The sequence below is a fragment of the Pagrus major genome, chromosome 7, assembly GCF_040436345.1.
Source record: "Pagrus major chromosome 7, Pma_NU_1.0".
Lineage (NCBI taxonomy): Eukaryota > Metazoa > Chordata > Actinopteri > Spariformes > Sparidae > Pagrus > Pagrus major.
This window is the reverse complement of record NC_133221.1, coordinates 13725456-13857466: the sequence shown is the minus strand read 5'-3', so window position 1 is coordinate 13857466 and position 132011 is coordinate 13725456. Positions and strand designations below refer to the sequence as shown.

Below are 132011 nucleotides of genomic sequence, written 5' to 3'. Positions count from 1 at the left end.
GTCTCCCTTGGTCTCCCAGTGGCCCAGTGTCCCATAGGAGCACTGTGGCTGGAACTATGGGTCACAAAAGCCGCCTTTTCCCCGGGGCTGCCTCACTGTCAGCACACTGGGTGCCTTTTTAAGCCTTCCCAGCTGATCTCTCACATACAGAGGGTGAGTCTAGGTGAGGAAATGCATATATTCATACCTACGGGGTGACAATAGTCATCTCTTGTTTTGGATGCACTACGGCGATGAGGGCAGTCACGGTCAAATCAGTGTGCCTTTCCCTAAGTGACATCTCCTGCTGAAAAATCACTGCTCAAAGTGGAGGAGAGAAACAGAGCACACTGTGTGTACAGAGTTTGGAGGGAGGAATGATTGTGTATGGTAGCATTTAATGGGTGCCCGACAGTGTCGAGTGAAAGTGAGTCCTGTCGACACAGGGGCACAGCACAATACAGACAGAGCAGAATGGGACTTCTTATGGCTGCACAGGGATTGAATAAAGCCCAGTTCATTTGCTACATATCACGTTTTGTTACATGGTTTCCGACAATTCCTCATATTTCATCCGTGGAGCTGGCAATGGGCGTTTTATATCCTTCCTATTTCCTCTACCTTTCAGCTCGCTTTAAGCTCCTCCATGTCATGATGGTGTTTTTTTCCCCTTTTGGAATTTCTCCCTCTTTGCTTTCAAGCTGAAAATCAAATCTATAAATCAAAGGCAATGGGAGAAAGACACGGGGACTGAAGGGCATTTAAATCCTTTCGGAGTTCCCAAAGCTTCAGAGAGCGAAATAAACAGGAAATTAAAATGGAGCTCGAAATGGTAGCAATCCCTCTTTTCAGGGGATTGAAAACAGGTGCATTTCTTAACACGTCTTCCTGTTTTGTATTCTGCTCTGTTAGGGAATGGATCCTCTTCCCCCTTATTAATTTCCTTGAAGAAGGAAAGGAATTACAGTCTCTGAGAAATGCTAGAAATGCCAGACAATCACAACTGATTCTTTTTGCTAAATTGTTAGAGGGTTTTTTTTTGTATTCTGAGTCACCAAAAAGAAAAAAAGTTGTCATGCATAATGTGCAGAACATCTATCCAGAGCCGAGGTGTTCTTAAAATGCATCCCAAATGGGCTCAGTCTGTCCACTGTATGTCACAGGTTGAACATCCTACAACTGGGCCCGCTCACCTGGCTGCATGTTTTACTGGAGTATTGCTGCTGAACATAATTGTTGGCTGACCTTCACAGTGAACTTAATTTGCATAAAAGCATATGATTAGATGAGATGCAGCCACTACTGAGAAAACCAATTTTTTCCACACTTGACAAGTGCCGACCACATCCATGAATGACAGAGTGACCACAATTTATGGCAGAGACCACAAACTTGTGGTCTGCAGCCACACTGTGAGGCTGTACTTAGGCACAGTGCTGCTTTTAAATGCAAACATACTCACAACAACAATGTTAACATGCTGATGCTAAGCAGATAATGTTTACATGTTTACCATGTGAGTTTAGCGAATCAGCACAAGGTGATATTTGCTACCTAAACACAAAGTACAGCTAAGGATGATGGGATTTTCATGAGTTATGTCATAACACCAAAGTAATAAACAACTTAATATTTTGAATTGTATTTTAGGGAAGATAGCTAGCTATTACTTTAACATTAATACAAAGAGCAGCATGAATTGTGGTCTGCTCCTTTGTTTGTATTGGTATTCTTATAATGCCATCAATTCAACAATACAACTACTGTACAAGCAGGTAGGCTTCTGTCCATGGTAACCACGGACGTATTCTGCACAAATGTTAAGGGCATAGACAAGCCAAATCCACGTCAAAGAACTAGGGACAATGAAGGCTGACTGTTGCATGGCTGTGTCTCGGCCAAAGGGGCTGCACTTGAATGAACTGCAAAGACTATAGACGAGTGAAATTAAATAAGAGGAAATACTTCTTCATTCCGCCAAGTCCCTGAGTCTGTATACGTCATTCAAAAAGGGAGACCTGAAGACTTGGGGCTAAAGATATACAAACCATTATGATAAAGCAGCATTTCTCTGACACCACTTTTGCTAAATTAGCCACTTCTAATCAAGAACATGTCTGATAAAAGGTTGCAAAGAGGCGAAAAATAAGGAAGAAACCGCACAAAATGCGTGAAATCATGGATACTACAGCATCGGTCTCGTGGGGCTTTCCATTTCTTTTTCCGTTTCTCTTCTCAGGCATGGATTGACTAATGTTAAACAGGCAATCAGAGTGTTTTCTCTTACAAACAGGCTCCACCGCAGATTCTACAAGCTCAATCAGGTGAAAAGCTGCTGACAAGGGCAGACTGACGCCAACAGTGCATGACACACTGCAACAACTAAGGCCACAGACCCTCACCAACAGCCCCAACATTGGCTGACAGCTGACTGTCTGCAATGGTGTGTCAGGGCCCTAAACTGAAACACTGGCAGTGCAGTAGTGCCCTTGCCTTCACATCAAAAACTTTTAAATTAGGCCTTTCAGGTCCAAGATGAGTGAAGATTCAGTAACTGGGTTGCTTATTTCTCGCCTCAAATTTGTTCAGAAACAGATTTCGTTGGCCTGCTAAGGTGTAATAAACCTCAGTGGCTCATCAAAAGTTGCATCAAACTACAGATTGTATGTAAAGTCAATGTATGAAACCCACCCCATATTAGATAAATGGTTGTGATTGGCCGTCACAAACCAGGACAAAAGCAAATCGAATTTGAGCTTGCAGATGAATGTGTTTACTAAATCTCATGGCAATCCATCCAATAGTTGCTAAGACGTTCACTTAAAACCACAAACGTCAACCACATGCTAACCTGATCTGCCGGCTAGGAACTGTTTAAAAAAGGGCAGGCACTTTCAAAGAACGCTTAACAGGCGATTGGAGAAATCATCCTTCTATTGCCATCAATCACAGGCTAACTTCAACCAATCAGATCAGTTGGTAAATTGTATTCTTGCTGACCCGTTGTGGGTAAAGCTAAAACATCTTTTCAATCGAGAAAAGCCATCAGTGCTGTTCTTTGCTCTACTTTCAATGAAATATACTCTGATGCTATAGCAGCATCTATGCTAACTTCTTAAGGAGCCGTTTGTTTCCAAATGAACAGTCGGTTCTGTTGCTGGTCGTAACACCTTAACCTCACCTGTAGTTGCCGTCTCTAGAAAAGTCAGGAGTTCATCAAGTCAATACGATACATTGCCTGGGAACCGTGAATATCTGTTTGACATTTCATGACAATACATCAAATAGTAATAGGTATATTTCTCTCTGGACGAAAGTGTTGGGCTGAAAGGCTGAAATTTCCAATCCTTTGAGCCACAACTGAACGTCCAGCTGCCTTTATAGTTTGCACTTTTATCCAAGAATGAGTTCAGAGTGCAGCGAGTTATTTCCTCTCAAAAAGGCCTTCAGTGAAAGACATTAAGTTGAATGACACTCGGATGAAAAATGCTCTAAGTCCTACATCTGTGTAGGGAAGGAAAGGCTATCAAAGGCGGACATTATGGGATATGTAATTCTCAATAGCCTCTTTGCAGAACTGTGATAAAGGCTAAGCCTAGTGCTGACACATACGTCACACCTTCTTTGATCACCTAAGCAATATTATTGATCAACATCCTACAGACCTTTCACACCATGTCAGAACTGGTGCTGATATTGACAATTAATTTCAGCCAACATTTCTTCATGAAAGAAGAGCCAGGAGCTCAGTGAATAGATTTACTGTTCATGGTGCATAGATCAATATTTTTTTCTCATTGTCTTGAGTTGAAGTGTGAACGAGAAATCCAAAACTCCGAAACATAATCACATCAGCACGATTGTTGTTTGAAAAATGATACTTCTGGTTCGTTTCTTCAAAAGACTCCTATACAATAAATTGCACACCATCAAACTGATGCTATCAATCACGGCGCTCTGAGGCAAGGGCAGGAATGAAAGGCATGCTTTCTTTTTAAGTGGAGGCTTACAATTGAACCTCGGGCACTCGAGTCCATAAATCGCAGCATCAATTATTAACCCAAATCTGTTTTAATGTGCCAAAAGAAACCCCAGTGGGCAAGCTAATGCAACTAGCAGGAAACGAGCAGAACAGATAAAATGACCAGTGTGGCCAGAGTCGGCCCCTTTTTACGCCGGAGCCGGTCTAGAGTGCAGGAAAGAATCAAGAACGATCCCATCCTGTCAGACTTAAAGGGCTGTCAGGAGCCATATCAGCAGCTAAATAATAGAGATTTCCATTCATTTGAGGGTGGAAATATGCTGGTAGATTGAGCCTCAAGGACATAATTGATGAAGGCCGCGGAGACATTGCAGTGCATGGGGGATTTGTGCTTTCAGGACGCCTCCTTAAAACATGAGTGTCGAAGTTCTAAAGGTGATACAAGTCATTTTGAAAGTGCAGTGAAAGTAAACTGTGAACCATTAGTGGACGACCTCAGCAATCACAACATAGCTGCAGGGATGTTGGTATATCATGATCACAAGCTGAGACCAAAAGCAAATAGGAATTCATTCCCTTCAGGGTCAGTAATTTTCTCCGCAGTTCATTCTGCAGTAAATGTTTTTCAGCCTTTCATTAACGTGTTCAAGATTCTCACATGGTCGACAGCAGCTCACTGAATGCAGAACATTATGAGGGCACTCTTGGCATGAAGGCTGTTAGGAGGTGAAATCAGGTAAACACCAAAAGATTTAATCAATTTTGCTTACCAAATTCAGCCACAGATGGGGAAAATATAGCTGGAAAGAAACAGGTTAGTGAAGGATGCTTAAGCTTCAAAAAGAACAAATTGTACAAACTGAATACTGGAAGATATTTTGCTCCTCTTTCACTTCAGGAAAAATGAAATCAAGTTGAGGCACTGATGGCTTGCTTCCGCTATTTATTATTTAATTATTCATCATGTTTTCTGTTGAAATAAAGGCATGCTGATATGGGAGCAAGTCCTAATTTCAAAAAGTGGGTGCTTGCCAGCATACAGCAGCAACCCAAATTGCTTCCACTCTGTTGACATGATGCAAAACCTGCAAGTGCTTTTCAATTTTCACACATTTAAACATTGATGGGGTAAAAATTTACCACTGCAACACATCTAGCCAAGCACTCTGTTGTGGTTGTTCTTAACTTATTTAAGCAATCGGCTTTATTTCCACCCAGTGATCCCTGGGTAGGCTCTCCAGGACGCACTCAGATCACTTCCTTCATCTGACAGAGGAAAAGAGAAGGGGGGGGGGGGTCGTGCGAGATGAACACTGAAGCTGTCTTATTAGCGCTTAACTCTCCTGCTTAGACCTTCAGATTGACAGTGCAGGAAAAAAAGAAAAACTGTTCATGCAGGCTGCGCCACATAAACAGTGGCAGTGATAAATATCTGCTGTCACTTCCAACATGACTCACTTGTCTGAGTCTCAGCTTTACTGCACACAAAGGAGGCTGGAGCAGAGCAACCATACACTGCTGCTAAATCTTTATCAGATTACAGATAATAGATGCACTCTATAAAATAGCTTATATTACCAGAGAGTGAGTTGAAGCGGAACACAGTTCTGCACCAAATGGTGAATAATGAGCATAATTCTATAAAAGCATACACGAGCATTGATACAGGTAAAAAGCCATACAAGCCCTTATTACTCTTTGAATGGATGGCCCATTAATGTCATTTTATGAAGCCTTCAGTTGCCTGCTTCTGTCCTCGTGATCAAAGTGGCCTCTCCAGACCACCACCAGACTCACAGACCTGCCTGCGAGTCAGATGAGGTGAGGGTTTTTTGGGCGGCAGTGAAAGCGGTGGAGTGTGTCAGTCCTGCAGGGTAAAGTTGAGGGAAAATGAATATAGGGACTGAAATTATTCCTCAGACACCCATATTCACTTAGACATTATAATTTCTGTCAGACAACTGGCGATGTTACAACAGTGGAGGGGGATGTGTGCAGATCCTTAACTTAAGTAATTACCAATTCTGCAATGCAGAGCTACTCCATTGCTGATCTCTGTAAACAGATAATAGGGATGGGCGGTATACCGATTTCATCGGCATCACACATTCTGCTATGACACGGACATTAACAATACCATCATTACCGTCACTAATGTTTTAGCATATTAAACCTTATTTGCTTTAATGTGCGATAACAAGCAGTTAAAGCGCTAAAAACATACTCATAGAACTAATGTTACATCCAGTAACTACCGTTTTCCTTGTCAACACTTAACACCTTCAGTAACACAAGCATATGGTCGATAACAAAGCACCCCGATTTCTCTGCTGTCATCTGCAAGAACCAACACAATCGTCTTCATCTACTATATATATATTTATATATACTATACTATATCATGTTAATAACACACATATGATAATATCGTCTAAATAATCCAATGATGTTTGGCCTTGTGCATCTGGCTACCTTTTCACTAGTAACTGAGAAATTGATAATAATTATTCTTTTGTGTATACTTATATAATTTATTTGCAAAAAAAAAGACATAACACAATGTAAATAAAGTTAAAAATAGATTTGATTGGTTTGTTTGGCTACGATAATTGTGTAGTCAAAATCTGATATCATGACAGCCCTAAGCCAAGGAAGTGAACACCCATTGGGTTAACTTTACCTTTGATGGAAATGTCCCCAAAACTCTAATACAGTTTTACTTCAGACTGCTTTCAGCTAATTTTAACTACTTTATACTGTTTGGTAATTTACTCTATAGCAACACATCATATTTTAGGAACTCATGTATGTTTTGTGTGTAAGGTAGTAGTAGAGTATAAAATAAAATATTTACCTCTGCATTGTAGTAGGATCGTGTAAATACACATACATTTGTACTTAAAAATACTTACTTACTTAAAAAAAATGTATTTAAAGATATAATATGTAACATTACCACATTACAATGTCTAAAAACGACTAGAAATCCATAATTTTTCTCAAGGTAACTGTGTGTTTCATTTGGCCGCCTCTTGCTTTAACTTCAGGGGAACCATTAAATGATACATCAGAGAGTGAGGAAGGGAGTCGGCGAATGAGACTAAACATAACGTGAATAAAACCTTAATACACTACCTCGTCTGTGAACAAGCCTCTCTGCCTGAGTCACGTCACATAGATTTTCATCAGCAATGGTGGTTGTTTAAAAATGAAGGAAACAACTCCCATGATCTCACACTACTTAACAATGTCATCAAACTATGTCTTTTGTTTTAATTGTTTTGACTGAGAGACCCCTACAACGGCAGAAATGATATACTGTATGTTTAATGACATTGCAGCACTGCATTTTGAAAATCACAGAAGCAAAGATATTAAGGTAAAGTGAATTTTTCCAGCCTAGTAGATTTAAAGGATAATTTTGGTTAGATAAGAACTATAAATCGACATTATTAGATTATAATATATAAACACAACACAACAGAGTAATTTAAGTAAAAGATGTCATGCTACAATATAGCTGTAGTAAAAGTGAAAGTCACTGATACAAACAGTAATTGAATAAAACTCTTGAAGTATGCTGTACAAAATGTACTAAAGTATCAAAGTAATTTTCTGGCAAAAAATGTACTCAAGTATTAAGAGTACAAGTAAAAGCAAATCATACATATATTTACATGCGTGTAATAGTATGGGTCGATTATCAGCCAAGATGATTATGAGATCCAATATAATCCAAACAAATCCAATCTATTCTTAACTGATGGCAAGTAAAATAGATTATTTTATAAATGCAGTACTTTGACTCTTAAGCAACATGTAATCTGATAAGTAACTAGTAACTAAAGTTAGCAAATAAATGTACTGAATAAAAACTATTTTACTTGCCACCCAAAATGTGGTGTAGTAGAAGTATAAAGTAGCAGAAATGGAAATAATCAAGTAAAGTAGCCCACAAATACCTCAAAATACAGTACTTGAGTAACTGCACTTAGTAACATTCCATCACTGCTTTTACAAATGTCTATCATGACCCAATCTACACCCCAGATTATCACCTGTTGCTGTTGATAACTGACACATCAGTTTGAATTATACATTTGTTCTGTGCATGTTCACGAGGCTTTCCTCCCACAGTCTAAACACATGCAAATCAGGGGGATTAATGACTCTAAATTACCCATAGGGCCAAGTATGACTTATTATGTGAATGTGTGATTGCTCTGTGATAAACTAGCAGCCTGTCCAGGTTGTTTTCCTGCTTTTATATCCAGTATATGCTGTGACAGACTCCTCGGGCTCCTGAATAAGAATGAGAAGTTGAAGACAATGAATGAATTTTGTGCAATTAGTTTCCCATTAACGCAGTAGCAGAATAAAAAACAGCATCCCTATTGACACAAATTAGTGAGAAGCTAATATTAGTACAACACAAGTCTTTGAGCCTTCACTTTAAAAACATTCTTTTAGCAGAAAGGTACATTCAAACGCAAAAGATGTCATCAGAATGATCCTATACCTTCAAAAAACAACACTATAACTATATTATAATAACTAATAATTAAGAACATTTTCTAGTTTACCAAGATGTAAAACATATCTTTTGCTGCTGGATATTCTGCCTACTTTGTCATTTTAGCTCACTTTATAATTAATCGACAAAAAACCCTTCAAGGGACCATTTGACCACTTACCGTCTGCGTAATCCAAAATCAATTTATGACCAATTTATTAACATTTACAACTCCAGACCTGATAATAGTGGACATTTAGCTGCAGACATCTGGTGAGGAGACTTATTCCCTTTCCAAGCAACTATCAAATCTGCAGAAGTGGATCTACAGCATGTGTATGGCAAAAGGTGAGTACGAGATTAAAAAGAAATCACGCTGAGCGTCCAGTCTTGTGTCTTTTTCTTGGGAACCCAGCTATGCAGAGGATTAGTTGGTGCTGTTTGGCAATATAAGAAAGAGAATTATAATCAATGTGCTTTAATTAAATCTTGTTTACTCACAGCCATGAGCATGATTAATCGATATTATGTTTCAAAGGCGATGCAGCGTGTTTTTTTCCATTGGATATGACAGCTAAAGTTTACCTCTGAGTAATTTAGATTGACTACCTCTCATAAATGCCAGACACAGCGGGACTGAAGTAGGATTGGCAGCCCTTTAGAATTCCTTTTTTTTTTATTTCCCAGTACTGCGCCGACATGCAGAGCACATATGCTACCAAACTGCTTTTGCAACGAAACAAATCTTAAGAACCCTTCAACCTGCACACAAACATTCCCTCTTTTTGAATGAATCAAGCCGCGGTGGAAACAGCACAATAGTCCCATAATCTTACAGCCTTTAAAAAGCTAATGTGAGCACGCTCTCCCGTATGCAATAAGCCACTTTGTTTGTTGAAAACTCGCCAAGTGGCAAAAAAGCAGCTGCTATCTCTGCAGTCTCAAGGGGCTAGTTAATTTTAGAAAGATAATCTCCTGCAATATGCTGAGGGATTAAGACGTTAAAAGTCCCAGCATGGGAAGACGATAAGGCTGTATAGTCGAGCACTGCATGAAGCAGTCAGTGCATTTAAGGAATACAGAAGTATGTTACTTATCATGTTAATCAGTATGCAGATCAGGAAAAACAAACACCAGTTGTTCTATGACATCTCTGTGTAATTTGCCACTACCCCTCTGTCTGTGAGCCACAAATGATGATCATGATGACGGCAGTTCATCTTACGCTATTAGCATTGTCTCCCCAGGCTGTATTGCAGTACTTTCTCCAGAGATTACCTGCAGGAGAGGGATGCCACACTGAAGCAGGGGAAGTGCTGTCTCTGGCTTAATCAATGTCATTTGCATATGCAGGATAAAACTAATCCTCATCAGAGGGAGGTTCTCCACCTGAGGCCCTTTCTTGTCCTTTCCAAGCAATCCCTCTCTTATTAAATGATCCCTTGACAATACTCACCTTGCCAAGAGAGAACAAAGCACACTATCACACTGTGTGCAGAGGGAGGGAATTCTACAGGGATGTTTGGACTCAATATGAAAGTGTGATGTGATGCAGAGTATTGAAAAGCGGGCGAGGCTCAGCTGAATGCTAGAGAAGTGCAGAGAGCAGACCTGCTATGACGCTGTTTGGGTCTGGAAGTCGACCAAACAGCAAGTTCCAGGTGAATAACAATGTGTGGATTTGCAGGAATCAGGTTCAAAGTCTGCCGGAGCACAGCGAGCTTGGCCTGGCCACCCGCTTGCTTCTTGGGCTGCTGCCAAGGTTTTTAAACACCCAGCCAGGGGTAACAGTTGGGGTTCCCCATCCTGTTTCTCTGCTGTGCTTAAAGGCAGCACAGAACACAGAGGGCAGAAAAATACAACTAATGTACCTGAAGCAACCTGAGGATGGAGGAGCCATTCCTCTGTTGGAGGGATTTGTGTCACATTAGACGGATGCAGAGCAGAAAAGAACTGGCTTTCAGACGATCCCTTAAGGCTGTGTTCTGTGGAGACAACCTCTTCCCTCTCGCGAGCCCCCTCCTGTATAAGAGATAAGCAAATTTACACCTGCAGACTAATGTGACGTTTTCTTAATGCAGGAGCTGCTTAAGTCGAGGCGTCATAGGTGGGCAAGGCTGATAAGAAGACTGCCGGGATTGGAGGGACTGGAAAAACCGGCATGAAAAGAAAATGACAGAAATCGGCAAGAGTGGGGATTTCTCCCACCCTGTCATTTTCAAACAGCTCTTATGCAAAGAGCCACCAACAGGGTGAGATTCTAGCAGTGGTGACCCGCCAGCACTAGACTGGTGCTCCTCTTCATGCTTATTTCTTTATGTTAATGTATACCTCAGGGTGCTGTTTGGCTGTCTTTCCTGGCCAAGGCTCATAAGAATCTCACCCAGTTTATAGGCTATCAAATGGATTACAGACTCATTATCAACAGTGCTGTGTGGCTATAGAGGCCTGACGTTTACACCGCATTTCTACTGTGTCAGCCACAACACCAAATTCCATGGCAGGAGAGTGTCGAGGTGTGTGTTTTTTTGTGTGTATGCCAGCTTGCGAGTGTGTGCAAAACACAGTGTAGAGAGAAAAGTGGCTGTGCTAAAGGCATCACTGATCCGGTTTTACACGGTGTCTCGTTTCTGAAGTTGGAGCAAAGTGATTGGCCATTGGAGTTTACCGACAGACTTAAACTTCATGACCATGGCAGGGAATTACCCCCGAATACATAGCAGCAGTATATTCACCAGTATATAAAAATAAACAGCCATAACTACTCTGTCTTTCTGCTCTATTTTTCTTTTTACTGCCCTGACTGCAGTGTTGCACTACACCCGGATATCCTCGTGGCTGCAGAGTGCTGCGGTGTGGCATGTTGGTGTGATGTAATGCTATGCGAAGCTCTCTGAAGGTCTAGGCTCAGCGACGCCATGCATGAGACAGTTTAACATCACTAGCCATCATGAATTTACCTGCAAAGGTGACGCGAGAAGAAACTAGTGTTATTCTGCTTGGAAATGACAGCATTGGCCAGAGTCTCTCTAAATCAGATTGATGATCCATTTTCCCTGCCCCGGGGCCACAGTAATGTAAGGGCCTGGGATCCACCGAGGCTGCACAGAGACAGATGGGACCTTGTCTGCAATGACCTTGCTGAGCTAATATTTCTCCCAGGCCTTGTCTGTTGCCTCATCATTAAAGGTGCCATGGCTATTAACATTGGGGGAATACTTCAAAGACACTGTTTACTTGGACAGGACCCAATCCAGGGTGAAGAAAAATCACAGCAGAGGAGTTAACAAGGCAAAGAGTGATTGTTTGGAAAATTGGGAGAATGTCACACGTGCAATGTGTTTCAGAGGTGCAGTCTTTGAAAGTCATGCAGTGTTGTGCATGTTCTCTACAAGAAACTAAACAAACTGCCACAAAGATGTGCATGATGCAGTTCTCATGTATATTATAATTGATAATACAGCCGAAACATCTTGTCGATCAACAAAAAAATTAATTGGCAAATATTTTGACAATCATATCAATTTTTTATTTTTTTTTAAGCAAAAATGCCAGCCTCTAAAATGTGATAATATGTATTTGTATATTTTATATTTTTGTTTTTTTTCAATTGTTGGACTGTCTGATAAAACAAGCAATATGAACAAGTCACCTTGGAATTTATAAAGATAAAACCAGAGCTTGAGACTGAGGCCGTCCCGTCGTCCTGGGGATTGTAAAGATTGTTTGGGACAAAGATTTTCCCCAGGATGCCTCCAGGACAAACAACGATTCTTTTATGTAAGTATATATGCGTGTATAACTGTCACTAAGCAAAGGACATACCAAACTGCTCCGACTGCTATGGAGCGCGTCTTGTCATGCCGTTACCATGGTTACTATGGTAATACTATATTCAATGGCTCGCTAAACAGCAAGAAAACTATAAAAAAATATGAAGCCCTAAAATATGGAAGGATACAGAAAACTCACTATAGCTATGGAACACACCTAATTCTTTCCATGATAATCTGCCATGTTTCACCACCATGTTTATACTGTAGTTCAGAACGCACAAACCAACGCTGATTCTAGAGAGGGCCTTGAGGGTTTTCTGCATTTTTAGCAGCCAGTGTAAGGGAGGGTGAGGTGAGGGGTGTTCAGTTGGTTGCAATCTGCAACCACACTGCTAAATGTCACTCAATTCTACACTCTGGACCTTTAAGTGACATGACAGAAAGTACACAGTAAGTTTAGGATATGGCCACTGGGGGGGCGTCAAAGTCCAAAAGTTTGGAATTATAAACACAGACGCTTTCAGGTTCTGTAGCTGGTTTCACAAACATATTTTAGACTGATTCGTAGAGCTAGCTAGACCAGATTTAATTTAGCTTTTATTATACTTCAAATTAGAAACTTACGACAACAAAAACAGACTTCTTTTAGACCCTAAAAAGTTCACCACCCTGCCATGTTGCCATGGTAACAACCAGTGACACCTGCTAACCAACGTTTCCATGGTAACACTCACTTGACACCTGCTGACCAGTGGCACTAAATAACCAAAAGAGAGGAAGAAAACATGGCTCATAATTTGTGGTTTGCTTCTGATGTTGTGGACCCTTCTCATTACTCGGGCGGGTAAGAGTTCATTAAGAGTGGAGTGAGCTGTTGGAAATATGCAGAAGTGACACTCTTCAGTTGTTTTTAGTTTGGGAACTATCTTGAATCTGGCTGATGAGTTAGCAGAAGTACTGGGCTCTGCCACATTAAGAAGCCACAGCATCTCGGTTCTGCTACACATCTCTGTGGAGATTTTATGCTGCTGGATGTTTTTTTGCATGTCACACTCGCACTGAATTTTACCTGTAAAATATTCTCTTCCAGAAGGGAAACATTTTCTGCTGGAGTGAACAGAGCTGAGCAATATGATGCGGTTTTTCAGTTTGGAAAAACTCTTAATTTATTCAGATTTCATATTAATCCCACTTAGAGTGTAACTCCGCATATTTGACACATGAAAGTGTGTTTACAGGTCTTGAGGAGTACTACTGCATATGTGAAAAAACTTGCATAAAGCTTTTTGTGGCTCCAGAAGAAGCTTGATGTAATCTGGTAAATTGCCTCCAGTGCGCAGATGGGTAATGTGGGCTGTTTTGAAAAGCAGTGCTCTCTTATAACACTGCTGGACTCATGGGCAGCTTAAAAACACAATCACAATCAATAAATCAGAACCAGAGATATCTCTATTTATATTCCGTGCATTATTATTCCTTCTCAAAGCCTGGCGCCTACATTACCCAAAATGCTGCGCCACTAAATGACATCACTGGAGGTAATTTATCAGATTACATACAGCTTCCACAACAGGCTTATTACTACTTTTTTAACACATGCAGTGGTGCTCCCCAAGACCTGTAAACACACTTACTGTGTAAAATTGGTGGAGCTTACCTTTGAGATAGTGAACATCCCTCTCATGGCTGCATGTTAGCTACATGTTCAACACGTAAGTTTGTTTTATCAAGATATCTTTATTGGTACGTCATTGTTTAGCTGCTTTGTGGGATTTTAAACCTCAGAAAAAATACACTGACATTAGGAATGGATTGCAATGTCGAAGTCAGATCAGGAAATATGGTCTAGGAAGCAATCCAGCAGGTCACGGTTACTCACAGCCAGCCAGTAAGAGAGAGATAAGGAAATAATCAAAACAGAGAGGCAAGGGCCAACTTCAGCCAGACTGCACTGACAGATGGGCTCCCACTTTTATTCTTTAGTGCCCCTCTTCTCTTATTTTATCCAAACCAACCAACGCTCTTTCTGTTGATATGCCCTGGCTTATGGAGGCTATTTAGTCTTTTATAACCTTTCAGCTATTTTAGCACTTAGCATACAAAAAGCAAAAGAGCACCCTGCAAGGCCAAATTCCCTTATCTCTAGTTTCTTTATCTCTCATTAGCTTTGGCCTGTGATAAGTGTTGGTGCTTTGTGCGGGGGCTGGGGGGTGATAATCTATTGAAATATGGTTTCATTTCGGATAGACTTTATCAGCAAAGCAATTTAAATTTTGATAATGAAGAACACTGTAAATCCCCCGAGTGCCCTTGTACCGCAGCGTTCACATAGCACAACAGCGCACAGCGGGTGGTAATCATTGTGTAATCACTCAAACAACAATGCACATCCAAGCCCCGAGCCCACAGCCACTCCCAAGGCAGACCAGCCCCTGATATTTGCCGGGCTTATGATTTGTTCTGGGATCAAACAATAAGTAAAGCCTCCTCTTGGCCTTGTAGCCAGATTGAATTGCAAAAACATGTTGCACCTGATGCAGCTAGAGCCGGTAAGAGAGCAGCAACGCTGTCTGCATTCACTATCTGATGGTTGCAACCTTATTGAAAATCTGATAATGATATTTGGTGAGCTTAATGGTTGCCCTCTGCAGGCTACAATCAGTCTCACTCAATCCTGTTTTCTTACCCCCCCTCCACCCCCCTTCTCTTTTTCATCTTCTGCTTCACTTTCACAGCATGCGGCTGATAGACAGAGGCATGATATACGGCCGCCTCGCTCCGTTTTAGAACCGGCGGCACCACATCATTTTTCCTTTGCATTTTGTTTTCAAGTAGAATTAGTGTCTGCATTAGTGAATAATCAATGAGAAGCACTGCAGGTGCCTGTCCGCTTGTTGTGTTTATTCAATGGCTCCATTATCTGCAGCACAACAGCAAGTCTGGCACGGGTAGGGAGTCAGTGTCCCACTCAAGGACACGCTCAGAAAATGTTACACAAGCTCCAACCTGGACTTCATTATTAAAGGAAAGTCTTCTTCTCTCATTATACCCCCTGCTCATTTATAGGAAACGTAGGATGCCAATACATGCTATATGTTCAAAGCTCCCCTCTAACATGAAGGTGTAATGACCCAATTTGCCCACAGGGAACATTAAAGTTTCATCTAATGTGTTCTAATGGAGTCATGCAGACTTTACTAAAGGACAGAGTGCTACATCTAAAGCCATATCTGCTATCTGCTGTTGTGGCCTGACTTTAACGGGAGACATTTTATTAGGTGTTCTTCCAGGAGCGCGAACGATACATCACTTCCGCTGAAATAGCTGCAGGCTTTCGAGCCACATTGGCATTTTCATTGTAACACATTTGCAATAATTAACAGAGCTAACTTTTTCATTGTGATTAATAATGGAGTTGAAGATAGCATTATTGAGCCACACATTAGATTGCACTCATTAAACTGACTTTCCCGAACGCACCAACTCAGACTACTAAGCAGGACGGTGGAAGGTCAGTGTGATCGTTATATAATTTAGCTCGAGAACAATTATGAAATAGCCTTATAAGGGTGGTTTCTAATGAGCGGTGTTAGAGTGACACCTCCTTCTCTGGGGAGTTAATCTATCTAATTGTCATAATGTGAAGATCCATTTCACTGCTTTAATTGAATCCAAACATGTAACTTAACCTGTTTTCATATTCATAATTCAATCCTGCTGAGGGTACAATTTTGTAATGATTATTTAGATTTTTATTGTATTTTATACTTCTAGTCTGCTACAATTCAGAGGGATATATTGTACTTTTTACTCCACTGCAGCTGTCAGCTGTAGTTAAAGGAATAGTTCACTCAAAAAATAGAAAATTCAGTCATTATCTACTCACCCCGATGCAGATGGAAAATAAGATAAAAGGTCATAGTCCACAAGTCTCCAGAAGCCCTGAGATCCCACATTTATTTGAAAAGATTTCATTAACACCCTTTGTAAAGCCAAAATCTTCACTGTAGCCGCTAAGCTAAAAGTGTTAGCGTGAACCCTGTCTAAAGTGGATGCACAAACTCTACCATGCGTCGTGGGTGTAAATAATGTCTTTTCAAATCAGTTTGGGATCTCTGGGCTTCTGGAGATTTGGATTATGCTGGATAAGCTGTATGGAGCCATTTAATGCTTTTGGGAAACTTTAATAGTTTCTTTCCAAAGTGTGTGTGAGATACGACACACTGCTAAAGAATACACCAGTGGCAGGGTATAGTTGGGAAAGTTTCTAGCCCTGTCTCCTGGAAATACATCTGAAGGAAACTTAATGCCAACCGAATTACGTTTTCTATTGATATAATGAGGAAATGTTGTTAAATAACAAACGTGTCGAGTATCTATACTGTTGATACTGAACAAGTCAGTAAAATGTTCATCTACAATGTATTTTATTTTGTACCACGTAAAAATAGGCAATCTTGCAATAAGGTGTCCACTTGCAGGGATGACAGCATTATTCAGGTTTTTTTAACAGTTACGTTAATTCCTTCATTAAGGTTATCAAAAGATAATGGTCTGTTTTAATACAGAAAAAAACTCAACTGTGACTTTAGATGGAAGATTTTTTATCAACATTTACCCACAATCACAACCTTAACTCTAAGTGCTTTTGCTGGCCTTGACGCAAACCCTTGGATTCTGATGTGACAGTCCTGCACTTTGTATGCCTGCCATCCACTCTGAGTCATTGAGACTTCAGCCCAGTACATTTAGAGTGTTTCATTCACTCAAAGAAACATCTCTGAACATAATTAAGGCAGATGTCGTCACCGCAACGTTATTATGAAAACAATTTAGTAATATACAAACATACAAATGTAATTTCCAGGGGAGGGGGGTCACACTTTTTAGAGCTCTACATATCAGCTGTTCCACCAAAGAGAGATTTTCTCTTGAATCTTCTCAGATGTTTTGATTTAAATATATTTATCAAATATCTAAAAAAAAATAAAATGGAAATAAACGTGTATTAAATAAAATATAATATGACATAAAAAAGAAAAAAAATCAAAACAATAAAATGTGTATAGTAGGACTTGTTTTTCTCCTCTCTCTCCACTAATCATCTCGTGCCCCTCTTGTTTTTCTGACCGGGCCCTGACTCCAAGGTTGGAAACCACTGGATCAAACTGTATATTAAATATTAAAAATGTTTTTAAATATTAAAATGCTACTTGTATAAACCAGGGAGTTTCAAACAGACTGTTTGCCTCCCCTCAATCAAAGCTTGAATAAAGGCATGCCGCCACCCCCCCCCCGGGTTTACTTACCTAGTTTCAGTCAAATCCTGGAATGCTTCATTCATGATCATTATTATGTTAGTTGATCCCACAGATACTCAACAACTGAGTCAAGAAGGCTTATATTGCGGTTTGACGTAATGTAAAACCACAACAAATACATTGAAAAAGGTCTGACCAGGGGCATTATTAGTTTATAATTTCTGACTATGTCTGAACTATCTCGTCAACCAAATCATACGAATTTAGGCCTTTCTGAGTGATTTCCTTTTGCCAACTAATATAATAACTAATGTAATATTTTTTCACTTCCATTCACTGAACCTTCACTGAAACTGCTTGGAGTCCCCCCTGGGGAGGCCCACCTCCCACTGTGAAAACCTCTGGTATAACCAATCTAATAATTTGATATATAATTCAATATCAGCTAGAGAGCGCATTTTATGCATAATGAGTACATTTACTTTTACCTAAGTATTTTATGCTGATAATACTTTTACTTACAGTTGAAGCAGACAACTTCCATGCCCTTAGTGTTTCAAAGTGGTATTATTGTTGGTGATGCTGTTGCAAAGACAACTGGATAGTTTCCTTTTTCCTCAGAGCAACAATTACCAACAACACAGGACAAAACACAAGTTTATTCATTCTTTTAGTCTCTAATGGAGACATGATTTTGTGCCTGGTGGCAGACAAAATTGCATAGTGAAAACAAGGTTTATAGAGAACCAATCTAAATGCCAATGGTGTGACTATTCATGATACATTAAAGCACTTGTCTATTTTCAGGTTAGGTAGGATTTTGAATGCATTGCCTGTAGTCGTACTGGAGTATTTTTATATTGCTATATTGCCACTTTGTCTTCTAAAGGATATGAGTGTCCCTTCCATCCCTGGGGCTAAAAACTGACAGATTTACATAAGGTGCTCCTTTCTAGACATCCTTTTAGAAAAGAAGCTGCTTATTTCCATGCGTGGAGCTCAAAATGGAATTGAAAAATATATTTTGAAGGCTTGGCTACAAATTTAGCCCAAATACAGTATTTCCTCTTCTGTGCAGGCAAATGCCTTTGAAGCTGGGGGCAAAGTTGGGAATGGTTCCAGAAGACCAACTCTCCATTTTGCTAGCTTCAGCACTCAATAGCTCCATGATTAAAGCCAGTCTATTTTATTGATTGAAAAGGAAGGAGAGAAAACCCAGAACCTTTCTACTCTTCAGCCTTCGCTTCACCATCTGTAAAAGTGGTGGAAAAGCCTCCCTTGACCATGTCCAGGCAATTAGGGTGGAGCGGGCCTCTCCTGTTGCACTCAGTGAGTCTGGCCATGCTCTGTTACTTCATCTCATCAGCTGGGAAAGTATTTGTGCTTGTAGCTCCAGAGAAGGCGGCCACGAGTTAAATTGAGTTACCTGTTCAGAGATGGTTTCATTTTCCACGGATGGCCCCGGAGATCCTTGATGGAACTGCTAACTGCTCATCACCCTTCATGTCCCCGAGTGTCTGTCTGAGCGGAGAGAAGCGACACGCCAGCGTCAGCGTCGTGGCTCAGGTGGCGAAGACAGCTGGCTGCAGGATCCATCACACTATCTCAACTGCGGAGTGCAACGAGATAAACCTGCGCCTCAGAAGACATTGCTGTTTTCATTTCACACCTTTGGGAGAAGATGTTCTGTTTTTCTGCTTTCATTTATTTTTATATACACGCATAAATCATAAAAACAATGGCTACCTTGTCTTGTATTTGCTGAATCTCAACTTCACTCATTCTTTACCTAGGAGCACAGCAGAGCGACTGTCTGCATTCAATGCCATGCATGAGCACACGCGCACATGCAATCATGCATTTCAGATGATATATGGGCGATTGATTCCCAGAGTAATAAGATAATGATTAATTTTAGGGCTGTGATTTATATGAAATCCCTATATTATGTGCATTAATCCTTATTGATTAGGACATAATGGATTTCCACAGATATGTCAATCTACCATAAGTGATCTAAAGGGAGAAGAGGCTAGAGGATTGGCTGATGTCCTGTCTGTCTCTGTTGATAACCACAGGGCAGGAGATGAAAGGCGCAGAGGAGAGGTGTAAAAAAGTGATGTGGGAAGATAAGAATTGAGAGGATAAACCAGAGGAGAGGAGTAGAGGATGAGAGGAGAGTGAATAAAAAGCAAAGGAAGGGAGCAAGAGGAAGGTTTTTAGTGGGTGAGCAAATGGGAGAGAGAGGAGATATGAGAGCAGATGAGAGAAACAAGAGATGACAAAAAAAGGGGAAAAGAAGGAGATGAGAGAACAACAGATAAAAGACCAGACAGCCTGCCACCCCACAGTCACGTCACACAATTTACTATGTTCTGGCCCATAATGTTTTATAGCACAATCACTGATAGCACAGTAGTCAGTAGTGATCTCATTTCACAACCCATATCCTTCAGTAATGTGAACACAAAGGGAGAAGCAGAGCCATTAGCTGCGTCCAGTACTCATCCACTGCTACTCATGCATAATTGGCTTCCATGGAAGGAAGCAAGAAAGGGTAAACAGCAAGCAATCATATTAACTCCTGTGAGTCCTAATTGAAATCCGTTAACAATCAGCACAGATGATAGAGGTTGAGGAGACGTGGGGATGTTCATACCCCGAGCCCTCTTTCCTGCACGCTGCTCGCTATTGACACACGTTAAGGCGTGGGTTCGCATTATAATCAAGAGTTATGCTTGATTCCTGTGCTCATGGGTAGCGGAAGCACAGCTGCTAAACGCGTGCACGTGTCAGGCTGAGATTTTTAACTCTGTCGGAGATTTAGTTCAAATTAAAATCAGTTCTGGTGTCTGCCCGACGTAAGCAGTGTGAATAAGGGCTGCACAAAATTAGAAAAAACAGACACTGTGATATTTTGTTTTCTGTGATATATAATGCAATATAAAAAAAACTACCACTAGATAACTCAAATAGCTCTATTTGGAAGGAATTAATCATTGTAGAATGGCTGTGTGTGAATTTGTAGGTGAGTGCATTTTATCAAACAACCAACGCAGGCCCTGTATCAACTGTGGTTTGCTTTTGTATCAAACAGCGAAAAAAATTGTAGTATAATATGTATGAGTTAATTTGCCTTTCTTGAACATTGCACGTCCTGCGATGCAACTATCGCGCATGTGCACGTTGCGATGTCAGATCAGATCAAAATGGAAAATATCCAGGATTATCAATGTTATTATGAATGCAATCAATGAAAAAGAAATCAAGGAATTAATCTGAAAGGAATAGTCCGATATTTCGGGGACTACTTTCATTCACCTTCTTGCGAATAGTTAGATGAGAAGGTCGATAACAGCCTCATATCTTTCTGTTATATACGAAGCCACAATTAAATTTACTATCCATGGCTCAACTGAAGCATTTTATAAACATTGGCAGCCTCTCATCTCGCACATCAAGCAAAGCAATCTATCCCACTGGATTAGAGTGAAGTAAAACTGAATGTAGATGATTGTGGGCTTCTTCGCAAGCATGTGCATAAAGATTGGTTGTGGGTATGTAGGTATAATAAGCGTATGTAAGAGTGGACAAATGTGTGCAGATGTTAAAATGTGCATGAAAACGTGAATATGTAACAATGTATTGTTGTTTGTACATTTTGTTGAATAAAATTTGGCTATAAAAAAATAAATATAAGGCTGTACAGCCAGCAGCTGGTTAGCTTAGCTTAGCATAAAGACGGGAATTAGGGGTAAACAGCTAGCCTGACTCTGTGTAAAGGTAAAGAAATGTACCTACTAACACCCATATAGCTCACTAATTAATGTTTTGTATTATGGCTGCACAATGAATCTCATCTGTGCAATAGCCGAATCGTTAGAAGCTGCAATTATTTGATAAAGGTGAAATGGTTGACACAACAGCATTATAATTAAGTACTGTAGTGCTGATGTCCCGTGCCAACAAATGTTGTTTGTATATTTCAAAGATGTATGTGTGTATTATACTGTATATGTATATACATTGCAGTACAAAAATGTAGGATTGAGGTGATTTACATAGGTTGTCCAGCAGAGAGCACTGACATGTACATTTAAGTTTTTTAGTCGCAATAAAAGTAAAGATACTTTGATAATGTTATGTGTTGATGTTTAAAAACCCCTTCAGTCAGAAATATGTTTTTCCTACAGTTCCTACAGTTGAATGTTGGTGCTGCACTGTGTAGAAGGATGCATGTGTGCAGAGCTGGACACTAGAAGGCTGTTTTCACATTCATTGCGGATACATTTTTTTTTGTGTTCACTGAAAATCTGATTTTAGGAGGCGGCCCAAAAAGCATATATTGTGACATCACAAATAGTTTAGAGCCTAATCCTGGCCCAATATTCAGCAATCACAAGTGTGATGTGGAAACTTGAAGCCTCCAGTGCACATATGCTGAGAATGTACTTCACAGTTTTTAATGAGGGTGAAGGAATAGCTGCTATTATAAAGGATTGTAGTGTGGTAATTATCCTTTTTTCTTTTTTTTCTTTTTTTTTTTAAACTATGCCAGACACACATTAGAGAATTTTAATGTATGCCTTAATTTATGTGTGGAAAGGATCTTTTAAAAACACAGATTTTATTTTCAGGTATATGTCCAAGAATGCTGAACTACTCCTTAACGATTGTTTAGTGAGAAAATCCTTCAGTTCTGACTATGCAATTATTATTATTTGTCTGGTATGTTTAATGTTTGCTTTTTCTCCATTATCATTAATTCATTTTATCTGCATGACATTATTTTTTTTAATTGTATTTTTCATTAATTTATGCAACACTAGTAATAGTGAGGAAAAGCGAGAGTGCATTGGATGCTTCACTATTCCAGTTGAGTCTTAAACCACTAGATGGTGTTCTTGTCTCTTCACACAGTACACAACATCCACCAGATGGATTGAGTGTAGAAACCCTGGAGAAAATAGACCCATATTTTCTACATGTCAACATATAACGCTGCTATCACACCAGGTTTGTCGGGATTTTGCATAAGACATTCTTAAATAATGCACCGCAATCGCTATGACTACAGAGCATATGGAGCAGCTGAGCAGCTCCTCGTGACAAGCAAACAGTCTTGCACTGTCTGAAGCTCCTTTTCAACAGGGAGCTCATCTAGACTGCAAATGCACCCAGGGAGAGAAAGGAAATAAAACTCAATCCTCCGAATCTTTATCCAGGCACTGACTCATTCATATTTGGGAGTCTGGCTGTCAGCCAGGCTAACAAAACGCTGTTGAAAGGCAGAATAAATACTGAACAAGGGTGTGTATGTTCAGGTTCAAGGGTTCATAATTGGCAGGAAACCCTTCAGCTACACAGTTTACAGAGTTGCTTTTGGATATTTCAGTCCATTAATGTGGCACTCAGCCTTGTTCTTGTGTCTCCTTCTGCCCTGCCACTTTGTCAAGTATTCATTCAGTTATTAACATTAGAGCCCAACCGAGACAGGATACTTTACAGTTTGACAATTAACTTTATTGTCTAAAATTATATCAGCGCACTGAAACTATAAATTTCACCTGGAATTTAATAATCATAGAGTTAATTACAAAGAAAGGTTTTCATATCGGAAAACATATATGTCCAATATGTGCCGATATATCGCTCGGGCGCTAATTAACAGTTTTTGACATTGTTTATTTATCCATCTTCAGTTTTAATTTATCATTCAAATTACATTAAAGCATGTTTTTAAATTCCTGGTGAAGTTTATTGTTTCAGTGTACTGATGTCCTTTCAGGCAATATTGTTAAACTGCAAAAATATCCTATCTTGTGTTTGATAATCCCATTTAAGGGATCATTGACAAAAATGTGTGCATATCGGCAAATATATTGATATCTAAAATTTTTACTCCCTCATATCAGTATCGACATCAGCCCCCAGTATTGGTCGGGGTCTAATGCAGATACCAATATATCTGTGATAGGCCAATATAGGCCAATAACATCAGCCAACCGATTTCTTGGTCCAGTGCTAATTGACATAGAGTTTGACATTGTTTGTTTACCCATTTTTAGTTTCAAATTATCTTTCAAATCACATTAAAGTGTGTTATTAGAAGAATATATAAAGCAGCTAGTTGGTATTTACAGTAGAAGGGCCTGACTGATATCAGTTGGCCGTTATTGTCAACTGATGTTGGCCTGTTACAGATATATCAGTATCGCTGTATTTGCTGCCCGATGTGTGGCGATATGAAAAGCTTATTTTCAGAGATTATAATGCAGAAAAATATGCTTGGGAATGATTTATAATCATTAGACTATAGTTTATAGTCTTAGTTTACTGTTTCAGTGCACTGATGTAATTTTATACAATAAAATATATTGTTGAACTGTAAAATATCCCGCCCTTTGTTAAATATCTTTGTCGTAAGTGTTTGATAGCCACAACTGAGACCATCGCCAATAATGTGTGTATACAGGTCGATATATCAATACCTAAATCTTTTACTTCCAAATATTGGTATTGGCCCCAAAAATCGGTCAGGCCCTTTTTTTTAGTTATTTTGTTCTTCATGAGCCACAAATTATTTTTACTGTCAGTATAGAGGAAAAATAATAATAGAAGCCTTAAAAGCATGCCTGCATTTTTAAATTCCAAGGCTTTAATGTTCAACAAAAATATTCCTCTTGCATCTAAGACTGTAAAGCTTTATATTATTGACTCTTAGAGAGCTGCACTGCTTCTCAAGGGCAAGATAAGAGCAGACATTTCCCTGTGCTGTTGTGTCTTTCCTTTTTTTCCCCTTCTCTTCTGCAGCAGATGGTAGAGAGAAAATCACTTTCTGCTGGGGGCAGGATGCAGCAGGGTCAGGGTTTAAGCTGCGAGGTCCATTCTGAACCTGGCTGATTTGACAGGACTACTTTGCATACACTGAGTCTAATCAAATATATGCAGAAGAAGAAGGCGGGATTTGCAAAGCAGCTTGATACAAAGATGCTGATTAGATTAGGGATTTTACAGAACAGCCAGCCCGAGCCACACAGTCCAGCCTGAAAACAGACACATGGACGGAAAAAAAGAGATTCACAGAATGTTTTCAGTGGAAAAAAGGAGAAAGAGACGAGGAAGGTGTTAATATTGACATTCCCAAGGACCTCATTCTGTTGAAACTACACAGATTATTACTGGACGATGAGAGGCAATCAGCAGGAAAGGCAAAAATAATTGTCTTTTTTGTCTTGTCTGGCAATTTAAGCACAAAAACTCAACTCTTGTTTACCTGTTCACGCTTTGATTGAATTGATCTCCGAGGACAATGACAAATGATTGCACTCGAAAATGACAGATCCTTTACAGGAGGAAAGTCAATACTTAAAATAATGAGGCAGTGAAATGTTCAAGTTGTGTCAACAGCAGCAAAATAAGTGCTGCCTGAGAAGAAGAACATGTCCGCCGCACGATTATACTGTAGCTAAAAACGTGCAGCCACTGACATCATGCTGGCACAATGATGCACCTTATTTAAATGCCTCATATGCTCATATTCTTCTGAGAGCACCAAACCATGAATCATTATCAGCTTATGCAGATGAACACTCTGCTTTATAAGTCTTATGTGATCCAATTACAATTGGGTACATACATGATCGGTGAACGAGCGGAGTGTTACATAATATCTTCAATCAATGAAACATGAATATTTAAAAAGCTAGCCGGATTAAGGTTTCCTTTACAGTAGGACAAAGTTCAATTTGCAGGAAAACAGACAAATTAGTTGGAGGCCATTTGAGCCATGATATAAACCACCTACACCTACAAGGAAGGCCTGTTTAGAATCCCTTTCTAACATATCTCAGATGCACATGTGTGGGCGTATATATTTCTTACATGTTCCAGCCAAGCTGATGACTAGCCTTGGGACAAGATTGTGTGTAATGCCACAATGCCAAAGACGGTGAAAGCGTGTTCATTTCAACACAAATACACCAAAATGTGTTTTCGTAGCCTTAATCCTACTTTTAAGCACTGAATATCATAAAGTGAAGCCTTACATTGCCCCCTCAGTTTCCTGCATCCATCTTCCCGTGGACATCTGCTCTCATCAGGGCACCTTTTGAGAAGTGGACCCCATCGAGAGAGCCTGAATCCACGGGGAATCGGCTATGTGCCTCTGCAGAGTGAGTGAGTGAGTGAGTGGGAGTCAGTCAAAGCCCCGAGCACTTACAGGGAGAGGGGGTGGAGGGTTGGGGCAAGCAGTGAGGAGGTGGCTGCTGGGAGGTAAAGCTAATTCACTGTGACAGAAATCAGAGCTGTCAGGACCACCATGACCAAGCAGCATGGACAGCATATATCCAGTCAAACCTCACAGCCAAGGGGAAGGAGGGATGTTGGGGGGGCTCAGAAAGAAAGGAGGGGATGTACTGATTAAGGCACTTAGAGATAGAGAGTGTGTGTCGATGCGTGTGTGTGTGTGTGTGTGTGTGTGTGTGTGTGTGTGTGTGTGTGTGTGTGTGTGTGTGTGTGTGTGTGTGTGTGTGTGTGTGTGTGTGCGGGGAAGGCAACGTCTATCCAGTGAAAACCACTGAAATAGAAACGACAAGGTAAGGAGGCTGCACAGGTAAGAAGAGAGCTTCACAGTCAGAAAGTCTGACAAAATACAGCAAGAGACGAAGAGGGATGGACGGGATTTGGGAAATTCAAGAGCCCACAAAAACAGGTGTATTTTTAGCGATAAGTAAAGCCACATTACAACAGATTTACACACAAACACACACAAAAAAGAAAAAATTACAGTAGCTAAATTTCAGTCTTCTAGGATTATTGGTGGAAGGTTACCGGATAACACATGTAATTTTCATGAGGAATGCTCCTAGGGTCTGCTAATCTGTTACTAAGCAAAACACAAAAAATTTAATGGAGCATAATAAGAACAGAATATTGCGAGAAAACTGATATCATTGAGAGTGGGAGAAAGGAAGAGAGAGCGGGAAGGGCAGCCACCGGCATCATTACTTAATGATGAGAGAGGGAGACACAAGGCTGGTCTCTAAATGACACAGAGTAGGAGGAGGGGATTGTGGGAGATTAAGTGAGCTCTGTGCTGTTTGCTATGCACTGCAAAGCACTGCAGGATGTTTGTTGAGCGGCACTCTCATTTGGGACCAGGAGAAAGACAGTAGGGGGACCTTAAACTTGGCTGAGAGGAAGGCAAAAAGCCATTGTTCCTCGAGAGCCTCGGGGATGAGGATCTGAGGAGAAGATAAGGATTAGACAGCGATGTTGGGTTTCATTGATGGGATACAACTTCGAAGAGGAAAAAAGCTCGTGAAAGTTGGAGACTCATGTTGTCGCTAAGCAGTTTACTTTGGATTTATGGTTCGAAAGTGTAGGTTTTTTTTAGGGGGGGATTTTTCAGGGAAGAATGGGATTAAATAAGTGAGCAAAATTGCTCACTTGTCTGGCAGTGGGATGAACTCTTCCCCCTTTTTACCCTCGAAATCATCCAGACTTTCAAGTCAGCAGCAGGAAATCAGTTTGAACTGATCCCTGACAATGTTCATCTGATTCTAACTGCGAAGAAACATCTTTTCAAGGTGAAGTATTTCCCTTCGTGTGTACGACTTTTAAACACTTAGCTCTCGTGATGTGTTTAAAAGTTTCCAATTTAGTGGACAATAGTTTAGTTTATTTAGTTTTACTTAGTCGATTAATTAATTAGACAACTATTTTCGTAATCAAATGAATAATTTTGCAGAAATTCCCATGTTCCAGCCGCTCACATGTGAATATTGTCTATTTTTAGTCCTCTTCTATAATAGTGAATTGAATACTAAAGCTGCAACTAACGCTTATTTTCATTATTGATTAATCTGACCATTATTTTTACATTGATTAATTGTTGAATTTAAAAAATGTCAAAAAATTGAAAAATGACATCTTCAAATTGCTTTTTTTGCCCAACCAACAGTCCAAAACCCAAAGACTCTTACTGTCATATAAGACAATGAAAAGCAGCAAATCCAGCAAATGGTTGACATTTTTTTCCTGAAAACGACTGAAACGATTCATTGATTATCAAAACAGTTTGCAGATAATAGGCTAATCAATGCAGCTTTACTGAATATCTTGTGGCTTGAAACAAAACATTTCAAGACGCCACCTTAGGCTTTGAGAAAATCATTAAAAATTTAAACATAATTTAAAATCATCATTAGTCAAAAAAAGAAATAGTGCCTGTATTATTTCTTTGTACACAGGAACATCTCTAAGTAGTCTGACTCGAGATTGTGAGAGTTCTCCGGGGCTAAAGGGATTTGTGGCCACTATATTTGAACCATTTTTCATCTTCTGCCATGGATACTGAGAGTTCGTGTATGGAATTAACCTTGTCGTCATAATATGCGTCTGTTGAAAGGCTCAAGGCAGCAGGTGGGTCGAAAAAGAATTGCTGTTTAATATATCATGCTGTTTCTCATTTGATTTTTATCTGACCAGGGGCAGCCAGAGGGATTAGAAACCTCGAAGAATCCGACTTCCAGAAACATGACCTGTGCACTGTATCAAGGCCCTCTCCTGCTGCTGTTGCTGTTTTCACTCCTCCACAGCTCTCAGGAGACCTGTCCATCCATGTGCCTCTGTGTATCTGACACAGTGAGCTGTAGCTCCAGCGGTCTGGCCAAGCTACCTAAATCCCTGCCTTCCTCCTCCGTTACCCTCGATGTCAGCCACAACCACATTACCTGGCTGGGTCCGGGCAGCTTCAAAAATATGCCGAGACTGGAAAACCTCCGATTGGCCCACAACCAGCTCACCTCACTGGGCCATGGGGTGTTTCGCAATGCCTCCGGCCTCAGGCTCCTCGATTTGTCCTCCAACAAGCTGCAGGTGGTCGAGCAACACTACTTCCAGGGGTTGTGGAGATTGGAGGAGCTCCTTCTCTACAATAACAAGATCACACAGGTGGAGGCTGGCACTCTGACCGGTCTGAGCAGCTTAAAAAAGGCCTACTTCAGCCTCAACCAGATCACACACTTCCCATTCTTCTCTATCCAAGACCATAGTCATCCTTTCCTGACCATGCTGGACCTCTCATCCAACCGAATGAGTCATCTTAAATGGGAGGACGTGAAAGCTTTGCCTGGATTGGTACAGCGGGGGCTCTACCTACACAACAACTCTCTAATCTGTGACTGCGACATGTACAGTGTGTTCTGGCACTGGGATCTGAGAGGTTATGACCCGCTGAAGGACTTCACCGATGAGCACACTTGCAGCATCCACGGGGACCCACGATCATCCATCCGGTTCCTGCGACAGAACCGCTATTTCCACAACTGCACCGTGGAAAAGGCCGTCTCGCAGCCGGTGACCGTGCTCCTCTCCAACGTGTTGGTTTCAGAGGGAGAGAGGGTGCGTCTGGACTGCCAAACGTCCCTGACGAGTACAGACCTCTCATTTACGTGGCTCTCCCCCAGCAAGGGGTACATCACCCAGACCAGCATAAATGACACGCTAATTAGCCTGTTTGCTAATGGTACCTTGGAGATCCAAGCAGTCAAGGTCAACGACTCAGGTCTGTACGTGTGCACAGCTCTGGATATTAAAAAGGGACTAAATGCAACTCGTGAGGTGAATGTGACGGTGCTGCCGCCTGCAGGAGAGTCGTTCAACACCGGCTACACAACGTTGCTGGGCTGCGCAGTGACTTTGGTCTGCATCCTCATTTACCTCTACATGACTCCATGTCGCTGCAGCTGCTGCAAACAGCCCAAACCTCCACTTATCCCCATTGCGACCTACGACCCCAGCACCCTAACTTCCGCTTTCTCCTCTTCCGTGAGAGACGAGTCCAAAATCCAAACTGACAAGCACGTAGCATTCCTGGAGCCAATGATTAGTGAAGATGAAGCAAAATGGACACCTGAACGTTTATCCTGAACATGTTTTTTCTCTATGAGGCAGAAACAATAGAACCTCTGGACAAAGCAAAACCTCTTTCTCAGGAATTAATCTTGAGATGCAATCAGAAGTGAGTGTCGATGTTGTAAAAACAAGAACATCATGTCTCTTTCCAAGACTGCCAGCTGCAGTTAAAAGGTCTCCTGAACAGAAAAAGCAATATCTCCTGATCCAGTTCCACTCCTCTCTTTCATCTTGCCTGGTAGTCGAAATGGAAGTTTCAACTTTGGTTTATTACCCTCAGCGTACTGACATTGCTAAATCACAGCAGAGCCATTATCAGGCCTGAGAATCAGCTAATAACTTCTCTGTGTATAGCACTGGGGGGAATATTTCTCACGGGATCAGGGAATGAATCTGGCTCACTTTTCACAGAAAGTGTTAAACACGGATTAAAAGCCCCAGAAAGACGCTGCAAGTTTATGACTCTAACGGACTGTAGGAAGTAAGTTTAGTCTGTGTAGCGTAGTTGAGTTAAGGTGCTCCATATTTAGTGTGGTAAAGACAGGTACCAGCACTGCACAAGATGAAGATAACTTTAAATATACAGCCTATTTCTCTTTTAATATGTAGCTTAAACATGAACTCCTGAAAACTTCTGTTCTCTGTGTTCCTAATAAAGGATTAATTCCCTTTAGATCAGCTGCCTGCTCTGCTGATATAGTTTTGCTTTAGAAGGCAATTGTAGCAAATCCGTTCCTATCATATAAAAAAGGGGGAAATAAAGATACAGCAAGAAAAGCTAGGAATGTTTGCAGACGCCAAAGCTTTCAGAAAACATTTAAAACTCTTATCTAGCAGGAAACAGAGGTGCATCCTGCAGTGATCCATCATACATATACATATCTCACATAAACTTGTTGCATTAATCTGGCAGCGACAAACAATGACTCTCTATCGGTGCGCTGCTTATCTGGCAAATAGTGAAGTACAGAAATCAGGAGTGTCAACAAACCAAAAACAAACAGCAATTGGACCTCTCTTCAAAGACAGCATCTCTTTGATCAAACACAGCAGAGCACTTTGAACACTGCGGAACAAACACAACCACAAAATTTGAACTGAAGTGACAAACACTTCAAGCAGCTCTGACGCAAACCCCGAGGGGGGCATTACTTTGCACAGCCTTTTTTCCATTTTATTCAGTGTAAAATGCCTCAATTGACAGAATTACACACTGCAACGCCACAGATGAAAGAAGATGTTGAAGGACTTGTATGCTCCGCCAAGAAAGAACATGCGTGTGGAACATTAAGTCGATGACATGAAAGAACAGGGAGAGCGTACGGGGGGTCAGGGATGAAGGGAAGTATAAAACCTGATGAGACAAACAAGATCCTCAAAAGAAACAAATCAATTTCTTTAAGTCTGTGCATCCATGTTTTGAAATTGCAGTTTAATCTCGATGCAAAGAAACACTGGGTGGGACTGAGGATTGTGTCGAGATTGGATAGGATTAGATGTAATCCTTCATATAATGTCAAAGAGAAGTTGTCAGCAACGGTACATCTCACAAAGGAGAGCATTTTGTTCCAGGAGGGGCCTTTGATTATTTTCTAAATCCTTAATTAAAACGCTGATATTGTTGTGCACGTTGAATGTCAATTCACAGCCAAAAAAAAGGTGGAAGTCTAAAATCAAATGGGCAGCCGTGCATGAAACTGGGACAGACTCGCTCTTTGACAGCGCCGACTTTCATCACTATTAAACTCTCAGGGATTACGCAAAAATCTCTCAGGCTAAGAGATGACTGTATTGTGATCCACCACTCAGTTTAATAACACTGCTACTGACTTTATATATTTAGCAAAGTTTTTAAATGTTTTCATAATAGTGAGCAACATTCAAAGATTACATAACACACTGCTATGTGCGCCTGTGTGATGTAACTTCTTGGATCTGCATCTGTCATGACCCGTTGTTTTTCAGCAGCAGTGTAGTGGAGACATTACATGGTGTGATGAGTTGGGGTTAGGTTTTAGGAGATTAGCACGAGGATGAAAACCAGGTGCTTTGTCAATTTCAGTGTTTTTAAATCCCTCTAATCTGGTTCCGCTCTCTGACACAGCACACACAGCTGGGTTGGGATTTATTGTTTCTGATATGATTAGCAGACGGGTTAAAACAAAGGACATGATGTGAGCATTTTATTAAGGGCTTTCTATTTCACTGAGGAGTCCACAGGTGACCCTGCTTATGTAAGCACACTGCTGTTTTAGGGAATAACCTCTGTGTAGGCAGCATGTCAGAGTAAGAATGAGTGAAGTTAGTATCCTGATGCCATTTGGTATCCAGCGTTTGATTTTAACCTTGTGACAGCAAGTACTTTACTGGTAATGGGAGGCCTCTGCAGTGCATTTTGAAAAATGAAAAAAATATATAAAGCACTCCATAAATGATGATTTTGCTCTGTGAAATTGTCACAGATATTCCTGCTCATTTCAAACATGAGGATATAATAAACACATAGATTTAGTTTGCTGAAATCGGGAGCATTGCAATAATCTATGTTTTATTTGTTCACATTAATAGATCCAATAATTACACTTTAAAATAATATCTGAATTTCCAGGCTACACAGAAAGGTACAAGGCTGTTTGGCTAAAATTATTCTGAACGGCTCTTACAAATTACCCAGATGTAAAGAAAAATCCCCTTGATGCTTTAAAAGATACCCTTCTCCAAAGCAAAACACTCCATCAGGCCTCAATTAAAGCATGCACTCCCCGCTCCAGATTAATTGTTTTCCCTAGTTCGGCTGAGCTCCGAGGGATTTGAAATCATCTTATTCAAGAATCTAATTACTGTGAAAGGGAGAGTTTTACTCTGAATAGCTCAAGTTGAATTGCTTTCACTAGTGAGGGCTGCATTCACTGTCAACAGGGGCTATTACTGAACTGTCAAAATAGTCATCAGGCTGGAGTGGAGGCATCCAGCTGTGGCAGATACATACACATCTTTCAGGCGCTGCACCGCCCACATACAGTGGCTCATTTGAGGCACCGTGTCACCAAACCGACAAAAACCCTCATTTCATTTTAATTGGACACCTTACATGGGAGTATGCACTCGAGAAACATGAACAGCATCAGTTTTAGGACAGTCCACCAGCCAGCTATACAATCCTGCGGATCCTTTTTTTGGGAGCCAGGCTTGCTGCTTCCCAAAAAAGACTACAATAAATGTGGACTGCTGCACACCAGACGACAGGCTGTTTATCATACCTCTGGACCGCATATGAACACAGGCCATGTTCTGTGTTTTCAAGGCACAATGAAGCAGCTGGATGTTGGATATGTCAGGCAGGATTCTGGTCCCAGTCACAGCACTGTGGGGCACATTGCACATGAATCACATTTCATTGCAAACAAACAAAGAGCACATGCAGTAATACGCTATGATCCAAGCCATTCAGCATGTTAGAAGAAGTATCCCCGGGGCCACTATATGCTTCAGTGAGTATAATTAAGCTGGATATGATAAGATTGGACAAGCGCAATGAGTCAACATATTTGAAGTTTTATATTGTTGCTCACGACCACTTTTCTACAACATCTTCTTGTCTTTTATTCTTCCTCTGTGTATCTCAGCTTGTGTCATTTCTCCTACCGGCTTTATTGTATCATGTGGTAATGGTGCTACCCTTGTTATTACCTGTCACACTTGTCCACTAAAAGACAAAAATGAACTCTGATGAAATATGGCTTTATTATTTCCATTAAAAAAAAGACCTTCACTATGAGAGAAATAGGTACCCTATCTATAATATCTCATAGTGTCAGTGATGCTCAATAATGTACTTTATGGTTGTTTTTAGCCATACAAGCAGCATGACTCTAGGGAGGCAATGTCGGTCGGTCAACCACTACTGGATCGATTGCCATGACATTTTGTACTGACATTGATGGTCCCCAGAGGATAAAACTTGCCGACTTTCCTTTGAGTGCCGGCAGCAGGTTGACATGACTTTATAAAAATACCCTGATAACTACTGTATGCATTGGTGCACAATTTGGTAAATAAAAAGAGGGTAACGTCTGCACATGAACTCCCTGCCACAGAAGTTTAAAAAAAGACAACTTTTCAATCCCACCTGGATCTAAATCAGGTCTGATTGTTTGAAAAATGGGAAATTATACCCATATTTATACATCATGCACGCCAATAGGCTGAAAAGCTCTAAGAGGGCCAATCCAAACTCTCCAGGGTAATAGAGAAGTAAAGTCCAGCCCCGTCCGGTGTCAATGACGTTTTCATCCCATTTGAAACGTACTATGGATTACACATATAATGTTTGTCAATTCAAGAGATAATTCTGCAAGTCAAGAAATTTGCAGTTTGTCGCAGAGATAGTAAAATACCATTTACTTTTGCGTAGAATCGCTCAGTGAACTAACCTCGCTCAACATACATCACAAACACCAACTTGGCCATCACCTCAGCACAGAAAAAGTATTTAAAAAGCTGAAAAAAATACAGTTAGTAAGTAATCCAAAGGCAAAAATCAAGACATCAAACATACATTTTGTTTATAAATGTTATATCAAATTAGTCACCTTGCAAGTCAAGATCCAAATTACCTACATTCACAAATGTATTGGTTAGGTAAGAAATAAGTTGAAATCTTAATATCGTGTGCAGAAATGGGCTCATCATATTGTTCCTATGAATCCTTCGCAAAGTGGGGGCACCTATAGAGGGGGCCCAGAGCTATAGCAAGGGGGTGTGGTGAAGCTAAATGAATGAAGCCCAGTAAAAATGAAGAGAAGATGCATGATGCACTTTTAATGCTTCCACTATAAAGGTGACTTGTTCCTTAGGCCCTGCAGAAAAAGTTTGTTAACCACTTGATCCTCTGACTTTTCCTCTAGCACCACCATGAGGTTCTGTTTGTGGTTCTGAGTGAAATGTATCGACAGTTGTTGAACGGACTGCCATGAAATTCAGTATAAGAATCCATGTTCCCCTCAGGATGAAGTAATCCTTTAACTACTCCTCTAGCGCCACCATCAGGTCAAAATTTCTTTGTGCCCAATGCTACGGTTTTATACCAAACACCTGCTTAACTAATGACATTCCCATTATTCAAAACCCTTCTTTAGTACAAGTTTATAAGTAGTATCAGCTTAATGCGCTTTAAGTATTAAAAGTAAAAGGACTAATTCTGCAAGAAAATGGCCCCTGTGACTGATATATTATTCATGCTATTATCACATTGTTAACTGATCCATTAACGCATAAGCTGCTTTCTACTGTTGCAGTCAGTCAAAGTGTGTCTAATTTTAACTTCTTTACTTCCAGGTTCCCACAATAAGGATCTAGCCCATCAAACAAATCTAATGTGTCCAGAGATGGCTAATGGGGTAGGACTTGTAAAACACAAAACAAAGGTCTGCGACACAAGTTTATATTGGCCTAACTGTTTGGACTTACAAGTTAAGTAAATAAATATTAAGCATACTTAAGTAGCCTATCAAAAGTACAAGTAAAAGTAGGTATGAACCGTAAACTATAGGTCGACAGGCCGATAATCTGATACGACAATCAGCATTTTTCTGATTATTGTAATGTGTGTGTTCTTTTTTTTACATCTGATTGTTAAAATTTTGCTATTTTGGCTCTGATGCAACATGCAATCTGCAAAGGAACTAGTAACTAAAGTTAGCAAATAAATGTAGTGGAGTAAAAAGGACAATAATTGCCCCCAAAACGTAGAAGAGGAGAAGTAATATAGCAGCATAAAACTGAAATCCTCAAGTAAAGTACAAATACCTCAAAATGGTAACTGTTAGCCTAATTAAGTACAGCACTTGAGTAAATGTACTTAGTTACATTCCATTACTGGTAACCACAGCTGTAAAATAAGTGCAGTGGAGTTATAACATATGATGGCATAGGACGGAAATATTCAAGTGAAGTCACAAGTGCATCAAAATTTGACTTAGGTACAGTACTTGAGTAAATATACTTCTACTTGTAACTACTACTCTCAGCTTCATAAGAATGATCGCCCAGCTCTGCAGCTCTACGGAGCATTATAGCTTCTTTCACCTCACTGTTTGGTTTAATAGCCACAATTTACTCAGAATATATGTTTTGGTTCACTCTCGACGTTCAGAGCAGTCAGTTTCTGCTGTTTTCCGCGAAAAACAAACAAACTGATAACCCCATTACAAGCTAACTTTACCGCCCACCAGATGACAAACACACAAAGTTAGCAAATAGCCTCACGTTAGCTAGTTAACCAGGTGACCTGTAGCGTTAGCAGCTAAAAAAACATCAATTTATTTCCCTCAGGGTTCGGTGGAAAACAAAACATAGCTAAATTATTACACTTACATTCACCAGGTGGCCAGAGACATTAGCTGCTCCGACTGAATGTTGCTCCATTAGCTGCATAGTTGAGTTAGCAACTGTATGCTAACAGGTTAGCTAGTTAGCTGACATGTCAATGTTGTGCTATCAGTTTTTTTTACTGGTCCCCAAGTGGGCCAAAAATCATGCAAGTTTATTTTAAGTAACAATCGTATATCCCTGCCCTTTATTAGACAGATAATCAGACAGGTAATCTGTATATATACCCTGATTCAATAGATAACAGACCACATAGAGATATTTATGTATACTCATTATAGGCTGTACTTCATTTTGAATCTTACCATGTTGTTTATCCAGCAGAGATGTGACTCAAGTCATTCAGTCCAAGTCATGTAACCTTTTCCCCCCAAAGAAACTGCAGTCTGACCTGCAGTATCCAGTCTTTATAAACAGAAAAGACAAGGTAGGTGTGTAATAATGATATTGTCGTTTTATCTAACATGTTCAACTAGTATGACAATTAATTAAATCTGTATTATAATTATTGATAGTCAGTGAAATAAATATAATCAAACAAAAAACAAATACAGGTCAGGTCAAAAGTCTTTAACCTCCAAGTCCAAGTTGAGTGTCATGTCATTCATTTTTTGTCAAGTTGCAAATCATCAAGACAGCGACTGAAGTTGACTCAAGTAGACTCGAGTCCACATCTATTGTTGTTGTTATTCAGTTTATCATTTTTTGTTGTATTATATTTTATTGTCTTTAAAAATCTATAGAGTTCAGTTATGTACCTGAAAAAACTAATCCCAGTGGTTTAAGATTGTATTTGTTGTGGGTATTTAGGGCGTAAAATGCAACTCTGTGTGTGTGTGTGTGTGTGTGTGTGTGTGTGTGTGTGTGTGTGTGTGTGTGTGTGTGTGTGTGTGTGTGTGGTATGGTGCTGTTAAGAAAATAAATAGAAAAAACACTCTGCTCAGTGTTTGTGTGATGTGTCTTGGCTGCAATTGATTTTCCCCCAGCTTCCAAAGTTACCATGGCATATCTATTGCACAACTGGAATAGGGCTCTGGAGATAAAGGTTAACCTATTTTCCACATTAATAGGAAACGGCGCCCTCTGGTGTTTCTCTCCACCAGATAGTCCACTGAGTTAATGAAACAGTACAATAAACCCACACTGGGAGGACATCAACCCTCCTAATGATGCTTTCAGTGGTGGTAGAGTTAAGGGGCCAGTGGCACTCAGCATGGATCCTCAGAAGCATTTAAAGTGCTGCATTTCCTCCAAATCGCTCCCCACACACAGTTTAATCTGCTGGAGGAAATGGATTTAACAGATTTCTACTGCAGTGCCCTGTGCCTTCTGTCATGGTCACAAAAATAAAGGTTGAGTTTCAAATAGAAATCTGACCTGATGATTCATGTAAAAATATTTTTATTTTATCACTTTACTTTAGGTGCGTTTACGTTTTCCAGGTATTTCAGGTTAAATTGTCCATTTTCATACTGCACATAGTCGAGGTTGCTGAATAATATATGGCGTTCCAGTGAGAGAACAGTAAAACAGCTGTGATTTACATTTTTAATGGTTTGTTTGACACCGTCATCAAACTGGTCACACGAACAAGATTTGAAATGTTTTATTTTAATAGAATTTAGGACAACCAAATATGTAAAATAAAAAAGAAAACCAACAGCAAAAGTGAAATTGCATTCACTAGTTTTGTTTTTTTTTTTTCCTTAAAAAAATATCAGCCTTTCCCCTTGTTCACAAACCGTTTCAAAACCGGACAAACAGAACTAACATGATAAATTCCGAGAAGCTGGAAGGCCATTAACATTTGTTGGCAAATATAAATATAGTGGTTTGAACAGGGTCTCAAATAGCTCACATGGAAAGAGTGTACATACAGTTTACACGACAGTAGGACACTCGGCACCGCCTGTATCAACTTTTATTAATGTAGAAAACCAGGATCCTTATTTACTGATTTTAATCAATGTGTTTGACAAGGAAATATATACATTCAGCCAGCTCGAATAGTCTCTGGAGTATGGCGTTTGTCTTGCCCCTTCGTGTTGATTGTCTATTCAGGGGCATAATTATGAGAGTACATGTAGTCCGAGTAGTAATCCTGTGCCCCACCCCTGCCTCCTGGGTAACCCCAAGAGCAGGGTCCCCCTCCAGGCCCGCCCCCCCGATCATGTCCTCGTCCTGGCCGAGGCCAAAGTCCTCCTGGTGGGATTCCTCTCCCACGAAAGCCCCCTAAAGAACCAGGACCCATACCGCCCCGCATAGGCCCATGATCCAACTGTCCAGGGATGCCACCTATACTGCCATAGCCCACACCACTTATTGGATGTGGAGGCAGCTTAGGTCTGATGACTGAGCCCCCCCTGGTGGCCACTGCGGGAATGCCCACAGCAGCTCCAGGGTTATCAGCGCAATTCACCTGAGTCCTGCCCCCCTGACTACCAGAAGTGCTACCTCCGAGGGTTTCCCCAGTCTTAGGGAGCCTGTTTGGGTCCACTGGGCCAGATGTGACCACACCCTGGCAGCTAACAGTCTCACCAGTAGTGGTCCCTGCTGTCCCCCATACACCCTCCCCAGGTCCACTGAGTGTCCTGTCGTGGTGCATTGGGGTCCCACAAGCATTTTTAGGAATGCCAGCCATGTAACCTGGCTGGGCTGAGTCATGGTTGTCTGTGTAGGGGAGGGAGGTAGTGAGCGGGGAGTTCCCAGCGGTCCCAGCTCCTCCAGTGTCCGAGCCATATGTGTGGCCCAGCATCATGAGGTGAGGTGGAGGGGGTGGTTTGACCTCAAGGGGGAGGGAAGCCAGGTTGGCTAGAGGTCCTGGTGTGGCCATGACAGGAGGGGTTGGGACTGTGGAAGAGGCTGTGACTGGGGGGCGGTATTCCTGTTCATTGGTGCTGCTGCAGGGCGAGGCAGGGTAGGCTGGGGAGGCAGCATAGCTAGAAGAGCCAGTGTAGGATGACCACGAGGCTGAAGGACACAGGAAGCTTTGGTGGGGATTCACAGGAAAACCTCCCGGCGACAAGCTGCCAATGTCTGAAGACCCTATACCCATCTGGTTGGCGGCTTTGAACTGAGAGATGGCCGTTTTGAGAGAGCTGTAGTCAGGCAGCGTTGGAGTTCTCTCAGGGGTGATCTGATGGTCTGGCAGCGGAGGACGAAATTCCTCCATCTCTGGTGGAGGCGGCTGTGGAGGCTTGCCCTGTTCAACTTCCCGGTTCTGCTCTGAAGGATCCGATATGGTGGGTGGCTCACCATCATCAGAGTCTAATGACATGTCCTCCTCCTCCACACACTCATCATTTACTACTGGGAGATCAGGAGAGGGCAGAGAGAGAAATGGAAAAGTGGAGAGGAAGATATTATCAAACAAGTCTGTTACAGATGCATTAACAGCACTAAACTCTGCTGGGTAGCAGAGACATGTTTAACCAGTGAGATAACTGTAAAGAACAAAAAGGCAATTTAGCAAAGCAATTGCACTACAGCAAAATGACATGAAAAAGTGTTTTGGTATTTAGTCCTGCTTTTGATGCTACCCACCAGTAGAGGGTGGCGTTGGAAGCTCATTTTGATTGATGGAGCCAATCAGGCTGTGGAAACCGCTCATAACATCATCAATGCTCCCGATCACTATTCCGTTTCTGGAGTACTGTAGGAACATCTCAAATGGCCTCTCTGTAAAAACACAACACAACATGCAAAAGTCGCTTTTAAATGAGTCAAGGACAGTGGTAAAAAAACAATATCAAATATGCATATCATTTATTCAATTAGAAAACATAAAGGCAACGGCAACAATAAAACATGGATAACGATACCTGTGAGGAAGATAAGGTGCCGTTGTTGCGTGTGCTGAGCTTGGAGCTTGATTAGGCATTCCAGATCTGGAGCCTGACGTGATTGGGTGTCACACTCGTGATAAGGGAGGAACTCCACAAGGTGCTTCTTCTGATAGGCTGTAAGAAGGTTTAGCAGCCCCATGGCGTTGGTGTTTAACCTATAAGAGAACAGCAAAAGTAGATCTGTGCAGTGAGTGTTTTTGATGTATTGTTTTGGGTAAGCTTCTACTGAGATACTGACCTCCCCAGTTCTTTCAGCTTCTTCTGGGACTTCCAGTGCACCTTCCACTGCCAGGGGTGTTCAGGGGTGCTCTGCTCCTCCAAGAACTTGAGCAGCCCCTGCAAACGGTCTAGACAAAACAAGCAACACAAGCTCTGTATGAGATATCATCCGACTCATACACAAAGTTGCACAGTTGCTACAATGAAAAGTTAGAACTGACCCTGTGTGATAAGGTCAGGGTTGAGGACAAACTCGTCAGACACTATGAAGCCTCCGGATACGAACAGCTCATTATAAGTGTGGTTCTTGACATCGTCCAGCGTGTCCACTCCAGCAAAGCTCACTGAAGGCAACTTCTTCAAAGACACCAGAGCTGGAATCTGCAGGGTGACAAGATGACATTTTTGCAAATGGAGTTATTCCATTTCTTCATTGAAACTTTAGTCACATAAAAAAAATGATTTCACGTTTTCATAAAGATTTAACTTGATACGATGTGCAAATAATCAAATCATTAAATCAGATAAACAACAATACTCTGCAGCAGATGTTTAAATCCAATTAGTGCCATTAATGATGTTTGATCTCTGCCAGGATCAGCTGGTGCAGAATAATGTGAAATACAGATCGGTGAACTGAGACAGTGACTGACATGAAGAGGGTGGGAGAAAGCCCTCGTACCTTGTGCACGTGTGCGGCGATGTCCTCGTTCTGAATGATGATGAGCAGCTTATCTAAACTGCCGCTGTTTTCTAGAAACGTCTGCGGGCTGCACTCGCTGTTGCCAAGACTTTTCAAGTACTCCTTTGTGATAGACAGGAGAGGCGTAATTGTTAGAGACAGACAGATGAAAGTGTCCTCCTCTCTTACACGTCCAAGTACTGACTGACTGACAGATACAAAAAAAGAAGAGCACTGAGACATGAACACATAGTGGCAAAGAGGAGCAAGAGAAGCCTTCAACGTTCCCAAAGTACATCTGTATTTTCACTTGTGTTTGCCTTTGTAATGTACTACTGCAAAATCTGTAGATTTACAGTCGACAGATGAAGAATGACAGGAGATTATGCAAAATCACAGCAATACTAACACTTTGGAGTAGGCCTGTCAGGATTATTATGTTATTGACTTATCTTACATATCTTATATGAATTATAATTCTTTGTTAGAAGAGTCAGATTGCATTTTATTTGTTTTTTTGTTGTTGTTTTATTTATCCATGTTTTATTTATTAGGCATATTTTAATACACGTTTCACATTCCAATTACGAAGTCTTAATACTGTTGGTTAAAATTCATTGCTCTTTGAAAGGGTGTACTTGCATTACTATGCTATTATATTATCATTATATATCAGTGGCAAAATACAGTCTAACAATTACATTAATATCGTTTATCATAATGATAATGAATTTCTGGGACAGCATATCCTCCAACTAAGTAGTTATTGTGACAGGCCTGTTGCTTTAACGATTTGATTAAATGAACGAAAATAATTAGGCAGTGGTTTTGATAATCTAGTAGTTTATCAAATAAAATCCACAGTCCCAGCTTCTCTAATGTGAGCATTTTGTACTGAGAAGTACATTAAATATTTTTGGTTTTAGGGCTTTTCAAGGCTTAAGTCCTCACCTATTAGTCCAGATAGGGATGGTAGGATATAACATTTTATCGTGTATTGTGATAAAAACACGCAGGATAGGTTGATCACGGTGAATTTCCATTATCTGTATAATTGTGAATATCCTCGGGAGTCACTTGAAAAAGCTGTCAGGCTCAATAACACTTTTAAATTGCAACAAGAGCAAGCCCACAACTTTCCAGTCATTTCAAAATCCCAAGCCTGTTAACATGGCTGGGAAATAATATGAATTCCTACCTAAAGAACAATAGGGAGAAGAGGTGCCTACCATTTATTCATTCATTCTTTATTCAGGGTACCTTATTTAAAATGATTGTTTTTCAACTAAAAGGATGTTCACTGAAAAAAAACCATGTGTCCTTTCCGTCACGCAATAAGATTATTTGTTTCTGTTTCTGTAAGGTAAAGCGATTCAAGTCTACAGATTAATTGATAATGTGAAGAACTGTTGCTGTTCTTCTTTTAAGTCCACACTGGAACCTTGTTTCATACCTTGATCTCCTTGCAGACAGTACTCTCCTCGCCCTCGTCCCCAGAGTAGATGTAGAATTTGACTGTATTCTTGGTGACGTCCTTGAAGATCTCCACCAGGCTGCTGAAAACCTCGGGCTTTAGCTGCCCAATAAGGCTGCCCGCCAGCAGGCCGGACCCGCTTCCAGAAGCAGCTCCTGCATTTTGGGAGTTGTGGTCTGGAGAGTTCGCTGTGACTTGAGAGGGAGAATAGACCTCTCCACCCAACTCTGCTGACGTGCCTTCTGTTTTAGCCTTTGTGGATGCCATCTGTTTGACAGCCACCGTTTTAACACTCTGAGAAGAGGAGGGGGTGCTCTTCGTCAGGGTGGGCTCTGCTTTAGTTTTGGAAGCCTGGATGGGGGTAGGGGGTGGTGTTGAAAGATTAGATATTGTCACTGGGGGAGGTGGTGAAGTGACCTTGGGTGGAGCAGGTGGGGATGGGATCAACCTGTCCATCTTCTCACACAGTGCTTTGACATGCCCCTGAAAGGAGACGGGGGAGACGTAGGGTGCGACAAAGTTTGAAAAGCAGCTGTTGGGCAGCCAGTAGTGCCGCGGAGGCAACCGCGGGGGTAGCTGCGATGTATAGCAGATGTGGTGAGTCTGCATGATGTTTTTAATGTCAGAGGTAAGACTGTAAACTTCCTGGTTGAGTATGGTGTCCAGGCTGATGGAGGGCCTGAAGGGAACTTCTTCTAAGGCTGGTAACGTGGGTGGTGCAGCTGCCTTTTTTACTTCCACGGCTGCAGGCGTCTTCGGCTCTGGGTGGCTGTCTGTCACCGTCACGGCCTCGGGTACTGGCTCAGACTCGGGCTCAGGCTCGGGCTTCAGCTCGGGCTTTGGCTCAGGAAGAGGCTGTGCTTTGTCTGGAGGAAAACAGACAGAACACTTGTCAGATCTCAATATACCAACGAGGGAGAGGTCCGTGTGTACTGACAGCTATTAATGTTTTCACTGTTGATTAATCTGTCCATTATTTTCTCAATTAATCAATTAGTTGTTAGCAGAATATAGCCTTTTTAATGCATTATCAAAATAATTGGCAATCAATTAATAAGCTGACAACTAAACGATTCATCATTGCAGCTGCTTTGATGTACCTTCATTGGTGGGGTTGACCCAGGTTGGGTCATCTGAGGCGTGAGCTTGCTCTGGTGGTGAGCCTGCGCTAAGTGGACTACCAGGGCTACAGTCCATATCCTCCTAAACAGAGAAACCACTGGTAGTTATTTTAAGCCATACAAACACATTTAATGCATGGTAAGATATTCCACAATAACAAACAGTTGTTTATATCTCACCTCTGTGTAATTTGTTTGCGATGCTGGCTCATTTTGTTTCCTAAGATCAGGGTCAGAGATGGCAGGTTCCACCCTTCCTGAACCAGTCGACGGTTCACCGTGGTTTGGCTGTACAGGCATTGAACCCTGAGCCACGGCTTTGTTGAGAGTGGCCAGGAGGATCTTGATGAGGCGTTGAGTCTCGTTGACTGTTGAGGCGTTGGCGTTGCCACGAGCCCTCAGGTCAGTGTCGTAAATGCCCATGCTTTCCATCACTGCTGTCAGATTGTCGTTCTGTCCAACCTCATCTCCGATCTCATCTGCTTGGGCTCCTAGCCGAACACACATTAGATACAATTAATTAGAGGCAACAAGTGTAGTACACATGAAATGTGACAAGGGAAATACAAGACGTTGACTGAGTGCACAGGAACCTGAAAAAACCTCTCTCGACAACTGTAATAGCAATTGTCACATCTATCTGGAATAGCAACAAAACAGGTTTTTAAATATAAACCATGGAGTCATACAAATCAAATCATTGAGTCATTTAATTTCTGATGTAAACCAATTCACTCGTTGCTTGTAAATAAAGTGCCAATGGGCAGCAATGTCTTTTTAATTTGCAGTGCAATTACGGAGAACTGATCAGACTGTGTTCTTTCAGAGGAATTGACTTTGGAGGCAGCAGGTGGACATTTTCGAAAAAACAAATTAAATGACGCTATTTAAATGAAGCTACACAGACAGCTGCAGCACTGCTCACCTCTGCTAGGTTCTCCGTTGCTCAGAGGATCTGTGCGTTGGTGTTTGTTCACGCCTCCCCTCTCATCTCCCTCGAACTTCCTTTTCAGACTGTTGGCGTCCCAGGCCCCGTCCTCCCCCCTTTCCTTCCCAGGATCCTTCACAAGTGCTTTCTTGTGGAGCTGGATCAGCTTGAGCAGCTGTTTCATCTTGTCTTTATCATACTCGTTCTGGGACAGCCGCAACCTCTGAGGGGGCTGAGGCTGGGATTCGACATGGGATTTGTGCTGTGACTGGGCTCCGTTAGAATGGGCCAACCCTGGCTTCCGTCTGCTACTGTCTGGGGGTGGCTTTTCATGTGCAGGCCTCTCTGGAGGTGGCTTCTCCTGGGGGAGCCTTTCTGGTGGTCTCTCTGCCCTGTCCGAGCCCCTGTCCGAGCCGCCCCAGTCAGAAACGGGGCTGTATTCCACTGGGGCCGGAGCAGGTGTGGGTACGGGTATGGGTACAGGGTTCCGTATCCTTTCAATAACGTCCTTTGCCTTGTTCAGAGGTAAAATGTAGTTGGCGGGGTTGTGGACATAAGTACGCAGAACAGAATCCATGTTAAATTTGTGTCTGGGAACTGGGAGTGGGTTGGTCCTATCGTCCACGTTATATTTGTAGTCAGGCAGAATGAAAGGCCGCACCGTGCCTGAATCCATACGAGTTAGGTAATCGGTGGCCTGACGCTCTACCCCAGAGCTCACTTCCTTGCCTGGGTTCGGGCGCAACTTGAACAAGGCGTAGTGCAAAGCAGGGATGAAGGGCTCCATGGAGGACATGATAGCAGGCTGGGGGTCCACCGTCAACGGTTCTGGCTCGAACAGTCTTGATGCTACGATGGAGGACACACATGTCAGTGTCAGATAAAAGATCTGCAGTCTTTAAGTCTTTAGAGAGAAGAGCTTAATAACAGCTAAAACAGGTGTCACGATTATAACATGGAAGCCTCTTAACTTTATCTAAACCTTTATTTTTTTAGTGAAAAAAAATGAGGTTGAATTGAGATCTTTGTCATATGCAAATATGGCCTGTTTGCAAATAAAACGTTCCAGTTGGGAGCTTCATGCAGAAGCTGCAGCTGGGAGCCAGTCAGAAACAGAGATGGATGGATAGTGAATAATACTTACAATACTTGACAACCATCCTTGACTCCTGAAAGATGAATAATGCTTGCAGGTTCTTCTCCACCCGCCCCCGCCGCTCTAAAAAACAAACAGCAACTTTCTGTTTTAAAAGCTGAACTGAACCCTTGCCCATGGGAACAAGTAGGTGTTCAACTGACACAACAGAGAATTATGAGGAGGAGAGTAAAAAGCTTTTTGGCACCTTTGGACTCAACCATCTGAGCTGAAGACAGCAGGAAGAGAAAGCCCCTGTCAAACAGGGACTTCACCAGCAACTGAATAAGGAAGAGTAGACACCGCAGTCAGAAACACCAGGTTGTTATAACAAATAACGTGAGCAGTCATAATAATAGTCTGTTTCTGGAGAGGTCTGCACCTATCCCTTGTGTACACTTGTACTACAGTCGCAGATTTATTACATTTGTTTAGGGTTACTGAAAAAATAAAACAGTTACAATTACTCGATTAGTTGTCAACTATTAAATTAATTTAACGTGTTTTCATTATTGTTTTTTTCCCCCTCTAATTTGCATTTCCTGTATTTTAACTTTAAGGGTATAATATATTGTTGTCTTTGCTTTAAATCTGTTTTGCTCTACATCTCACCACACCGTCATAAATGGGGATACGTCCTCAATGTGTCCAATTTTTGCAGATAAAAGAAATTCATTTAAAAATGCAATAAAAGAAGATGTAGGAGAAGTGGAAGCGGAAGCAGCGGAAAATGGAAAGTGTCTAAGTACCTCTTAAGTACCTCAAACTTATATTTGCGTACAGAACTTGAGTAAACTGTAGATCAGCCCTGAAACATGTCACTCGACAGCTAATTATGAATATTTGAATTCAATTCAGTACCAAGTGTGTTTTGTTGACAAACTGTGCTTCAGTGAACTGAATCTGTATCTTCTGAGGATTTTCAAGCATGAAAAACCTGACAGGTAAACAGCCAAAGGGTTACTCACCATCCTGTCCCTCTCCAGTTTGCTGACCAACGCTGCCAGGCTGCCGCTGGTTGGTTTGCCTTTCCCATCCACCACCTCAAACAGACTACAGGACATCCCGCACTTCATCACTGTGGACAAAGAAAAGCAAGTCGGATTACAAAGCAGTCCCACAACCTGCAAATTTTATCAGAAAAAATGCCAAACAGTTTGTTTATAACTTCAATGGATTAAGTAAGATAATTTTGTTTGTGTTATACACAAGGAAGAATATGCATTTAGAATAGATTTAGAAATTGGGTTTCAGACAATGCATTACCACCAACATCCCCAGGACATTTTTCTATCATTTAATTATGAGATATAGGCGTATGTGGTCCGGACTGACCTTCCCGAGATATGCTGTAGGTGTCCCAGGAAAAGAGCACAGAGGGAATCTTTCGCTTCACCTGATCCAGCTGCATGCCCCGATTCACCTCCAGCTTCTCAGGCCTGCAGAGGAACACGTGCAGATTAATCAAAGAACAAATCAGAACTAATTCCAGCAACAACAACAAAAAAAACAGTGTCTGAATATTGCACAACTGAACTCTAACTTCCTCTTCTCGCCCAAAACAATATGCAGAGTTGTTAATGTGTTATGTGTTAAGCACATAAATATCTATAGTGGCCAAGAGTGTCCTTAATGATTAGCAGAAGAAGCACTGCAGCTGTTTTCTGGAGAGACACAGAATCATACGCGAGGCTGAAGGTTTACTCACAGTTTGAAAGGAAGGTAGGGCCGTGAGGAGGATCGTAAACAGATTGGGAATAACTCCTTGCCCTTGTTCACTAGCGGACCACTCCACACAGTGTAGCAGCTCTTCCCTGCAATGGTGTCAACAGCACAGGTCAAAGCTCAGACATGATACAAAGATAAAGCAGGCCTAACCAATAATTGCTGGTTTGTCAATGAAAAGCCACATTTTTCACACATACTCTTCTTTAGAGATGTTTGCACTAGTTGTTGAACCCAATTTGGATGATTCTGAGAGTGTGGCACTTAAAATGCTCTCCTCTGTAAAGCAGTCAGCATGTCGATCAAAGGGTTGAAGTTAGATCTTAGGTAGTTAATTAGAGCTGTTTTCTGCTTCAGGTGAAATGGCCTTTAAACACATCCCAGTTTAAACAGACATAACAGTAATCCATGACAGCACACAGAGACTTAAGTGTTTCATTACATACTTATTAAACACAGAAGATTCAAAAAAGTTTTACCTCTACTTCCTTCAGGGGAAATGGTGTTAAACCTGTGAAGGATAGAAACAAAACAAATGTTTACAAACAAAGGACACTTTAGAGATGTTAGATGTTTTGCAAACCTCCTCAACTGCTTAAAAAAAATACTCATTGAGTTTCACCATTTCCTGCAGGAATACGCACCTGTGTGCAGTCATAGGAGCTGCTGCAGCCTCCTTGCCTTTGTACTGAAAGGAAACCACAGCGTAGGGGCACACATGCCGGGGCCGTGCCTTGATCTCATCGAATGCAAACTCGAAAAAATATTGCTAAAAAAAAACAAACAAGAGAGACACATTAAACCTTACAAATTCTGTACAAGATATTATAAACCGAAAACATCGCTTTGATAACACAAAACATACAATGAAGGACTGAAAAAGAACCAAAGTTTACCTGTGTGAGCTCAAAAGCCCTGTAAGACAGCAGAGACGTAACCCTATTGGCACTTTTGGACAAGTGACCGTCAAACTTGGGTGAAGGTTCTATAGCATTCTTAGGCATGTTCTCATGGATGTGCTTTATCCGGCCCTGAGAAACAAAACGTACTGGTGAGCTTGATGTCCCACAAGAATCAGACATCTGTGTGCATCACAAAAAGACAGAACAGTAGCCATACCTTCATGACTTTAAAAACGATCATGTCTCCAGACGAGCCAACCTCAAAAGGATTTATTTGTAACAAATCAGAATATTTGGAGAGATAGACACCTACAATGACAAAAGAAATAAATTATACTTTTTCATCCCTAGAGATAGTCAGCCGTGAAAAACAATCAAGTACTGTTGTTAGCGCATGCATTACCTGTCTTCAGTTCTAACTTTATCAGTTCAAAATGCTAATTAACTTTCACAGACGCTAATCAATAACAAACTGAAATAAGTCAAAATGAAATCCATCAAAAAATGGATCTAATCGAGCTGGCAACCTTCAATAAAACATTACCATGAGAGCAATAATCCATAATTCCATCGACTCTTCTTTTACATCAACACCAAAGTGCAGGACTAACTTACCCACTGATGGATTTCCTAGCGTCGTAATCCTGGAGTGCCCAACCGACAAACCCTTCTCGCAGATCCACTGGAGCTGGACATGCAAGAGAACATACAAAGCTCAGAAACATGTAAAAAACAAACAATCACGCATTACATCTCGTGCATCGTCAATACCTTGGATTTGTCTGGATAAAGGAAGCAGTACGACTCAGTCAGTTCTTGATCCGTCCGCCCCTCCTGCTTCATCTCTCTCCGCTTCTCGATGAACTGGCACACAGACGGAAGAAACGGCGAATTAGACCCAGGGGTCTGAAACTCACAAACTCTGACATACATTTCTCCAGTAGAATTTATAACATCAAAGAAACCATACCTCCTTCTCCAGCAGCTCATTGTGTATGAGCCTGGCCTTACAGTAGGAGAAGGTTCCTCGTGACGATGAGTCTAAGTAGCACGAGGAGACGATCTTCACGAGGTCCTCAAACTCCCGGCTGTCAGGGGGCAGAAAGTGGTACAAGCCTGCGCACACAGAAGTGAGTTGGAGGATTAGTATATAGCATCTGCAGGCATAGATCCGTGTACATGTGCAGAGGAGGATCAGAACAAAAAGTGGTGAGTCAAACTATCAAATACTATTGTTTATAGGGTAATACACAAGAAGAGGATACACACAGTTAAGCCTTCGGCTCTCATATAAAATTAGGTGCAGGATGATATGATGTGAACTGGGTGCTTGCAGGCAACAATTCTTTGTGTATGTTTAATACAGCTCAGTAGGGGTTGCGATGAACCAGCAGCATCCTATGCTGAACTTACTGAACTGTTACAGGTAAACAAAATGTGCACTGGGAGTTATTAGGGTTAGAAAAACACTGGTCAACAACAACTGTATCTCTGAATCCCTCGCATCAACAACTTGCTGCACAGGTGACTGCAGCTGTCTCTATTTACAGTAGGTTTGTTAACGTCAATCCAGACAGAGGCATAGTGAAACCACCTAGCTGACTACAGGAAACTTGGGTGGAGCATTTTCAGCATCATGCTGTTGGATAACAAGTAGTAAACATCCCATAAATGAGGACAAAAGAATGAAGACTGGAGACATGCCAGTGGAGTGCACACACAGCACAGAGTGTCTCACAGCTGTTCAGTTTCCAACTTGGGGCAGAAGAACATCTAATACATTACATGTGCAAACTGCTGAGGGCTCAGTCGGGCTGCTTATTAGAGGCTCAAAATGTCATGTCCTGGCATTTCACCCAAACTTTGCATATAAACAAATAACTGCTGTATCCCAGCAAGGTCTGTAACAACCACAATCCACCTGCCATTTTGCACAGGACAACACCTAACCGCCTTTTTGACACACAATGGGGCTTATGGGGGAAGTATTGAACCCTGATGAGTGTGTTGAGGTGAGGTGTAAATGGGATGCTCTGAAATGCCAGTGGCATCAAGCCGGGACAAGGGGAGGGCAGCCCTGCTTAGATTTCATTATAAGTGTCATGGTAGTGTGAAAACATTTTAAATAGACTGGTGGGGTGGATAACTCCATGCCCTTCACTGAGGTCAATGAGACACCCACATGTTGCCAGGTGATGGCTGCAAAACACTCATGACACCAGCAGCATTACTCATTGAGACTATGCTCCTGTGAACAGGTGAGGAAACCAGACAAGGTGGGCTTTCAACCGGGCAGTCCTCAAAGTGAGGCTTTCAGGCGCCTTCACAGGAACTGGAACTGTTAGCTGCCTGCCTCTCTCTGGATACTGGCTAACTTAAGGTACCTGAGCCGGACTACCACAGCTCTGTCCGCTAACACAACTCATGCTGCATCAACCAAGTGCTGACACCGTACGCCGCTGACTCCGTTTCGACCTACAATGTCGCTAAATATGTTTGTTAAACTCGTTAAAGCTAGAGAGACCAGCCAGCTAGCCTGCAAGCTAGCAACATGCAGCAGCAGAATTATGAAAGACAGGACAGGCTCTGTTCAAAATTGCAGCGATATGGCACCACCTTTCCGCTCTCGTATCTTCCTCGGGATTTGGAAATTCGGTCTCTGGCCTGGCAAGGGTGAACTGCTAAAGCTCCGGGAGTCCGCCTGCACGCTCCTCCGCCGCTCAGGGGCTTCTTGTTCGGGCATTACACTGTCTCCACATCCAGGCTGATCGCCATTTTGGTTGGCTGTGGCCGAGGTGGCGGCTGAATTCTTCGGGGTTTCGCCGCCCTCCGGCTGGAGATCGTCCGCCTCGGTACATTCTGTGTTCCTCTTCCCCACCGCGTTGGGGTTCAGGGCCATTTTCGAGCACCGTGCACGTAATACGGGCAATGTAGCTCTAACGATTACGGCGCCGCTTCACACACACACTCTCCTCCTCACCCAGCCTCCGCCATTGTGAAAATGACGTACACGTTCTTCTCCACCACTGCAAAACGCTGCCGTCACTGTTTACATACCAGAAAATCCGCGCCACCCAGCGGCGGGTAGACGTACTGCACAAAGCTGCTGTAGCGTGTCAAAATCTGATTTTCAATGAGTGTCAACTGGCATTTCTATTTTGTATCTTTAAATAAGCCGTGGTTTACAGCTGTTGAGGAAAAATAATAAAGTGTACAAAATGTATGTCCCAGATCCTACTTCTTTTACCTAACCATGGTGTTTATAAACATTAGAGGCCAAAAGCAAGCACCTTGAGATGCAAATGCTACTTTTATCCCAAGTCCCCTATATTTACTGCTCAGATTATGTAATATAATTAGTGCCCGATCAATATATCATCCAGGCTCTAATTATTTATCTGCTAATATCCGATAGGTGGCGATAAGAATTTTTTTATAGAGAGTATAATGCAGAAAAAGATGCCTAATCATTAAAATCAAAGTGAAGTTTACTGTTTCGGTGCATCGATGCCATTGTAGACAATAAAGTTTGTAGTTGAACCATAAAATATCCTGCCTCTGTCGCCTATCTTTGTCACAAGTGTTCGATAACTACTTTTGAGGGATCATTGCAAAAAATATGATATAAAATAAATATGTCAGTATTGGTCTGGCTGTAAAAATAATATATAATTAGGGGTCCTGCATAATTACAGAGCAGTTTTACCCTTAAGATAACAGCATCAACTTTTCTATAATTTTTCTAATTTTTCTTTTTAAATTTTGTCTAGCTGGAAAATGTTGGCAGGCCAAACTGAGCCTAATGGCAGCCCAGCATTGGCCCCACTTTGGGCAGCCCAGCCTAGGAGACATTAATTCATTCATTCCATTAGATGTGCACAAAAGACATATTTCAATGAAGAATTTAAGAGGTAAAATATAGTAAAATCATGTGGAAAGTAATAAATCAGTTGTTGCAAAGAGAAAAGACATCCCCAGAGCTACCTTCAGTGTTTGTGGATGGGGAAAATCCTTTCAACAATCCATTAATAAACTTGTTGTAAATATTGGTTATGAATCAGTTGACACATTTTCATGTTTTCATTGTATCCGCTGGATTCCAGGAAACGCACCACCCATCCAAACATTGTTGTGGGCCAAGTATACCCCCCCATCACAACAACACTACCCGATGGCAGTGGCCCCCCAGCAGGACAATGTGCCCTGACACACCGCAAATACTGCTCAGGAACAGCTCGAGGAACACAATAAAGGGCCCAAGGTGTTGACCGGGCCTCCAAATTCCCCAGATCCCAATCTGATCGAGCATCTGTAAGACGTGCTGGAGCAGGTCTGATCCATGGAGGCCCCACCCCCCAACATACAGGACCCAGAGCCCTGGTGCCAGACACCACAGGACACCCTCAGAGGTCTTAAGTCCATGTCTTGACAGGTCAGAGCTGTTTTGGCTGCACAAGGGGAACATTCACAATATTAGGCAGGTGGTCATAATGTTATGTCTGATCGGTGTATGTCAAATGTATCCCTATCTCTGTCATATTGTAAAAAAATGTTCAAAACATGCTTATTGTGGTGGAAATGATTGTATTTCCTTGTAGAGAAGTGAACAAATAAAAGGTGAATCAACAAAAGGTTGTCTTTTCTATTATTTGATAGAACAATAAAACAGAAAAACCGAGTTTACGGGAGCGTCTGAGTCTGACAAAGAGGCACAGAACAATGATGCATTTGTGCATTTGTGGATGTAAAATATCAGAAAGGGAGCAAGGGTGGAATATTAGATGGCATTTGAGCACAATCACAACACCTGCTTTGAGCTGATAAGTGTCCTGAGGATGTAATGTTCATCTGTCACCCCACGCAGCAAAGCAAGTTTCTCATACACAAATGAAACATATTGAGAAAACCAGCTTACTTTAGGTCAGATCAAAACTTACACAAGTTCATAAGGTAATGATACATTTTCTCATAACACCATTTAACTGCTGTTTTACACCTGCTTTCCCCTGTGTATTGTTGTCCACGTTCTATTTATGTCACTCATATGGTGGCATTTATTACTGCTAGTGCTCAGCAGTCAATACAGGTCTATAAACCAATATACCCCTCACAAACACACACGCACATGCTCACACGTGCACATGCAAACACACACTATTAGTAAGTACGCCATCACTTTGATGTTTGAGTTGGAGGCTTCAAGTAAACCCAGTGTGTTTTCAGCATCTCCCTGCGCTGGATATCATTTGTTATCTTTGTTATTTTTGTGTTAATTTTTTTAATTATGCTAAAATTAAACTAAAGTAGTGCTCACATGTAACAATACACAAGAAGAGTAAGTTCTAGGATGCAGCAAAATATGTAGGAATATTGAGCCTATGAATGACCTGACTTGACTTAATAAGCTTACTCTACATCATCTTATTTTTGTACCACGATGCATAACTTTTAAGTTTTGTAACAGCTTTTCACACAGGCTACCCCTACACACTGAGATGGGTAGTATGTCGCCACTGATGTGCACACTTACTGTACACCCTTGAAGGTTGGTGCAACCACCAGACCAATCTCACTCATGTAAGACTTCACTCCACCACCAGGTGATGACAAAGAGGCAGGGATTCTTCATCGCACAAGAAAGACTCAAGAAATATGCAATCTTAGATGTTTTTGATCACATTGTATGAGTTTTAATTGAATACTGGCTTTATGCTTTACTGCACATTTCTGTATTCACATTAGAAAATGTAAGTCTGAGTGTGGAATAATAGTTGTAATACTAAGAATACATTATTTGCAGTTTTGTCAAAATGTTTTGTTGTGACCTATTTGCAAAAACAAAGAGCAAATCTTTACACAAGGCAATACCACGTCACTGTAAATATTAAAATTAAGAGCTGAAAAGAAGACACAGTTTTGTACAAATAATATTACAAGGCATACTTTTCAGAGTACTTTTCAAAATATGCAATATCAAGGCAAACAGATAACTACTGACTACTGGATGGTAATAGTACTGACAATTAATGTCCCTCTGTGATAGTGGTATCTGTTTGTGTTTTCACTGTGGGTTAACAATGCTGCCTCTGCCGTAGACATCAAACTCCTTGAAGCGTAGGTAATCTTTCAGCCTGGGAGGAAGAGGAAGGAAGCTGATAAAAACCGGGGCTCTCAAGCGCAGGCGACTGAAATGCTCCCTTATCTGCAGCCGACACAGGTGCTTCAGACTCCGTGTGTTTCCTAAGAGAAAATGAAGTCAGTTTAGTGGATGGATGCCAGCCCAGTCAAATAAAATAACATTTTGGCGGGTCACATTTCTGCAAACCACTGACACGTTCCATTTGAATGTCTCATAGGCTACATACCAACGTGTCATATCACGTACACATTACACATTTATGATCTGACTTTCATATCAGGAGGCTGAGGGGATTGTGGTGGAGTTAAAGGCGAGAGGGCTGCCAAGCATGAAGTTTAACAAGCCAGTGACCGCAAGACTGTGTTTTGACATCTGTGTGAAACCAACAGGCATTTTTGATGAGGGCCCCAATGACGTTTAAACATTCTGAACCATCACACCACCGGGAATTTTTAAGTAGACCTCGGGGCAATTTCCAGCCGTGTTTGCGGTGAGAGAAAATCAGATATTTTTGATGGGAGGTCGAGCCAACTGCGGCTGAGTTTGTGCTGACCAAAATTTCTAACCAAAGAAAAAACATGATCTTTTCCTAACCGTAACCAAGTGGTTTTTGTGCCTAAACATAACCAGGACATAGACACGGCATTAAAAACCGAAAATGTACCCATAAGAAACGTAAAGTTGCAACATAAAGAAATGTAAACTTCAACATGGTTTGCACAAATGTACATTGCCATCATTTATTCTGCCGATTGGGTCGATGGATGCACATACTGTGAAGTCATCAATACTCTTTTCCTGACAGGTAAAAAAAATAACTATAACAGGATCATGGCAGTTCTCACTTTGAATCTGGCAGATCTCCGGCCACTGTTTCTGCTCCATCAAGATTTCCTTAAGTTTGGTGCAGAAGGAGACGTGGTCGGTGTAGTCGAGCATGATGCGCACCACCTGAGCAGATAAGTGCTTTAGCCAGGCCACTGTTATCACCTCACAGAACTAGAAGGAGACAAACAAAGACAGTGAAAGAGAAACCTCCACTCCACCGGGCCCCCTGAGGAATTCGTTCACATCTCAGACCAGCTTTGCCTTACCACCATGTCTTTGATGACTGAAGTCGTCCAGGGAGCGTAGTCATGGGAACTGTCACCATAAGGACAGTCAAAGCAACGCTTAACATCATATCCATAGTTAAGTATCATCCTCAGCATGACCTCATCTTTCAAGGCGTACTGGAGTGCTGATGGGAAGTGAGTGCTGTTGACACGGGAGTAGTAGTTTACATTTGCCCCAGACTTCAGCAGTGTGTTGATCAGCTCATAGTTGCCCTGTCTAAGAGCCACCTGCAAACAGTTGATTGGATCCTGGTTCACCATTGCCCCAGCCTCTAACAGCAAGCGGGTGCACTGAAGATCATTGTTGGAGACAGCAAAGAAGAGGGCCGACTTGCGCTCATCATCATAGTTACGGCGCACCCTCGGGTGCAACATGAAGTTTGGATCATAGTCAGCTTTGAGCAGCATCTCCACACAATGGGCATGTCCGCCGGCAGCTGCAGAATGGAGAGGGCTCATCCCACTTTCCTTCACAGCATCCAGCTTTGTCACTGGGATGAGGTGCTCCAGAGCCCTGTCAAAGAGGAGTCCTCATTAAGAACATGATATTGGTTCAAAGTTCAAACTCTATTTTCTAGATTCTGTAACATAAACATCTCTCACAGTATGTGCCCATGGTAGGCCACACGGTGAATCGGCAGGTGCCCGCTGTAAAGAGGTTGGTTGGGATCTGCTCCGTGGTCCAGCAGCAGGGAGATTATGTCAGGGTTTCCTGATGCTGCTGCTTCAAACAAGATTGAGCCTGATTCTGATTCAAACCACACATTGGCTCCTACAAAATTAATACAGATACTTTAATAGACAGTATAACCAGTATGGAAAGATTAATCTGTTCTAAAACTAAGGCATCCACACAGTCTTGTATATAAATGGATGTTTTTATCCTCTAATAGGCTACTCGGTTATAGTTGATAATTATGCCTCATCAACTGAGAATTTGTTCTGTCTAGGGCTGGGTATGTTTTTTGACACCGTTTGCTGACCAATCAGTTCGGACTGTGTATTTGGGAGTGGCCTTAAAGCCTTAAAGAGACAGGAGCTAAAACAGAGTGTCTCAGATAGAGGGGGAATACAGTGCTGAAAAACCTATTCTAGTAGTAACCCAAAATAAAATTATGAACCCAAAAAAAGAGCATAATATGTCTCCTTTAATACAGGTGTTGGGTCAGGTCTTTACCAGCATGTAAATAGATCGGTTCGCTCCCATTCCTACCAACTGACGTCAGTTCCTGAAAGGTGCTATATAAGTAAATAAATGTATTGTTATGATTACCTTTTTGTAACAGGACCTCCACTACATTCAGATGTCCATTTTGTGCAGCCAGAGCCAGCGGAGTTTTCTTCTTGATGTCACAGGCATTCGGGTTGGCACCAGACTCTAGGAGCAGATACACAAAGTTCTCCAGGCCTAAAAAGGCAGACTCATGTAGAGCCGTTCGGTTCAGCGGTCCTGTTTGGTCTACTTTGGCGTTATAGCGGAGCAATAGCGTGGCCAAGTCATACTGGTCATTCAGAATAGCTGAGAGTAGGAGAGAGAAGAATTTAAATATCAGTACATATCTTTAGGTCTGTCAAATGAGGTTTAAATTCAGATGTCAGATACCTGCCACTAACGGAGAATCCTGCTCATCATTCTGGAGATCCGGGCTACAACCGTTCTGTAACAGGAATGTGGCGTTCTCTCTGAGCCCATGAACCACAGCCAGAAACAATGGTGTCTCACCCTTTAGTGTTCGACACTGGGACGCACCAGGGGGTGATGCTGGAAGCCAAACGCAAAACAACCAATCAACATTTTAAAGGATAAGTTGACCCAACAACGACAGTTAAGAAAAAGTAAAGTAAAATTATTTACTCACCCTCATGCCGACGGAAAGTCGGGGGAAGTCTCATAGTCATTTTTGGAGCTTCAGAGCAGTACAGTGTTGCAGCGTTGTAAAAAAAAATGGCTCCATACAGCTCATTCAGCATGATCCAAGTCGCTGGAAGCCCCGAGATCCCAAATTGAATTTTTTTATTTACACCCTCCATGCACGGTCGAGCTTGTGCAGTCGCTTCAGATGGGGTGCGTGCTAACTCTTTTAGCTTAGCAGCTACAGTGACAATTTTGGATTTAGAAAATGGTTAAATAACTTTTTTTTTTTAGAAATTCAAATCAAATTGGAATCTCCCACGGCTTCCGGAGACTTGGATTACACACATTTTTTTTCCAGTTCTTTCAGTTTAAAACAAGTCCCCATCTACTTCAGTTGTTTAGGAGAATGCTGCCACGCTGTTTTGCTGCGAAGCTCCAGAAATGCTCTGTGGACTATGAAACTTCAACCGACTTTCCATCAGCATGAGGGTGAGTAGATAATTCAATTTTCATTTTTGGGTGAACTTTTCCTTTAATAACCTGAGAAGACAATCTCAAGAATTTTTTTATCCTGGTGCGCTGCAGCCTCGTGCAGCGGGATCCATCCTCGTTCATCAACTCTGGACACAGTCTCTGGATGTACTACCATCTTGTTTAGTGCCTCCTCATCGCCTAAATATGAAGAAGACATTATATCAAAGCACTTCATCATGACCTCGATCAGCTTTGACAGGTTAAAGAATTACATCAGTGTACCCTCCTTGATTGCTTTGAAAATCTCATCAGGGTCGTCACTGAGTTTCAGATCGCTATTGCAACAAATAAAAAGGATTCAAATGATCAAGAGACACATACTGTACAGAAACAGAGATTTCACACTGGGGGGTTAGAGATTAACCTCGGATTCAATCCTTTGAGCTTTCTATATTGAATCAGACTTTGTTCAATTATATATTGCGTCGCCTCATCTTCATCCAAGTCGTCCTCCGATTGATAAAAATCATCCTCTGTCTCTGTGTTCATCGGTCAGTCCAGACAGGGTCAGTGCAAAGAAGGTGTTGCTCTGGGGAGAAACAGCCGGTAAACAAGACCGTTAAATCTGGTAACTGAGAACTTACACGACAAGTGTTTCCCCTGATGGAAAAGTGAACTAGAGCAAAGTGCAGCTAAGCACGCAATTGTTGAATAAGATGTCAAAATAAGATCCAAAAAGTGTTTCAGTTTTTTGGGGGTTTTTTTTGCCCATAACCTCTTAACTTTCCTCGTGATAGCAGATCTCCTGCAGATAATTTTACAGTATTTATCTCAATGTGGCTTGAAAAACTGCATGAAGATTCCTGCTGCATATATGACTGATTGAGAGCATTTTTTAAATATGAAACTAGACAATACTAAACTCAGACCACGACAAGACACCTTAACAGAATCACAAGTGACCTGTTCAATTCAACAGCTACAAGCCACAGGTTCAAGTCCAACAGGTTGTCTATACAGCAAACTCAATATTTCTCTGGATGCATTATTCATTTATTGTCTGTTGTTTACCTTCAGTCAAATGGCTGTGCACCTTCGGGTGGTTTTTAAACAGTCGAGCCAGTATGCTTCTCAGTACCCGCACATGCTGCAGCTATTTATATCTCACCCACTATAAATATCAGATCACGGGGTCCTCACAGCCTGCACCTAGCTTTGACCCACTAAGCACTGCAACAACCATTCAGCTCATATACACATTCACTGACAACACAGAAGCCGGAAAAAAACAAAAAACAAACAAACAAAAAAACGCAAAATTAGACAAAAGATAGCTTTTTGGACTAGTTTCATATTCATTAAGCTTTTCATTAGTTTGCGGGTTTTATTGTGCACCTTCCATAAATAGTTTTATTACATTGTTTCTTAAATACTGATGTTGAGATTGCCCTTTTTACAAATGTGTGTGAATGTACAGTATGTATTACCACATGGCTTGTATCAAGTTCAGTTTTTTTCACCTTTTATTCAGTGATCCTTCATACGAAAAGTGGATTTTACCCATATTCTTGCTGCACTAGTTTGTGTGCTAGAGAAAAGCAAAATCTGTTACATTTTTCAAGTTTCAGGTTATAATGTCATAAAACATAATGTAACAACATTCATAATGGGATATGAAAAAGGGAAGTGTTGTGCGGAGGACATGAATAGTATTCCACAGATATGTATTTATGTATTTTCAAGGAGACATGGAGAAATGTTGCTGTTATTGAGCATCATGGTACAGTAAGGAGGATTTTAAAATGCATGGGGCTGTACAGAGGAAAGAATCAGTCCCTCTGAAGATGGGTCAATATACAGAAACGTCCACTTTTGGACTCATTGAATCTATGAATACACATAAAAGAAAGCTTAATGACCTTTTTTATCTTTTTTAAAACTGTATCAACATAAGGACAGTTGTTTGAAAAAACACCAGTGATTATACTGGAAAAATGCATTTTACAAAATGGCTGCTACAGGGCATCAAACCACTTGTTGTCAATCATGTAAACCCATTAAAATGATGACAACAACTCTGACTGTATATAAGCAAAATGCTCTATTTAACTGCAGGATGAAAAGCGCTGCAGTGCATCTCTGTGTGCGCGATATGATGCACAGATCTCAGTCCGCTGATCAGGCAAGCCATCATTCAGATGAATAGGGGATGGGGTGTTGGTGTGTGAAACAATTTTTAATGAGGAACATATTAATTGCAACACCTGCAGCAATCCTCCAGCATCAGGGCCCACCTTATTCCTGGCTGAAGCACAAACAATGACCACCACTTCTGATGAAAGTCTATGTGGCTCAAATGTTCACAGACGAGGTAATGTTAATGTTAAAATTTTATTCATGTTAAGTTCAGTCTTGTTCGTGATTGATTTTCTATTCCAGAAACAGAGACAGGCACTGTTACCTTGAGTAAACATTTGGATTTCTCTTGGTTTAAAACATTGCTGGAAACATTTGGGATAATGGAAATACACAACTCAAAAAAATATATAAGAAAGGTTTAGACGTTTTTAGACAGTATCAGCTCTCATGAGGAACCGCACATTGGTGACAAACAGAAGCAAGTTAGTCCTGAGAAGAGGAAGCAAAGGTGCCAACAGGCCGGAAAGGTGTAGCTGTAGAAGAGTGGAGAATGTTCTTGCTAATAAATAGTACTTCACAAGCAAGATCATCAAGTTTTATGGCAGCACTAGTTTAACATCACCCTTCCTAGTTACTGCTGATCCTGGTTATCATTACAGGCCAAAGACATCTGTTTTTAATTTTTAGAAACTTTTTTCTTACATTTGGCTTTGAGCTATATAACTGGTACAGCACATGACTGTAAGGGCCCTATGTAGAGGGTCCATAGCGCATGGTCTAAAGCACAGTGCGCTAGTGCCTTTTATGTCCAAGTCCATTTTGCTAGTTAAACAGCGAATAATCTGGGCGCAAAGTGCGGCGACACGGCGTAAAGAGGTGGTATTTAGACTGAATTAGTCATGGATGTGTTTTGGGTGGAACATAATTCAAACCAATGAGCTTTGCGTGGAGTGTAAGATAGGGCCATAAATGAATTTCTAAAGCAGTGGTACATAGTTACCCTGCTTGGTGCCTAGAGAGAAGTGGTGTAAATCTCAAATAATATATAATAACAATAGAACATTTTATTGTATTAATATCAGAGTGGTTCAGCTTTACATACTGAAGATGGGCTCAACACTGAGGAAATGCTGAATACTAGTACTTAGCCTTATAAAAGTCATGAGACAGTTCAAGAGTAAAATTCAGTCTGATTGTTTATTGATGTATTGAAGTTTTTCCAGAACAGTTAATAGATACTTAAGAATCAAATCAAATTTTATTTATATAGCTCAAAATCACAATCACATTGCCTCAATGGGCTTTACAGTCTGTACAGTGAACGACATCCTCTGTCCTTAGACCCTCGATTGGAGTGAGGAAAAACTTGCCATGTTGATGGAAAAAAGACCCTTTTAACAGGGAAAAAAAAGACGATGGAAGAAACCTCAGGAAGAGCCACGGAGGAGGGATCCCTCTTCCAGGACGGACAGACGTGCAATAGATGTCGCATGTACAGAAAGAACAGCAAATCACAGTTTACAAGTCAAGAATGTCTATTAACTCTGTGTCTAACTAAAAAATATATAGCACAAATGAAAAGTTGTGGCTGGTTGGAAGTTCAATGTCCAAATTCAACTGAATGCAGCAAGAGATTGGGGTCGCACTTTATTTTAGAGTACACTAATAAGATGTAATAAGCTGTACTTTGTCCGATTTTATTTTCAGTCTATATGCCATATCATGTCATGCATGTCAGACTTCGCTGTGGGTATGGCGTCGATTCAACAATTAATCTTGGTTTGAGAAACAATGTTTACAGTTAGAAACTTCAGCAGGAGTGGGGCTTTAGTCATCTGCCTCCATCGTGTTTACAAAGCTGCTGGTCAGGCATTCATAGAGCGCAATTAATCTGTGTTATTTAACCTGTTGTTTTTTCTATAATTAGTTAATCTAAATTAATGCATTATATTGACAGCCCTGCTTATTACATCTTATTAGTGTACTTTACAATAAAGTGCGACCAAGATGCCGCGGTGTTCAAATCAAATCAAATCAAATCAAATGGTCCAAAATCACAATCACATTGTCCCAATGGGCTTTACAATCTTCGAGTGAGGAAAAAACCCTTTTAACAGGGGGAAAAAACGACACATGACCTCCTCTCCACTGTGAAGACACAAGATAATTAACAGTAAAAGAGAAAACATCAACATGAAGAGGCATACAATTTTACAGGAATACAGATATAAGGAGAGAGGAGTGCAATGATCCAGCGGAGCCCAGGGTATGACGATCCATATACACAAAAACTTTGTAATATTCCTCTATACTGCTCGTCCGTCCACTCGACCCTCATGCTGATGAGAAGTCCGGTCCTGAAGTGGCGACATCCAGAGTTTGCTTAAAACAACGTAATTTAGTACATTTTTCTAGCCTAAACACTATACTATATTTGCCTGGAGGCACGCTCCCGCGCGCACGCGAGTCTCCCTCAGCCATTTGCACTACGGAAGCCGCGCCAGACAAGATCAACAGAACTCGCGATAGATACACACCGGTATTTACATCGTGCTGTGAGCGACCGAGCAACACACAAACACAAGAGGGATCTGCCTGCACTAATGATTTGAAACTTTGAAACTCACAGCAGGATGTAAATATCGGTGTGTATCTATTGCGACTTCTGTTGATCTTGTCTGGCGCGGCTTCCGTAGTGCAAACGGCTGCGTGGGAGACTCGCGTGCACGCGGGAGCGTGCCTCCAGAAAAATATAGTATAGTGACTGTTTAGGCTAGAAAAATGTACTAAATGACGTCGTTTCGAGTAAACTCTGGATGTCGCCACAGGACACTTGGATTGCAGCGGACGAGCTGTATGGAGGAATATTTTACTGCCGGAGGGTACCCCCGAGGGTCTCCAGCTGCACTTTGAGGAATAAGAAACTACACCGGACTTCTCATCAGCATGAGGGTGAGTCGATAATGACTTAATTTCGTTCTAGAGTGAACTATTCCTTTAACCACTGAGCCACCATGCTGCCCTATAAAACCCTACACAGAAGGTCACTAACCCACTAAAATTAGATTTTTTAAATACTTTAAAGTGTTTGGGGAAACCGGGGCACCCGGAGTAAACCCAGACAGACAACTCAACTCCCCGGAAGAACAGAAAATCCCGCTATAATACCCTACACAGAAGGTCACTAACCCACTACTATTTTTAAAAATAAAATACTTTAAAGTGTTTGGGGAAACCGGGGCACCCGGAGTAAACCCAGACAGACAACTCAACTCCCCAGAAGAACAGAAAATCCCGCTATAAAACCCTACACAGAAGGTCACTAACCCACTACTATTTTTAAAAAAAAATACTTTAAAGTGTTTGGGGAAACCGGGGCACCCGGAGTAAACCCAGACAGACAACTCAACTCCCCAGAAGAACAGAAAATCGTGCTATAAAACCCTACACAGAAGGTCACTAACCCACTACTATTTTTAAAAAAAAATACTTTAAAGTGTTTGGGGAAACCGGGGCACCCGGAGTAAACCCAGACAGACAACTCAACTCCCCGGAAGAACAGAAAATCGCGCTATAAAACCCTACACAGAACTTCACTTCATACTTCCCTGATCCTCATCATCACAGTCAACACGCCAGCTAAAGGTCTTCTTCATCCAAGAGAAGAAGCGTTGGAACCAGTTCTTCTTCTTCTCCCTTGTCTTCTTTGTCCCGATGTCTCCTGAAAATCAAATGACATTAAATACCTCAGCCATACTCCAAAATGCACAACAATTCAGACACAAGAGAAGGTGACTGTTACTTACCACATGTGGTTGGGTCCTCACATATCGCAGACTTGGTGTTACTTTTAGTGTCGCTCACTGAGGACTCTGATGTCTTGTTCAGCCCAGATTGAACACTAAACACACACAAACAAGTTAGAATGTTATTCCTGCTATTGTCATCACATCTTAAAGCTGAAACTAGCTGAAACACTAACACACCCTTGTGTGTCATCACTTGACGTCTCACTGAGGTTCATCTGCGAACTAAACACACACACAAATGGTAATTTCCCTACTTTTGTCTTGATGTCTTCAATGCAATGTCTCCCTACGAACTAAGGGATGAGTTTTATAACCAGAAGACACACTCACTGTTACACTGATGTCCTGGAAAAACGACAGGACACTGATCAAATTATAAATCATCACACCCACCCACCCACACACACACACACACACACACATACAGACACAGAGTATTATCTTGTTATTGCCATGACATCTTAAAGACTCATGTAAACTTCCTGTCAGATCTGCTATTATTTCTCACGAGCTGAACTATTTTCTCATCTGTAAAATGGGTGTCAAGTCCAGAAGTAGAAATCTCACCTAACTGCGCTCTCCAGATCTTCCAGCAGCCGTGTGTTCTTGGGTGGGCTAGGCTGAACCATGATCACACCTGATGGTCCAATTATGGGAGATGAAGTGTAGTTGGCTGACTTGTCACTTGTCTCACTGAGGTTCATCTGTGAACTAAACACACACACAAATGGTAATTTCCCTACTTTTGTCTTGATGTCTTCAATGCAATGTCTCCCTACGAACTAAGGGATGAGTTTTATAACCAGAAGACATGCTCACTGTTACACTGATGTCCTGGAAAAACGACAAGACACTGATCAAATTATAAATCATCACTAACTAACAAAGCACCGCCTACAGCACTCATCACACACACACACACACACACACACACACACACACACACACACACACACACACACATACACACACACAGAGTATTATCTTGTTATTGCCATGACAGCTTAAATACTCATGTAAACTTCCTGTCAGATCTGCTATTATTTCTCACGAGCTGAACTATTTTCTCATCTGTAAAATGGGCAGAGGTGTCAAAAGTATTCACATTCATTACTCAGGTAGAAGTATAGATACTAGGGTTTAAAAATACTTCTGTAGAAGTTGAAGTATCAACTCAAGCTTTTTACTCAAGTAAAAGTGTAAAAGTACTGGTTTCAAAACTACTTAAAGTATAAAAGTAAAAGTAATGTAAGAGAAAAAAAATGCCATTAAGGACAAAAGCTTAGGCCGTGCCACAGGGGCCTACAGTGCACTACCCCACCTCCCCCAAAAAACATTTTTCTAAAGGCCATAATGACTATAATGTTATATTAAAATGTTAATGTTGAAAAATTTGGGATGCACTAGGCTACCTGTTTCAGCCTCATATATGCGAATTGAAAATGAGCGCATTTTAGTACAATGCAAATACATTAAAGAACCATATATGTGTGCTACTGAGCATTAACATCTGTGACATTTTGCTCGAGTTCTCTTGAGTCTCTGCCACGGACATCTTCGTACTAGGCTACATACATAAAGTCTGCTATGTCCTTGCTGGAGTGTGACATGATTTGTGTCATGTGCAGGGGCGATGGATCGCGTACAAACCAATAGGGTGTCGGACAGGGTTGGAATTTCATCATTTTAGGGTCAAGGCCATTTGGCCTTCACTTTTTTTTTTTAGGGGCACCGAGGCCACATGACAGGGCACAAAGACCATTGAGTAAAATTCGATGGTTTTACCTTTCAGATTGATGCCATAACATCCTAATTTATAATAAGACATGGATTATGTTTTAAAACATTTTTTAATACCAATATCAAGTTAATGTTACATTAGAAAACAGTTTTTTTTTAAAGTACATCCAAAAAAGAGTGTAAAAGAGTGTAATTCACACAGAAAGCTGGCGCCGCGGCTCCAAAAGAGGCGTGACGGTACACGTCATGATGATGACGTGTGTGTTTTTTTCAAAGTGTTTCCCCGGTGTCCTCCTATTTTTAAAATGTAAGGAGTAGAAAGTACAGATAATTGCGTGAAAATGTAAGAAGAAGTAAAAAGTCGGCTGAAAAATAATTACTCCAGTAAAGTATAGATCACCCAAAATTTCTACTTAAGTAAGGTAACAAAGTATTTGTACTTTGTTACTTGACACCTCTGAAAATGGGTGTCAAGTCAGGAGGTAGAAATCTCACCTAACTGCGCTCTCCAGATCTTCCAGCAGCCGTGTGTTCTCGGGTGGGCTAGGCTGAACCATGATCACACCTGATGGTCCAATTATGGGAGATGAAGTGTAGTTGGCCGACTTGTCACTTGTAGAAGCCAAGGCTTCATCACTTGACGTCTCACTGAGGTTCATCTGCGAACTAAACACACACACAAATGGTAATTTCCCTACTTTTGTCTTGATGTCTTCAATGCAATGTCTCCCTACGAACTAAGGGATGAGTTTTATAACCAGAAGACACACTCACTGTTACACTGATGTCCTGGAAAAACGACAGGACACTGATCAAATTATAAATCATCACTAACTAACAAAGCACCGCCTACAACACTCATCACACACACACACACACACACACACACACACACACACACACACATACACAAACACTTACTTTGTGTAGTCCTTGGTGATGAATGGATGGTTGAGGACTTCACGAGGAGTGATCCTCTTATTCGCATCAATTGTCAGCATGGCCTTCAGGAGCTCGATACAGTGCTCTCGCTCCACAGCCTCAGCTTTGTTCTCTTCCTCCTCACGCATCTATTTGAGGAAACAACAGTCAAATCCACCATCAGTCAAGTCGTCCTCATGATAATGAAAAGACAATCAATCATAGTGACAATGAAAGTTACTTGACACTTACTTTTTTCAGATCATCCAGAGATTTGACATTGTGGCACTCATAGAGTCTGGGAAATTTAAATCCACCGTATTCCATACTTGTCTAAAAGAAGATTCAAAGTGTTTGTATTAATGTTAATATTAATGTTGTATTAATATTCTGGTAAAAGATTAAACAACTTCTGTAAGGGTCAGAGAAGGTTCGTTGTGGTACCTTGAGCCTCCAGGTGTTGAACTTGGTCCTCATGCAGTAATCCTTCGTCTTTCGACCATCATTAAAAACATGGTCCGCTGGCAGACCCAGGACTTCAACAATGTCCTTTAGCTGGAGATTATAAACAGCATTAAATCAAAATATGCAAGAGGAAGCAAAATATTTTTCAGGGTAAGCCAGTCAGAGGCAGAGTAGGGCAGTTCATCCTGGAAATCTTCTGTTCTCTTTTTGACAACATGCTAATGCTAAGACCTCCCATCATAGCTAAGAACCACTAAACATCAAATTACTTCCTTCTGTCATACTCATAGTACATTTAGAGCATTTTCATCTGTTTGAACAAAAGACCAATTTTTCATTCCCTATTTTCTTTTGAAAAAAAATTGATTTCCAGCTTTAGACTTTTCATCATACATGTGGGATGTAGCCTACATGGAGTACTTATTAAAGAAAAACCACAAGCTCAAGTGAAGAAATGCAAGTAATTGACAAATTGACCATAGTTGATGACTCACTAGTTCATACTCAGATGGTCCTGAGAACAGTGGATATCCGCAGATCATCTTGGCCATCACACAGCCCATGGACCACATATCAATTGCCTCAGAAAATGGACGGCCCAAAATAATCTCTGGAGACCTAAATGTGGAAGAGAAACATCACACAGGATGTTCACATTGTTATATTTTGGAAAGTGAGCACATGGAAAGAACATGTTACAGGGAGGAAGCGCACAGCTGCTTCTTCATGGTAAAAATGTAAACTACTAACTTAATCAAGTATAATAATAAAAACAAGCTACTTTACCTCACACAGAGTGGTTGGAGATGCGCGCCCTGGCTGGCTTCTGATATGGGAATGGCCAATCCAAAGTCTATCAGCTTGACTTGGAAAGGTCGGCTATGTTGATTCTCCATCATTATGTTATGGGGTTTAACATCAGTGTGGATCACCCCGATCCCCTTTAGCGCGTCAAGTGCTGTGGCCAACTGAAAGTACAAAGTCAGTTAGAATGTACCAAAGCCTAAAATTAACATTGTGCTCAGTGCTTTACTTTCCATCTGATGGTGCTGTGTTCATACCTGTTGGATGATGGTTCTGATGTCACTCAGAAGCATAGGCATCAATATTCTCTTTTGAAAGTAGTCATCTAGGCTTATATCGAACACCTCTAACACAAGCGCATTTCCAAATCTGGTTTGCCAACTATCGAAACACTTGACAATGTTGTGTTTGTCAAGGTTGAGGTCCCTGAAACGTTTCAGCATGGCAGCCTGGAGACACAAGCAAGTTCGACATGATTAGTTTTTTGCAGTTATTTAATGTGTTCATGTGTGCAGTCAGGGGAAACTTGAAGTTGAACGTCTTGGAGAGCACTGAAAGGCAGAGCTTCATATTGTGGTGCTTAAAACTTAGTGTACAAATAATCACTATATCTTTACATAGTAATGTCGGTAGATAGCTTTAACTGTTAAGGTATTATTTAACTGCACTACGTAAAAGGAATTGTTCTTTTGCACTGGGCCCTTACTGCACCTTTGACTATAAAAATATCTTTTACAACTGTGAACATCAAAATAAACAAAGTTTCTCACCTCATTCGTGGAAGATCTGTCCAAGAATTTAGGGAGCTTTATAGCCACAGTCTGCCTGGTTTCCTTATCCCAACATTTCACCACCTTTCCAAAGCCACCCTCTCCCAGATCATCCAGGAACTCATATTTCCTGGGGAGTCTGAAGATTGTCTTGCAATATGAAATGATTCTTTTCAATGTCATTTTTCTCTCCGAATGCTGAAACAAAACAGGTGAAAACAATAAAAAGGAAAAGTTACTTTCATTCCCTTTGCAGGACCATAAGAATGCTCCAGATATTGTACTGCAGATTGTGTATATTTATTTTTGCTACCATCCGCTGGTTTCTACTCTGTCAACAATTAGATTACACAAAACATGTTAAACCACTGCTTGAGGTCTTTACATAGACAATCATGTATTTATTTCATCATTGTCTGAGGTCTTAGCAAAATGAAGGTACTTTCTAGTAAATGTTAATGTTTGGTACTAAGTTGTTTAATTTAAGATCAGTTTACTTTAAATAAACATACAGAGTCCTTCTCTGAGCTCTGATTGCAGTAAAATGTAGAAGAAACAGGAGCTGGCTCAATATTAATATCTGGTTGTAAAGTAAAGGAGAACTAGAGCTCAGAAATGCAGAAAACAGGAAAGAAGAAGTGACTTACCTGTATCGCAGTGGTAGAATACGATTGTCCTTGAGGGTAGTTTAGTACGTAGTCATTCACAACTGCTCTGTTCGTGATGAAAGGAAAACAGTTCCGTAAAGTCCAGATCAAAGGAAATGTTCTCCCAGCAACACCAGTTTGAATGTAAACACCACACACTGAAGCATGTTCTCTGAGATACATTCAGCAAAAACATGAATGAATGAATGAATTAATTTCAACAGAGTTGTGAAAAATGACTAGTGACAGATCAGTTGGGTGTTGATGGTGGGTCAGTGCTTCATGGGGAGATACTATTATGCTCTACAATAAAGTCAGTAGTGTGTGGCCACACATTTCAGGTGATCAAGAGTTAAATTAAAAAATATATCGTAGAAAAAACAAAGTATACACCAATTAAACTGTAACTGTTGCACCATCAGCTTCTGGGACATTGAGGCCTCTGCAGACAGCTGAAGTACACAGTCACATGCACACATGCTCTGATAGGGGATTAATGCAGGAGGTGTATTATTAAATAAGTTACTGGGTTTTATCATTTTACTCTTGCCATGTAACATTTTTATTCTTTTTTTAAAATGCCACAATGTTTTTATATTTATAAATATATATATAACTATATTTAATCCTCGTGTTGTTTGATTTGATGACACTTTAAAATAACCATCATTTATTAACAGTAAAGTTATCATTAATTAAACTTCTATCATAAGTTTTTCACTTTTAACAAATAATGAAAAGCTTTATACACCATTTATTAAGGAATTGCAAAGGTTTACATCAATTGCAACTTTATAATGGCCGTACAAATAATGTTTACAGATTAACTACAGTATTTATTAACCATTTACAAAGTATTATAAACATCAGTGGCAACTTTGCAATAAACAATTGCTTAATAAATGGTTTATAAAGCATTTCATTGTTAGTTAAGAGTGAAATATCTATTTAATGTTTAACTAAAGATGGTTGAAGTTTAAAGTATTACCCTCTACTTGTACATATCTTCCAGACTTCCTTCTTAATGAAGACATAAATCTTAACATTAAGTCACAGATGTATAGATTACCCAATTAATTTACCATTTATTAATGATGATTATTATCAAGATCTTTACTTGTTACTTCCAAATGGATTTAGGCATCAATTTTTTGGACTCAGACAGCCATCTAACTTTGTATTCTGTTATAGCAGCTGGACTAGAGGGCCATTTGAACTGAAGGTGGTCATTCACCACCCAACCCCTCCCTGTCCAAAGCAATCCACAGACATGTTCTATTCAGAGTTTTGAAACAAATACCAATGGCCAGACACTGGTTTTATTTTTAATTTTGCATAGAGATGGAACAGAGAAGAAAGCAGGCATCAAAGTGTTTCATGTGTCACAGTAAGGTCCTTGAGTCTTAAACTGTTTTCAGTCATCAAGCTGGCAGAGCATGGCCACGCCACGCTTGATCCAATGCTGAGGGCGCCTGCTTGTGGGCAACATCATGGAAATCACAAAATTGGTGGAGTGTCCTGTAGTAGAGAGGGTGCCCTTCCTCTCACTGGTCTTGTAGAGAGGGCAGACAAACAGCTTGTCAGGCTCAGTGGTCTTCGTTTGAGCTGCATGAGGAAGAAGAAAGTAAAGAAACAATGAAAATGGAAAGCAGAGAGTCAGGAATGCATGCATTTCATTTGTGTACAAAATATAATTCTTACCTGGTTTTATCCAGATGATGGGCATCAAGTCAAACAAGACTTTGGGGTACTGCTCGCCTAGAACTCCCCTGATGACAGGGAGACAAACAATATTTAAAGCAACATTATGTATCTTTTTTTTTTTTTTACCTTAAAACTGCTTCAAAATAATTTAATGGTACAGTATCTTGTAATAGGGTGAATGGTGTCTCTGTCTCAGCCACTACACCCCCCTATCACTTTCTGCACTATGTTACTTCAGTGAGAGGGGAGGATCACAGCTTTATGGTGTGCTCAGACCAAACGGCATTATGATGTTGTGATTTCGCCATTTTTTGATCCATTTATTACAGTCAGATCACAGTGAAATCGCTTCGTTTTGGGTTCACACTGATGTGGTAAAACAGATTAATTCAGTCTATGTCTACTTGCTGGTCACACGTACTATTTATTGATTTTAACACACCTATTAAACTGGCCCTCACCAGAGACAGCTGGACAGGCGCCATGCAGCTGAGAACTGGGCACAGGTCAGTCTCAGGTAGCGCTGGAAGATGGTGAAATTGGCAGAGCTGGGTGCCGCGCGAGTAACGTAATCAAAAATTAATAATCACAAGTAACGTGATGCGAGTATTTTCTTCGTGTTTGGTCTAAACGCACCATCACATACATGTTTACTTTCAACATACAAGTTTTCAAGACATAACACTGTTATAACGTAAAGAATTTTGTTTGTAGTTAGCACCTACATTACGTCTGACAAATTGTTATAGACCTGGGATTTGAATTTATGACAATGCCATTGTATTCAGAAACTGTGGGGGGTGCCAAATACCAATTTCTACATATATGTTGCTTTAAGGCTTATCAGGTTTATATAAAGTTTATTTCCCTTTTTTTTTTTTTTTTGCTATTATGATACAGTATATAACAAAAAAAACCTTGTTTTATCCCATCGAGCACCATCCAGAAACAATCCATTAACATAGACACCATCCTCTGGTGATGTGTCTGACTCGTCAATTGGAAGAACCTGTACAGTAAAGTCATGACAACAAACCACAGATCAGTATACCTTATGTGAAGATATTGTGGACAGACGGATTATAAAGTGTGGGTCTTTTAACCTCAAAATCAAAGCCTAGCAGGTCAATGGGGATGTGGTATTTCCTGGCATAGTTCTGCATAGCCCCAGTTAAAAAGGCCTGCGTGAAGAAGAAGCCTGACAGCCAGAACACGTTTGGTTTGCCGGTGTCGTACCAATCCTACAGGCACACAAAGTAAGAGTAAAACTATAAGTGGAGTGACAATCTCAACAAAACTCCCATATAATCATATTCCTTTTTTCCTGCTCATCTAAATGATATTCATAAAGCAATCTTACCTGCAAAAACTTGAGCCTTGAGAGAAAGTCAGTAATGTAGCTGCCCAAAGGTTTGAGGCTTGGGTAGGAGCGCTTGGCCCACTTCTCTGGGACCTTGCCAACTATCAAACTGCCTGCAACAGCCTCCAGCTCTGCATCCATCACCACTAAACCCTTGATAGCCTTCAACAGGTTCTGCAGACTCACACGGATCGTACTGCACAGCCTGAGAGAGAAGGCAGAAAAGCAGTTCAGTCGTATAAAATATGTGATGATGTGCTGTATGTCTGTAAGTTCTACACTAAGCTATTTGTTCATACGTGTTGTAGCGCTCCATCTCTTGGACGAGCACAGTGTTCATACTCTCCTCGTACAGCACTGGGAACTTCAAGAGAGCTGCTTCTGTGTCAAAATTAGATGGGAGCTGGAAGAAATAAGCAAGTCCACGAGTTAAAAACATACAATGCAGCACATGTATTTTATAATAAGGTAAAACTTCAAGAGACATTGGATATTTTACTGGAATGCTGCACCTCAATTGGCGCCGTATGGATTTCCTTCCAAAATATAAACATGTATCTAATCTAAGATTCTGAAACCAACCAAACTTACCAGTTGGTTGGTTGGGCTAAATGCTAACATCAGCATGCTGGCAGGTTCACAATGAAAATTCTCATAAACATGCTGATGTTGAGCAATTATAATGTTTACCCCGTTAACCCTCTTAGTTAAGCATGTTAGCATGAATCTTCACTGGCCTCACGATTCGATTCGATAACGTTTAATGCAAAATGATTCTCGATGCATCTCACTGTATGGCATCCTCAATTATCTATGTTACTGCACACGGCTACTTTTTCATCATTTAAATTCCACTTTTAATTGAGAAAGTTCTTCCAGTATCAGACTACTGCAGTCTACAAAATAAAAGCTAAATCTTTTCAATACATAAACATTACAGAAACAACATTTATCCATCTGCAGTGCCTTACACATTTGTTTTAATCTACAATCCTATTGTTTTCACATGGCAGCTTTAAGATAAGGCATTTATTGACTGCACCAGAACAAAAATATTACATTTTTTAATTAATTTATCTTATCTACAAGGAATGGATTGATCAACCCATAGTATACAGTATATATAGTACATACATGTAAATATACTGTATGTATTTAATTTTACTTGTACTTTTGATTCTTAAGTAAATTTAACATCAAATAATTTGATGAGTAATACTCATCACACTCAAAGTACTATTTGTATGGGTGACTTTCACTTACAAAAGTGACATTTTAACACAATATCTTGACATATTTCGATCATAAACCAAAGAACTGTCTCAAAGTGGATAAAAAGCTAAAATAAATCACCCTGAGGGGGACGTGAATACCAACAGTTGTTGAGAATTTTCCTTTAAAAATCATAAATGTCAACTTCATTATTCATGAGAATCCATTGCTTGCATTATCAAGTAAGTAAGTGTTTAGATGAATGAAAACTTTAACCTGTTGGTGGCGCTACAGGAACATTCAGGAGATCATCAAAATCAGTAGGATTCATACTGTCTATACAGAACTTCATGGCAATCCATCTAATAGTTGTTGTAAAGATTGATATTGTTATCTCGAGAGCTCCGCCACCAGGACGGCTGAAAATTGCAAAATGAAGAGGAGGTTTGATTAGTTTATACCTTAGTGAGGATGTCATTCGCTATGTCATACAGCGTGTTGTCACTCCCAGAGCTCGCCCCTCCCTTAGCTCCTCCACCCTGCGTGAGCAGCAGTGAATCGAACAGGAACTTTGTCTGCTGGAGATCTTTAGAAATGTCGACATTTTCATGCATCCCAAACACCTCTGGAAGCTGGCTGAATGGAAGCTCCTAGAACACAGCAAATGAAATGCTATTCAGTTGGAAATCATATATATGTAAATCAAAATCTGAACTGTAGTGTTAGCCTAAGCTATATAATAAGCTATTTATCTTCTTTATGTGCGTTATATCAAGTGGCCTTACCTTGATAAATTCGATGTAGTCCTCATATACAGATTTAGGTGGGGCATAGTATTCGCCACTAGGTGAGAAAGGGTACCGAGGTTTCTCGATGACGTCTTTGTTGTAGAAGTCAGCCAAGATGGTCATCAGAAGGCGCCTGTCCCAGTCGTCTGTCACTCGGCCACCGTAGTTACACTCCCCGGTCAGGTAAGTTATGGCCTCGAAGGGCACCTCATCATATTCATTTACAAACAGCTAAAAAGTAAAATGAAATTAATGTATGTACGATTCCTGCGATGTAGGTGTCAGAGGCAACTCTGAATGAATACCTGTAGCTGTCTGATGCTCATACGTAGGTCAGACTCATTGAAGCCATAGGGGATATTCCAGCCCAGTGGACCAAACTTCTTCCTCTCTTGAACAAGAGCATGGAAGAAGCACAGACCATACAGGAGCTTCTCCCAAATCTAGAGGGGAAATCCAAGAGTCAGAGAATGTCCTTAGACAGACAAAAAATGAATGTCACATATAAAATATAAATTAGCTTCCCCCGAACTCACCAGCTCCTTATTAGGGCAGTTATTGAAGAAGTTTTGGTCTGAAACAGGATCTGACAAGTATGACTGTAGCAGGTTGAGCCGAAGTCCTGTAGGAGGCTCGTTTGTCATTTTAACCCCGTTCTGCAGGATGGTCACTGGAAACTGATATCAGAGAGAATTCTTTTAATTTTTTATTTTTTTATGACTAATCAGAATAAAGCTCTATCACGCTGCTGAATTAATTCATACACATGGCGTTGAGCTTAACCTTGGCTGAAGGGTAGCTTGTGAGCCAAAGGCGGAAGTCTGGGTGGCATGTTGCTGGACTGAAGTCCTCACAGATTTTCTCAAGGGTGGACATCCAGGAAACAGCCAGATGACAGTTCTGCAAACACACCCATGTGCCATCCTGCATTGCTGTGGATATCATTTTGGCAGCGATGGGTCCCTGGCCCTGCCCCAGCGAGATGGACTGGAACTTGGCACTACTCATATTCTTGTCACTGGCAAATTTGAGTAAGCCTGTGGAGGGAAGGAGTTACTTCTAATAAATGCAAGGATAGCAGTACCTTGACAGTCAATCATTGGTACTTTAAGGACTTACTAGCCATGGGATCAGCTCCTGGAGACAGCACAAATACGAGTGGGATGGTGGAGTTGGAGTCTGCGTAGCTCTTACTCAGGTCAAAGGGAGGAGGTTGGACAAATTTCTTTCCCAGTTTGCCAGTCACATATTTAGTCACAGCTGGCACAATCTTATCTGGCCTGAGACAGCGCACAATGATCATGTTCTGCAGCTCATTGAGTCGTTCACACCATGGAGTGGGCAGAGGAGTGTTGCACGGCTCTCTACTGTCATAAATAGGCTTGAAGTCCCTTGGGCTTTTGATGAAAGCCTCTCTGTGGAATAAATAACACTTAGATTCACTCCATTAGTCAAAAGGGATTTATAATGACAAACAAGACACTGGATAGGAAGTAATATGAAAGCATTTTTGGTTGAGTGAATGGTGCTTTTTACTTGATTCCTTTTAAGCCAGGCAGTTCACTGGCTCTGCAGATCTCATCCCAGCTCTTGTCCTGTAGCCAGGTGGGGCCGGGGTTAGCTACGGTGTTCTGCAGGCCCACACCTCCGGTCAGCAAGAACATGAAGTCAGAGTACTCAATTTCCTCTTTTGCTCTGAGTGGAAATAGAACAAGATAATGATCAATATAAAATTCACATCCAAATGACTTAACATGAGCATGTTGTTAGCAGCTGAAATCAAAATTAAGCTTACAGGAGTAGGTTGGAGCAGAGGAGGAAGGAAAAGAGGAGTTTGTCCCTCTCAAAAAGAGAGCGACAGACATTACAGTACAGGTTGTAGGTGAAGTGATCAATCAGGTATCGAAGCCTTCTCTCCAGTATCTTTGACTTGTTACTGATGAATAAAAGACAAAACATAGGAAACATTAGATGTCCAGCTCCTACAAGTTTCTTATCGCGATCCACGATGAAGTCTGTTATGGTCCCATCCCTATGTCAGATATCGCAGTATTTTCATTCAGAATTTTAAAATGTAGCTGAATCGTAGTAATAGTACAAAAATCCTGTGTGTACAGGGAACATTTGCTGCTGCAGCTGTGAGGGATTACTTTTTCTTTCACTCTGTGCTCATGTCTTCTTAGCTTTTTAGGGATTGTTTGTTTTCTTCTAAAAAAAAGACCTTTAGGATGATTTGGAGAAAACTCCAGTTTAGGCATGTGTACCAGGAGCAATGACACAAATCTCTTTTAAATCTGACAGCAGTTATGACTGAGACAGGAACTGAGCCCGACATCCGAATAAGAGAGTTGCTGTTATAATCCTTGTCTTTGTCAAATGTGTGATTCCAGCGTGACATTCAAGCTTGTGTTTATGCTGTTTTCTAAACTGCTGGCACAGTCATAAACTCCCAGATTTGTCAAAATGCATTACATCCTGTGGCACAGCACAATACACTTCATGAACATAACTCACCTGTCTTGAATAGAGTTAATGTAGAGGTTGACAAACCAGCTGAGAGAGTACTGGTACATAGGGTCTATGTTGGTCAGATCAGCAATGCTGAAGAACAGGATGGAGGAGTGCTTGGCGATGGCTCTGTAACCCTCTCTAGACTCTGCTATTTTGATCTCTGTCTTCTCTGCAATCTGGGAAATATGTCAAACATAGGAAGTTACCAGATACCAGGCTTGTCATATTCACAGTCCAGGTCTTATTTTTCACTGAACAACATTTGAGAGTTATTTGTGCATCTTCCACACCTGCTGTTTCTTAGTAATCTCATTGGACATGATCTTTGCAGAGTCTAGAATCTGAATGGCACTCTCATCCTCCAGGATATTTCCCTCAGAGGACTGCAGTGTCTCCAGGATCTTGTCCTCAGTTTCTTTTAGCTGCCTCTTGTTGGCAGCTGACTGCAGGATAAGCGCATTCCTCTCCTCTTCCAGCTCTGGCCTGTAGAGCAGATAAATCACAAACAATCAGGAGGCGATAATAAGTATTTTAGTGGTACACCTATGGGACCATCTTATGAGTGCTACCTCTCCTTGGCAACCACAATCCCTAGCAACTGGTCCTCCAAGCCCTCTGGGGTGATCATGAAATTGAGCAGAGACACCTTGGTGGCCAGTTCTGGGAGGTAGTGTGGGTTCCTCAGCTTAGTGGTGATATAGAAGCGGAAATCGCAGGAGTATTCGATCACACTCTCCCCCAGTCTGATGCAGTCCACACCGCCTGGGTGAAACAAAATGAATGATCTAATTTTACACAATTTTTGTTTTAAATTCTCAATCACCCCTTTAGCAGTCATCTCACATTAACAGCACCTTGTTTGAAGGTCTGTTTGAGCAGCAGCGGTTCCAGTGAGGGGTCCAGCTCCTCGCCAACATTTTCCAGCAGCACCGGTGATCCAAACTGAATACAGTTTTCCAAAGTTCTCATATAGTCCCCATCTGCGAGCTTGATTACACTCAGGTTGTTCTCTTTCTCTGAATTCTTTACCCACTTGTTGGCCTGACCCTGGGGGTCAATCATCAAGGGCCTACAAACATTAAGGATGATGTTAATCTGAGGTTGAATTGTACAACTTTGCTGCAAGCTTTGTGTACATTCAACCAAGAACTGTTTGTTTTTGACAGACAGTAGTGAGAGATTTAACTTCAAAGCATTTCAGCAATACAGACTCACCATCTACGTGAATTACTGACAATGACACCATTATCGATAGAGAAGGAGTCACTGGGAAGGCCTGCGATGTTCCAAGCCCTGATCTTAATGGGATCTCCCAGAGTCTTACTGAGAGAGAAGTCATCTGATGATGTAATGTTCTTTGAATACAGATAAGGAAGGTGAAAAAATTATATAATAAGCGATCAAATATGTCTGAACTCAAAGAAAGAGGCTACAAAAGTGTAAATAAAGAACAGGAGGACTGTTACTTGGCAGAGTTTGGTCCATGACTTGGTGCAGTCCTGTCTGAAACCGGCAGTGAAGGCTCCCAGGTAGGCGATGACACCAGCGGAGATGAGAACATCTCCAGTCAGGTTGTCATACGTGTTCTGCAGGTCATCGGCCGCCTTAGACCATCTAAAGACAGAAAATAAGTCAGTGGCATATTATAATCATCTTATTTTCAGAAAAAAAACAACAGTAGAAGATTCATGTGAATCATCCTGACCTGGTCTTCTCTCCACCCAGACCACCAATGAGTTTCTCAGCCCTCTCCAATTTCCTGGCACACAAATCCACCTGGATCTCCAGCTGGGCCTTCTCCTCTGTCTTCTCCTCGAATGTTTTCTGAAGGGCAGCCAGACGGTCCTCGACCTCCTTTAGCTCAGCTCTCTTCTGGTCCAGCAGGGCCATGGTAGCAGCCAGGGACTCCTGCGCCTCTGCCAGATTAGCCTTCTTAGGAGCCACAACCTAAAGCCAAAGAAAGTGGTTGAGTTAAAAAAAAAAAAGCATGTATGCATGTATTATTAGGACAGGTCAAGAGAAAAAAAAGCCAGAAATACCTTTGCCACCCTGTCGTACACCTCCATTGCTTTGATCCACTTGCACAGGCCCTCTGCAGCAGAGGAGGCCTTTACCACTACAGTGGGGTCAAAGTCAGGATTAGTCATGTACTCGCTGCGGATTTTTTGCATCACAGAGACCTGCAGTGAAGAAATAGAGGAATTAGTCACAACAAAATACAATTGTGAGTGTTAAAAAATAAATTAAGAATGTGGTTTTTCTGACACTCACGGGAATATTGTCCTTGTCATATTCTCGTAGATCTCGTAAAAAGTTCATATCACCTAGTAACTTCTTGCTTGGACCCCAGTAGTCAAAAACCTTGACAATGAAGACACATGTTATTCACTGCAATGTTTCTGTAAGTTGCAACGTTACATTTTTTTTTTGTTATAATGAGATTTGGCAGCATTTGTTGTTTTTTTATTTTTTATCTCAGTCTAACCTTTTTTCCAGTCCCAGCTGGGTCAGCTATCTTATCCGGCTTTATCTCTTTCATCACACACACTGCCGACATCACCAGCTTCACCCCTGAAGGAGGATTTTTCATGGACTTCACAATTGTCACATCGGAGGGCTGAAATAAAACAGGCAGCTCAACTTACTCCACTGTCTAAACTGTGACCATCTGAATGGCTAAACTGCAGTTAAAGGGTGCTCACCTTCAAAGTGTCCAAGGCTGAGAGAGCAGCCTCCAGGGCGGGGATGGCCTCAGCCAAGTCACTCTCACACTCATTCTTCAGAGCCTGAGCCTCGTCGGCTTTTATAGTTGCTGCCTCCTCATCAACACGCACAACTTTACTTTTGGCTTCCACCTCTACAGACTCCACTTCAATCACCTGAAAGTCGTCACAACGAGCAATTACATCCAGTGTGTTTTTTATATAGACTTCTGTATATACTCCAGAAAATGGGAAATGTATTCACCTTCATCATTTTGGTGTTCTCTATCTTAGCCTGTTCCAGTTTGGGCTGCAGGTCTACAAGTTCCTGCTTCATCTCACCAACCTGCAGTGGAATATTGTTCAAATGAGTTAAACAAGGTTCACTGAACACACAAAGTAGCAAGCAAAACAATTCTGGTGAAATAAATTAAATACCTGAGATTCAGCGAAGGCTAGTTTATCCAGGCCGTTGGTATACCTCTGTTTTGCTTTCATGACAGTGTCTCTTTTCTGAGTGAGCAGCAGACGGAAAGCTGCAATCAGCTCCAGGTAGGATGTGGGTGTCACATAATTATGGCGACCAAGCTCAGAAAGGAATCTACAATGAAAACAAGAGTTTAATTAAGGGCTTGAGAATGTAGTTTACCTCTGAATATAAAAGCTTATAAATGACCTTGTCATACCTCTCTGAGAGCTGTTTGGCAGAGGTATGGAATGTTTTGCAGATAGGTATGACCTCCTGCCTCTCACTTTCGCTCATCTCCAAGGACTCCAGGAATGAGTTGGCCACTCGCTCAAGAGCCTCTTCTGGCCATGGCTGTCAGGGCAGAGGAAAGAAAAAATAGTGAGGATTGGAACATAGACAAGAGAATAGAAAGACAGACTGCTGAACTGCTAAGAATAGTGTCTATTTTCCTCCCTTGATCATGTCCCTCCTAATGCCAATATATTACCTGGAACCAGTCAATGGTACAGCAGTTGATAAGAGATGGAAATTGGCGCAGGCGATTTCGAAAGGCATCTCCGATAGGACTGAAGGCCACGACGATGTGCAGGTTCTCTCTACAGCGTGCCACGAAGAAGGCAAATAGAGTCAAAGGACTCAACTCCAAATTCTTATTACCAGCCTGGGCGATGGGACGTACTGTCTGGAGAAAGAGAGAAGAAGTAATAGTAACATTAAACATAAATAGATACAGCCTTTATACAAGGTATACATTGCTCTATAAGGGTATACATGTGACAGCTTACCTCCATGATCTCTTGCTTCTCGTCTATGGCAAACAGATTGGGCACCTCCCCTGTGTTCAGGACACTGTCCACATCTTCGAGAAAAGCCTCATCTTTGATCTGAGCGTCAGTTAGCAAGAAGACGGTCTTCTGACCTTTCACCCCAGCATTTTTCAGCAGCATCTAAAGTATAAGAACAATCAGGCAGTCAGGGTGTTGTTAAAATCTTTTACAACCTTAACCACAAGCAGCAATAAAGAAAAGAATGCATATAATGCTTCAGAATAACACAACACAGAGTCTGTCCTAAACCACAGTGCTGACTTTGAGGTCATCTCTCCACTCAGTCATGCCATAGCTCTTAGAGATCTGAGGCTGGAACAGGGTCATGTGGGATATGGATGTGGCCAGACGGGTGATGGACTGGCGTCCACTGCCTCCCACTCCCACTAGTAGTGCATTGCCTCCTGGCTGTTTCAACACACGGCTGATCCGGGACAAGTGCTCCAGGACATAGCTACAGTACATAACACAGACATGTTATTCTCAGCTTATTGTTAGTTTCCATGCCAAAGTCAGATTTTAACATTTAGCTGCTTGATTCAGACCTATTTTTTGCAGTGCGTGTAGTGGAAGTGACTTGTTAACACTAAAGCTTTTTACCGGAAGATGACGAGGTTCATGCGATTCTTGTGCATCTGGTTGTATTCTTCAAGACACGACTCCACCACCTGAGAATAGCTTTCCATTGAGGGCACCTCAGCATACAAGCGCTCATCACCCTCAAGGTCAGGGTTCATGTAGTCACCAAACAGAAGGTTCTGCATGTCTTCCTCAACCAACTGGAAATGTTTGTTACAACTTAATACATATCGATTTTGCCTTTTGTTTCATATGTACATATTTTGTATAAGTAGAGCACAAAACAGTTATGGATTTTTCATATTCTAATGGGAATAACATTCACAAAAATAGATCAAATCTTATTTAGATCCTTGTGAGCAAGGACTGACAACAGCAGCTCCTCTTCTTTCCCGAATTTATGAACATACTGTGAAACATAATAACAATAGAGGGCATGACATGCACTGCAGCAAACGTAACTGAATCTCTTCTTACTTTACTGCCTTGTTTCAGGTGATCAAACACCTTGTCAAAGGACTCTTTGAAGTGATCTTTGAGGATGCTGTTCGTAAGGTGGTAAAGCCACACTCGGTCTTTGTCATCCACCAGGCGGTCATAGAAGACACGGAAGACCTCATGGACAAACAGGCGGATCATAGTGTGTTTGTTCTCCAGCGATGACTTCTTCAGCAGCAGGCAGCCTTGGATGACACGTGAGAAGTCCCGCAGGTTGAAGGTGTAGTGAGACTTGGCTGGAGTTGGAAGCAGGTTCTTCATGGCTTTCTTATACACCTTTAGGAAGTAAAAGCAATCATGGAGAGGACAAAATATGATTGATAACATCCTTTTACACATAAAAAACGTATCTATCAATCTTGTTTTGTTTTTGGGGCGACTCACTTCCATTGTAGCTGTTACTATTTGGGTTCCAATAGTGAAATACTCAGGTGGAAATTCATTGTTTTTGAGATAGAAGGCCACCACGCTGGAGAAGATGCGAACCATGGTGTCATCACTGAAGGCATTAATGCTAAAGATGTTGAAGTGCCGCAGGAAGCGGGGCGTCACAGCATTCCTCCCACCACCAGGCGGGCCCATAGCTGAGATGAGCTGGAGGTCAACAAGAGTGATCTTGGAGGTATCCTTCATGTCATACCTGCCAGAGCAAAACACATAAGGTCAGTATGAAATAAATTGTGTCTTTTTCTCTTGTTTTATTATGAAATAAGCATCTAATAGAGGATGGTTCATACCAGTTTCCATGGTCTATAAACTGCCGAAGAAGCTCCACAGGAGGCTGTGCTCCAAACTGTTCCAGTGCAGGCATGTTCATGTCATCTACAAAGATGACACACTTCTTTCCCATGGGAGGCCCAAACACTCCCTTCCTTCTCTTATCCAACCTGGACATGATGATATTCTGGGAGAGGCAATAAATACAGAATAAATTATTTACAATTAAAATTAGAATCACCCTATCTGGTTTGTTTAGATTTTTACATTTTAAAACATCTTCCTAGCTATCCAAATATTCCTGCCAGAACATTCTGTCATCCAGGCCTCCTACATTCTGACCTGAGTTTGGTTGGCGCTGGTGCGAGCTGAAAAATTGAGAAAGAAGGGTAGATAGCAGTCTTTGTCCAGATTGTTCATCAACTTCTCCTTCACATACACTGACTTCCCAGTTCCAGTAGGGCCTACAAACAGGAGAGGCCTAAGCAGAGACACAGAGGAACAGTTTGAAATTTAAATACATCCAGGGTGAAATGAACCGATTATCTACTCTATAGAAAGCAGTATATAGAGCACAGATTACATTTAAAAAAAAACAATATACTTTTAGCATTTGTATGTATCAGTGAACCTCTAGAATACTGACACTCCATAGCTGATGCAAAGGTCCATGAGGTAGGTGTAGCGAACTGTGTCTATGGTGGGAACAATGATCTCTTGAACTTTGGTGTTTTTGTCCCCAAGGCTGGCATTCTTGATGGCATCATTCCAGTGAAGCCAGCGGCCTTTCCCTTTAAACTGTGCAAGAGATTACATTATGATTTACTGATGTAGACGAAGTGAAACACCTTTGGGTGATGTTATTACACAATACCTCATAGAAATAGTCATACGCCAGGCCCTTCTCATCCATTGGACACTCCCATTTCCCCACAGTGGCGGGGATAGGATGTTCTTCTGTCTTTCCGGACACAATCTCCCTGAAAAACTCACTAAACTTCTCTCTGCTGTCTGTGTCACAGCTGCCGCCGATGGACCACACCAGGGAGAAGGCAAAAGCTGCCTGCAATTATAAAGGAAGAGAAAGGGAGGTGAGCCAGGAGGTGCAAATGTTTGCGAAGTACAGAGCAAGAGTTTGAATTAATAAGGCTAAAATATCATTCAAAATGCTGAATTCATTCAGTTTTTTTTTTACCATGATCCAGGTGCGAATATTTTTATCGCCAGGATCCGTCTTCACAGGTTCAGTGAGCAGCATCTCAAACAGTCGACACAAGGACACCACTGTATTACTGTCGCTAGTGGGAACAACTTCCTGTAAACAGAACCATAATCCAGTTATGTATTTTATATACTGTATAAATGTATACTTCTAAATGTTCTTCAGGTATTATTGTCTGGATTGCTCTAGGGCTTAGGGTCACCTACTCTGCAATGTTTGCGCAGCATCCTGAGGGTGGGCGGCAGGAGCCAGTGGAATAGCTCCAGCAGCAGGGAGCGGTTATCTGGGCTCTGCAGAGGATCTGGAAGAGTATTCATCCAGGAGATCACTAAGGGATCCCAGCCCAACTGAGACGGTTCCATGAAGATCATACCACATCGACTGACTGTGGCAGGCTGCAGAGGGAGAAAACAACCACACAAAACCAAAAAAATACCCTTTTAGAACATCTGGTTACCTTCTGCCAATCAAGCTAGATACAATGTTAACATCTTATCAAGCATGTTGGTGAAAGTTATATTCAAGCAAAATGGTTACCATTCAACAAATGAGCTACTTAACATAGGATAATCAAATAAAGAATGTATTAAACTCCAATTGGCTAACTCACAGAGGCCTGTGATAGATCCATTGCTTCAAAGATCAGACTCATCTGACTGGACATCTGGATGATCTCGCCACTCATCAGGCACAACTGCAGAGGAAGAGTTACACAACAAAGATCTTACTCCAGTATATGAAAAAGAAATAAGTATAAAAATTGATTGTTTTACTGTGTCTCATGGACCTTTTTGTTGTCATCCAGCACAGTGTTCATGCTCTCAATCCACAGTGTATCGATGGGACCATCAAACACCACCCATTTACGTTCTGGTGTTTCAGCAGAAGCAAACTCCCGAAATGTGTTTGCCACAATCCCATCAGTCCACTAATATAGAGGGAAAACAAAAAGTGAAAAGACTAAGAGAAAGATAGGGTCCCCATTAGTTCTAGGTTTAAATCAGTACTATGAATGAAATACACAGATATTATATTTTTCTGTGAGACAGAATAGACATCCAAAGCACTGGTCTACCTCATGGGAAACTAGGTCAAACTGTCCAAAGAGCTGTCCCATGGTAATGGACTTTGGGTTCAGTGTCCTGAAGATGACTTTCTCCTCTTCACTGTACCCTCTCTCATTCATGAGAGTTAGGGTGTCAGCAAGAACATGTAGGACTTTGGTCTTCCCAGCAAAAGGCTCTCCCACCAGCATGAAACTGATACAAAAAGAATATTCTAATGCAAAATCTTGTTTCAAATACTTCCATCAAGACGTGTTAAATCTAAACACGACATCACAGCATGGCAGCAGTGAAACTGAAACTCAGCATACCCGTGCCTGACTATCATCATCTCATATGTCTGGATCATCTTCTTTAAGAAGACCTCTGTTGGCTGTACGTTGTGATTTTTACAGCACTCTTCAGCAGCCTCCAGAAACAGCTGCCAAGGACATGAAAAGGAAAAAAAACAGATTATAATATACATGGTAACATTAATAAATACACAGGTATCAGGTATTAGAGTTAGGACAAAAGAGACCTGATAGTCAGCCTCCGGAAGGGAGATGCCTGGGAACAAATCACTGGTGATTCCATTGAACAGCGGAATATCATGGGAGAGAAACTTTGGCTCATTAACATCTTTTATGGACCTCAGAAGCTGGACATTACAACATGGAGACAAAGTAACACAATCAAAAACTGCAAATCAAATGACACACTCAAGAAGTTTACAATGAGGAGAAGCAGAATGTGTTTAGAAAATGCATTCATTTCGGGACAAATACCAGTATGTCCTCATTCTCATCAGGATACTTGAGCTTGAGGTTTCCTGCGGCCACAAGTACAGCTTTGACCGCCCTCATGCCGTAATCATAATGGAACTGGGAGGAGAGCTGCTCTGAACAGAGCCTGTATGTCATCACAATCTTTACTGACAGTGGTTTGGCATTGAGGAAGCCATATGAGTAGAGAGAGATCTCTGCGATCAGTGCGTAGTTGGGGACCATCATGGCCACTGTTCGGAACAACACCTGCACAGAGAAATGAAATGAAATGTTGTTAATATGTTACTGCCAATGTTGGAAAGTCACTGGAATTATTTGAAGAGTTGGAATCAAATAGAGTCGATTAATATCATCAATAATACCAAAAGTTGAAGCGGTAACAGGCAATATTCTCGTAGCGGACTCTAATAAATAATATTAGTTCATAGACCTTGAGGTTGTCTGGGAGTTCTGAGCGTCCTGCATAACCAGGGTTCATCGTGATGGACACAAAGCAGTTGGGATTGAGTTTGAGCATGGTGCCTTCAAAGTCAAAGTACTCCAGGTTCAGCTCGATGGCCCTCTGGATGCAGAGAACCTGCTGGGCCACTACAGACAGCACCTCCAGCTCAATACGGTTGAACTCATCAAAGCATGCCCACGCACCAGATGAAGCCAGACCTTTAAAAAACTGTGGGCGATTGCACCAAAATACTTGTTAAAAGAAGACATTTTAGCATTAGAATTAAGACCATAATATTAAAAATTTCCTGCTGGTTTTACTTTGCCCATAGCGAGGTAATCCAGTCCGTCGGAACAGTTGAAGACCACACACTGCACAGCTAGAGCTTTGGCTAGATCTTTGGTGGTTTCTGTCTTTCCTGTTCCAGCTGGACCCTCAGGTGCACCCCCCAAATGCAGGTAGAAAGCCCCAATCTAAATCAGAGAGAGATTTTGAATTTAATGGTAAAATATCTGATCACTCAGCATTATTATGATAAAAGTGTCAAGTATTCATGTTTAACTAGGCTGTTTGTCAGCTATTTTACCAGGGTTCTGTAGCATCTGTCAGTCAGTGGAGTGATGACAAGGCGTGGTGAGTTCCCCAAGTACTCGTAGGCGTACTTAACATCACAGTTTATTATGCGAACACGAACATTGTCATTGCTCCAATAGTAACGAAGCTGAGCAAGCCACTGGAAGTCTGTTTCATGTGATACACCTGTTAAAAACAGACATTCAAGCATTGGTGCTTTTCCTAAACTAACGCATAGCTCTGTTACAGTCCACTCTGCATTCTGTGCCATGAGGTACCTTTCTCAATAAGCTCCATGACCACATCCCTGGCATGGACATCAATTGTGACCAGCGCTCCCAAAGTGATCCGTGTTTGTTTGGCTAGTTTCCCTCTCACCATCTCCACAATGTCTTTCAGCTGATTCTGGAGTTGCTGGTAGTAGTTCTTTAAACCCTACAGAGAACAAAACCCCACTTACTAGTATAATGTTTTCCTAAGGTGATACTGTTTAGGTGTCACACTCGTCAAAAGAAAGAATTCAGGTCAGTTGGTCAGGAGTGAGACACATCACTGCTTTGTACCGCTAGTCTTCACTATCAACATTCATTAATATGTACTATTACAACTCTTGTATTAGACTGGATTGAAGTTTTTTTTACTGGTAAATGACATTTTGATTTTAACTCGGGATATTCACGACTTAATCATCTCACATTCAGAAAAACACTAAAAACCATTTCCATTAAATTATATGTAAATTCCATTTTTCAAAAGCTAAAAAACAAACAAAAAAAGGTATAAAACATACATCAGGCCCTGCTCTGATGGCTTCATGAACCTCCAAGGTCCAGAAAATCTGGGAGGTACACAGCACCACCTGCCCAGGCCACTCCTTGACCCACTGGCTCCGTGCAGTCTCAGCATAGGCCTGTTAGTACAAAGTCACATTGTCCAGATATAGAATATGATCCATACACAGCATGACGGTGTTGGAGTTAACAAATCACATCACTGTGTATTATTTAAGGTATGAGGAACATTGATCTCACCACCCTTGACCGGGCTACTACATCTCTGACACTGCGAAGCATCACATCCTCCACCTGCACCAACCACTTCTCCACAGCTCCTTTGGCTTCCGATGTGGAGATGAGCTCGATTAGCTGGACACGCTCCCCCTCGCCACTATACATGGCCTGGGCAAGAAGAGTATGCAATTTAATACAAGTTAATCAACCATAGTATCATCTAACAATGACTGTATGTGTGTCTGTCTTGCCTGGATATCCAGATTGGGCAGGAAGTCCAGTTTGGAAATACCCTCAAAGCACTTCTTCAGATGGGGCTGCACTCGCAGTGGGTCTTTGGTCTCAGATAGTATCTCCAGCATTTCATCATTGGATAAGAAGAAGAACCTGTCAGCAGCATTGGTAGCAAGTATCAAAATCTGTGATGTTAAAAAAGAATTGAACCAAAGAAATACTGCTACATCTTTGAGTTTACCGTGGAAAAAAGAGACGCTTCATCTCCAGATAGGCATTCAGTCCTTTCATGATGCTATCCAGGAGGTCATTACAGTTTTGCAGTTTCTCTAGCAAACCAGGCAGCGAGGTTGCTGGCAGAATCTACAATTCCAAATCATTAGTTGACACAAACATCATCTTTCAGATTTTCTTTTTCTATGGAATAATTTGCCCACCATAAACTTTTTTGTCGACAATTACCTTTGGATCCTTAACACAGTGCCTCATGACCTCTTTCCAGTGTTTGTCAACAGTTTGGAAAAGTCGTCCCCCCTCTGGAATCTGCTGCATGATGTCTTGAGAAGAGAAGATGGGCTCCAGATAAAGCCATTGGGCCTGCACCTTCAGCCATTCATCGATGGTTTCCTGGATTCGAAGCAGACGCTCCTCCCATTCCTGAGGTCACAACACAAACAATTCAATCTTGGTACTCCCACCTGGTAAAACTTCCATACACATTGTGTATTTATTCATTGCCATTAGGTAGATAGAAATTGAAGCAAACCTTGATCTCTTTTTCAAAGGGTTTGATGAACGGTGAGGCCCTCATAGTCTGAGTCTTCACAATCTGGTCATCCAGCATTGTCTGAATCTCATCCAAGGCGGTCAGGATGGAAACTCCGGTCTCCCTGTAAGGTTGATGATGGAAAGAAATACCATCCCAAATATGCAGCATGGTTTGCATGGCCTTCTCCAGGGAAAACTCCTGTAGAGACACATAGTAGTAGTATATATTATATTATTTTACATTTTTATTAAGGTTATATATTATCAAACGCTGTAGAGGGAAAATTTCAGGGGCTCTCACTTTACTAGCAGCAGCACTGATCGACTCAAATGCCTCCAAGTAAGGGGCCAGGTTTTGTTTGAGAACTTTGCGTAGTGTAGTCCCAGAGTCAGGAGTGAGATCATATCCTATTATCTCTGACATCTGATCCCAGTGACGGGCTCTGAGGCCTGGATTACACAAGATGGACACCGCAGGGATATGGTTCTGTGGACACACCACATAAGGGTTTAGCATCAACTTACAAGACTTAATCAATGAGCCCCTTTAGAGGGACAGTTACATACAATACCTTGAACTCTTTGATCTGCTCCATTACAGTGGAGCACAAAAGCATTGTGGGGCTTTCCTGCTTCCTCGGGGAAGCACTAGGTTGTCGCCTTGTTCTCCCAGCACTCTTCTCCATCTCTTGCTCAGCCTTATTCTGTTTCTGTTGGAAAAACTTCAGCATCTTGAAGATCTCCCTAAAGAATTCATCCACTTTCACGTCCATGCTCTCACCATCTAGGTCCTGGAAGGAACCATCCATCCATCTATTCACAAAGAAGATAAAAGGTTATCAGGGGAAATGTTTTCATTTAAACACAGCATGCATCAAACTGAAAACAGACCTGTTCTCTGTGTGCTGCCACTTCAGTACAAGTCCAAATAGCTTCTGGTACAGTTCAATAGTGTCTCTGATGACCTCAACTTCTGGGTAACATGTTTGTTCCATTTTGTAAAAGGCCTCTTCTTTGTTAATGAAGATGATATCCTCCTCAGCCTCCTGGAGAAGTTTCTGAACTGTTTTGATATCCATTACATACTGCCCAAAAAAGTGACAACAAGACAGTTATTCATCATTTGATGTAATAGTACTGCCAGAAAACCACACTAAATTTGGCTTTATGGAACTTCTGTAACATTACATGTGTTTTTCTGTTTCATGTTTATGTGTGTATCATGTTGAGAGAAGAGAAGAGAAGATCGATGACACTCTCAAATGTGTCTGTTCAAGAAGCTGGGGCTAGTTAGCAGTTAGCTTTGCATAGCATAAAGACCGAAAAAGGTGGAAACAGCTAAACCACCAATCAGCACTTCTAAAGCTCATGTTATAGTTCATTTGTTTAATTCATACAAAAAACTGAAGTGTAAAAACAACAGTTGCAGTTTTATGATGGGTTATGTGCAGGATTATTTCTTGGCCAGGCGCAGTGACGTCCTGGAGTTTTTAGAAGTTAACTGGCTGCTGGATGTTGCTATACAGTATACTGTGCAGAGAAATGTGAGAATGCAGTTTATTTTTCTAATTTACTCTAAGCAAGATGCCAAAGATAAAATGTTGTAATTATTTGTTCAAGGTTATCTGAACGTGCTAATGAGTTTGTACCTGCTGCATCATATCCAGCTCAGAACAAAGCGGGAAGTCTTCTATCCTGCGCCCCAACTTTTCCAGTTGTACCATCAGTCTTTCTCTTTGAACAAGTAGCTCCTGCTCCCCTCTCCGCTTGGCCTTCTGCATCACCTGGAAAACGACACAGCTGTCCAGAATCAGGTCATCCTCAAAAAAACAACTACGATATACTCTTGTCTGCAAAAGCTAGAGCATTACCTCATCACTAAGCTCAAATGCATGGAGGATTTTCTGTGGCCAGATAAAGACTGTCGAATTAAGCTCCAGATCCTCTGGCTCGATGATGTGGACATCCAGGAGGTAGATCAGTCTACAGCATGCCTCCTGTCAACACAGGTGGGTAGTAAAATATTTTGGAATTGATACAAGATTACTGAAATCAATATACTTTTGTGTAAGACACAACAGGGAGAAAGAATCCTCATATTTACCTTAATTTTTCCATTAAGTTCTACAATACCCTTTGTTTTAATTAGGTCAATGTAATCCATAATCTGAGTCATGTCTTCGGTTTTTTCTGGTATTTTCAGAGTGTTCTCTCTGATGGTCTCAAATTCAGAGCAGATCCTGTGAATAGACACAAAGCATTGTGAAGAAAATTAGACCATTTCAAACACAGAGGAACAGTTTAGCTAAATAATGTTGCAAGAAGTGACTCACTGTCGATTTTGCTCACGGTGGCTGGTGATCATTTTCTTCAGAAGTATTTCAGCATAGTTTTTGGCTTTGTTGGCCAGCCCCTGTTTCAGCTCTTCACAGTCCAGATGGACCATTGTGAAGTGGGCTTTTGCTGGGAGGCTGACAATCTCCTTTGACACAGCACGAAACACCTCCACTTGCTTTAAAAAGCAGTGGGATTACGCATTGACAGACAGTCATCAGAAAAACTGACACCAAGGCAAGAATATGTCTATAATACAGTATACAGAGCATGAATTAAATGTTATGATTTGTTACCTTAGTGTACTCATCAAAAGAGCGCTCCTCTTCCATGAACTTCTCCACTCGAGCCTGTGCAGTTCCATTGACGAGCCAGTCATAATTGTCAACTGCAAAATAAAGAACGAAATTCAGCATAAATAAAACTAAAATCAATGATGTGATGATAGAAAATGTTGATTATAGAATATCACCATAGTTCTGGAAATGTTTGTCAGTTTGCTCTAGATTCTGCCACACAGCCGCCTTCACAGTGACCCGAGCCCAAGCAAGGATGTGTTCAGCCACTTTGGCATCCACAAACGAAGGTGGGCCTTGTGCCAGCCATGACTGGACTGTCTGTACTTTCTGTAGATCAAAAATATATCAGAAGTAGCTCAAACTACATTTAACATGAAAACTTAGCATATAAAGTGGGTAATACACACACACACACACGTAAGCTCACCTGCAGAGTATTTGTGATGGAATTAAGAATCTCAAAGACAGCGGCTTCCAGATCTTGCAGGGTGGGATAAATTTCCATCTTTTCATCATCAAAAGTCAAGGCCATGCGAAAGATGGGCAAACGGTGGTGATTGTTTGGATCAAATAGATTGACAAACTCCTCTACACTGGTCTGAAGCAGTGATTTCAACTGGGAATATACAAGAAAAATGATCATTAGTCCAAATTATATACAGTACAAATACTGTAAAGAATGCTTGTACAAAAAGCTAACATAGGAGATCAGACTGTAATACAGCGACATACAGATATAAATGTAAAAGCATTTGCAAAAATTGATGAGATTTCAGTTTACAATATTCCTTGACCACTTAAATTTACTATATATGTACTAAGTTTCAATTGTCACAGTGTATGTTAGTGGTCTTTTGATTCATGTATCGAACAACTGATACAGCATAAAATAGTTAAATATATTAGCATTGGATTTGATTTCAATTTAAATAATTTAAATAGTTCACTTTGTCACTTCTCAAGTCAAATTCAAGCCAGCAGCATCATCTCACCTGATTGGAGATGAGGGTGGACGCACAGTCGTAGAAGGAGTCCAGTTTCTCCTCTTTAACTCCATTCAGTGTTTTATTACTTGTTAATAAGTGGATGACTTTGGGAAACCAGGTATTCATGATACAATCTTCTGTCCTCTTACACTCCACAGCCATTTTGTTCTGCAGGCTCTTACAGTCCACAGGTCCTGAAGCCCTAAACCAAAAGAAGGCAAAATGAAATCACAGAAAAACTTGAGCAAATCTTCATGGGAATTATCATAGTTACAGCATGTGCAGCGCCATGTTGCATTTGTGGTGTCTTTTCAAACCTGCACCATGAAAGATCAACCAGGACCAGTGGGGAGAATGTCGTGTAACCAATTTCCAAGACAGTTTGCATTACCGGATGGAGAATGTGCAAATTTTTTTTTATCATTTTGCAACTTCTAATAAAGCTGTCATGCCAAGGTTGGGAGAAATCAAGAATCCTGCAAAAGATTGGACACATATTTTAAAATAGGTTATTTAAAATTAAAAACTACAAGTGGTTATTGTGCATGAATCGCTTATATAGATTAGACACCCACTTTGGCGGGGTAGCTGTCTGTTTTCCTGAGATATCTTCTTCCTTCTCTGGATCCTTCAGTACTGTGTCCACTAAAGGGAGTGAGTATGACATAGTGAGGCGTGGTTCACCTGTAGTCTACATGTACTCTGCAAGCACAGACAAATAATTGGCAATACCTGTGTGCTTGACAATCACATTGCGGAAGTCGTCACTAACTTCTTCGCAGAGGGCCTGTAGTAGGCTTTTTTTCTCAGGGCCCTCCTTAAGTTCAGGCAGGACTCGGGCAACAATGGAGTCCAACCACTGTTGCTGGATTGGGGCATACGGGCTGTTCTCTACACACCGCTTCAGGGACATGTAGTTCATCTGCAAACGGGACCAAAATAAAACAACAAAGGTGTCACAAACATAAATATGGTTTGGTCCGCTAAAAGGTCAAATTCAATATTAAAAAGCAAACTTACTTTGCGCTTCCGTTCCTCACTGAGCATCTATAAAGCAAATGTTGAAATATTTATACCACATTATATTTTGCAATATTTGCCTGTGAATGCATATTCAAAATGAGTGCTTATGTGGATAGATAATTGGCATACAGAGGGTGGAAGCTGTGGCTCTGGTGGCTGGTGGCTGCACACTGCTTCCCTCTCTCTGCTCTGTCTGTAAGCCTCCATTGCTCTGGACACCCTGTGATAATTCAACAAATTGTAACACGCTGCAGGACACCCAATGGCCTATATAATGATATTCTGTCAAAGCTAGATACTGGGATCATTCTCCTACAGTTGTGGTAACCATTGAGATTCTGTAGAGAGAGTTGAGCTGAAAACAAAACATACAAAAGCCTGTGGCGTTGCTCTTGTTGCGCTTTATTCCGTCTGTGCCTCAGCCGGTTAGTCGCCGATTTAGAAACCGTTAGCTCCCTCACTATCTCGTCCTTCGCAGCGGCGACCTGGTCAACGTCACACCACAGCTGAGCGCCTCCAATCGGGGGCAGGACGGGAAACTTTGACAAGCAATCCCTCGCTGTGGCATCGACGATTTCGTGAGAGGTAGCCATGTCTGGCAACGAGCCACTAAAATAAAAAGAAAAAGAAAAGAAGAAGAGCTAAGTTACGAATGTTCAAATAATGTAACGCCAGGCTAACGCTAACTTATCTTGTTATTTACATTTTAACCTGACACAAGCTAGCGTGTGTCGAAGTTGTTTGCTATCTCAAAAGTTAATTGCAGCGAATAACAACAGGTTGGCTATCGGTTTACCTGTTCGTTCATTCAATATCTTCTTGCTTCGGTTAGTTAGCTAATGTTAACTGATGTCAATTTACTCGATGTAAACTCTGAGGGAACTTCTGACAGTAACGTGGACAGCGTCGTTACCATGGAAACAGTAAACGGGGTTTTTTTTCTTCCCCCAGGCTGTGTGACACGCCCTACTCTGCCTCTGATTGGCTTACTTTGATATTCTAACCAATCAAACTCCACATGCCTAAATCTAACCAACCCAATCAACGAAGGCAATGAATACTAGCCAATCAGAGACAGAGTAGGGCGGGTCATAGCGTCGCCACCCTGGTGAATGTTGTCATGTTGTCCTGTTGCTAGTTACTCCAAGCTGGGGTTTGTTGTCTGAAATGTAAAACTTTGACAAGACAAAAAGTACACAAGAAACACATGCAATAATATATCTGTCAATTTTATTGATAAACTGTATTGGTGATGTTTTTTTTTCTTATAATTGAAACAAACTGCTTGCAATATAATAAAATAATAATTACTCATTATTGGCCTCACAATGAAAACTGGTGAATTTCTTTTGTGGCATGCAATACATAGGCATGTGAAATATGCCTATATAATAAATTCTTGGCACAACCCAGATTCTGCAAAAGTATGAACAGGTGTCAAACATACATAAACTTACAGAACAAAAACAATGATTGATGGCATCTGGTTGTGCCAGTGCCACTAAAAAAGTAAAAGACATAAACTGAACCAACAGCTATCTTCAACAGGAGACTATCTTAAGTAGGGTTGTAGACTCATGTGGACCAATCAGGCCACGCCACAGACAGACATCCCTAAAGATCCCATCACACACACCTGGACCAACAAATCCACGCCACTGAATGAAAACACTGCAGAAATCAGACAGCAGAAACATCTAGGCTGACTCTGCGTGCATGTTCACAATAGAAATAGTACAACAGCATAAATATAATAGGAAAGTTGATTAGAGCTTAATGTGTTGTCATGACCCAGCTCTTAGGCCATGACAAATACGGGATGGACACAATAGTTGACTGAGAATTTAAAGTATTTATTATAATAAAGCAAATAACAGGACGAATGATAACAAATGTGGGGTGTGTAAGTCAGTATTATCAGTAGTGTAAATGTGAATGTGTGAGATTATGAGGTGTGTGGTGTTGTAGTGCGAAAACAAAACTAAACAAAGCAAAGCTAGAATGGCCGGACGCTGGCTGGATCCGGACCAAGTGAGAGAGAGCGAGAGCCCAGAGCAGGGCTGGGCTTTTATTATGTGGTAGCGCTTAGCCCAGGTTTTCCAAATCAGGCTGGCTACTGCTAACTGCTCCACATTTTAAAGAGAAAGTATGACATAGTAACTTGTCCACAACACAGGCAGGGGCCGCCACAGTGTCTTCAAGTGCCTGTCCTTGAACAACAAAAAAAGGACATAGTATTAGACAAAAAAAAGTAAAAATACAAATCTAGGCTATGAAGAGTCTGATAAAGACAAACTATAAATTGAGACGACAATAAATATGATATGATAAATAATTACTTGTGGGGGGAAAAATAGGGTGCAGCTAAAAATTCTCCCTCTTCAACCTCAACCGGTCTACAGTTTGGTCTATTGCATGATTCCACCAGTAGAGGCCCCTTTTGTCCCTCCTATTTCAAGTGCTTTCACAGTCACAGTCCCATGCACTGACTGTGGTATATGAAAAGAAGGATTGAGACTACTGTATGATAGGTGAAGAGACAAAGAGAAAAAAGTAATTTCCCTGCAAAAGGATGGTGTTTAGAATTCATAATCTTCTATACAATATCAACAATCCACACACTGAAAAACTGGATAGTTCTTCTTTTTCTTTGCCTGGCGATTAGGATTAGCATAAAACTACATGGGGGATTTTTAAACACATATTTTGGCCTCAGGTCAGGCAAAATGAAATCACAGTTCTCTAAGAAATGGTCATGTAATTCTTTGAACTCACTGTAGGGGGCAGCAGTACAGTCAGTGTGTAGTTTGCGGTACCGGAAACGGGCCGAAGGAAGAAGAAGAAGAAGAAGAGGCTCTTCTCCGCTCGCTAGCTAGCTACTGCTGGAAAGTAGCAACAACATTTTCAGGTATTGGGAGTTAAATAGCCATTTTTATTTACATAGAACTGTAGATGTATGTCGATAGAAGACTTTTAAACAGAACAGCACTCGTTCTGGATGTGTTTATTCGATATAAATGCGCCGAAAGGCCGAAGTTGTCTTTGTTTTGATTTGTGTTGACATATTCAGGCTTCAATGTTGTGTTTTTCATCGAAGGCCCCAACTATCATGACATTTGATTTCCGTTACAAACTGAAAAACGCAAACCGTTATAACGTTACATAGTTGTTCTGACCTCGGATTTAAGTCACGTAGACATTCTGTCATAAATAATCCTTTTGTACTCGTCTAGGATATTATCATAATGAGTTATGCAGAGAAGCCGGAGGACATAACAAGGGAGGAGTGGATGGATAAACTCAACAATGTCCACATCCAGAGAGCTGACATGAACAGACTCATTATGAACTACCTGGTGACAGGTGAAGTGTCGTTTTTTTGTGATCAAACATTTGCTGTCAGTTGTCTATGTAGATCAATTGTGTAAATAAATTAGGTGCTTAAATGTGGAATAGTCACAACGTTTTCTGTTCAACAGAGGGCTTCAAGGAGGCAGCAGAGAAATTCAGGATGGAGTCTGGAATAGAGCCTAGTGTGGACTTGGATTCCCTAGATGAAAGAATTAAGATCAGAGAGATGATCTTGAAGGGACAGATCCAGGATGCCATTGCACTGATCAACAGTCTGCACCCAGAGCTGCTGGATACCAACCGTTACCTCTACTTTCACCTACAGGTAAAATAGCACGCTAGTCTTTAATTAGGCACTTTTAGCGATATAATTTGTACCACCTGTCTTTCTCTACTTCTGTTTTTCTCACTCCTTGTTGCATCGTCTGGCTTTTTGTTTTTGCAGCAGCAGCATCTGATTGAGTTGATTCGCTTGAGGGAGACAGAAGCTGCCCTGGAATTTGCCCAGAGCCAGTTGGCAGAGCAGGGGGAGGAGAGCCGGGAATGTCTCACTGAGATGGAGAGGACGCTGGCCCTGCTGGCATTTGACAACCCCGAAGAGTCACCTTTTGGAGATCTTCTTAATATGATGCAGAGACAAAAGGTAGAGTCAATGCATCTTAGTAGAGCGCATACCTGTGTCCCTTCCTATTCCAATGTTTCAATTTCATATAAATGGAATAAATCTGTTTAAACGTTGTTTGTTAGTGTAGCTTTATGTCTCTCTATGTCCCCCCTGTTGAATGTTGAATTTATACAAAGCAATAACTGTGACTATGTGTCTTTGTCTTTCAGGTATGGAGTGAAGTGAATCAGTGTGTGCTAGACTATGAAAACAGAGAGTCAACACCCAAGCTGGCCAAGCTCCTGAAGCTACTGCTGTGGGCTCAAAATGAACTTGACCAAAAGAAAGTGAAGTATCCCAAAATGACGGACCTCAGCAAGGGAACCATCGAAGACCCCAAATAAGGACCCAGAGTGAAAACATACCACAGCATTACAAAATGGACACATTTCCTTTATCTATTTATACCCCAACAAACAGACTCATGTAGAGTACAACCTTTTCTTTTTTGTAAGGGTTGCTTTTTGATACTTTAATAACTTAGAATGTGCAAACTGGATTGATGGAATTTTAAAATGACTTCTCACACTTAAGTAACATGCAAACCATTATTTTACTCGGTATTATAATTTACATATTTGTTATGTACAATTAGTACACTAGTTTTTTTTTTCTGTCTGTTGGCAGGGAAAGTTGTTGGCATAGGAGGGTGTGAATAAAGCCTAAATTAGGCTGTCACTTTCTGTGTGTGACCACTTAGGAGGGGCTGAGTTTGATGTTTAGGGAGCATGGTTGGCTCAGTGTGCACTGCCTCAAATAAACACAAACTTTTTCCTTACAAATATCATACACATTTCAGCTAGTAGTCATTTTGCTAGTACTCTATATGATGGCCACAGCCAAACCATGATATTGGGACGTTTGAAACTACTGTGACTTTGAAAGTTAAATTTCAGCTTTAGATTCATACTGCGTTATTGCTTGAGATATTACAAAAAGATGCTGACATAGACAAGATAAACTTTCAAGCTATACATCACGGTAGCAGTTAAGAAGTGTGACAAGGCAAGATTCCTGGAAGGCTAAAAACTTTGCAGCATACTGTGAATGTGCAAGCTTAAAGGCAGCCTCAGTTTCATACTGTTATAAAATATCACAGATTATATTATAAGATGTGAACGGATAAATCCATGTCCACAGACGTGGAGACACTTATACAGATGGATTATTTACATGTATGGAATAAGTAGCTCTTTTGCAAAATTTGATGTGCTTTTTTTGCTGGGATATTATTTTGCAATAAAAGTGAATTTTTAAACTGCACAAGTCATCAAGAACGTAAAAGCTTGGGGTGTTTTTCATTGTGGAAATTTGTACAAAGGGGGTACAGCAGCAGAGGTGGAAGGTCAAGCACTGCACTTGCGTACAAAATTGAAGTACTTTTACGGGAGTGTTTCCATTTTATGGCACTTTATACTTCTGCTTCACTACTTACATCATGCTTGTAAGTATTATCAGCAAAATGTAATTAAGTATCAAAAGTAAAGTACTCATAATGCAAAACAATGTCCCTTGTGAGTGGTATACTATTATTTAATTATATTTAATTATTAATACTGATACAGTGATGTGTAAGAAGCATTTGCTGTTGTAGTTGGTCCTGATGGAGCTAACTTGATCTATTTAATGTTCTGATATGACAGGTCATGATTTATAAGTTCATCACATGTTTTAAGTAACGGAAAGTGACTAAGTTTATTTACTTAAGTGTAGTACTTAAGTATAATTTTGAGGTACTGCCACTTCACTTGTGTATTTCCATTCTCAACTACTTTATACTTATTTTATTATATACTTCTACTCCACTACATTTAACATGCTGCATCAGAACCAAAGCAATGCATTTTTAAATTAACTAATTACCTGCGAAGGAGGTTATGTTTTTGCTTGTGTCTGTTTGTTGGTTGGTTTGTCAGCAGAATTAAACAGAAAACTACAGAACGGACTTCCACGAAACTTGAATGGAGGATGGGGCTGGGGCCAGACTAGACCCCATTAACTTTTAGTACGGATCGAATAATTTTTTTTCACTTTCTTGGACATTGTGAGATAGGGCATTTCACAACACTTTCTCTTGGAATAATGCATGGATCTTGATGGAAAAAAAATCTGGCATATTTAGGTGGCTGGTATCTGATGAGTGAATACAATTTGATGCGCATCTAAATAAAAATCTGGATCTCTGATACTGGATTAGACTTTTTTGAAATGAAAGGGGACTGTTGAGCCTTGGCAGAAGTGTGCGCTCAACTGAGTGCTACTCCAGTGTTATTGCGAAGCAGATTTAACAAACAACACTGATTCTGATAATCAGAAAAATGCTGAATATTTAATCCGACAATTGGTCAACTCATTGTAAACAGTTGTAAATATATGTATAATTTACTTTTACTAGTACTACTGATAGGAAAGTACACTTATTGCTCATAAACTAGGCCACTTTTGATACTTAAAGTTGTACTATATAGTATTGGGGAAGAGATTTGAGTCATAGGAGAAAGATTTCCATTGACTGATTTTTTTTAATGCCTACACAAACTAAATAAACAAACTCTCTTCTTTATTTATGATTGAATGTACACACTGACCTTAAAGGACAACGCAATTTCAGACTGTTTCACTTTGTTTATATTTGGCAGACCCTGCCACCTTTCTAGCTTCAAACGGTGTTCTGGGGACCTTATTGAGGACAGCTTGTTTATTCAGTTATGGAAAAGATGAATATTTCTAAGTTTGTGTTATTACCTCATGTTTATTGTGAATATTCAAATTCTGAGTCTGAACTCCAAAACTACACACCGCCCCTTTAAGTTAGGCCTAAGTACATTTAATATCAGATACTTGAAGACTTTTACTCGACTATTGTCATCGCTGACTTTCACTTCTTACTGAAGTACTATTTAAAGACTACTCTCTCTCTCTCTCTCTCTCTCTCTCTCTCTCTCTCTATATATATATATATATATATATATATATATATATATACATACATATTTATATATACTTTTACTCAAGTTTGACTTGTGGATGCATGTTTGTTTATAAAATCTAATGTTCTCAGATAAATGTAGTTCAATATTTCACTCTGAATTGTACAGGAGTAGAAAGAGAGGCATGAAATGGAAACACTCCTGCAGCAGCACCTCAGATGTGTACTACTTGAGTAAAAGTACAAAGTAGGGGCCCATTGGGAGTACGTTTTATTTGCAGTGCTGCTACTTTAACTTGACTCATGGGTTGCATGCACTTCTTGCAGACTGAGAGCTGCTGGAAAAGTTGCGGTGAACGCACAATGTTATGTAACGACCCAAACAGCCAGGAGAAGACGGACCAGCTATAATAACCTTGCAGGCACTTGGTAGCGCCCGACAGCAGCTTCTCAACGCGGGCACCATCACCGTCTTCATCCGGCAAGGACAGGTCAGGAGGAGAGACTACATCCTGGTGCTCCTCCGACGATGCTCCCGGAGACGACACGGATACATTTTCTATATTGCACCGTCATGATGGGAGAGGAGCCCAGGGGCGTCTCTCTGGCCTGTTCGGAGACGCTGTGACTGATGACAAGACGGTCGGAGCCGGCGTAGAAAAGACTAAAATCACTTCCTGACTAAAAACCCTACCGATCAGGCGAAGAACTGCGTGGCTCGGCCGGAGGAGGAAAACTGACACGTGGATCACTCCTCCTCGGGGCATCAGGAAAAAAAACAGGCTCTCCTCTTATAGCTCAGCTCCGTGACCATCGCCTGTGAGTCCAGCCTCCCCCCTGGATATGGATCTAAACACCGACAAACCCGTGATGTGATTCCGCAGATCACTTCAAAAAGAAGCTTTGGTGCGTGTTGTTTTCCTGCCAAACCGTCTACTTTTTTTTTCTGACTCACTGATCGACCGGAAACAGACAAGAAAGTACAACAGCAGCCGAGGCGGTTTTTAAAAGGAGGCTGCAGTTAGCTCGCGTTGAATGGCAGTTATTCAAAAATATGGCAAGAACTTTAGTCCAGATTTGGTCTGTCACAAGGAAAACCATCCGTCCGACAAGATCGGAGCGCCTGGAGGTCACAAGAAGTGGTCTGAACACAACACCAACTGGTCCAGGTAACACAGACAGACACTGTATCCAAGTTTGTATCCATTGTTTGTTCGTGTGTTTGCTCTGATCAGCTCAACAGGCTGATTATTTCCCCCCCCCCCGAGGCTCTTCTGTGACAACCAAGAAAGTGTGTTTGGTTTAATCTAAAGCAACACTGGTACTTAATTGGTGCTTGCTTAAGCAGCTTTCTTGTTCTCTGACCTGAAACACAGAGCAGCTTTTTGTAGTGCCTCCATATCTGATGGTGAAATGACACGTATCATCAATAAGAAGGAAGGAAGTGGTGCCCCCTCTGTGAAAAATAAGTCAGAATAAGAAAAGTTACTCTTGTTCTGACACCAAACTTTCTCACATTTTGGGGATTTAGCATTTACTCCACATACATTTTGTTAGTAGATAAGATTGTATTAGATTCCTTAATTTAAAGGTCCAGTATGTAGGACTTTGTTGCATCTAGATGAACACTCCTCACCTCACCCGCAAAAAAAACGTCAAAAGTCCTTCTTTAGAGCCAGTTGCCGTGTCTCCATAAAGAAATTATACGCGCGTTTTGAAGAATATCGCATTAGAAATGTCAAAATAAAAATAAAATAGTCCTCTAACTTGCACGAAAAGTTTGTACGCTCGCTTGAGTTGGTTTTTGTCTTTTGCGAATCAGAGTTAATGCACAAAACAACATATTAGCGTTGCACAGAATGAGTATTGCACTATAGAAACAGCAAATTGTTGACATATTCAGGCGTAAGGCTCAGGCTATATCTTACTGTTTACAATGTTTATGGAGGAAGGCACAAATAAATGTTTAAAAAGATTGAGTCGACATTCTGTATTGTCATTTTAGACGATAAAGTTTATTGTTAATCTGTAAATCATCCTGACTCTGTAACACATCACTGTCGCAAGTGTTTGATAACCACGTTTGAGGGATCATTTAAAAAAAGATATGTGTACATCGGCCGATCAATATCAGAATTTTTTACTCCCTAATATTGGTATCGCCCAAAAATCGATTACAGTCAGGCTGTATTAGAAACAACATTTATTTGATACATTTAGACACTAGTAACTTTGCAGATTCAGTGTTTATAGGCTCTTAATTACACATTTTAGAATGAGTTTATTTCATCTGCAATCTGACAGAAAAATCAGAGACCGATAATTGGAAATTTCTGAATATCTGCCCTGATAATCGGCCAGGGCCGATAATGGGTCTACCCCTAGTTAAAAATACTCTGATTGGAAGCAGTTATTTCCTCCCCTAGTTAGATAAGACATCCCCTATCAGTTGAGTCCAAGGTTTATCCCCAAATGTTGCCTTGGCTACTATCCATTCTGCGTCCCTGTCTCTGCAGGCCGGTGGCGAGGGTATGGACAGCGGTGCTGCTGCTCGGGACATGCCTCCTCTACTGCGCCCGTGTGGCCATGCCCATCTGCGCTGTCAGCATGGCAGAGAAGTTCCACTGGAGCAAGAGGGAGTCCGGCATGGTGCTGGGCAGCTTCTTCTGGGGCTACTGCTTCACCCAAGTGTTCGGAGGCTACGTCAGTGACCGGTGGGAAACATTTAAGATAAGAGTGTGATAAGAAGACTGCATTACACAGATGTCTGCTGTGATATGAATGCTGACAGTGACACGTCTTTGCAGTTGGTACCTGTTAAAGCCTCCGGCTTGTTAAGTGTCATTTGCATGAGAGAACATTCCTGGGAGTGACACAGATGGCCCATTTTATGTTTGCTTGGCGTGTACAGATAATATGACGAATAAAGCCAGATGTTTGCTCAACACTCAAAGGCTCAGTAAGTGTCATCAACAGATAGATAAAATTATCCCCCTAAAAGTTGTTTAGGAGATATAAGAATATAAGTTTAAGATAAGCTGATACAGGCTGTCTGTCTGCAGGGTCGGAGGTGAGAAGGTCCTCCTGCTGTCTGCAGCAGCATGGGGGTCGATGACAGCCTTCACCCCCATCCTGGCCCACTTCTGCTCCCAGCCAATCCTCTCCATGACAGTGGCCCGCTTCCTAATGGGCTTGTTGCAAGGTGAGAACGACGGCTTTTGAAAGAGTGTGAATTGCAACCTGAGATCACTGTAAGCCAGCGAGGTGAAACATCTAATCTCTTAAGGCTTTTTGCTCTTTTAGACCGTAAAAAATGGGTGCGCACGGTGTAATTATGCAACTTGCAAAAGTCTGTGTTTAGGGACATGAAAACACACGAACACGCAATAGCACAAGTTTCTTTTGTGAATAAATGTCTGTCATTTGTCACTTTTCTTTTTTTTTTTTTTACCACATTCTCTAATAAAACCTGTTAAAAAGCCCGAAGGAGCTAAAACTGATCTGATTTGAAGAAAAAAAATTGAACACATTGTCATATTAGCTCCATTTTTCATACCCGTAGTTTGATCACAGCAGGAAATCCCAGATCGTTAACACTGTTCATTTGGCCAGCTTTACTTTGTGTTTTGTTTATTTGGCTTGAGAAACAAGAATTAATAATCTATACAGGCGGGGTGATTAAGGACTGTCCTTAAATTGCTTCTGGCGGTGAGCTCAAACGCAGGAGTTAATGTTCTGGATTCTACATTATCACACTACCGCCAAAGTATTTGCTGTGAGTCACATCGCTCAGATGTTTATTTTGTGTGATGAGGTGCTAAAAAAGTCCCACTATTTCCTTGTTCGTTCTTCTTTCAAAACAGTAACCCCTCACGTTTTGTATCCTGATTTTAGGAGTTCATTACCCTTCTCTGGCGAGTCTGTGCTCTCAAAAGGTGGTGGAAAGTGAGCGAGGCTTTCTCATGAGCACCGTGGGTAGTGGCTCCTACCTGGGGTGAGTCAAGCGTTGCGCAACAAACAGCGAATGGTGTGACAGGAATGAATGTTTGTCCTAGAAAGTCATTGTTGTGTAGTGCGAAGAGGAAGTGTTCATTTGAGAGCTGTGGCTTTTGTGCTCTAGAGAATCATTACTGATACCTGTTAGTGTTTAAAAATGGTGACTTATTTATCTATATGTAGATGTGTAGACATGTTTCTAGCCTGATATTTGCTTGTTTCCAAAATGCAGCTCATGCCATTTATGTGTCTAATCCAGTACTTTACTATGTTGAAACATCGTGTCGCAAGGGTGTATTTGTCTGACTTGTCATGTCTTGTTGTGCGTGTTTTGTTTTTTTTTAATTTTATTTTTTTTTCAGCACTCTCATCATTGGAGGGGCTGGCTCCCTCATGTTGGACCTGTATGGCTGGGAGAGTGTTTTCTATGTGTCTGGTCTCCTCTCACTCCTGTGGGCCTACTGCATGTGGAAATATCTGCTCAAAGGAGAAGGCAAGGGAGGCTTTAACAGTGTCGACAGTATCTGCGGTGTCACTGCATGCTCTTATCTCGCAGCTGCTTATTTGTATAATTGGAGTCAGTGTCCTCATGTATACCCATGGGCCTGTGTTCATCTGTGTTTGCAGGGCCTATCATCACCCTGGAGTCCCTGGGAAGTGGTGGGCCCCAGTCCAAACTGTCCAAAAGACATTGGTTACGCCTGCTCAAACAACCTTCAGTCTGGTGAGCTAAAGATAAAGGAAGTGTGTGTGTGTGTATGTGTGCCTTCCGTACTCTGTGTAGTTCCTTCTTTCATGGACCCGGTTGTTTGTTTGCTCTCATATTTAGATGAACGAGCAGCTGTAATTTTGTCAGGAAGTTCTACTGTAACCCTGTGGCTATATTACAGCAACATCCAAACTCTTATTGCATTTCTATACTAACCATGGAAATATTTTGTTAGATTAATTTAAGAGGAAGGATGTAAACATGTATGAATCATCACATCTTTATAGATAATAACTCAGTGAGGAGGTTTCTGTAAGACTATCGTTGCTGTAGACTAAGATTCAGCTTTTATAAGTACCAGATTTCAGAATAGCGAGCCTAGTCCCTGGTTGCCTCAGCTGTCTGTTACTGTCTCTGATATTGAGTTCTTCCACGTCCTTCCTGTCTTTCCCTACGGCCCAGATATTTATACACTGCAATGCAACTGATATGCTCTATTCTCAGTGACAGGGAGACCCTCTGTGGTTTTACAGTATTTGATGTTTCCACCTTGACAGTAATGGAGAAGATGATAGTTTGATGGCTGTGGGCTTAAAATATCCCATATTCTTGATGCTTTCATGCTACCTGCCTAAACACAGGTATGATTTAGACAGGATAGAGAAGCACAGACTTCTGTCAAGTCATGACACTTCGCTCAAAGAAATGGGACATTGTCTCTGTCAGCATCACTGTATACCTACAGTTTACATCAGTATACTTTAAATGCACTTATCTTCTGTTTCTCTCTCTCTATTCTCTGACCAGTGCCGTGATTGTTACTCACCTTTGCACAGCGAGCACCTTCTTCACTCTTTTGTCGTGGCTGCCGACATTCTTTAGAGACACCTTCCCCGAAGCCAAGGTAAGCCGGCCACTTTTACATCTTCCCTTTGATCACATATTTGACCTCAGGATCACGGGAAACATGATTAACGTGAACCAGCCAGGAGGGTTAAAATCAAGAAATACTGGAGCGTTATAGAAACGCACAGTATGTCATTTTTGCTAAAAGGGGCCTCTCATTCAAATCAATAAAAAAAAGGCATAGTTTGATGTTCATGGATGTAATTGTATTAAAGTTTTATTCACGTTAGCAACTAGAGGCAGTCAAGGGCATATGACGCCATTGACAGGTGAGCAAATGACATGCCCTGTTTAAATGCAAATAAAAGGTTTAATCATTTTTAGTCATAATGATGCAGAAATGTTACATATTATGCGTTAAAAAAGACTAAGATTCTCCAGGCATGCTGGCGGATCTGCACTTCGTAACAGCACTGCTTTAAATTGAATGCTAACGCCGGTACGCTCACAACAGCTTAAGTTGAGGCTGATGGGAATGTTATCGCTTTGTAGCTATTTGGTCATAAACCAAATTATTGGCTGAATTTTGACCTCATGGTGGCACTAGAACAAATGTCAGGTAATCACCAAAGTCACTATGATGCATCGTCTGAAAGTCTGTCGAAAATGTTGTGCCAATTCAACTGATAAATAGTTTTAAACTGGATAAATAAGAAGTTTAACCTACTAGTGGCATGTGAAAAGTCAAATCCATTAGGGTTCATCCTCTGTGGACCATGAATGTCTGATGTCTAAAATTTGATGGCAGTCCACCTAACAGTCGTTAAGACATTTCACTAAAATCTAAAAAGTCAACCAGGAGGGGACAGGCTGTAGAGAAAAAGTAAGGGGGTCACCAAAGTCATTAGGTTTCCTCCTCTGAGCACCAGGAATGTCTCATGATCGCATATTACAGTCTGGACCTAAGTGGTGGATGGACTGACCACAGGGACAAGTACCTAACACACTGCGAGAAATGACCCAAAGTTCCCTGCTGTTTCGCCTTTAAAATATGTTGCCCTTCCAGGGTTGGGTGTTCAATGTCATTCCCTGGTTGGTGGCCATACCCTCATCCCTCTTCAGTGGCTGTCTGTCTGACCACCTCATCAGTCAAGGTAGGACAACTGAGGAGCAGATATCAGAATTACACTGACTGATCGAGCAGCTGCATAATTACATGTCCTAATTTCTCTCTTGATTCCCGTAGGCTTCGATACAGCCTCGGTGAGGAAGTTGATGCAGGTAAAATATCTGGCAGTTGTCTTGTTATTATGCGTATATGTTTTGTGTTCAGGCTCATTGTGAATGTCCTCTTTACTCTTTACACTTGTACATAGTGTATTATGTAAGATTTTTAATTTGTGTGGTTTTGTGTGCATTCATTCCTCTGTTAGTTTTTCTCCATGGGTGTGTCCGGTGTGTTTACCCTTCTTCTGTGTGGCAAGACCACCTTCCCCTGGGCTGTAGCATTTGTGTCTGCCGCCATGGGCCTCACCACCTTCAGTCACAGGTACTGACTGGCCTCACACTTTGTCTCTTGCCCTGACACCAACACCTTTTTTTAGATTTAAATGAAGTGTTCCGCAAAGATCAGTGTGTCCATTTCATGTTTCATTTTGCGGACTTGGTGACACCATTTGAATCCAGTACATTCATTTCCATCACAATGAGGGCAGCACCTCATCACAGCCTCTTAGACATCAAAGTGCTGTATTTTCACCACCTTTTTTCAGTGTACAAGTCTGTTTGTTGTCAGAAATTACACCATCCAGTACTAAGCTCCACCAGGTTGATCCAGGGAAAACTTGGCAGCATCTCTGCTTATATTAGGCCTGCAGTTAGAAAGTTTAGTCTGGACTTCAACCCACACAGAACCACTGATTTATTGAATTGCTTTGTGTTTTGCACTCTTGCTTTAACCACTTAAGGAAATTTCCCAAAAGCAAGAATCTTACTATCCTTTATTTCTCCTGGAAAAGGTAACGCCTGCTAAAAACTGTTATTCATTAATCCTTGAGATGTACTTTTGTTAATAATATAGCTACACAAAGCACTTCAGAGAAGAAGTAACAAGTGCATTTATAGCTGACCATTTTTTTTTTTACAAGTGCTAGTGAGTATTTATGGCAGCGAGATGTTGTAAGTGGATTCAGCTCAAATAAACTAACATGGCTGTGTTTATAGTAATTCAGGAAATGTCACCCAGCGCAACAGTGTGGCTCATTTCTGCGTTTTTAATAGCTTTTGGACAACAGTGGAGCTCTACGGCACAGAGGAATACGATAAATGCTGCTCAGACTCGCTAATACTTTTTTTCATTGTTGGTTTGAGGTTTTCATGAGAGTTGTTTATAATAACAAAAATATATAATATCACCAGACCTGTCCTTTTAACGTGTAAGGCCTTCACTTTATGCCAATGTAAATGCATGATTGCTTACTAGGAAAGGGTGAGTGAACAATTGTGGTGTGGGAGTATGAGGAAGAATCATCAGCTATGGTGTGACCTCCTGACCCTCCTTTTCTGACTTTACTATGTGTTTGGTTTTTCTGTTTCGGAGCCTTTTTCTAGTAGTTTGATTGTGGCTTTTTAAGTGTTGCTTATAATTTTGTATTTCCTTCTTTTCTGGACATTTGTTTATTTTTTATGTATTGGGGAATATCTTAAAAAAATACAAATAACATATTTAATATTTGTGAAACACAGTATTAGTTGTAGTTAGTCTTTATTAGGCACATACTAATACTATATATATATATATATATATATATATATATATATATATATATATATATATATATATATATATATATATATATATATATATATATATGTGTATATATGTATGTATATATATATATATATATATATATGAGGTGTATTGTTTTCATTCAGGTTCCAGACTTGATGAGTACATACTGTATGTGCAACGAACAAAATGGATGCAGTCGATGTTAGCAGGCTGGGAAAAGAATAGAAACCGTCCAAAATACATTTCCCAGAGCACAGACGTTTAATTTCTATTCTGTTGTGGTTCTAATCTATTAATGGCTGCAGTTTATCTAGCTAATTCTTTGTTGTTACTCTCAATTCAGTGCGTGCACTTATAAAGTGACTCATGACATTTATCTCTTTTGCAGCGGTGTATCTGTAAATGTTCAAGATCTCGCTCCTTCTTGTGCAGGAGCCTTATTTGGTAAGTCAGACAAACGTTTTTAAAAAGATACTTTCATTCATTCAACACTTCAGCACTGATGAAGTTTTAATTATGTTTTTTAAATGTTTTAATGCGTGTATCTGAATATCTTCCAGGTGTTATGAATACATGTGGTGCTTTCTCAGGTGAGTTTGAGAACAAAACGTCTGTGATCAATCTTTCACCAGCAGTTGCTTCATTTCTGTTCCAGCCTTCAAAAAGCCATTTAGTGAAATAATTCATCCACTTCTCTAGATTTAAACTTTGAGCTGATGTGTCTCCTGTCAGTCACGCTGGCTCCTATGTGCCATGTATATTTCATCAAGGGAGCATAACGAAGTTTGTGTCAGATGAATAATGCAGGGAACAGAGGATGACAGTTAGCTGTCCGGTGAGGGATGTGTAATGGACTGTGACATTTTCTCTGTGGAAAACTGCACAATCACATAGAAGATGCTCTGTTTGTATCTTTGTGCTAATATGCTTTTTATGGTGTGTGATCCTGCACAGGGGTCCTGATGGTGTATTTCTCGGGGTATCTCATCGAGGCCACAGGCTCGTGGGCGACCGTGTTTGCCCTCATCACCACAGTCAACCTGCTGGGCCTGTGCACCTTCCTGGCCTTCGCTGAGGCTCGTCGGGTGGACATCGACTCCTGTAAGGTCCGCCACCACAACATCCACATCTAAACCGTCAGTCATCAGAGGGACTAAAGATATGACTTTTAGCAACCAGCAGCTTGGAGAACATTGGAGAAGTAGCCAATGGACAGCTAGTGGCACACGGATGAATCCTGCGTATGACTTTGATTGGCTCTGTGTCTGGCAGAGGAAGCACTGCAACAGTTACTGAAAAGCACACAGCAGGGCCGGCACAATGTTACTGGAAAGTCTTGTGGACCTTGAGTGATGAATCCTAGAAAAAACAGCTGTGTTAGATCTGTCAGTTCAAGGTGGAATGAGAAAGGTTACAGGAGAACAACAGTCTAGACTACCTCCAGGTCCCAGCTTGTGCAGCGTGTGGTGGTTTGCACTTGTCTTTACATTATGTGTTACTTAGAGCAAAAAAAGTCTTGGAAATTTTTATTCAGCGGTTTTCCTTTGTGTCGAAGGAGCTGTGTGTGTGATGGGTGTGTTCGTCTCAGGAGCTCTCTGACAGTTGTCACAGGCCAAGGTGGTGTGTTGTTACCCTGCAGGGATGAGGGGGAGGTGGCGCTGGCACATGGTGGGTGATGCAGGGAGAGTCCAGCCTCTCGTACCTGAAGTCTTTTATTAGTTCGCCCCGTTCACCCATCGCTAAGTGAACCGTCTGAGTGACACCTCATTAGCCAGGCACTAATTACTTGGCAGGCGCTCTAATGTCCTATACGATTTACCATCTATAGTCTCCGGCTTCATGGTTACAAGCTCATCTCATTGTTGCAAATTGGAGGTGGTGAAAGGGGTCAGCGGAACCTTTATCAAGTACAAAAGCAACAAGGCTTTTACAGTGTGCGTTTGTTCTGTTTGTCTTCATAAGGAACATGTTTCGAGTAGAAAGACCAAAGGTTATGGATTATTTTTATTTTCCTTCTATGTGGCTGCATGTTATAGAAATACCTCAATTAATTATTTTGGGTACTTATATAGTATTTATATGGCTCGACTTTTTTGTTGTCAAATTAATTTTGTTAGAAAGAAAATATATTAAGTTAGATGACAGGAAAATCTATATTTATGAGGTAAAATAGCAAACCAGAGTAAGTTAACAAAAGTGTGATGCAGGATGAATCATCCTAATAGATCTAGTTTCCTCACTTCTTCTTCTTCTTCTTCTCTGAGCAGCACTGTCCTGTCTGAGGAAACATAAACTTGTTGATGTTATTATCTTAGTGAAAACTGCACAGGTAGACAAGCAGGCTCTCCAGAATTTTTGCATTAGATCCACCCTTGGTATCGCACTTGACCGCATTATATTAAGTTAGATGACAGGAAAAGAAATAAAATGACAGCATATCATAGTAAGTTATCACAAGTGTGTTGCAGTAATAGATCTTTCTGAAAGTCTAGTTTCAACACTTCTTCTTCTTTTTTTTCTTCTTTTTCTTCTTCTTCTCTGAGCTGCACTTTCCTGTCTAAATACAGAAACTTGTTCATGTAATTATCTTGAAGAATGCTGCACAGGCAGAAGAGCAGGCTGTCCAGCATCTTTGCTTTACATCCACCCTTATTGTGTCATTGACAACACTGTTACCTAGTCGCTAAAAAATCTTGCTTTGGTGCCAGACTGGTTACACCTGTATTGAAGTCTATGGGAGATGCATGGAGAACAACACTCAAACCCAACATATCTATGTCGTATGACCTTTCATGAAGAAATGCCTCGAGAGCATGAAAGAACACACTTCAGAGAGTAGGTTAACGACTGATTTTTTATTTTTCTATTGACACATTGTTCGTCCCCTGATTTCGTCCCGCTCAGAATGTATTGGCAGTCTCATCAACGATATTTGGTCGGACCTGCCTCGTTTAGTCAGGATATTGTTAGCCCTGTCAATCATTTTGAATCTGTCGTTAACCTTCTCCAGTGAAGTGTGTTCTTTCATTTTCTGGAGGTATTTTTTTTATGTTACTGCTGAATGTTGAAGTGACAGCGCTGGCATTCACTGCACAGTTTTACAGTCTCTGTTTTCACATTGACAGGGTTTCATTTCCAGCCCCGATGCTTACTTGACACGTGTACCTTCAATCTATGCATTTATTATTTTGTGCCTGATGATGAAGCAATGAGAGGATTGTAAGATATGCTCACTGTGGTCACACGGTGTCATTTATTGATCAACGTACATCGCTACTTTTCTTGCCTTCCCTGGAGGTGCTTTGTTGCTTTTGTGTGATCTGTTGATGAATGATTATAATTATTTTTGTGTGTGATTTATTGTTATTCCCATAGAAACACCGGACTTATGTTTAATTTTTTGGAAGTCTGTCCTTTGGTTGCATATTTTGTCAGTGCAGATTTGATTCCTGAAGTATGTTTATTTTCTACATTGTCATGGCCAGTGGTTACCAAATGTGGAAATTAAGGGGATTTGTTCAGACTTTTCCTCTCTCGTCTCTCTACATCTTTCAGAGTCGAGATATATTTTTCTGTACAGCGAACATATTTAGATTGTGTGTGCTATGAAGACACGCAAACCTACTGACTATATAGAATAATTTATTTTGATATCTGATCTGAAATCCGATATCTAGGCCGAATCTTACTTCGATTTGTACACTTTATTTTGTAAACAATACAAAACCTATATGCCTAGACCTCTCACATATACGTTTATTTACTTAAGAGCACTGCACAAAATACTCCAACCAACACCCCACATTCCTCAGATGTTTGACACACCTTAGCAGATTATTACGTTATTTATAACTACCTTCATTGCTTACACCTTTTTTTTTTCTTTTTCTGTTTCTATGTTGACATCCTGCAAAATGTAAACATGAGAAAAAGCTGGAGTTTTGTTAACCAACATGTTTTACTGTAGGCTCCTGAAAGCCTTTAGTTTTTTTTAAAAACAAACAAACATGTAAGATATGTATGATTAAAAAAAAAACAAAAAAACACACACATGAATGCAAGACAATGCAGTATTCAGATGCTTTTAAGATATGTTGTATTTAAAAGCATATAATAACTTTGAATAAAAATATATTTTGTCAGCATCGGCGTGTGCATGTATTTTCTCTGCAGTGCCACAGAGAGGCAGTGCAGGATCAGCAATGAGGAGAGGACATGGTGTCATCCAGCTTCCAGATACTTTACAAACATTTCCTGTCATGTATAATGGAGGCTTTTTATATCATGATCTCGAAGATTAATTTTAGCTTATAGCAAATATCATGATTACACAAGAGTCTAGCACTGCATGCAGTTTTTTTTCCACCATGAAACTCAGAACTATTTGTCTGTACACCAGTATAGCCAATCACGCATGTGGATCAGCTGTTGTACAGGTTCTAGTGCAGGCCTGTCCCGTTCACACCAGAGGCTCACTACAGGCCCAAACCCCGAGTTCGGGCTAGCAGGACGTATGTGGTGGCACCATATGGCAGGATGCTGTGTGCCATGTTGGCTAGCTGGCACTGCCCACGTGTGAATGGCCAGACGCTAGTCAACCCAACCCACTCCCTCCTCATGGGACCGAGCGGCTCAGGTTGCCATGGAGACGGGTGGCTTGTGGCTGCTGCGTGGCAATGAAGAGAAAGGGAGGGGTCACAAGTGAGTGAAAGTAACAAGTCAGATAGAAGTCAGTGGAGTGAGTTGGCAGTGAATTTGGCTTTCGACGTACAAAAAACAGCCATGGTGTTAAAGAGGTGGTCGGCCACTTATTGGAGTGCTCTCACTGACAGAAAATGGTGTTGTAAAAGCAGACATAATCATGATGAGTGGCCCACTATTTAATTAGCAGAGATGAAACAGTGTAAGGGGAGTGTAGAGGAGAGGAGAGGGGAGATAAACCCTCCCCCAACTTGTCGGCTGGTAAGAGTAACCCAGTAAAGGCAGGCCCCATCAGAGAGCCAGAGATACATGTAAATGAAATAGCCCCATTAATTAGTAATTAACATCAAGTTAATGACATTTCACTGTGTCGCCATCTCATCCTATGTCCTTCCTCTGTGGTGGAGGGGGCTGTCTCTCCGCTCCCTGATCTGAATGCTAATTAGTGTGAAGCTAAACTGCCATATAGGGCTACCTAATGATATAGAGGCCCAGTTTAAGACTGGTCATTGTGTGTGGAGGATTAATCACTTTGTAGTAGTAGATCAGGAGCCTCTATAAGTCTGCCACTCCTTAGAGGGCTGTGATATTGAGGGCCATTGACAGGTTTTATGTGCTAATTGCGTTGCGCCTGTTAGCCTAATGTTGGGCTATCCCTTATGACTTAGAACCACTTTTATCCATTCTTCTAGTTTTCAAATATATCGAAGAAATGTTTCTGTAAAGTGAGCATATAATGTCAAATCTAATTATTTCAGTGTCTTGCATGGTCTGATTGAGTTTGAGGTCCCGGCAGCGGACACACACTCATTTGTTTTTGCTCCCCTCCTGAGCCTAAATCAGCTCCGTGACAGAGGTAATTTTACATGATTTGACTGCAGCCAGGGACAGTATCCCTGTGAAGCTAGATGAAACATGAAGTTAACACTCTGTACACAGCGGTGTTCCTGCGATGGACAAGAATGTCAGCTCGGAAATAAAGGAAATGTATTCACACATTGATGTGCGGGGGTTATGTCCTGCAATGCTAAACTGTGCTTTGAGTTTTCTGTCTCCTTTGTGAATTCCTCTTGTTTCCTGTAGCCATCAGCATCTCTCTTCTGTCTCTCTCTCCTCTCTGTTGCCCTCTTCCTTTTTCTTTTCCTTGCTTTCCAAACTCTGTTCTGATACATAATTGACCCTTTAAAGGGATCCCCTGACACCCAAACACAGCCACCATTAGCACACCAGCACACACACACACACACACACGACCAAATATGTTGATTTCTGTCAATTAAACCCCGTCAGCTGTTTGCCTCCTGCTAGACATATGGCCTGTGTTAAATCTAAAGAGCAAATGGAGCCGCCATTGAGTGGGGCATCATTTTAATGGAACCCTGAGGGACGAGACCCACACCTGCGCAATAATAACATTAAACCATGCTCAACCCACTGGCCAGATGAGGACAGTGTTGGTTTGTGTGTGCTGTGTGGCTGTGTACACGCATCACTTGTTCCTAATTCAGGCCCACCAGTAATAAGAATATTAGTAAAAAAATAAAATAATCCAACAATGACAGTTTTTTTGCAGTAATATTTGCCCCTATAGGCTCCACAGGTATGCTCAGTTTAAATCCATCTCAACAGGGTTTGTTTTCACAGCCGCACCAGGAGAGGAGCAGCTCAGGCTGATTCTCTATTTGTTATTATATAAGCCAGAAAAACAAAGACACAAATGCACTCCATCATTGCAGACCATCTCTCCCCTGCAGTCAGAGTGAGAGTACATAGTTTTTTTCTTTTTTTGCGTATTTTGGAGTTCACAGGTTCTTAGTCAGAAACGGAGACGAATAACTGAACAAATGTTTAGAAATATAATTTTAGAAAACAATATGGTGCCGTGCCTTCAGCAGGAAGCGTCAGATGCTTCGTTTTAAGACAAGTAGAGAGCAAATGAAATACTCCCACAACTGTTTAAATATAGCAAAATCTTTCCAATTCACCCATAACAGTTTAAATAATTTTTAATTAAAGGTGAATGCTGCCATAGTGCAAACATAACGGTCCAAAAATTACTTTATTAGACTTGTCTTTAGTGTGGCTGAAACTAACAGTTATTTCCAGTAGAGCTCAGTCCGCTCATTGTTTTCGCCATCAATTGTTTGAACTATAAAATGCTAAAAAAAATAAAAACACTAAACATTCAAATTGCTGTCAGTCAGTTTCAGTCGAGCAGGACATGGAAAAGCAGCAAATATTCACATATGAGCAGCTGGAGCTCATATTTATGCTTAAAAATTATTTAAAGGGTTCATCAATTATCAGAAAAGTTGCATGTTAATTTTCTGTCGATTGACTAATTGATTGTGTCTACTAATTAAATCAGGTCCAATTTTTAGTAAATTATAAAACTTACAACAGTATATACAGCACATTCATTGCTATATTTTGAATCCATTCTGATTGATTATGAATGAAAAGTATACTTGGTGTAATGAGGATAAATCAGAGAGAGAGAGAGTCAGTAGTTTGTAGCGAGTAAGTTGATAAAAAAGAAAAAACACAATATATTTTTGATGATTTAGGGCAATTATTTTCATCGTTGAATTATTTGGTAATTGTTTTAATCTCAGAGTCGCCTAAAAATCTGAAAGTAGTGAAAAATGTCCATCAAAATTCCCCCAGAATCCAAGGTGATGCCTTCAAATAGATTCTTTGTCTGAGCAGCAGCCTCAAACCCAAAGATATTTAGTTTGCAATGATATGAAAGCAGAGAAAATCAGCAAATCCTCATCTTGGAGGGGCTGAAATCAGAGAATATTTGTCTTGGTTTACTGGAAAAAAGGATGAAAACAATTAATTGGTAATCTAAATAGTGGCAGATTAATTTTCTGTCGATCAAAAAATCCGTGCAGCTCTATTCAGAAACATTTTTTGTAAGTTAGAAATACTAACAAAATAATAACTGTGTGTTAACCACCAAAGGTTAGAGGGAGATGAATGGAGGAGAAAACCTGAAATAATGACATTTTGTTTAATACCTCTGATTTGCTTTATTCACTCCTGCTTCCTAATAATCCGCAGCATTCTGTTTGTGCATGCACGCAAGGAGGTTAAATACCCCACCCCCGTCGGAAAAAAGCCCCCCCACCCCTCACAGTACCCCTCCACTCATCTGCTCCAGCTCTCCCCAGCTTCACACCGCTCACATCTCCAACACCACCAGATCTCCCCTTTTTTCCTGCTTGCTCTTTACTAAAGTTTGGCTGTCAATCAGCAGTGGCCTCAGGCAACAGGCACTGATGAAAAGACCCCTGAGACAAGGAGACCCAAATTAGATTTCAATAAGGATGTTGAATATTCATATCAGGGAAACATCTAAAGGTAAACGCTTTTTGATCTCCGCGCACAAATATCACTTGTGTGCATTCCCAGGTCCTGGCGCTCTGGTTCTACAGTGTTTTCTCCCCCAGCCTGGTCCGGCCCCGGCCTCAGCTCTGTCTCGCTCCTCGGGGGCTGCGATGGAATAATGATGATGTGGCTACAAAGGAGAAAAAGAGCCATAATGAATGTTTATACTAAAGGGACCCAATAGAAAGGGCATCCGTACTAAGTATTCAGTAATTAGTATTTAGCAGAAGTTGATCGCAGAGTGCACGCATTCAAACACACCGAGACACACACACACAGACACACACATATCCAGGGCCGAATCACTGAGGCATAATCATTTGCTGTGTAAACTTTAGACAGGGGAACCTCCCTTGACAGCGGCAGTCAAAACACAGTTTCATTGCTCCTGTCAACATGTTTCTTTTATTTTTATAATTGACTCCACTTAGGGTTTTTCTCCCCAAAATGTCAACAGAATTCACAATGTGGCTGTTTATTTTTCTGAACACACCTGTGCTCTGCCTCTCATCAGCTCTCTACAGAATCATAATCATCACTTTAACATTGCACATTGGCCCTGAATATGTCTCCTCAGTGCTAAAACTGTCCTTTTTTGTCGTACCTTGATGTGCTTTTTGTTTATAAACTACACTGGTTATGAGAACTGAAAAGAAAAGGGCTAACATCCTCTAAATACCCTGAAGAAATTGCCATCACTTCCATCTTAGCGGCGATGGAAATGTGCGGGGATGGTGGAGGATGTGGGGGGATGCTTTGGTTGGGAAGGGTGGGACTGCCCGAGGCTCTTTTCCCCACGGAGAGTCGCCACTTTCGCTCGGGAACACGCTATGAAGCGAGAGCCGGAATGAGACCAAAGGATGGGAACACCAATCTCCTCTCGACGCAGGAAGGGACCGTCCAGCTAATAGTCCACATCAACCTCTATCATCAATAATGCGTCAAGAGCGGCCGTGATAGTCCCGATCAAGCAACTGTGGCTCATGATGCAGGGAGACAAGCCAACGCCGTCCTTCAGCAGAGCTAATAAAAAGAGAGCCATTCTCATCTTACATTATACTTTTCTCTTGTTATTTCTCTCACTCTGTGTTCCTCTCAACCTCCCCCCACCCCTTCCTTACAACATGATGGTCAGTCCATTGCCAGGCAATCTGGTCTGTGATGTTGTTCACACCTCCATCGAGCCAAAAAGGAAAAGGAAAAAAATCTCAGACAAGATATGATGACTTGCCCAGGTGGTGTGTTTCACTGCTCTCTTGGTCTTATGGGTGAGGGCAGCGAACCAAGGTACATGCGTGTGTGTTTGTACATCGGCCTACAGTGTATGATGGTGTGTTTACCCCAGGCCCTGTGCTGTGGTGCTGTGATGCTGAGTGTCACCCTGCTCCGGCCTGAGCCCTGCAGCCAGAGAAACCAGCTGTGAAACTGACAGGTTTGTCTTCTGCACTCACCTACACTCTTTCTTCGCTTGCACACACACACACACACATACTCATGCAAGCGCATACACATAATGAGGCACACACACAGACACACAACAGTTTCATGGCCTGAGGTTTAAGTACACATGCACACACAAGCCCCCCCACATCCACACATATCCACAGACCATCACACAAGCTGCAGGCGGTCTCTCTCATGCCAGCTACAAACACAGTGCAAAAGGAATATGCTTACAGAGCTCCGATATATATAGTGGCTACTCATAACCTGAACACATTTTTACAATTTGATGAAAATCAGCAACGAGAATGAATAGGGATGTGAAATATAGTATTTAAACCATGTTTCCTATCAATATTCCTCATTGATTCATTACCAGAGTGCAGCTTTATTTTTTATCAAGATTGCTTCATTAAGCTGTAAATAAGAAAGTGCAGGTATTTATTAATGTCTTCCAAATACACCAGTTACAGGTAAATTAGAAGTCAGCGCCTCTTACTCAAGGAAATAAAAGGCAATTAAAGTATTAAAGGTTATGGTAATTCTAAGTGCTGTATCGTAGGCAACTGGACTTGTTTCAGTTTCTTGAAGACGTTTCACATCTCACCCGAGAGACTTCTTCAGTTCTGAAAATGTAAATATATAGTTAAAAATGTGAGAGGCGTTTTGTTTTCCACCTTGTTGCCACATAGGTCTTTGCGCGAGTCAACCCCAAAGTCAATTTATTCCTATAGGAACATCCGTAATCCTTGATGTGTCTGCAAAACTCTCCTCTTCCTATGCCTTATGATTTTGCTTTGAGTACACTGAAAATAATTTTAGCACATAATTTGGACAGACTGTAGCCTACTCACTATGCCACAGGAAGTTAGCATAAATGAATAAGCTAACTCCATGTTTCTCAAACTTTATACACCATGTACCACCTCAGAAAATATTAAAATACCGTAGCGCAGGCTTACTCTATAAGCTTACTGTCTGGCAACGTTTGCTGCTAACGTTAGCAGGCGCTGTGAACACTTTAGCTCCACTGCTTAGCGAGGCTACTAGCACTTGGTCCCTGCACTTCTCTTCCCAATAGTTCTCATTTGCCATGTTCGTAGTGTTTTGAACCTTTTATGTTACCTCCACTTGCCTCCTGCCACAGTCTCGGTTTAGCTTGTTGCTAATCTTCGATGACACATGCACAGGCATCGTGCATGAATGTGCCAAGCTAGCTGGCTGAAACAAAAATATTAAAAGAAAAGCAAAACTTATTTTAAATTACATTTCAGTTTAAGTAGTTTTGTTCTAACTTCTGCAGTATTTGAGCTTAATGATTGAAGTTGAAGTTTGACATATTTAGCTCACATTGGTAGCATGCTAGCTGTGTATTCAGACTCGAGCACATGCATAATGTTACTGGATCATTGGCTTCTCTCTCATGATAGTGGTGTTTCTATGTATTTCTATCCATCCGGAACACCTTTAGGGATTTTTCTTTTTTAATTTTGGCAAAAAATGTCCACTGAGACTCAGGGATGAACTGATTAGATTTTGGTGCTCAAAGGTCAGGTTCACTGTAACCTCACAAAACACTTTTCTGGCCATAACTCAAGAAGTCAATTGCTAATTTTGACAAAATTTCACCAAATGCCTTTCAGGATAAATTGATGAAGTGATGACATTTTATATCCAAAAGGTCAAAGGTCAGCTTCACTGTGACATCATAGTGTTTTCTGGCCATAATGTCACATTTGGTTGTAAATGAATTGGTGACACTAATCTTGGGTGCCCACTTTACAATTCATAGCTTCTTTGTGTTTGATGAGAACAAGCTGTATCGGGAGTGCATGTGAACACCTACAAGGAATTTGACTGTTTTTTGTTTCTCTCAATGAACTTACACACTAATAGCACACACAGCATAGCAGTAGTCCACCACAAGCTCATTGATTTTGCCAGTATTGATCTTGTGACTGTCATTGCACCATGTGACGGCATATTTCTCACTGGTAATTTAGTCACTGAAATCAGACATGTCAATATAGTAATAACTTCCATTTCACCAAGAAAGACACTTATTACCTTATATTAAATTCCCTCAAGTCTTCATCACATATATTGAAGAGTCTGGATAGACCTGGATATGAAATGCAACTTGACTGGTGTGCAGGGCAAGGTGGTTATTCAAGCTAGAGAATGATCAGCATGAACATATTTTGCAAATATATATTTATACATGCAGTGCATATTTATTATTATATTTTTAAATATATGTTTTCATTTTGTGATTCTGTGCAGTAAATGTTTCATTTATGCAAATAAATCAGAGATCATTTAAAACATAAAGGAAAAAATTAAATACCTCTTTCTTCAATATGCATATAATGTATTTCACAAATACAATATAAACTCTTTCACTCATTTTACTTCCCTTGACAACCTCAATTCAGGTGATATTTAATTAGAAAATGAATTAGAAATTGGAGCTTATAAACCGTTTGATCCTCATATTCCTTGACAAAGGATTAACATGATCAGATATGACTTCATTCTCCCAGGTGAGTGCATGACTCTTGCAGTATACATGTTTGCATGCAGGTATGTGGCACATACAGTACATGTTCATGTGTATTCTGTATCATGTAGGTCAATGAGGACATGCAACATTGCCACGAGCGTCTGAACTTGTGGTCCATCCAGGAAAAGCTGATGAGTTACCCTCAGGAGATGCTGCCTTCTATGGCACCTTCCCCCACGTCTAACGGACACCTAGCGTGCACACAAACCCTCACACACACACACACGCACACACACACACACTGGTGGACTTTGACACACAGTAGTGAAGGATGCCATGTGTATCCAGGTGTCTGGCTGTGCTGTAGCACCCTTCAGATGTCACAACGACAGAAATCAGTGTTCTGACCAGAAAGTCTGCAGGCAGCATGTGTGTCTTACCGTGCCACATTTGTGCAGACGAATGTGTGTGTGTCGGCGCATCTGTGCACGCATATGCACGTGTGCTTGTGTGTTGCTTTATTCCTAGAGGGTGGGGGTGAGAAAAACAAGTGAGAAAACAGCAAAACAAGTTAAGAGACAATGAAGAAAGCAACACTGGCACCTGTTTCCCCTGGTGTAGAGGGCGAAGAATCCACCTCAGAAACCACACTGCCTGCTTCTATGATGTCCTGATGCCACTGATAATTTTATCTCTAGATATTTCAGTCAACAGCATGCACTATATCACCTTTATCTCTGCTTCTAACCCTCCACAAACATGCTCCCTTCCAAACACACATGCACAATTTTTTTTTTGGGTTCAGTTATGTGGCCAGATGTCCAAGTTGACATAGCGCTTAAGGCGTTTGACTGGATGAAACAGTGCATTGGCTGCGGGTAAAGAGGGATTAAAACAGGGCCTGAGGCACTTGTGTTATATTGAAAACATCCTGGGCTGCTTTGTATGGAGATTTGCATACATTGGGGTCTGTGCGGCGATGGCCCATCTGCTGAAGTGCATTGTCCCCCAACAACAAAGTGTGTTTAAATATTTCACATCTCCATCTACTGGGACATAGGTACATAGAAGCGAGTGGAGAGTGAGTGAGAGAAATAGAGGGCGATGGAGGGGGGTGAAAAAAAAAAAAGACAAAAAAAGGAGCGAGTAGATTGGCACAGCTTTGAATTTGAACTGCTCCCAAATGTGCCTCAGTCAGAGCCACAGTAAATAACACTATTGCCGGCCAGGATACGGGAAAATGAGGAGAATCTAAATATAATATGTTGTAAATCTGAATTCTGGTGGAAAACTTCGTCGGACTGCAGAAATGAGGATGTGAAATGTATGTTTGTGCTGTGATCATGCTCTGTATAAAGAAATACACACTGCACAGACATTTTCACCTAATATTAATAGATTTATTTTATCATGCGGTGTCAGATTAACTATGAAAGACTGACTATGTTTAAAAAAACTGGCAAATGTCCACAGTAGGCAGTTTGTTACTGACTGGCCCAGTATTAAGTTATCATCCCTCTGGCCCAAACCCTCTTTATTGTATTAATGTCATAACTCTGGATTTCGGTGACATTTAATGGCACTGTAAAATTAGATAATTACTGTAATATATCTGTGTACTCATGCCCGTTTCCGAGGTCAGAAACATAAAAATTAATAAGGAACAAGTGGGAGAAAGGGGACAGAGTAGAGAGATTAAATGAGAGTGTGTATGTGTGTGTGCAAGAGAGAGTTTGAAGTGACAAAGATGGCAAAAGTTAGTTTTATTAATGCAAAGAGAGCACAGTCTGAAGTTACTTTGACATCCAATGTTTATGCATCCTTTCTCTCGATACCCCTGCATTTTTATTTTCTCTCTCCTCTCCCCGTGTGTCTTTCATTTCAACCAAAACACACATCAAATGAAAAACATGCTCAGGGCAGTGGATGGTGGATGGAACAGTAAGGTGATTTAACGACGGGACGGTTTGTGTGTAGGCTGGACAGCCTGGTGCAGCCTCCGTCTTCACAACCCGTACACACACAAACCCATGCGCGCGTTTACACGTACGCACACACACAGGCAGACGCAGACACGCACACACACACTGACACCAAATATCTGAAAAAACAGCCAAGATGGACGTGAGGAACATGTTGCCTGCACGGGGGAGGATTTTGGAAAGAAGAGCGTGGTCAATCTGTTTGTTTCTCTGCCACATCCAAGAAGAGTGATAATTTCATTTTCTTTCATTATTTTCTCTCTTTTATTGTACTCCTAATGTCAGATTTTGAAAGCTGCTGAGGTTTATGTTTAAGAAAAGAGCATATCAGACAATGGTTTTTATTTATTTTGCAACAAAATGTCAGTCTTTCTGCCTCTCTTGTTCCCACGTAGTGAGACATCAAGACAGCAAATACAGACAGACCCAGTGATGCTACCTGCGTCTCCCTCTGTCTCATCTCATGAGCCAGTTCATTTACGCGCACTCTTCAGTTGTAGAAGGTCACAGTTGGAGAGCCTGTGAAAAAGTATAACAGACACACATTAACCCCCATTTAATCAGGATTACAGAGAACAACCGAGCATTATTTAACACACATCACAGAGCATGACAGCAGCAGGGGAAATATGGGACACACACATACACACACAAACACAAATCCAGCACAATCAATCTAATGGTGTGCATTAGTTAACTGCCAAATGTTGGGCTTTTTATGGCAGGATCACCCGTCCCTTGAAAAGATAAATACGGTGCACAGATCCCAGTAATTACAGCAATCCCCTTACAGCACACAGAGACCGTTCTCACTCAGCAGCCTCTGTGGAGCACTGTCGCTCTGTAGATTAAGTCATTTAGGACAGTTTTAGGGCACTGGGGTGACTGACAGAAGAGGAGCTGGGTGGAGAAGAGACAAAAGGACAGATAGGGGTGGTGTAATGCGTTTTGTCTTTACTGCATTTTGGGGGAGGGGTTGTACTTTGCAAAAAGATGTAGACACGGCAGGCGAAATGAATAGATACGGACAGTCGAATTCACGTTGAGACACCTGTGATAGTTGATATCTAATATCGCCAATCTGTAAACATCCTGTGATTTGGAAGAGAATAAATCGGAGCTCCAGTCAAAGGTTTATGGCCTTTTTGTAGATAATATCAAATTAATGTGCAATGAAGAAAATATTGACCATCTGAATCTTACATTCTGGTATTACCAGTGACAGCCAACACGTAAGGCTGCCACTCTTTTGTCTGTGTTACAATGGGAATATCAATGGACAAAAAATGTGACTAAATGCGCAATATAATACAACACAATACAGTAGCTGTGCAATAAACACAAAGCTTATAAGGTTCAATCTCTGTTGAGAATCTTGGTGAGCTCTCTGATAACTTTTTTAGAGCCACAGTTTGTGGTCTTTAGAGACCTGAAATGTTAATGTTCAAACCTACAATGTTAAAATAAAATCCAATTTAATACATCGATGTTACACACTTTTGACTTGATGCAACACCTCACCGGCAAAACATTTACCATCTCGAGCTTTGGATTGTGCTGCATTAAGCTGTAATCAAATTTAAAGGCATAAATGATAATGTAACATTTCAGCATTAAAATGTCTAAAACAACAAGACCTATTTTATATATTTTGTTGAGATGTGCACTTACATTATCACATTATCCCAAATGTTTCCGAGAGTGAGGAAGGAAATCTGTGAGCTAGCTGGCAGGCCAGTCCATTGTTTGTTACTGCTAGTATTGCTCACTTGTTAAGAATTATGGATGTTTATCAATAAAGAAAATGACATCGTTTTCTGTTGTTTTGATTGAATGACCCTTAGTGGCAGTAAGGGTTTCCTTGTTAAAAAAACATATCTATGTTTACATTCAGTGTTACTGAATTTTGTGCTTATTCTTGAGGCCCTAATGAATATGTTGAATGCAATTCCTACTGCCTAAAACATTGGCAATTTTCTGAATATATAAAATCATGCTTTGTTTGTATTCATTTTTGTTCATTACTGCTATCAACTGTCAATCAACAGAAAAGCTAAAAGCAGGGGCAGTAATGTGAATTGCATTACTTGCCTACTCTCTCCAGGGATACTCTCGTAAAATTACTCAACATTGCTCCATGGCACTTTTAGTTGGTCAAAAACACCACAGAGTGCAGGGTAAAATAAAAAAAAAAACATAAAATGGCTCTGTACAGCTAGCCTGGCGTAATCCAAGTCTCCAGAAGACAAAGAACCCAAATTTATCTGAAAAGATGTTATTTACACCCTGTTCAAAGCCGAAACCTTCACTGTGGCTGCTAAGCTAAAAGGATGGAGCCATTTTGTTTTTGTTTTCCTGTTGTTTTTTAAAACAAGTCCCCATCTGCTTCAATTATTTAGGGTGAACGCTGCAACGCTGTTTAACTGTGAAGCTCCAGAAATGTTTTATGGACTACGAACTTCACCCGACTGTCCATCGGCATAGGGATGAGTAAATAATTACTGAACTTTCATTTTTGGGTGAACTTATCCTTTAACCTAAGATTTTTTTTTTGTTGTTGTTGTCGTGTCCACTTCTTGCAGCAAAATCACAATGCTGCCATTCAAGAGCTGAGTGTTCGCCTCTTATTCCTGCTTCTCTCTCCTCCAGACTATGTTCTTTCTGGTGTACATCACCGAAAGTTTCGACTCCTGAAGGATGCCTCAACTGTGTCTGAGAATGTGGGTCTGTTGAAGTGCGTGTGTGTGTGTGCGTGTGTGTGTGCAAAGTGCAGGGATGGGTGTAGTTCAGCACAGGGAAGTGAGCAAAGCCTTCAGGCCGCAGGGCGATTGATGTCCAGCGGGCGGCTGAGGAACACTAACTCACACTGCTCTCTGACTGCATCTAAAACTCTCATTAGTTTAAGTGTGTGAGAGTTCTCTGCCTCTGCACCCTTCAGACCACACAGAGAGGCAGAGGGCCAAAACCCCTTCAGATGGCTCTCACTACAGGGGAGGCATGCAAGGAAGTGGACGTGAATGTCTGCAAGCACACAAACTTTGACACAAATACACATTTTTGCACACATTAGACCTCTCTGTCTGTGTTTGTTTTCCTGTGCAGCGTTCATGTACATAAACGTGAGCACGCAGCTTAACAGCAGGGCCGAATGAGGTCTGAAATATAAACATTTGTATGGACAGATGTGGATTAATGTTCATCTTTTCTTCGAGCCAGAGATTAAACCTGATTTACCGCCTAACAGGTTTTAGTTTTTTTTTTTTTTTTTTTATTATTATTATTATTTGATTACAGAGAGAGAGAAATGAAGAGAGGGCATAAATGAGACACAGTGGGAAAAAGAAACAAAGGATAATAAAACAGAGTGGTTGTGTCTCTTACTTATTGGGAAGTTGCCAGATGAAGCCAGACAGTGAAAGTGGAAGGAACAAAGACAAAAAAAAAAAAAAAATAGCAGGATTGGATGCAAGGGGAGGCAGAGGGAAGCGTCAGATGCTCCTCATTCCTGTTGTGGGTTGCTGAAGTGAAGGAGGAGAAATTTGAGTCATGGGGACGGAATCAGAAATGTCAACAGATTGAGTCAGAGCAGAGCTGGGACCGTCTGGAAGGAGAGAGTATCAACACTGACGGAGGGGCACGCAAGATTTTGGGACCGTCACTAGGCTAATGGCAAAATTACCGGACATTATGTGTGTGCGTGTGTGGATGTGTTGCATGGGGGAGGATGTGGGATTGGCTTAGTCTGCTGTCTATAATGAATGGTTAATGTTAGTCGGGGAAAAAATGAATACGGTCACCATCTGCTCGATCTAAGTCTGCGTTCTGTGCATGTGTGTGCACATTTGTGTGTATGACAGTCATGCAGACACACACACACACACACACACACACAATGTGCTCTTGGAGAGGGATTTAGAAATATGGAATGGAAGAAAAGGGAGGAAGAAAGAGCTTAAAGAGGAGAGACATGCAATAAAAACCTGCACAACACCGGAGAAAGAGGCAATGAAAGAGGGAAAGAAATGATATTCATGCAGCCAGCATCATGTGTGTTTAGATGTAGCTGAGACGCAGATACAGGTGAGCACAAGTAGGGCACAAGTCATAAATTCTCTGTCAGGTTTCTCAACCAGATGTAGCCTATGGCTGCAAACACACTCTCTCCTAACATACACATACAGCAAAAATAGTCGCAAACATTAAAAAGATGTATAAAGGGTTTTATTGACATTACTGTGAATGAAGTTGGCAACACTTTCTATGAAGCCCATGTTTATAATGCATTCCAACATATTATGATAATACTTATACAAATGAATATACATAATGCTTTATAACGATAATCTAAATTCTGTTTTATTACACTGATGTCTATAATGCATTATAAACATTATTCAATTTATGTTAGCACCTATGTTTTCACAGCATTTTTACAGCACTGTTCTTGCGTTGACTAAATCTTATTTTTTCACTCTACTTAAAGCAAACACTGACCAATCAAAGTGACTCGTAACCAACTTATAACCAATACTAATGTATTACATACAAGGCACTTCATTACTTGACTTAAAGCACCCGATGGCCAGCTACAGTAACTTATGATGACATTATTATGCATTATAACAGTGATTGTAATGTGTTATATAATTATTTCACTGTAATACAAATATGAGAATTTTACTATGCTCTACTATAGTTTATGTTTATACTATGATCGATCACTATGAAGTCATCATAAAATGCTTTATAATGTGTTATGATTATTGTTATAAAGCATTATGAATATTAATGATTGCTTATGACTATGAGAGTGCTTGTAACTTTGATAATACAGCGCTATATTTGTGTTATAATGCATTATAAGTATGTTCATAATGTGTTGTAATACATTATAGATATGGGTCTCATAATGACTGATGAATATTATCATTATTAAGCATTTTAAATATTTTTGATTGTGTAACTACAGGCACACTACAACGCATGTTTATAAAGCATTATTGACATCAGTGTCATGATGAGTTATAATTATTGTTATAAAGCATTATGAATATTCATGAGTGCTTTTAACTATGATTATAAAGCATGTTCATAATGTGTTGTAATGCATTATAGACTAAAGCTTTATAGAAAGTGTTTTGCAACATGTAAAAATCATCCACAACAAGTAAAATTGCATTAATATTTTACTGAAGTAAAAGTACAGAAATATGAGTGAAAGTGACTTTCTGTAAGCATTAAAGTGCTCGTTATGCAGAACAGCTCCTGTAATTATGATGCTGGATTGTAATGATGTCTGCATTAATGTCTAAAGAGAATCATATTGTAGCTGGTTGAGGTGGAGCGCACCTTTTTTTGCTTTAATCCACAACGAGTTATCAAAGTAAATTCAGCTGACAAATGAATGTAGTGCAGAAATATTTTCTTTTGACATGGAGCAAAGTAACATAAATTAGCATGTAATGAAAACACTCAGGTAAAGTACTTAGATTATAATTGAGTAATAATTACTTTCCACCAATGCAATACATAATAAAAACTTACAGAGCGCTCAGTTTTAGCCTTCTTTATGTGCCAAAGTTTAGTCTCATATTCTGAATAATTAGAACAGTAGGTGTTGAGTTATGTAAGATCCGTTAGTAGTTTTCGAAGGCATAAGTAGGCAAGATATTTATGACGTTATAGAAAAAGCAGTTTAATTATAACTAACCAAAATGTAGGACCTCTGTATAGATATCTATTACTAGACTACCCTTTGAATACACAGTAACAGTGTTTAAAGCTTTAGGGGGATTACAAGTGTTGAGGACACTGGAGCAGTATCATCCCCGGCTGTGCTCACACATAAACACACACACACTCTCTCGCCCACTCCCACGCCAACACAGAACAAATGCATGTCCGTTTGTCTGTGACCACATCACATTTGTCTCCAAAGTTTAAAAAACGTGAAACAAAACCCCACAGTTTTCGTGCATCATCATGCTCTCGGGTAGCCATGACAGAGAGGAACCGCAGCACTGATAAAACATTTGTGATACATCTCTGAACACTAGGTTGATAAGTAAATACAGCCTACATCGATAATCCTCATGTCACTATGCGCTCTGTATTATGCAGAGTTATACACACACACACACACACACAGAAGCACACACACACACACACACACACACACACACACTGCCAGGTTGTGATTAAATTCTCTGTGGCCTATGATCCGCCTCTAAATCTTTGCAATTTTCATTTTATGCAGCTTTAATATGGATCATAGTTGCTCTCTGAGTGCCCCATCTCCTAATCTGGAGCAATCTGAGCTGAGCCTGGCTGGGCCAACAGCTGACGCTAAGCCAACCAGTCACACTCAACCAGCCAGCAAGTCAGCCACACAAAGCCTCTGTGCAGGCGGGTAGGCCCAGAATGCCATGAGAGAGGGGAAGTTGGAGATAATTTAGAGGAATTTTTATGAAATAGTTCAGCAGATTTGCGGGAACTACAGGCTGAAGAAGTAATTCATGTGTGTATTTTGTCTAGGAACTACTAACATCAGACTTGTGATTGTCTGACGGCCAATAAAAACCTGTAGAAAAATGCAGAAAAGCGATATTTTAGTGGATAAATGTTTAAAGATGCCACTCAAGACAAATACTGTTCATGTGCATAGACATATATCTTGATCTGATTATGATCCGATGGGCCTGGACGAGGGTTAAACGAGATGGAGGAGGGGACCAAACTGAACATTTGTTGAGGTCACGGGGCTATGGTGTGTTTGGGTGGGGTACTATGTCAGGGCATATTAGACACACACACATACAGCAGATCTTCACATGATATTCAGCACACACACACACACACACACACACGCAAGATGACCCTGTTTTTCAGAGCATTGGAGGGGGCCATAAGAGGATTAAGTAATTAAGGGTACACTGTTAAAAAATGTATATTAATATTCTAATGCTTAGATCCTGGAAATCCAAACACGCTCTCTCGAAATCATGCAAGCGTTCATGTCAAATTGTAAAAAGATACATTTATGATATTTCCTACACAGTCGCACTGAGCACATGTGGGAAAATTGCATGTTGGTGTGTCGCTCCTCTCGGTCTAGATTAAACTGTCATGTCAAAATACCAACGAGTAACCAGCTGAAGTGTTGTAAGGCCCCCCGCTGGGACTCATGTAAATAATACTGCTGCTGATGGAGTAAAACCCACGAACTGAGCAAAGCTAAAGCTAGGCTTAACTCTCTCTCTCTCTCTCTCTCTCACTCCCACACACACACACATACACACACAGCAGCAGCACGTGCACACTTCATTACATTACAATACTGTAAATATACTGAAGTTACTGCGGATGAATCTGTCTAGTTGTGATGATTATTTCCCCATATGATCATTGGTCACCGATGTTAACGAGGAGCAGAGAGTGAAATTGTAAGAGGGAGAGTGAACATCAGGGGAAGGGGAAGTCACCCCACCACCTCAGCCTGCTTAATCCTCCCAGTGGCAGAAGGCAAGACCAGTTAGATATCAGGAAACCCTTATGGACATATCTAGAGCACTGCTTTTACAGTGAGACCACTTCTGTCACTTATATGAATAAAGCTAAAGACGTTCTATATTTTCTAAAAAGAATAGACTATCTTTACTGTCATTGCACAGGTACGAGATTAAGTTTACAGCTTCTGTACTTAATTGTATAAAAAACTATAATAAGGTCCAATAAAACAATAAATAATGTAAAATTGCAGTTATTTTTAAAAGCCGGCACAGTAAGATTTTAGGTGACCTTGTAGTTACCACTGTAGTCACTCTACTACATAGTCAACTACATTTTTAGTTCACCTCAAAATCCCCCAACGTCCTTATGATGCTTTCATCTTTTGTGCATTGTTCATGACATAGTTTATCCTCCTGACATTTGCACATCCATAATCTGTCTATTATCTGTCTAGGGATGTTCCTCCAACTAATCCATCTTTGTTAACATCCAGTGTAACATTAAAAATGATAACACAACCCATCCTGCATCCGACCTTTTAAACCCAACACTTTCTCTCTGACCTGTGCATACAATATGGCAAAACTTTGGAAGGATAAGTTCAAATTTGCCTTTTTTTCCTCATGGAAAAAGAAAAAAACAACAATGAATGAATGGATCACAATAATGTGTTTGCCGTTTTGGGAACTCACTTAGAAAAAACAAAACAAAAAACAATGAAAGTACGTAATCATGACCCACTTATTACAAAAAAAGAAAAAAAAACAAGGTCTTCAGTAGGAATGAATTTGCTTTAGAAGACCAAAATATTGTTTATTTTTGTCTTTTTTTATGGAAAATTATGAAAAATTGCCAACCCCATTCTTTAATACCTCAACAACCCAGTGCACTATCCTGGCTATCACTCATAGCAATAGTAAAAATGACGTCGACATGTCCTGTCATCAACGATTCACCAGCAGTACATTTATAATACCAACAAACTCGTCCCTCTCTGCAGAGACATTAAGTCCGTGATCTGCCTTGTCAGGAAGTGGACAAGTGCAGGTTCACCTCAGCGAACATGATTAAATCACACAATAACCTCCTTCCCCTTATCAAATCCTCTTAAGCAGGCTGTATTACATATCTGCCAAACAAAGAAAACTCAATCAGAACAATCAACCAGGCCAGGCCAAGCCCGCCCTACCAGCTTGTCTGATCCCATTGCCGTGATTAAAATGAAAATGGAGCCGGGACATTACCAGAAATCCCATGTTCACCTTATAAGGAAGATCAGAAGTCTGTGTGTGTGTGTGTGTGTGTGTGTGTGTGTGTGTGTGTGTGCACAAAGGGGATAATATAAATGTGTCCTGTGTAATTCCCTGGCTTGAATCGCTGTTTTCATTGTTTGAAATATTAATAGAAGAAAGATTACGATTGATGGGATTGGATTAGTAATATTTAGCATTTCCATTCTCAAAAAGTAATAAATTAATTTGTTTATAAGCAGCGTGTTTTGAGGAAAACATGTTTTCAATGCGCTGCACGGCAGCACGGAGGCACCTGTGAACCTCATAACAACATCCCTAAAGTGCTGCTGGATTTAAGACTGTGGTTGTTACAAAATGTTAAAAATCAGGCAACAACGTGCTGGTTTATTTTCATTGTCGGTTTATCTACCATTCAGCGCATCGATTAATCAGAAAATAGAGAACAATGCTTTGTTGTTTGTTTGATTTTGTCTGATAAACAGTCCAAAAACCCCAAACACATTCCATTTAAAATTGTATACGACAGAGAAAAGCCACATTTTTCCTGGTTTCAAGTGCCTCAATTATTCAATGGTGGGGACATTAAGGGCTCAGATGAAGAGACATTTTTAATACTGTCTTTAACATATGTGATTTTAGGCAATGTGATTGGGGGATCAGTGTGATATCAGAGCAGATCATCACAGCAAGAAAAAATGCACAGTAGAGTTGACCGAACAGTCATCATCCACAACTTCAACACCTTGTCAATCAAACACTGCTAACATCACACCCAACGTAGAAAGCATGTTTTTAACAAGTTATGCTCTTAAAAAGTGGTGGTGACTTGTCCCCAGTTTAAACGACACCTGTGGTTGCGGATTAATTTTCTGTCGATCGACTACTTGACCTCTTGTTGCCGCTTTAGTTTCTTAGATTAGAAGCGTTCAGAGTAGCCAATGGTTTATGCTCATTTCAGAGAATGAACTCAACTTTGAACCGCCAGCAGCTGCAACCTTCGGTCAAATTATGTACGTCATTTACTCGAACTTGCACCGTCTTTGGTGAAAGTGTTGTTACGTTTTTGCATTTTTATCTTGGTGTGAGCTACAGAAACACCTTAACCTTGATTGCTTGGTAGGTA

The 132011-nt window shown here is 41.0% G+C and overlaps 6 protein-coding genes across 7 annotated transcripts; 3 read left to right on the top strand and 3 right to left on the bottom strand.

Annotated features, from left to right (window-relative positions):
• The first annotated feature begins 28050 nt into the window (after positions 1-28050).
• LOC140999371 (amphoterin-induced protein 3) lies at positions 28051-29445 on the top strand. The gene has a single exon (XM_073469727.1). It carries the CDS (start codon positions 28051-28053, stop codon positions 29443-29445), a length of 1395 nt encoding a protein of 464 aa, XP_073325828.1.
• A 7909-nt stretch (positions 29446-37354) lies between these two features.
• tasorb (transcription activation suppressor b) lies at positions 37355-50843 on the bottom strand. 2 transcript variants are annotated; one of them, XM_073470299.1, is made up of 23 exons: positions 50468-50843; positions 48822-48967; positions 48623-48715; positions 48467-48539; positions 48069-48160; positions 47846-47980; positions 47594-47718; positions 47429-47460; positions 46933-47038; positions 46560-46663; positions 46193-46302; positions 45433-45505; positions 45234-45308; positions 44087-44938; positions 43342-43652; positions 43141-43243; positions 42020-42906; positions 40567-40689; positions 40106-40265; positions 39904-40012; positions 39642-39820; positions 39364-39498; positions 37355-39129 (listed from the first exon to the last, which is right to left on the bottom strand). In XM_073470299.1, exons 1-23 carry the CDS (start codon positions 50748-50750, stop codon positions 37874-37876), a joined length of 5562 nt encoding a protein of 1853 aa, XP_073326400.1. In that variant the 5' UTR covers positions 50751-50843; the 3' UTR covers positions 37355-37873. The 2 variants fall into 2 exon arrangements, with proteins under 2 accessions (XP_073326400.1, XP_073326401.1); XM_073470300.1 differs by having other exon boundaries at positions 37355-39126.
• A 3069-nt stretch (positions 50844-53912) lies between these two features.
• asb14b (ankyrin repeat and SOCS box containing 14b) lies at positions 53913-57983 on the bottom strand. Its single transcript, XM_073469726.1, has 9 exons — positions 57859-57983; positions 57717-57769; positions 57501-57632; positions 56709-56867; positions 56379-56624; positions 55709-55877; positions 55085-55619; positions 54836-54989; positions 53913-54091 (listed from the first exon to the last, which is right to left on the bottom strand). The coding sequence occupies exons 1-9, from the start codon at positions 57981-57983 to the stop codon at positions 53913-53915; spliced, it is 1752 nt and encodes a 583-aa protein (XP_073325827.1).
• Positions 57984-70058: 12075 nt separating this feature from the next.
• dnah12 (dynein, axonemal, heavy chain 12) lies at positions 70059-93411 on the bottom strand. Its single transcript, XM_073470187.1, has 73 exons — positions 93191-93411; positions 92948-93038; positions 92816-92842; positions 92528-92717; positions 92371-92440; positions 92113-92271; positions 91802-91997; positions 91237-91425; positions 90983-91136; positions 90807-90898; positions 90510-90688; positions 90281-90416; positions 90048-90173; positions 89826-89960; positions 89068-89261; positions 88749-88989; positions 88478-88663; positions 88175-88375; positions 87871-88065; positions 87650-87771; positions 87426-87561; positions 87196-87342; positions 86955-87074; positions 86443-86599; positions 86178-86350; positions 85912-86064; positions 85580-85819; positions 85150-85395; positions 84903-85022; positions 84694-84803; positions 84394-84577; positions 84106-84246; positions 83929-84012; positions 83525-83713; positions 83292-83411; positions 82971-83159; positions 82743-82894; positions 82439-82577; positions 82117-82283; positions 81764-82019; positions 81359-81655; positions 80903-81081; positions 80564-80756; positions 80261-80422; positions 79963-80157; positions 79693-79826; positions 79445-79607; positions 79272-79352; positions 79007-79183; positions 78790-78921; positions 78576-78665; positions 78344-78484; positions 78010-78251; positions 77765-77918; positions 77520-77659; positions 77159-77373; positions 76874-77066; positions 76595-76787; positions 76308-76480; positions 75589-75729; positions 75330-75488; positions 74913-75208; positions 74577-74830; positions 74330-74470; positions 74099-74236; positions 73791-74024; positions 73467-73655; positions 72093-72196; positions 71794-71998; positions 71537-71674; positions 71351-71442; positions 70431-70498; positions 70059-70334 (listed from the first exon to the last, which is right to left on the bottom strand). The coding sequence occupies exons 1-73, from the start codon at positions 93409-93411 to the stop codon at positions 70144-70146; spliced, it is 11931 nt and encodes a 3976-aa protein (XP_073326288.1). The 3' UTR covers positions 70059-70143.
• Positions 93412-95664: 2253 nt separating this feature from the next.
• On the top strand, positions 95665-98103 carry LOC141000244 (glucose-induced degradation protein 8-B homolog). The gene is made up of 5 exons (XM_073470909.1): positions 95665-95726; positions 96052-96181; positions 96298-96494; positions 96615-96812; positions 97004-98103. The coding sequence occupies exons 2-5, from the start codon at positions 96064-96066 to the stop codon at positions 97175-97177; spliced, it is 687 nt and encodes a 228-aa protein (XP_073327010.1). The 5' UTR covers positions 95665-95726; positions 96052-96063; the 3' UTR covers positions 97178-98103.
• Positions 98104-100236: 2133 nt separating this feature from the next.
• slc17a9b (solute carrier family 17 member 9b) lies at positions 100237-112249 on the top strand. The gene is made up of 13 exons (XM_073470062.1): positions 100237-100931; positions 102279-102476; positions 102825-102964; positions 103657-103756; positions 104121-104251; positions 104386-104482; positions 105275-105371; positions 106380-106467; positions 106560-106594; positions 106747-106862; positions 108493-108548; positions 108665-108694; positions 109059-112249. Exons 1-13 carry the CDS (start codon positions 100798-100800, stop codon positions 109235-109237), a joined length of 1401 nt encoding a protein of 466 aa, XP_073326163.1. The 5' UTR covers positions 100237-100797; the 3' UTR covers positions 109238-112249.
• The last annotated feature ends 19762 nt before the right edge of the window (positions 112250-132011 follow it).

Coding starts and splice junctions, on each gene's coding strand:
- LOC140999371 (XM_073469727.1), top strand. CDS start 28,051: ATGACCTGTGCACTGTATCAAGGCCCTCTCCTGCTGCTGTTGCTGTTT.
- tasorb (XM_073470299.1), bottom strand. CDS start 50,750: ATGGCCCTGAACCCCAACGCGGTGGGGAAGAGGAACACAGAATGTACC. Junction 48,968..50,467: donor GAAGATACGAGAGCGGAAAG/GTGGTGCCATAT, acceptor CTGTGTGCGCAG/GCTTGTACCACTTTCTGCCC. Junction 45,309..45,432: donor TCAGATGGTTGAGTCCAAAG/GTGCCAAAAAGC, acceptor TTTGTTTTTTAG/AGCGGCGGGGGCGGGTGGAG.
- asb14b (XM_073469726.1), bottom strand. CDS start 57,983: ATGAACACAGAGACAGAGGATGATTTTTATCAATCGGAGGACGACTTG. Junction 54,990..55,084: donor CAGTCATCAAAGACATGGTG/GTAAGGCAAAGC, acceptor GTCTCCTTCTAG/TTCTGTGAGGTGATAACAGT. Junction 54,092..54,835: donor GGAGATCTGCCAGATTCAAA/GTGAGAACTGCC, acceptor ATTTTCTCTTAG/GAAACACACGGAGTCTGAAG.
- dnah12 (XM_073470187.1), bottom strand. CDS start 93,411: ATGGCTACCTCTCACGAAATCGTCGATGCCACAGCGAGGGATTGCTTG. Junction 88,664..88,748: donor AGCAGATCAAAGAGTTCAAG/GTATTGTATGTA, acceptor GTGTGTCCACAG/AACCATATCCCTGCGGTGTC. Junction 85,396..85,579: donor AACTCCCAGACAACCTCAAG/GTCTATGAACTA, acceptor TTCTCTGTGCAG/GTGTTGTTCCGAACAGTGGC.
- LOC141000244 (XM_073470909.1), top strand. CDS start 96,064: ATGAGTTATGCAGAGAAGCCGGAGGACATAACAAGGGAGGAGTGGATG. Junction 96,182..96,297: donor TATGAACTACCTGGTGACAG/GTGAAGTGTCGT, acceptor TCTGTTCAACAG/AGGGCTTCAAGGAGGCAGCA. Junction 96,813..97,003: donor ATATGATGCAGAGACAAAAG/GTAGAGTCAATG, acceptor TTTGTCTTTCAG/GTATGGAGTGAAGTGAATCA.
- slc17a9b (XM_073470062.1), top strand. CDS start 100,798: ATGGCAGTTATTCAAAAATATGGCAAGAACTTTAGTCCAGATTTGGTC. Junction 104,252..104,385: donor ATATCTGCTCAAAGGAGAAG/GCAAGGGAGGCT, acceptor CTGTGTTTGCAG/GGCCTATCATCACCCTGGAG. Junction 105,372..106,379: donor ACACCTTCCCCGAAGCCAAG/GTAAGCCGGCCA, acceptor TTGCCCTTCCAG/GGTTGGGTGTTCAATGTCAT.